This window comes from Hetaerina americana, unplaced genomic scaffold (assembly GCF_022747635.1).
Source record: "Hetaerina americana unplaced genomic scaffold, ioHetAmer1.1.p SCAF_5, whole genome shotgun sequence".
Taxonomy (NCBI): domain Eukaryota; kingdom Metazoa; phylum Arthropoda; class Insecta; order Odonata; family Calopterygidae; genus Hetaerina; species Hetaerina americana.
In genome coordinates this window covers 33,517,832-33,662,010 of record NW_027287095.1, presented here as the reverse complement: position 1 = coordinate 33,662,010, position 144,179 = coordinate 33,517,832, and the positions used below count along the sequence as shown (strand labels likewise).

The window sequence follows — 144,179 nt, the reverse complement described above, 5'->3', positions numbered from 1 at the left end:
GGAATCGTACTTCAGGGAACTTGCGTAAACTACTCGAAGCATTTTAAAACGATAATCCAATTCCGTACCGTTATTTTTATTGCAGTTTCCGAGGACCAAAGTAGAGGTATAAAAGTAATCGGATGAAATATTCTTCTATTGAAATGGCCTCAAAGAAATATTGGCATTTTTTTGCCCCCCAAAATGAACAACAGCAACGTTCGCTGTTCGGAAAAGTTGGTGTCAAGAAGACATACGCTTTGTTTTTTCAACCAGAAGCAGTGATAAATTATTTTGAGGATCGATTTAAGTACACAAAGAGAATTATTTTTACTTTATTGCTCCGTGTGTACCTAATGCTACATGAAAGCCAGCAAGGCCCATAAATGTTTGTTTTAAGAGGAGAATGACTTCTCCTTTTGTTTTTAGATCATCACTTCGTAGGAGATACTCCGCAGAGGCATTCCCTCGAACAAACACTGAACATTTAATATCAATGACCTACATTTTTTGCCTTACTCTACTCACATAGTCAAGCACGATTTATGATAGAACGGAGCACTATCATTTTTACACAAATTTAGGGCACCATTTATTTTCAAAGAGTCGTTTAAAACCCACCACGGCTGAGACAACAAAGTTGGGACAAACAGAATAAATGGCATCAAAAGCATGAAGCGCTTGATCATTTCGCCCGATAATCTCATATTAACCACAAAATGATCAAAAGGTACAATGGAGCCGAACTTGTTTGTATGGAAATATGGAGAATGCGAAATGGCATTGCTTTGATTTAAAAAAAAGAACCAATTTATTTCGCGCAAAAATATAATCACGGATTCTTACCCATTTCTACTGCATATTTGGTCATGACTCAAAGATTTCCAGAAGCTTTGACTTAAACTATTTCAGGTCAACGAACATCTTAGTCATGTTTGCCGAAGTGAAATGTGTCATTGCGTCCACGCTCAAGAGCTGTACCCTGCCTCCTATAAAACAAAATGAAATACCACTGGCATTAACCTACTGGTGATAGAGAAGCTCTTCGCTTCGCATTGAAAAGAGCCAACGGTAACGATTACATTCCTCTTCCCTCGTAGCTGCCTTGAGCCGTCCCATCCGAGTAACATGGAGGAATAATTTTCGCATCAAACGAAATCCTTTCTCTGAGCCTACATTACCATTTTTTCCTCCCTGCACATTTCTTTTATTCCCACCCTGGCTTCTTCGCCTGAAAATCTGGAGATCCCCTGGAAGGGCCCTCAATTTGCACAAAGGAAATAGAAATTGGAAATTCGATGACCTTTATATCGCTAAGGCCAACGCTCTGAACGTTTGATTCATATGAAAATATGATCAAATTGTATGTTGATTGATGAAGTGCGAAAATATAGTATACGTAATTGCGTAGTAGACGTAAATGGCAAATTTATTGAACAATAGGATGATTTTTTTAACGTTACAGAGTTTTCCGAGAGATGGTAGGCAAGATGAAGAGATAAAAAGGTGGAGAAAATTACAGAGGGAGTCTGCTGGTAGTATGTGGAGTATATATAAATATATATACATATATATTTATTTATTTATTTATTTATATCCTTCATGGAAAAAATGACACCTTTTATTTATCTACTCTACACTTAATGTCTCTAATTTTATTGACAAGATCTCTCCTACCCTCGTACGATGGGGCTAATAACAAATTTTCAACATCATTTCTAAGGAGACACCCTTTCGATTTATTCCAGATATTTAATGTGTAATTTAACCTTCGCTCCGCGAGTGATTCCCCACCTGGATCCTCTAAGAATTTTGATACGCTACTCAGTTTGTCATACCAATGTTTTACAAATCTAGCTTCTCTACGCTGCACGCGATCCAATCCGGTAATCACTCAACCTTCATAAGGGTCACATATACTAGGAGCGTGCACTAATTAAGGCCTGACGAGGGAAAGATAACATTTATCTTTAATCTTTTCATCACATTCACGCAAGAGTTTAAAAATAATCCTAATTTTTTTGTTAGCTTCTACTTATATTTCCCGCATATTTTTTACCCTGGAGAGGCCGTGAGTGAGAGTAACTCCTAAGTATTTAATCGAGTCTACAATTTCCATTTCGGTTTTCCTGATTCAGTATGTGTTCGTGAGGGAATTGCTCTTTTTTCTTGAGGGAGAAGAAAATCGTTTGAAAGGATAGGGATATGTACCAAGAAACCCATGGGTAAATGCGGCCAAATCAGGCAAAAAGACTCTCAACACAAGGAATCTTAGGAGTTTCAGAAACAAAAGAGCATATTTGAAATAGTATAACGCCGTGTCAGAGCCGAAAGCCAGAAGAGTGCGGTATACAAATAAATACAAGATAAATCCAAGAGGAAGATGCCACAACACTAACTTATAACGGAGTCGTCCGCTTCTCATCAGCATTTCTGGCATTGCCTAAGGTTATACGAGAGGGATATGTATGTATCAATATATAGATGAGAATTCCTTAACTATAAATCATCTCTTCAGTAACATTTTTGTGCATAGTTGGGTGCCTATTTCTTCTATTATATTTAATCTGTTTAATTAACGGAATCAAATTAAATTATTTTTAAATTGAATATGGCTTTAACCGAAATGTTAAAAAATATTAAATTCATGATTCAAATAATCTATGTAGTAACATTACCGCATAATTAACTCTGCTATATTTAGGCTGCTATCTGCATTATGTGCAACTCCATATAGGTTATATTACTCTTGCATGAGCATTATACTATTACCTTTTTTATGCTGGTGGTCATATTAATTAGATTTTACAAGTTATATAATTATTATAAAACGTTTAATTCTATTTATAGCAATATATACTGTTATTCTGAGTCATATTTACCTTTTCTCAAAAGTTATTGACTTCAACTGGTAGTGATATTGTTGGCAGCGCACTCGTGTTGTATTTTTGTTTTCAAATTTTCGATCCCCTAGAGCTTACATTATTACATTTGAAACCTAATTCATTTAACTTTTCCCAGCGTCTCTTCACAACTCTACGGTCAACAACCCGACATGAATAAGTGCTAAATGTTAGTATTATTTTTAAAAAAGTTCAAGGGTTACTAGCATTTGATGTTGATGGTAATTGATTATTTATATGCAAATATACTCTTTGAAAAAGAGTTACAATTCTTGATATTCCATTGTAACATCCCACTTCTTACAACAGTTAGGCACAAATTTCAATTATGCAACAAGTAATTATTTACGAGTACATGGTTACCCCAGAACAGGTTGATTGATGAAGTGCGAAAAAACAGTATATATGTGATAGCGTAGTGCGAGTAAATCGTGCATTTTATCGGCGAATCTGTTGGATAGCCTTAAGGTTCTACATTTTTGCAAAAGAAAAATAATAATGTATACTACCCTGTAGAATCCATAAATTATTATTGTTAAATGTTATGTTATAATGAACTTGTTTTGTCCAAGTCTCTTACGCCTAAATACTGAAGGCACAAGGGTACTTGAAAAATGGATTCCAATCTGATCTAATTATCCGACGGACTTGTGGTGAGCAACTTCTCTTTCTTGGAATCTTCATCGTATCAACTTTACGTTTTTGTCAAGGTATTGGCACCATAGAGTGGACTTTCAGCCTTAGCCCGAGGTACATCTAACGTGGACCCTCCCATCTTCTCTCTCTTCCATGTTCGCCTGGCGTGCACGTTCGTCACGCCTACCACAGTCGCCTATCCATACTGCTGCCCCTGGATGCCCTCGACCTCGATGAGTGCAACCGGACCGGCGGACCGCTGGCGGGGCGCCACGGGTGCGACGCCAAGACCACCGCGGTGAGTATTCTCGAGTTATATTGTTTTGCCCCGACCCTCCTCTCTTCTACACGATTACCTCCAAGCCATCGCTAAGGTGTGTGGCAGGGGGTTATTACACACCAGCTATGCAGCATCAAAAATTCAGTTCATCTTAATTCTCAGTAACTATACACGCACACACACACCAAAATATTTTTACATATATATCCTTTCTGAAACTCGGTTTTATCGCAATACATCAACGCACGCAGTGCACGTTTTGACACCACAAAAATAAAGCAAAGGTATATTTGCATCCTGCATCTTACATCCTGCTCGCTGATATTTTCGTGCATGATATCATGGATAATTGCATCTCCTGGGACGAAGATTTTGTTGGATGTCATTCGGAGGGGCTGAAATGTCTTGGGGTCGGAAAGGTCGTGGGGACAAAAAGAACCGGAGTTGAAATGTCGCGGGACCAGAAAGAGTGAGATGGGTTAGGGCTGAAGTGAATGACGGGGCGCCAGGAACTTAATACTCACAACTTTGACCCGAAATGTTTTCTTTCGACCACCTTCAGTGAATGTTTGTATAATGCTGGGGTTTCATTTTCCATAAGAGTGAGCGACTCTTAGAGAGTTGAATCCTCAACTACGGAGGACCCTGTGGCTGTAATGCCATCAATGGTCGATTTTAAATATCATAAGTCTTACCTGTTATAACATACGAACTATAGTGTCTCCAGGTGGAGTCCTTATTACAGAAACAACACCTTGAATTACTACTGTGATGTGTTTTATATTCCCTGCCTAGTTTTCTAATTCGTTGAGGAGAGAATAAATGGGAACACGGAGGGTGTAAACGTATAAGAAGTTGGTAGAAAAGTAGGGTGAGGTTGTTTTGCAGAAAAGGAGTGGTGTGGGCAATGGAGACCGGTTGAAATTCATTGCAATTTATTGATGGGGGACTTTTAAAGAACCGAAGCTAAAAGTAACATGACCCAAGTTTCAATGCATTAACCGATGAAAATGTTAACAGAATCTGGGAACTTGTGCGTTCAGATTGTCGGTTGACAGTCAGAATGATCGGGGAAGAGTTGAAATTGACTCACACCACCGTACATCAGATTTTCATCAATGGATAGGGGATGAGAAAAATCTGGGCAAAAATGGTTGCAAAAAACCTTTCGCGAGACCAAAAGGACATCAGAAGGAAAAGGTGCCTTTAAGTTTTAGATTAGATTGAAAATGAACCCCGTTTTCTGGAACGTGTTATTACTGTTGATGAGTCTTAAGTGTTTGAGTGCGACCCAGAAACCAAGTGCCAAAGTATGGAGTGGCATACTTCAACCTCTCCAAGGCCAAAAAAAGCAATGATGAGGAAGTCGAAGATCAAACGCATGCTGATCTGTTGTTTCGATATTCACGGAATCGTCCACAAAGAGTTTCTACCTCAAGGCCAAACGGTCAATCAACACTCTTACCGGGAGGTGCTGGGAGAAATTCGAGTAGTAGTAGTAGTTTTGAGGGGAGGCGACCGACAGCTAAGGTCATTTGCGCCATATGGGATGGACAGGAAAGGATGAAGGGTGGAGAGAAAACCGGCGTCGGCATTAGCCTACTCTTTACGAAAGGCGCCAAGGGGTCCGCGGCTTAACGTCCCATCCGACGGACGGCGTACTCACTCAAAGTGCCCTCCACAAAGCACCTCAAGTAGGGATCGAGATACCCCTGAAAAATATTCAACACCGCCGGGATTTGAACCCGCGCCCTCAGGGTGGGGAGCCAGTACGTTAGCCCCCGCACCATCTTGATCCCCGAAAAATTCGAAAAAGGGTCATTCGTGTGAGACTAAAAATCAAGAACAACTGGCTGTTGCATCTCGATAATTCTCCTTGTCACACAGCGATTGCAATAAACTAGTTTTTGGCCAGTAAAAACACTCATGTGGCTCCTCAGCCTTCTTATTCGCCTGACTTTAGTCCTTGTGACTTTTTTCTTATCCCGAAGTTGAAAAGTCACCTCAAGGGAACTCATTTTGGAACAGTCGAAAATATTCACACGGCTGAAACCGACCAGCTAAAGGCTATTCCAGTCTCGGTGTTCCAGCACTACTATGAGGAGTGGAAGAACCGTACCCAGCGCTGCGTGGCTTCGGAAGGAAGTTATTTTAAGGATGAAAATATAAAATTATAATTCTATTTGAATGAAAAAAATTGAAAAATCAGTCTCATTACTTAATTTGTAGACCTTGTAGACCTGAAGTGGGTACCTATTTTTATTGTTGAGTTGAATTCACGAGTGTGTCACGCTGATCAAGGGCTGCCAGAAAGGTTTCCCACAAGACCGTCCACCATCGACACTTGAAGAAAACACTCTTTCATTAATCCCTTTCTTAATTTGCCTTTGCACTATAGCACCCTTGTTATTCTGTCCCACTGCAAAAATTAAAGACAAGGTAGAAATAACCGGCTTAAAGAATGGCGTCTTTTTCGTCCCACCCTATTCTTTGAACTACCAAATTTATGAACCCGAAGGCTGATTTGATAGGTGAGTGTAGAACTCACCCTTAATTGATATCCAACAATAATGTTCTATCAAACATTTGAGAAGGTTAGTGTAATTAGCGGCAGTCCACATCTGCACCAGAAAAAAATCTATTTCGAGAATCGGTAATAGAGCCTTGACGGTACGACATCCGAAGAAAACGCGGGCAATAAAACGTCCAATACCTGGGTAAGAGATTAATTTCTCGATCTTTGCCCAACATTGCACAACTTTATTTAAATAAGTGACAAAGCACTCGAAAATTAGCGTCTTTCGTCTCGCTTTGAAATCAGAGTTGACACTTAGTGTGACTTACAAAGTCCATTACAAAAGTAGTAGGACTGAGTCGATTAAAAAATATTTATTGCCAGAATTGATACATTCACTCCAAAGCCTTCAAACTAGCACCTTTTTGCGTCCACGCACCATTGCCAGCGGGTTTTCCACGCTTCGAACACCTCCAAAGTTGTACCTGAAATGCTGCTAAGCTCCCTTGTCACGGCCTGTTGTAACTCTTCAACCGAGCTGTGGTGACGTCTTGTCAGCACGAATTTGAGGCGGGTGAAGAGTAAGAAGTCTGGTGGGGTATTGTCTAAAAAATTTGAATCCTCGCTCACATGGTCGAGAAGCTCTTGGAAGTGTGTTTCCTTTTGCTCGTCCGAGAGCACTCGCGGCACCAACTTCGCACACACCATTCTCACCCGTGGTTACCGTCACAGGTTGATGCACATCACTTTTAGAGATACCAAGTTCATTAGAAACCATGCAAGCCAACAAAGCTTTGTCTTGTAAGATTTCCGTCATTTTTTGAGGTCAAGGGCGTCCTGAACGTCCGGTTTCTTCAACATCTTACCAAACCCTCCCGAAACAACTTCTGCCACTCAAAAACATCCGATTTACCCATGGCGTTATTACTGTAAGCTGCCTTGAGCGTGCCATGAGTCTCTTTCCCAGGTTTGTCCAGTTTCACGCAAAATTTGATGGAGTAGCGCTATTCCAATAAGCGGATCACGACGGAGTGTAACGAGGTCACGCTATAGAGGTTTCGCAAACAAACGATTCGCACTTCGAAAAGGCTGGAACCCAACTTTTACCGGTCTCAAGTCTTTACTGAGATACCTCTCCCTCGAACCCAGCCAGAGAAACCGTCGCCGACCCGTCAGTCTACCCGGGAAAAAATAAGTCCTACTACCTTTAAGACAGACCTTGTAGACTTATTTAAACGAAACTATCTGATTATATAAACGAATAACAATAAAAGAATACATAAACAAAGTTATAAAAAATAATAATAAAATAATATAGATTTATTTAAACGAATTCATCCTATCCAAGGAGAGTATTATAGAAATCAGAGGGTCTCCATGAAGTCATGATGGATCTTATGAAAACTCTAAATATGATATCGAAGGGATAAGTAATCATTCAGTGCAGTACATACAAAATTCTCTATGTTTAAGCATGAAGTAACTTTTTTCACAAAAGGTTTTCACTTGAGACCCACATTTTTGTATCGAAATAGGTACAATATTTCTCTCATAGTTTTTCTGGATTCTGTCCACTCAAACGCACGCAAATTTTTATACAAAAATGCTAGTCATACTAACACAAATTCAATGGCTATTCACAGGAAATATATTAAAACGGCATTAATCCTAGCTCAGAGTTGTTCAGACAGCGAACATTTACTCTTGACTTATTTCTGTCAGTCCAAAATTAGGGCTTTTACAAATTTGAAGCGTAAAAGTGACTTTTAGAGCATAAGAATGGTCGCTTAAAAATATGAGGACGTCAGCATTGATACAAATAATTTTGAAAATCCCAAAAAATTGAAAAACATTCCTTAGGGCTGTTTTCGCCCACAGATGCACAACCAGTTAGGCGAGAATTCAAACAAACTTTACTTCACCAACCTGATCACAAAGATTTGGTGAGATAAAGTAGTTTGAAACTGAATATTATTACGCTAAGTTGACAGGTAATAACCAACATAGTTAACAATAAATGTGCATGAAATAATAAATCCCTGAGGCATATCACCCCAGACCCCCCGGAGATCGCTCTCACAGCTTTGGAGGCGCGAATTCACTTGAACCCGCGTGCTTACCGCTAAGGATGGAAAAACACAGGAAAGCGTTTCATTTTCGGATGCGGAGATCCAATATTCCCTCTGACCGAGATCGCGGCACGTTGTTTCACCCGATGTAATAGCACTTAAATGAAACGATAAAGCCGCTCCAGGCTCTTGGCTCTCAGCCACCTATGGCAATGGTTTCGCGAGAAACAGTGGAATTAGTGAATTTTCGCGGGTAAAGGGGGTTTCCCCCCACGAAGTTTCTCCACAAACACCATGCGTATTTACAGCACCCATCACTCGTGCACGGCCTGCGTTGAAACATTGTGCCGCTTTATCCCTCAGAGACCAAGTACTACCAAAAAGTTATTGAATAGGCGGCAGCAAAACAATTTAGCGAAAACAAATGGTGAGTCGCACCTTTAAATGGATGCCCTTGAAACATACGGTGTAAAACCAAGTAAAATGGAAGCGGTGAAGTGCTGTGAGATAGTATGTAGCGCGATAAATTAAAAACTTGAGGAGAGTATTTATTGAGTAATTTTCATTATCTTTTGGAAATGGAGCATATGGGGACAAATGAGAAAGAATGCTTCAAATTACATGTCTTCTTCCTAACATAAGTTCAAGATATTAAACCTAACCATTTTAAAATCTACTTATTTTCATCAAAAAATTATATAACATTGTATTTTCAGACGCAATATGAGTTATTACATTTTATCGCGGAAATAAACCTGGTGGAGGGCACAGTGATTTTTTTTAATATTCGGATTCAATTTGCGACTTGTAAAAAAAGTCCTCGAACATGTAAATGGCTTTTTCGAGTAGACAAGTTAAAGCGTGGGCCGGAAAAAAGTATTGTGGACTCGGCCAAAGTTCATTTCAGTCATAACCAAATGACTAATGGTACAATATTGTTTGCAATATCAATTTTTAATTAAAAAATCATCCGTTTTTATTTTATTTAACCTGATTAATCTATGGCTAAATATTGGAATGCATCTCAATTTCTCGCACTAAAATCACACATTTTCCCTAACGACCGCTCCTCTAACCTCCGCTGCCTTATCCTCCTGTAGTGGATTTCAGACTAATATGCGTGCTAAGAATTATATTAATGGCTATTTGATGGCTGGATGTGTGAATCTTATAATATGCATACAATCCTGACATTCTTGTCATAGCTTTAATAATAAATTAAATTGTTCTAATTGCCTTAAGCTCCGTAAGAATTTTCATTTGATCTTGAAAATCCAAATATCCCATCACGCATCAAACAACAATTTTTAATTTTTTTAAGATTTTAGTACGTATTTTTTCATAAAAAACGTTAACATCAGTGTAAAATCTGAAATTTTACGACTGTTTTGAATGCATTTTTAGATCATCAAAGAAAACGTTGTACAGAAGAAGAGACCAAGACACGCCCCATCAATACTCTCCGGGGATGAGAGTAAACTACCCGCCCATAATTACGACCACTGGGCCGGGAAAATTAATAATCGAGTGCTCATAAAAAAACTTAATGTGTCGCGAAAATGGTGGGAGCTCGAAAGCAATAACTTAATTAGTCGGATCGCCTCGTCGATTCACTTTGACGTGGCGTTAACGAGTTACACGCCCATCATCGTGAATGCAGCAGAGCGCCGCGGTGGTGGTGCGGGAGTTAACGTCCGTTCGAAATGGCATTCATCAAGAAAAGTTGGGATGGATGGGGGGATGCGGCGGAGGAGGGAACTTTTTTTACGAGGGTGGTGGAATGGGGGGAACCATTATTAACTCGATGACTCTAATTTCCCGCTTGCCACTTGGAACCTCCGACCCACACGTCCTCCCTCAGCTGCACCACCACGACCGGCCAACCTCCCTTCTTGTCCCCTACCCACACCTCTCTCTCTCTCTCTCTCTCTCTCGAGTAAATTCTCGTGACCACTCTCCTGCTTATTATTATTCACGCGGCCAACTTAATGAAGCACGAGAGAGGGATGCCTACCGGCGGGCAGATAAGCCACTTGAAAACTCTTTCCTCTCTCTCCCTCCTCTCCAAACCCCAAACACAATCCCCCTCCTCATTAAATTTTGCGCCCGGGAATGGGAGAGAAATAGCTTCAGCCAGCCGCTTGGATTAATTTTTATAATTTCCGTCCTACACGTAGCTCACGCGGGAGCCGCATCCCTCGTCCCCTCGTTTTTATATTTCAACTTTTTGTTTTTCTTCAAAAAAAAATAAAAAAACACTCGTGAATCCCCCTCTTTTCTTTGGGATGTGAACGTATATTTCCACTTGAGAGCCGTGCTCCACATTCGTGAGTAGTTTCCATTATAATTATTATTATTTTTTTGTTTCGAGAGACTATTTTTTTCACGAGTTTCAAACGCTCATATCTGCGTCCGTATTTCACGGAAGGTTTGTGGCTCTAATTAATTCATGCTCGTCCTACTATCCCGAGAGCCCCTATATACAGTTTCTCTAAAGCGATCCGAATGGTCGCAGTAGCATCAAACGACTCCGATGACGCTCCGAGTTGAGTTGACAACTTTTGGTCGTCAATTAAGCGCGCATGACGGATTTAAGCGCGGCGGAAACTTAAACAATTCACTCTACACAAACTTCAAGTTCAATATAATTGCACTTGATCTCATAGTTGCGAATTTATTTCCATGTCATGCTAGACTCCAATGATAACGTAGCTTCGGTGAAAATTTTGAAGTCACTTGAAAAGGAGAAGCTTTCTGTTCCTCTATTTTTTTTCTAATTAGGGAATAATTACGTCAAAAATAACTCAAGGGAGTAATTACGTCAAAAATAACTCAAGGGAATAATTACGTTATTCAAACTTCCTCACGAACGGGAGTCCTTTTTTTGTGAAGTGCTTCACCAAATTTTCCATGAAACGGCTGCTACGTACAACTTTCCCAGAATTAATATTCGTATCATTTTTCAATAATTCGCTTAATTTTGCATGTCCTTTTACGTACATCTTACATTCCAAACATTTTCCGTGAGAGTATTTATTTAAACCCATAAGAGCATGAATCTAAAGTTCGATTCAATTAAAAATGAAATACCTCCTTATTTTTAAGATTTCCAATAGCACTCGCTACAAATACTTTTTTCCACTCCAATGAATCTATTTTCCGAAGAGAACACAAAGCATCTTAAGTTTCACGGCCTAAATGAATGTAATGATTAAAAGACATTGCTGGTCAACTTTACAAATGCCTTTGAGCAGCGTGGGTTCGTACAGGCCCTGCTTCTACTCAAAAGATTTGGGATATCACTTTGTACTGGTCCTGTCTAGGCTATTACCTTACTTTTGCTTCCAATTTACGAGGTATGTTCTATAAATCACGGGCCTTTTTTGAGATAATTTTATTTTTTCGCATATATCAATGTCATCCACTTGAAAGTAGTCCCATTTAGATATTATACACTTATGCCAGTGCTTTTTCCAATCCTCTGATCAACTCTGGAACTCGATCTTTAGCAAAGATTTTAGCTTTCTCAGCGACGCGTTTTTAATCTCATCTACGCTTTTAAAACGACGGCCTTTTATGGTTTTCTCTATTTTTGAGAACAGAAAATAGTCACACCGGCCATCTAGAAGCTGAAACATCATTGATGTGCTTTTTTGGCGAAAATTTCTCGAAAAAACGGTGAAGTTAAACGGTGAAGCATTATTTTGGTTCAAAAGCTATGGACGGCCACAAATACCGACGTTTTTATCGTCTTTCTTCACTCAAACGGCGTTGAATTTGTAAGTAATTCTTTCTTGAACGTTTGACCTAGAGGTATTAACTCACAGTGCACTATGCGAAATTGCAAAATTCCCATTGCATTTTGAATACACCTCGTTTTATCAAATGTGGTACAGTAGCCAAGTTAGTAGGGAGTTCGGCTACCTACCAGATAGATAGATAGATAGATAGATAATGGTCTTTATTTGGGCGAAATTGACCAGATAGAGGACTTGATCTGGATTCCCGTTGTCTTAGATCCCCTAGCTTCATCCAAGGCTTATAATTTTTCGGGTACCAAGTTTTACTCGCGTACCGGAAGAAATGGGCTATTCTGAGGAGTGAATTTCACTCGCAGCAGGCTTTATAGTGAAGTTTTATCTTCACATTTAAAATACATACTTCAGGATGATGAGTGTGTTTTTAAATTCTTGTTGTAATTCTTCACAATCGTCTTTAAATAACTAGGAACCTCTCTCAATCCCTGTTATTTACCTACCATTAAGGTAATATGAATGTCTTTACGTAAGTTCAGCAAACGCCTACTGCATTGGGAACACCGAAATGGAATGTGCAGACTCGATTAAATACTTGGGAGTTACTCTTACTCACGACCTCTCCCGGGTAAACATATCCGGGAAATATGTGGCTAACAAAAAATCATGATTTTTTATTAGAATGATAACCGAATTGGATCGCGTGCAGCGTAGAGGAGCTAGATTTGTAAAACGTTGGCATGACGAACTGAGTAGCGTATCAAATTTTTAGAGAATCTAGCTGGGAATCACTCACGGAACGAAGGTTAAATTATTGATTAAAACTTTTGCATGAATTGGAAGGACGTCTCTTTAGCAGTGATTTTGAAAATGTATTGTTACCCCCATCGTCCAAGCGTATGAGAGATCATCTCAATAAAGTCAGAGAGATAAAGTGTAGAACAGATAAATTTAAGATGCCATTTTTTTCCACGAACGATAAGGGATCAGAATAACATTGTTCGCCCACAGTAGGGTCCTCTTCGAGTCAAAATTAGTCTGGTGTATTCACCCCCTGCCACATACACCCTAGCGGTGGCTTGCAGGGCACTCATCTTTACAATGCATCCATCTAAAGAATATTTAGCAGAACTTTGTAGGAAGAAATCCTAAGAAATAGTACAGGAAAAGGACTGTCCCTTTCTATCCTGACGGGCGAGTGCAATATGTCCGAATTGACCCCACTCGGTAATAGGTTATCTCTTCCCTCGCCTGATCAACCGACATTCGGATGGATTACTGCGGTAGTGATTAGCAAAATGGTGGGGAAACGCATAATACTGTTTTATTCTCCATGAATACGGCCTGGCGAGGATATTTCTTTGGTCTCACTTACTATTTTCCCTGTTCACACCGGGCAGATATACTAGAGAAGCGTGTCAATTCCTTTTCCAGTTTTCCAGGAAGGTCTGGGACTCAGGGAATCACCGAAGGTGTAAGAACCTGGTAACCTAAATATAGTCCAGACGCACTAGGATTTTAACCACCAATATTACAGATACATTTAAAAAATATATAGCAGGTGAGCTACGGGCTGGAATATTTCATGGATAATATTTCTAAAATGTCTTAAAATCGACAAAGTAAAACTCCTAACGCTTTTAAATCAAGGATGGAAATATTTTAGGCAGAGCGCTTTGTAACCTAGTGGAAATTTTAAGTGGACCAAAAAAATATATTTTTATTTCTAAAACGTAATAATTTTCTTATATTGCATGAAATCACTAAATTTATTCTCAGTTTGAAAAATCACATTTATCACTATTACTCAGAGTACCAGAAATATTAAACCGTACATTATGAGAGTAAAAAAACAATAAAAATATAATCATTAAAAAAATCTTCAGAATTACCATTTGGCGCTCGACCGACATATTATTTTCCACAAGAGTGACAGCATGCGACAACTGGGCTGAATAAGAATTGAAATTTTTTTTTCCTTAACTGATGAAAGCAAAACCTACGACAATGCCCGCGTTCTCTTTGGTAAGACATAAATTATTTCATTAGCCCGAGGCGGAGCGAGAGTCACGCGACAAATACCGCAGAGATTTCGGAGAGGGACGGGGAAGGAGTCTCGAAACAGGGATAAACATTTACGACCGTGAATCAGGGCCAGCCCTGCCCAAAACCGACGGGGGACTCCCCTCGCAAGCAGCGGGAAACCAGCCCGACGCCGACTGGCCTTCGGTAGTCGGGATTGACGGCAGTAATGCGGGTAGCGCTCCAGACGCTGCATTAAGCGTCGCGGATTACGACCCGGGGAGCGTCGGGCGAGAGGTTTTTAGAGCCGCTTTGGGTCCGGATTATTCTTGCGAAATTCCCGCCGCATCAGCAGGATCCGCGTGGAGGGGGGGCCCGGAGAAACGGTCCTCACCCCTTCCACTCCATGCGGCTCGCCGTCCGCCCCGCCGGTGAACCCGTCCCATGACAAGCGTTTCATTTCAACGCTGACCCCTCTAATACACTCCCATCCCATCTGGACCGTAACCGCGAGCAGCCCCTCACCCCGTCTTCACTCACCAGCTTCGATAATTAGGAGCCGGTCATATCACCTCCGTCCTACTCTCTCTCTCTCTCTCCACGCGTAGCCTCTCTATCGCTCCTTTTTCTTCATTCCCTCCTCCCTAAAGAACTCCTCATTTCCACATATGAATGAGATAAATGCTTGTCATTTCTTATGATACACTAACGTGAATATAAAATCTGATGGCTAAAAATTATTAAAATAGACGTTCGCCGAAAAGGTAGAAATTATATTCCGAGTAAGAACGACAAATCGACCAATTTACCTATAACGATGCGTTGAATATAGTGTAAACCCTCAGCAAAGTCTAAAAAGCGACATTGAAGGACTATAAATTGACTACTATGGAAGTTACATATCTTTCATAAACTGCATCCTATAGATTGTAGAATAGGCACACGCATGATAAGGACAAAGATTCTTGAATGTAAAAATAAATATAACAAAACAATAATAAAGCTCGGGAGCTCAACTGGCTGAAGTACTCAGCCGGATAACGAGTGATCAGGGACCGAATCCCGGTCAATCTTTCTCTTATTCGTGTGACCCCACTACCAACTATTTTGCTAGGATCGTTGCCTAGTGAAAGTACGTACATTTCTTTTCTTTCTTTCTCTCATATAAACTGCTGAATTGATTAATGGGCCTGGACCCAATAATTCCTGTTTGGTGAATCTAGTTTTATTTTAAATATAACTCTTCTTGTCATTGTAATTATTGTTCACCTACACGGTGAATTTATTTTATTTTAATTTTTTTTATTTCATTGAAGTAAGATTTTATGCTTTATTAAAAATTTAGTTACCTCTAATTGAAGCGTGTTCAATGATAACGTAGCCGTTAGGTAAATTAGCTCATTTACCTACTAGCCCAACCGTGTTCAGTATGTTTATTACCAGTCGCATGGTGAATAGGCGAGAACGGTGCAGCTCTTCGGTGATCATTAATGAAAACATTATGTTTATGTCGTGACCTGAAATTTGAGAAGGATGTTATTTTACAGCACTCAATTTACCGTGGCAATTTATCGCATATTTTTTATAGTGGTACGTGATTCTTCTATGGCATTGAAATTTGTCACCACATTTATTATTCACATCCTTACGAAAAGTTAATTAGTTTGTTTCGCATTCAGGCTGTTTCAATGAGCAATTTTTTTCAATAAATTTTATCATTGAGGTTTTGACAATAAACGAAATACACGGATGACAAACAAAGGATCCGATCGCTATACATGAATAGAAGTTTTTCGCTCATCATAAATTTTCAAATAAGCGCATGGCATTCAATGGCTTTTGAACACTTAGGACAAGTGAATTCTCACTAATTTTTTTCTAATCTCTAGGTAATGTTTTACTGATTGTTATTAGGTTACCGCTGAGTAGATTGATCGGCAACCTTTGGAGTAAGCCGTACAGTAATTCTAAGATACTTTGACTAAAGTAGAATTAACCTACTTTTGACGAAATCTATAGTTTCAGGCTTAACTTTGTGGAAACTTTCCATATTGGAGAGAAATGATAATTAACAATTGTGATACGCTATATTTGAAATCGCATTGTTAACAATCATTTCTCTCGAACTTACTTTTAATCTATTGTGGATGCTTATCAGATTCCCAGCGTCACTGCATAATTGTTCACAAACAACATGATTAATTAAAACCTTTATTGCTCTTAAAATGTAAGGATAATTTCTACGGAGAAGAATCATAATAATGAATTATATTAAGATCAGTAAATACTTTGTTTTAGGCTATAGGTGATTTTCCTTAAACTGTAAAACATACCTTGATTACAAACGAGTAAATTAGTGCCTGAAGTTTTCAAGTGGGTTTGAAAATACGAAATAGAAATGCAGGAGTTAAACATATAGATTGAAAAATCTTCAGGAATAATCTAAATACCATTGTAACCATAAAAACACTCTTGTGCACTATTTAATGATATCATAGTATGTTTTGAATTGATGTCTTCGTCTATCTATTTGAATTTTGAATTGATGTCATCTAAAGAAACTGAGGGAAAGGCGAGATAGCGAAAACGTATGATAATCACATATGTTCCCCGAGTCAAGTTTCGCCATATCAACCCTTAAAAAAACGGATTACCCACGGCAAACGAAACTTGGGAATTAAGGAAGATATGCGGGTTAAAAAAAATAAACAAACAGATAAAACTCAGGGTCTCTCATTGTGACCGAATTTTCATTTTCGTGAAATAGACGGCACGAAGAATCTTGATCATGGAACCCGGAGAAGGTGCTTATTGCATGAATACGAAAATGAGGAAGAGGGGAAGGGAGGTACAGAAAGAAGAGAGGGAGATGGAGTGAAACGAAGTTCGCGTCCAGTCGTGGCGCTGCAGAGATGCTGTTGGTCACGATTTCTTCGTTGTAGAATTAACTGCTGTGTTCGAAAACGGAAGCAAGAATACTCGATTCGTCATCACAGGGAGAGTGGCCATGTCGAAGGCTGTCCGAAAACACTAGAACATGGGTTGATCCACTCATTCATCCTAGGCTAATTCACTAATCGCAACTTTAAGGCGTTACCTTCCGGAAAAACTCTTCAATGAGTTGTCTTTTGCGTTACCGAGTGTAATATAGGCTGTTTATATAAATGTAGGCTGTTTTCTTCAAAATAATTCGTAGTGTACCGCGTTTGGCCTTGTTTTATTAATGTTTCACTTTAATTTTAACTTATGAATGGAATCACGAACTGGCAATCTTTTTCCGGAGGTTTTCCCTATCAGTGAAAGCAAGCAGGAATTTAAACACGTGAAACAAATTTTTAGAAACTACTAAAATTTTAAAAATCATCTACCCAAGTTTGAACAGCCATAGTCATTTTCAATATGCCTAAAATGAGAAAAACCTCGACCAAGGAAAAAATCCGTGAAACAAGTGTAGTTTATAGTCATCTTGGCCCCTGAATTATATTCTTCGCATTATTTATTATATTTTGTGAATGTGACGAAATTCCACCCAGTGACTCCTGGAAGTTTTAAAATGAAGAAGAAATCCTCGGTACTGCGGTCCTAGTTACATTTCCATCGCCTTTTCATGTGAAGTATTTCGCTACTCATAGCAGTGCATGTAATTCAGCTATACGAGAGATATGATATTAAAAACAACAAAACATCAACAGGGGGAACACGTCACACACGTCCTCCACAGGATCTCACTCATAACTCCACGAATTCTGTAAGAAACTTAGGCGGCGGGTATCGTTTTAGTTAATTCATCCTTTCTTAGACTACCTCTATCCCACACAAATTATATATTTTACTACTTCCTTAATACTTTATTCGGAAGAAAAAATCTCCTAACATTATTATAAACAAAACATGCATTTAGATTGACCTGAGATCCAGGCCTCCAACATGAAGGCTTGTGTTGGTACGGTGAGGATAGTGTCCGACCGACTCTTAAGGCGAGTTAAGCGTACGCACTTACAGTGCAATAAAGGGAGCAGTTCCTCGCCTTCTGCAGCCATTGATTCAAAAAGAAATTCTACCAACAACAATTTCGCCCCACTTAGCTTCTAGAAGAGAATATCCACAGATTACTGGAGGGAAAACAGGCAAAAGTAATACAAAAGCAAAAGGCATTGAATTAGTCATGCACTGCTAAGTGACTGTCTCCTGAGAGATAATGGCAGGAAACGGTGGGAGAGAAGGCAAGAAGAGGAAGACGGCCAAAGGCTATCTCAAATAAGAAGGAAAATATTGAGATGTCAGGTGAAAAACATGGATTAATGGAGAAGAGGCACATAGAGGAGTCTACAGGAGCACTGAAGCAGTTGCTCACTAAAGAAAACTCCGAAGCCGTCACCAAGGCGACGAGCATTGAACGCTACACTCAAGAACCAAAAACTCAAACCATTAGGATATCACGCCAGCATAAAAAACACCAAGGGACAAAGAATAATTCATTCCTTGGGTCACATCGTCATTATGAATCAAATCATCAGTCTCGGATAATCGTACGCTGTAACGAATGCTGCGTCGAATTTAATAAAATATTTTCCTGGCACCGCCAAGTAATTTCTACATTCCGTGTTGGGGAATATCATCCCTTTTTCAATTCGGTGGATAGAGGGGGGGTGGAGGGGAGCATGGGACAGAGAGGGAAGGGGGCTTTGGGAATGACGGGTGAAGGGGAGGGGGGAGCTCGGATGGGACGGAGAGAGAGGAGATGGTAAGAAATGTGGGGTGGGGAAACGTCGAGGCCCTTTGTGTGTTGCGTTTAACCATCTCAAAAGCGGCTTTAGCCTCATGAATACTCCGGCGGTTTAAAGGCGTCACCGGAGAGAAGGAGGTTTACACTACGGGGCGAGGGGAAGGAGTGGGGTGGGTGGGAGTTCGAGAGGCGAGGGAAAGGGAAGAAGCAGTGACGGAGGGAGACGTAAACGACATGCAATTCCAGGGTCAGGCGTGCGTAATGACTCTCCTGGCACATCCTCATTACTGCCCTCGACCCCTCCTCGCGCTAACTCCCTCCCCCTCCTCCTTGCCCTCCTTCGTTGACCCCCTCGAGAGAGAGAGGTGGGAAGAGAGAAAGGGAGCGAGAGGGGTGGGCACCGTAATGGCTGAGGCAACAAAGCAGGAGGGGAGTGGGGGGTCACGGGGAGGAAAGTTTTGTCGGGAGAGAGGGTGAGGTGTCGCAAGGGGACATTTGCGGATGCCCTTCGTCCACGTTTCCGCCCACGCCCCTGTGTCTCGCGTTTCGTCCTTAAGCCGAAACGCTAGTCGCTTCTCCATTCGCCATCTTACCATTCGTTTTCCTTTCCGCGAATTCCATTTTATCATCGCGACTTAGGGCCCAAGACGCACCCAGCTTGTTTAATATGCCATGTGCGAGCATTTATTTATTGGCGCGATTCTTGGAAGTCATTCTTAGCGGTCGGTCGCCGTCGAAAAACTCGGTTCACTTAAATGCAGAAAAAAACCAACGCCGAACCCCACTCTTGCTTCGACAACGATCCATCCCCTTGCTTTGTTTTATTTTTTAATTTCGTCACAAAAACCATGAAAGGAATAAAAAGCCACGCGTGTGGGCTCCGTGACAAATTCAAGTGCATATAAGTCCGGTTTTTTTACTTAACTTCGAAGACTGTTTGATACGCCTAAAAAAGGAACTGGTTGTCCTGCTGTGAATTTCAGCATATTCTTTTTCGCCGACTGCGAAATTTTCTCAAGGCTATGTGCACTTAGATAATTTAGTTCCATGCAAGCAATCGCTAAGGCGTGTGGCAGGGGGTGAATACACACCAGACCCCTACCGCGGTCCGACAATATTATTCTGATGCCTTATCGGTTACTACGGAGTCAATGTCGCTAACGCGAAACAGGAAAAAAAGAGGTCCGATAACTCTTCCCTGGGGAATACCTGAAGTAACTTCTGCATTTGAGCTAATTCCATCCATGACTTCTCTTTACATCCGACTATTCATATAGTCCTTATCCCAGAATCTGAATAAAACTTCACGCCTTTAATGTATTCTCGAATGTTTTTCCGTGATTCCATTTCGTTGTAAAAAACGGTGCGACCCGATTAAATCACATAATGTACACCACATAATGTGCGGTGTACATTATGTGATTTAATTTAATTCAAGGATAAAATTTTTATCCAAGTATATGTAGGATAATTGATAAAATGGCCACCTAAGTAAAACTATGGCAATTTTATAATAATTTAATACATGTGATAATCACTGGGCATTTGTAATTGTTTTTAATGGCTATACAATTGTTTGAAAAAGTCCGATGCAAAGGTAAACATAAGTTTCGTTTTCTGATGGGTACTAAATAAATATGCCCCGTCCTCTACTGTCTTCTTATTTCAATTCTTATATATGAATTGGATTTCAACTTTTAAGGGATGATTTTTTCGGGAATTTTTTTCTCCAAGTATTACTCGAAACCGCATAAATTTTCATGGCACCATAATTCCAAATGCCAATGTACTAAATTTTCTTCATATACAGGTAATCCTCACAGTTTGGTATGATTGATATGTTTACTCTTTGGCCTATTTGCAACCACAATCCAGCTATTGTAACTTTTTTTACAGGCTACAAATGGCGCCTTTCCCCTTCAGCATCGAAACCTTGGTGATTTGACGAAAAAAAATGGATGTCGCCGTTCCTTGATTTAGTTGTAGAGACTGTTATTTTAATTTTTTTAAGTAAAAACAATTATGTTTTCATTTAATGTTTGTTCAAGTTGTTTTTTATATGCATACACTGATGCGTACAACTATGCAAGCGTATATATTTATATATATATACGCTTCCATAGTTTTATTCCTTATTTTTTTTACGGCAATGTGTCGGGTTTACGTTTTCTTTTACACGTGGTATCTGAAATCATATATTGACTCATTTGCTCCGGAAAGTTAGAAGTAAGGTGGGTGTTTGCTATTGTTAAACTAGTATTCCTTTAAATTCACCCAGTTCTCCCCTTTCGTAATTAATCCTCTTCGACAAGGATGACGAAACCATAAGAGACATGCGTGGCAGCGTCTGGCAAAAACAACTCGGAAAAATCATATCTGCGCTCGCTAACACGAAAACGTACGCACTCACTTTGTGCAAAGACCATTTATAACAGAAAGCGCAAGAGAGATATGGATAACTCGAGAGGAAAAAACATTTCACATCCTCGCCATATCCCACCGAAGAATGTTTACATTGTTACCTCGGCGTCAGCGGCGTTCACCCATCAACTTAATACACGAGCTCTCTTCCCTACTCCACTCCACTCACAACCTCACAAAACCTCTTCGTTCCGACGATGGTCAAAGACTCTCCCGTTTAGGGTCTCTCAAAGGGATGCTAAAGTATAATGGCTGAGTCCTCGGGATCAAAACGAGAGAGAGAGAATGTATACATATGCACGTGTGTGTGTGAGAGAGAGAGGGAATGGGATGAGAGAGCCGTTTAAAATGCTCGCGCGGGATGCAAATAGAACGCAAACCCGATTCAAACACTCGCGCGGCGCCTCTTTCGACAGAAATATGAAGAGAGCTCCGGCGTCATTTTCCGGTGACGCTGATGGGACGGGAGCACGTCTGGCGGAAAGGAAAAGGGAGGGGGGGGGAGGAGGAGCCCTTTAATTTTGCATCCCGCATCTCAGTCGCGCGGGACGGGTTCCGGGCGTTGCCCCTCGCCTCTCTTTTATACCACCGTACGTCGCGCCATATGCACAGACACTCTCCTCAAATTGCGACGCTATGTCAAAAGAGAACTCTCCGGCGCGCGTGCGTCCCGCCTGCGTGCTGACCCAAGTGCCGTTGACATTGGGCCCTCGAGAGCGGTGCGGTGAATGTAATAACGTAGGTACCAGAGGTCCTAGTACGTTTCCACATTGATTCCAACCACGTGTAATGTCGCGGTACACGACAACGAATGTGAATGCGCGGTGAAATTGAATGGGGAATGGGAGAGGATTTCAAGCATGGATGTGAGGTACAGGAGTTGTTTGTGTTGCTTTGAGTACCACCCTCAGCGATGTGGATACACACAGAATCATTGCGCTGGATTTTATTTATTTGTTTTTACCTTAGTAATCTGATCCGAAAATATTCATGCAGGTACAAAGTAATGATTGAGGTATGAACCAATGATTTATTTATTTCAGCACCCTGCAAGGCACCACTAGAGTGTGTGGCAGGGGATGAATACCCACCAGACTAATTTTGACCCGAATATGACCCTACCGCGCTCGGACCATTTTATTCTGATCTCTTATCGTTCAAGTAATAAAATGACATTTCATCTTATCACAACAGTCTTTAGACGAATCCCGCAGCCCCTCTGTCCCTAAATACGAGTATATATCTGCCAGCTGGATTGATTGCCGAATTATTTCGCGGGGAGCGTAGAGGAGCCAGATATTGAAATCTTGTTATAATAAACTAAGTAGGGTATCAAAATTATTAGATGAGCTTGATTAGGATTCACTGAAGGAGTGTAAGTTAAATTACAGATTAATTCTATTGCGTAAACTGAAAGAATGTGACTTTAGCGATGATGTTAATATTGTATTATTTGCCCCATCGTACTGCATCGTATGATGGGCAAGTTAATGTGAATAAAATTGGAGAGATTAAGTCTAGAACAGATAGATTTAATATGTCATTTTTTCCCATGAAGAGTATGGGATCAGAATAATATTTTGCAACCGCGCTAAGAAGGCGGGGGGAAGTATTTTTTGCTAAAAGTAATTCGGGTCCTCTGCCACACACCCTAGCAACGACTTGCAAGGTAGTACGTAATGTAAAGTAAAATACCTCTCAGCGTCCCTATTGCATCAAAATTGTTAGCTAGAGGTGCTCCAAGTAGTTATTGCAGGGAAGAGATATTCAAAACTCACTCAAATTATAAAAGCCATGGTAATAATTCATTCGGTTTCTTTAAGGAACAAAGACACTAGTTGAGCGTCATTGAATAGCAGAACACAACAATCTGAAATGAATCTTTCTTTCCATCGTTTTAATGGAAGATAACCTCTACAATCTCTATCCTCTAAATGCGTATGAAGCATTCGGAAACTTGAGAGTATTCATTGAAATACGTTTCCTGTAGTAATTCCTATTGAATGAAATAAACGTACTCAAACATTTCGTGAAGTACTTAGTAATGAAATAGCAAAATTTCAACTAAAATAAATCTCGTTCTATCATAAATCACACATTGGATTTCAATTACAGTTTTAACTTCTTTGCATTATCTTTCACGTACCGCCCAAAAGTCTGTTAGGCGCTGTAGACATTGAATACTCTAATAAAAACAAGGTTTAGAACTAAAAATTTGAGAAACTTTTTTAAATTTTAGGGATAGAAATTGAAGGGAAATGCGGTACTTTACTTTATTGATTTTATTGTCATTGTCGTTTATGCTGTTTCACAATTTCAAGCTATAATAAAAGAATTTTCTTGTAACATCCAATTGAGTGAATAGATTCGCCTTCTCATACCAGTGCGGGTAAATGGAAGTCAGAGGGTAATAACGATTGGCATGTCTCCATGTCTGGACGGGGACAGAATACCTTCCTTGATTGATTGAGCGATTGATTTTTTTCTTAATACTGGGCATTTTAGCCCACATAGCGTTTTTGATGCAACTATTACAATATATATATATATATATATATATATATATATATATATATATATATATATGTGTGTGTGTGTGTGTGTGTGTGTGTGTGTGTAGTTACATATCCCACAGCCAACTCTACATTCCAAACCGTCCGTGGAAGTCTATTGCAGGGAAAAAATCTCCATCATATAAAGTAGGTTAATCGAATATTTACAACAAAGGTCAGATGTGGAAATTAACCTTTGCGCCCGGGGAAGTTGTGGCTAATGTTCTTCCTATAATGTCAAATACATGCTTGAAAATTTTCTCAGCACCGTGGATAATATTACGATTTGGCTGGCAAACAAATGAAAAAGATAAAATACCTTATTTGTGTAAACGTTTGCTTGCAGCAATATTATTTGGCGTCCTACATATTAAATGCCTCTAATTACGTTAATTATCCACCTAGTTGGATTGCAATGGACTTTTCATTTTTAATGATTTTTCGATGAACGTCTTCAGTAACAAATAAAAATCAATGCATAAATGTAAAAACCTCGGTATGTAATGACACAGAGAGCCTTTCTAGCCATAGTTAAGTAATTAGAACGATGAAGTCACCTTTAAAAACAACGATTCGCGACCTAGGCCCCCAAAAATTAATAATTATTATTATTATTAACATACCACCCTCGACGGTAGGCTTTGGATGGACACAGGCCAGGCAACTGTACCGCGACACCTTTACTTGCCTCTCCAAACAAAACACAACCTAATATCCAACACTACAACGAACTCTATTCGATTCAGCATATTCCCTTCTTCCTTTCATTCCGTCCAACATGCCTGTTTTACTCCTTTCCCTTCTTCGTGTGCTTAACGTTTTCCCTTCTATTACAGTTTTCAACGTCTTATTGCCAACCAAAATACTCTGCATCGATCTTTCCTGCATCCTTTGGATTTCACCCAACAATCCCCTCTCCTCGCTCACAATTCCTAGCACTTCATCGTTTATTTTCACTTCACCTTCTCCATCCATCTCCACACCCACATTCCAGGAGCCTACAAGCTGCACTTGTAATATAGCTTTAATGGCCATGTTTCCGCGCCATATAAAACCACTCTCCATATCAAAGTTTTGACGACCCTTTTCCTAACATTCTTTCTCAATGTCCCTGTCATTCATTCCTTTCTCCTTTTTTAAAAGCTCTCCGCCAAACGCAATAAGTACTTCTTTTTATATATCCCTGCCGCTTTGACCATTTTGCTCAAAAACACTTCCGAGATAGGTAAACTGTTCCATCTGATCTGGTTTATGAACCCGTGTTTTAATATTTGACTTGGCTTTTCTCTTTCTCAAAACCGCATAGCCCTTGTTTCGTTTACATTGATTGGCATCGCGCAATTCTATCGCACTGACTTCCCAAAGCACTCAGCAATGCTTGCTATCTGAAAACCACTTATTTTATGAAATTCCTACCGAATTTCATTTCTATCCCACTTCCTCCCAAACATAATATGTATGTATATTGCCTATTATAATATGGGCTTCAACAATCAAAAGATCACTAGTACAAATTTTGGCTTTTCGATGAATCTATCGTCCTAATAGTAAATTCAGAGCGCAAACTTTCTGAAGAAAAAATGAATCTCTCACTTTGACCTGGAATCAATGTAACGCACACAAGAAGGGAGAAGTTGACTTTTTGAAATTCAACCGACATATTGCTGCAAATATGTATGCATATATGTACAACGCCTATTTTACTATCATTATTTTTTATAACGAGGAACTGGACTACCCATGGGCTCTCGTCTTTAAAATAAGTGAAATTCAAAGAATGCATTTAGAAAACCAAAAGTTATGAAAAAATGTTCAAGGCACAAAAACATTTTACTACTGCATCGCATTTATGGAATAAAACAAGAATATTCCTTATGTATATACAGCGGCCGAACCATTCGTGTATAATATTCTAATTCATGGATTTTGATCAAAACCCTGGAAGTCATAGCACATACGAATGGATTTTTTGAAACCCTTGAAGCCAATATATATTTCTTTAATAATAAGTACTGCATTTATTGCTTCCCTTTTCTCTCAAAATATTTCTGGCAGTCCTTATGCTCTTGACATACTGATAAGCCAATTTATGACCTGCCGTCGGTCTGTACAGGGGCCAAATTAATTGAATTTATGTAACTCCCATGCCTGAAGCTGGACTCGAGCCATTAATCCATTGGTTAGCAGGCCGGCTCGACATTCACCCATAAAAAATATACTGAGGTAACAAACACAGAAAACTTCATACACATTTTTCAAATTGAACCGTTGATAATTTAGCTCAAGTGGTAACATTTGTTATATTTATTATGGAAATTAAAGTAAGCGATAGAAGAGAAAATGATAGAAAGACTGGAGTAGAGCATGGAAGAGGTTGTATTATTGTATAGCAAGAACGCTGGTGGCAGTAAGGACGACGTTATAAATAAGGTAATAACTTTGGAAATTCTCGCTATATGTGAAATATGGTAGTTGCTAGGAATCGTCCAAGAAACACCTTCAATGCGTAGAATACCATGAAATTGAATGGGTAGAATCCATGAATACCGTGAAATAAAACTGATGATGAAATTATTTGGCGATTATGACATTCCTGATGCATTAGATTCGCTCCCGGTTAGCAACAGCTTATACCCGAAATGCTGCTTAAACTAGTCACCAAGTGCGGGCTTCACGCTTTTTCCTCCGGGGAAACTAATCAGGGAGATGGCGGGTCAATTCACCTGAATTGTGGGCGTCGCCGACAGAGCGAAGGGCGAGGGACTCTCCATTGGTCGGTCCCAACAGGTTTCTTTTCCCTTTATCCCTTTGACACGCCACTTGGCCGAGGACAAAAATGAAAGCCAAACGGCTTTTGGAAGGAGATGGGGGGAGCGCGAAAATTTCATTCCGCGAGGAGAACCGCGAAAGTAGCCGGCCGGAAAGGACCGAATAGTGCGGGAAGGGAGGTGGGAGGAACGGATCACGTCGGACGGGTCGGGGCAGGGTTTTGGGATGTGGGCGGGGGGTTCTTTCGATCTTTGTCGGTCAAAGGAGTGGAGGATCAGGATGGAGGAGGGCTGCGGAAACGTTCAAAAGATATCCAGAAGTTTTTGATGAATAATTCAGGCGATTCCGCGAGACCCACCCACGCCCGCTTACCATTCGATCGATTCCTATCCGTCCCGACCGACTCCTATTTCCCGGTGGGTGAACGAGGGAAGGAGGGGGAAAGTGGGAAATTATCGCCGGTGATCGTCGGACGAGCAGGTGGAGAATTCCATGAGAATTCGTTTCTGTTTCAATTTTTTCGAAACGAAACGTTGCTCAAAGCCCCTCTTCCCCATGAAAAATTTAACCTTTCAAAGATCATTAAACGCTAGCGTTTTCGTTTCGAAATGACAGTTTTCTCTTCTTCTCTTACCGATTTTTTTCCAAACACCAACCCATAATTTATCATTTAAATCGTCTTATAGGTCTGTCGAGAGATTACAGAGCCCGCCTTGTTACATTAATTTCTCGTGTTTTCTCTTCTCTAAGACATGGTAATACACGAAATCCCAAATGCTGGGAAACATGAAATGCCAAGTGGGAATTTTTTCGTCGTTCCAGGGAGACCTGATCAACAGACATGCCGAAATAAGTGGAAAAATAATAATAGTAAATCTCCAAACAGCATATAAAAAATTACTGGGAGATAGATAAAATGGGGAGGCTGAAAAAGAATCATAGGCAGAGTGACAACTCTTCGTCTATAACTGTACGTGCATAATAAATGCCCCAATCCCATTAGAAGAGTAGGCTATTTAAAAAAAAGGGGGACAATATATTTTCGCTATTTTACTGCGGAGTTTCGAACAGTGCTCCCTAATTAATATACTCCCTAATTAATTACTCTTTTAATTAAATGTTAAATACTTGACTTTCTAAGTCATTTTTTAAAAATAATATCATTCAAGCACCGCAATCAAGCGTGCTTATTCCTGGGATAAATTTTTATTGTTCATCACGACCGGGTGTGATCGAGGGAGACATTATGTTACCGCAATTATAGTTTTATTCCAATCAGTTTCAATAAGTATTCCCTATTACGAGGGTCATCCGGAAAGTAGTACCCGTTCGTGCCGCATGAAGTGCTGACGACGCGAGTAGCCGCTGGACGAGGTCAGATAGCTTCAGTGGCTTGTCTGCCTTCTCTGAGCCAAGTTGCGTGACGCTAGCATTGCCTGTGTTGTTTCTGTGATTGTTTACAATGTTTAAAAAAATTGAGAACGCCGCCAGTTGTGAAGTGAGGGCAGTGATTAAATTCCTCAATGCAAGAAACGTTCGCCCATGTGATATTCATCGCCAATTAAAGGAGGTGTATGGAGACAATGTAATGGACGAGTCGTCTGTTCGGCGGTGGTGTCGCAACTTCAACATGGGGAGGGGGAACACACACGACGATGAGCGTTCGGAGAGACCGTCTGTCATTACAGACCAACTGGTGAGCTCAGTTGACGAATTCGTGAGGAACGATCGGCGCGTCACAATTGATGACATCTGTGAGCATTTTCCCAATGTTTCTCGAACAATTGTTCATGAAATTGTTAAACACCATCTGCATTATGCAAAAATTTGTGCAAGATGGGTCCCTCGCGTATCTCAATGAGCTGGCGGCGAAGGACTATGCAGCAGGAATACAGAAACTTGTCACACGTTATGACAAATGCCTTAATTTGCTTGGAGATTATGTTGAGAAGTAGTTTAAAGTATCCTCTTTCAAATAAAATTTTTTATGTTTGTTAATATTTACTTTTGTGTCTTTAATTCACGAACGGGTACTACTTTCCGGATGACCCTCGTATTTATTTCCGCGTGTAAGGGCAGTTCAAATTGCCGTGTGTGGTGACCTGAAGAATGTTTTCAATCAATTGAGCAAGAAGAAAACGAATACCTACATCTCGTGTTCTCCAATGTAATTTCAATATGGGGCTAAACCCATTCCCTGCCCTTTTACCAGCATCAAACTCGCACAATTTTTATTTATATATGCCTTTTGAGTCTTGCAAATGAATATATCGTAGTTGGTTGTGGTAAAATAATGGCTGATATAATACTCGAATTTGCTCACATACCTCCTTACGTAGCACCCACACGCCCTTGTGAATCCCTCACAGTTACCGACTTCGACGCCCACTCATTCGCTCACTCACCTGTTTTGCTCTCTTCTCTGCCTTTGCAGTGCGTGCCGCTGGAGGGCCATGGTTTCCGCCGCGGTGGGTACGAATGCCGCTGCCTCCCCGGCTACTTCAACCCGCAGGCCACCTGGCGGGGATTCACGTCACTGCCACCCGGGAACGAAGGAACGAGAAGGTAAGTTCGGAACCTCATAGCCGGCGATCCGAGACCCTACACGCGCACTGCAAGATAAATGAAAGATAGACATCATCGTCAAGCAAAACGAGAAACGTCGTTTGAATTGCCTACGTATCCAAGAATCCCCATCACTGCAGTCATGATTATTTGCATCAACATATCACTCTGTAAACAGTCACGAAGGCGTTTGGCAGGGTGTCTTAAGTCACCAGCTATGAGAGCAATTGGTACAATACGACAATCCGTGGCATTTTATTTTCGAGAGGATTAAATTGTGGTTCGGGATGCTTCGTACCACTATACTCACGAATTGTGCGAGGGAAATAGTATTCCAAATATCTAACGACTCTGCGCCAGTCGATATCTCTTAATTATTCATCGTGATTCCTCCGACCTTCAATGAAATGCGGGCCTTAAGTTCTCTTTATCTAATTAAAATAGAGTGATTGATATTCATCCGATATCACGGATTACATGCAAAGCTTAAGCCTTGCATGTAATCCGTGTGCTACCAGTGGCTCACGACCACGGAAATCCAATAATAAAATGACTGAAAATAATTCACGAGTATGGGGTCTAGTTTTTACGTACATGTATATACAAAGTGAGTTATGAAATAAATTAATTAGTTAACGCCTATCTCTACGATCACCTGCAACGCGTGGTAACTGCGGTCACCTCTCCCTCCCGTACTTAGTTACGAAACATTCCTATTTATGAAAGATGGCGTTATATTTTACTCAATTTAATCATCAGAGGTATTTCCATGGAAAAAATCTCCTACGCCAAAATAACAACGCAAGATCTCGTCTCTGAGCTTCATATTTAACTAAAGAGAGAGAGAGAGAGATTTGGTCTTCGAAATACGTATAGCAGTATAAGGTGGACACCAGACTAATCAAGACTTAAATCACACCGGGCCGTAAGTGACTAATATTTTATTTGACCACCACAAAACTTCCATTTGCATTTCTATCGGGCTATTTAATTGAGAGAAATTAGAAATTTAGCCTTATCCTGATATTAATCCTTGGAGGCTAATCGTACAAAGTGAATCATATTAAATGTTCTACTTTTGAACGAATATGGACGAAACTGTATGGGATTAAGGAGTGAAATTTCATCAATACGATAAATACTTGCAGAAGAGAGAGAACTTGTAGTCCTGAATCATGGTTAATTTCTAAAGAAGAGTCCAGTCAAGATGCGGGAGTATTGATTGGTTCAGAAACTTGGGCTTCAAGGCAGGGCGATGAACGTAGATAGGAGGTTTTGGAGATAGGGATTTGGAGTGCGATGAATAAGGAAAAGTTGGAGAGCCGGATGAAAGGAGGGAAGCGAAGACGCTAGATGGGACGAGAGAGGAGAGGAAGTGCGCAGAGGGAATTCGGAGTTAGGGAGCGTGAATTGAGAAGATAACTGGCACTGAGGAGTGAAATCATATTGAAGGATGTGTCAGAGGCATATATTTTGGGTAGGCAGGGAAGGAGAAGAATGGAACTGGAATTTTAAGGGTCATATACAAGATGGTAGTAGGTAAATAAAAAAGGAATGCGGGAATTTCAAAGGAGAAAATTTAACAAAATGGTGGATTTTATTATTAGTATACCGGTATAGAATTTTCTTATCTCGAAAAACAACGCTAATAGTAAGATGAGTTGCTTCTAGTTTTAATATTTCGAAAATCAGTATTTTACAGTAGTCTTTACAAAAAATACTTAAGAATTTAAATTTCATTGAAAAAGTTACGAAAATTTAAGTTTTCGGTGGGAATACCTATTCGAAACGAGTTCGTTTTCCCACACGCATTCAACTGACACGAGCGTAAAACATTTTGTTGGTAATATTCGCACGTCTTTTTATCTCACTTTTTTATCTTTCACAGAAAATTCATGAAAACACAATTATGACTTTCTGTCAGCTGTAAAATTCTTCCATAGTAAAATGCTCGGAAATCGGAGATACTTCTTGCTCCTGCCGCGATGATACGTTATAAAGCATCAACAAGTGTTTAAGTGATTAAAAAAATTGCTTTCATAAACGCTACGCAGTAGAGAGGGAGGGAAGGATGAGAGCATGCCAACTCCTGACTTTCAACCCCGCAAGCAATACGGCATTAAGTATAAATGGATCTCTTCCAATTATGCAGATGGCCAAGCATTTAAAACTAGTGTTAAAGTGGATGTACAGTATAGGTCCATATAATAAGTATCGAGACTGGTTCCAAAAATCAAAATTTATTGCAATTATCATTACAATTACTTAATAATCTTCAAAATGCATTTCTCCTGCATCGATAGACTAAGTTCGGCGCGTTTGCCACTCGGCAAAAGCCCAATGGAAGTCGGTTTCCGGGATACTGTTGAGAGCCTTTGTTGTGGCCGCTTGAACCGCTTCGAGGGAAACGAATGGATATCCTTTGAGCTCCTTTTGAGCTATCCTTTGAGGTAATAACGTAGTAGAGAAAGTCTTCATCTTCCTGGACGCAGTCCGAAATTTCTTGCGGAATTTCCACCCGCGACAGTTTTTGTTCCTCGCTCAAGACTTTCGGCACCAGCTTCGCGCACACTTTCCTCATCGCAAGATCCTCTGTTACAATAGTGTGGACGGTTCTGACTGAAAGGCCGGTCTCCTCACTGATAAGGGTGCTGGTTAAACGCCTGTCAGAGCCCAAAACGATTTTCACTTTGGCCACCTGAGCATCGGTTCGAGCGGTCGTCGGGCATCCGACGCGGTGCTTGTCTTCGACGAGCTCCCGGCCTTCCTCGAGCATTTTGTGCCACTCAAAAACTCTTGTGCGGTTTAAAACATCATCCCCATAAGCCTGATTAAATATTTCAAGGGTCTCCGACGCGGATTTCTCGAGTTTAACGCAAAACTTCACAGTGTAGCGTTGCTCGATGGTACGCTCCATGCTGGCGCGACGACACCACAAACAATCACACGTCACAAAAATCCACCTCCTGTCTCAACGCATGCTTGGAGGCGACTGAACTAAAGTGTGCCTGAGTGGCGGGGGACCCCTCTACCGAGCCGAATGGTCGGACCCCCATCCACCGCTCCGTTGAGGCTACAGCGAACCAGTCACGATACTTATTGTACGGACCCTGTAGGTTGTGGCACACACATACGCTCAGGAAATGATTTTTTTGCGGAAGTAATACTAAAAGGTAATTGCACCTAGTCTAAGCCAAAGTTTAGCTATTCGTCCAGACACGTGTGTCCTTTGAGCGGGGGTTTACCTCCAAGGTGACCTCCCGAATAGAAAACATCCTCTCTCTCTCCGAGGACCAGACATGGGCCATGGACGATGTCACTGCAAGAAATTTCTCCATTTGGTTCCGCCCAAAAATAATCGATGCATCCTTCGGACAAGTAAACGGAGAAAAATGCTCATCCGGCTTAAAAACAACGCTGAAGGTTTTTTTCCACCGAGTGGCACTCTTGTAGCATAGCCCTGGACTCAGTGAAGTAAAAGGTTTGGAAAAGAGAGCGCTCGGGGAATCCGTTGCATAATTAAAGTCCTCCGCGAAAGTGTGAGCGGCCAAAAATTGGTTGGTGAGAATAGAGAGGGGGAGATGGGCGGGAGGGTAGAATGGGCGGTAGTAGGTATGTGTTAGCGCCCAGGTGAAGGGCCCATTCTGTTATTTTTTTTTGTTCTCCGGCGAACTCGTTAAATAGAGCCACACGGCTTATGTTTCCCTTTACTTTCCTTTTATTTTTACTTGAGCCAACCACCTTCGATATAATGATTTTTATCTCTTTCTCTCGCTTTCTCTCTATCCGCTTACCTCTTACAAACAAACCTCATTGGAGCGCTCCGCCGTACTTTAACAATATAATATATTTTTCGTTATCATTTTGAATAAAACTTTTTAATTCCCAGAGTTTTTATTCTGTTTTCTCGGCTCAGGAGTTGTGGGGTTTGTTTTGTTTTTATTTGATTTTTATATTTATAATTTTATTCAATCCTCCCAACCCCTCCACATGCCTTCTCGCCCCAATCCCTTCCATCCTCCCGCTATCCCTCGCACCCCTCATCTTTCCACCCCACCCCACCCCACCTTCACCTCTTGCCCTCATCCCCAGGTGGGAATGGGTAAAGAGCTAAGTTTTTAATGGCATTCCTCGAGAATGTTTGATTAATTCTTTCCTCTTCTCGCGGCGCGGGCGTTGTTTCGGGAGGGAAGGAGATGAAGGAAAGACGGAAAAATGTCGTGAAGACGAGAGAATTCTTCCGCACACTCCCAAGGCATCGCTCTGACTCGGGACTCTCTCTCTCTCTAGTCGACTTTAGGGTCGCTTTCCCAACAAGAAGATTTCGAGATTATTATCATCTATTTTATTCGTCGGATCGCCTCCTTCTCCTCATCTTCCCGCCCACTCCAGGGACTGGAGGGAAATCTGGAGTGGGAGAAAGGGGGGAGGTAGAGAGAGAGAGAGAGGAAGGGGGAGAAATGTTCCGAAATATTTCTCGTTTGTGTTTGTCCAGCAAATTGAATTCCGGGGTCGAAGAGCTACGCGCAGGGAGAAGAGAGAGAGAGAGAGATGGAGAGAGTGAGAAGTGGAAATTAAAGGGGTCGTTCAGTCTTTAGCCCCTCCCCCCCTGTCCAAATTGAACTTGCGGGGAGTCTAGTTTGTCTCCCTCTCTCTCTCGTCACAGAATCCTTTCCCCTTGAAAAATCTTTGATTAGCGGACGATGTTACATTAGAGAACCCATCGTATCTCTCTCTCTCTCTCTCTCTCTCTCTCTCTAAGGTTTCTAGCTATCCCTCTCCAACCCTCACCTCCCCCACTCAGAGTCGAGAAACGGAGGCAACTTTGATTAATTTGCTTTAGCCGTACGGGGATAGCGGCAGGACGTCCATTAGCTCACAAACCGCGTCGGGGGAGTTAAAATATTTGATTATTTACGTTCTCGGAAATGAGGTAATGACGACGTGAGAGCGGGACCCTAGAGCATGGTGTACGTACGGCTGAGGAAGATCCTTAGGCTTGCACGGAATTGCCTCGAGAGGGAAGCAGGCTTTCTGCATCTTTTCGGCAAATTAGAACCCCGCACGCGTCATTTTCTTCCTTGGCCCTTAGCGGTACTCGCACGACGCATCGATCAACATCGAAGTGATTCTTCCGCGAAATATACTGTTAATGGATTGCCAGCGGGGATACCTGTGAGGAAAATTCAAACTTAAGAAAAATTACCTTAGCTCTCTTAAATTCTAACGACAGATCACGACGGAATAGACCTTGGATCGCCTTGCATTGGTGATTTAATTAGTATTTATAACCCCAGAACGGTGATAACAAAGCTCAATGTTAAAAAAATAAGCATGAATAGTATTTCCTTCATCAATACATCTACTTAATGCCCCGCAAAACACCGTAAGGGCGTGATATGGGAGGGGTTAGAATATCAGTCTTTTATGTACAAATATTCAATCGTACATAAATCTTAATATGCCTTTATTTGTACAAAGATAAAAAACTTTACGCTTGCCCTCCCCTTGTAGCAATTTTAAACAAATCTAGCAGATTTTCTCTATTTCTATTCCGATTCCTTGGTTAACGTTTCCTCTCACGGAACCCGAATGGTTGCCGCGTACTCCAGATGTGGTCTAGCTAAACTGAGGTAATGCCTTTCTCTTACCTTTCCATTATATTCTCCTACAATCCGTCAAATCGAATCTAGCTTCTTTGAAGTGCCCAGAAACTGCGGGTAATGCCGCGACAGTAAATTTTAACGGAGTCATCCGCTAAATGAGCATAACAATACAACAATTTCAGTGTACAAAAATTATTCGCATTGACGAGGCAAGCCTTCTTTGAAGATGATCCGAATACGATTATCTTCTGATATGTATATGAAAGGTATGATCTAAGTACAACATTAAATTAGACCTGTTCGCGCTTAATTCGAGTCCACCTATTCTATAATGTATGCATTGTTTACCTTTTCTTTTATTCCAAAACCTAAGTTCTTTCTAAATCACTGTTTCGTCTCCAAATGATAAAAAAAAATACAAAAAACGTGGGAACTTAGGTCGTAATGTTCATCAAGAATATTAGGAACCCTATGCCACCAATATCCACACTATTAATTTTCACCGATTTACGTGAATTCATAAATTGTTCCAATACGGTAATTCTTCAGACATTATAGTAAAAACACATCATCACACAAAAAACGCTATAGGTAGAGCGTAGTGCGATTATTTGTCAGTGTTTTCTTTCCTACCATTCATTGTACTGCTTTTATTGTGGCAATGTTATCGTAAGAAACGGAAGTTCAATACCATTTGGAATTATGAGTAATTGCGCGTAACCCGTCTTCCACGCAAGAAGTTCAACTTCCGAAGCGACATATAGTATCAAACCTAAAAAAGAGAAAGTACAGAAGTAGCAATGATTATTGCAATGTTGCAACCCATTGAAACTATTGAAGATCCGTGGAAACAAGGCATGCGATCATGTGATGTGACTTCTCATGTGATCCTATATCCGACCCAAATAATGAAATTCAGCCACCGTCGCAAAAGGTAACGTTTAAGTAGCGAATATCCGATTCCTTTAAATTATTATGCAAAGTCCCACCTAAACCGTGATTGGTAGTAGCCTCAATTTTGCTTTATAACAAAATGCATAAATGGCCAACATTATCAGCTGTATGTTGGCAATACGGTATTAAATATAACATCAGACCAACAACTATTCACATACAAAATCATCCCAGAGATAAAAATCTAACCATCATCTATACGGCTGAAATTTTCTTCCATAGGTGAGGTTATACCTGGTTTTCAGCCCTACAGCGTGAAGAATTCACAAGGCAAGGGGAAAGGATAGTTTTTTATTCAGGTAATAACACAACTGACGTATGACATGAGATATTCGGCTTCGCCCGAACTTGAACCTAAGGCCCTCGAAAGGCGAAGATTTTGGCCAAAACAATTATCTACGATTGAGGAATTTTACTATTATTGTACTCACACTTTCAAACTTTTCTTTGAGAGAATCACACTATTAAGTCACGGATAAACCTATGACTAAGTTTACGGAGAAGTTGATGCTTTCTGAATGAATAAAGCTTTAAACGGCGAAAATCCATCGCCAATCGCGCATACGGACGGCAACAACTCTACTAAAATGTAATTATACTTGTAGATAGCTAAAGAAGAGAGAACTTTAAATACTAGCTCTAGTTATTAATATTGCTGATCTATCGGTTAAGGTGGGCCTTGAATGAACGCAGGTTATACCGCGGTGTAACGACAATCCCCTTGCCTCTCCCACAAAAAAACCTGACATCCAACATTAGATGGAATCCCTCTTAAATCCAGCATATTTCCTTTATCCCTACGTAACGTCCAAAGTGCCGATTCTATTACTTTCCCTTCTTCGTTTGCCGAACGTTTTCCCCTCTTTCATATTTTTCAACATCCCATTGCCAATAACAATTCTCTCCATCCATCTTTCCTGCTTGCTTTGGATTTCACCCAACGATTCTCTCTCCTCCCCCCACTATGCCTAGCACTTCCTCGACTAAGGGTCAGTAAAACATTTTTTGTAAAATCCCGCATGAAATCCAAGTTGTAAAACTCTCAAACATCTATCATCTCATACGTAGGAACATTCCATCAACCTATTCTTAAGGGCCACCAATGACATCATTAGCATTTTCAGCAAAAAAAGAGAGTGGATGCAACCATTGCTTGAATGTTGCGTAAACGACAATTGGTGAGTGTCAATAATGTTCCAGTTAGAATTTTCAAATATCGGGTTCTTTAATGGCGAAAGAGAAATAAAATCAAAGAAAATGAGTTTCCGGATAGGTTTCCAAAATAATCTTGCTGTACAACTGATATAGGTTAACGATATATAAAAAAATAGGGCTATGAACAACTTTAAAGTAAAGCAGAGCAGAAATATTTCATTAATATTTTTAAATGACATATCGTATTACTACATGCTCATGGAAAAATATCCTCAAATACCAATAATAATACGAAATAATGATACGTAACACTTTTAAAAATTGTAATTGCGTCTGTTGCCCGATTAACTGTTAGTTTGGGTATATTAATTGAGTACTGTGGGTTAAGAGTTCGAACTTTTCAAATCGTCGTCCGTTGAGGAAAACAAACGCGTATTGGGATTAAAAAGCGACGTTATATTATTAAAACCTTAATAATTATTTCTTGACCAAAGCGGTAAAATAATTTGTCCTTTAAGTTCCAATTACGGCAGTTTTTTCGTTCAAAATGAACAAGTCTTGAATGGAATTCGTGAAAAGGAAGAATGGTGCGACAGATGATGGGATGAGTTCCTCTCCGGTATCGGCTATTCTGGAAAATTTCCATCACTTCCGGTCTCCCCGGAAAATATCCTGATAATTGGAGACTCTCCCCGGGTCCCCACAATGGCCAGCCCTCCCCCCTATTTTCCCTCGCACTGAGGTCAGTTCCATCGGACAACCTCCCCACCCAACGTACGGACTTGCATATCACATAAATCGTTAATCAAGGGGGGGGTTGGTGGAGGGGTGGGCGCGAGGAAACCAAGGTCGATGTGTCCTTCTCACACCCACAAACAACCGGTCTTCGCTCTGCAACAAGTGATGATGAATGCATCGATGCCTCCAAAATTTACGGCAAGTCCGAGGGCTCGCAAGTTTTGGCCGAAGAAATATTTGCGACGAAGGGACACTTTTTATTGCCCCACGCCTCTCGCGTAAAGGCATCCGTCTTCTCTCGCGTGTGGCTCCAAAGTTTGTTGTTGCCCCTCCCACGCACGTTAACCCTACACGCCCTTCTTCATTTCGACCGTTAACGGAGAAAGGCGACGGGGGGAGGGAGGGGGGCATTAAACAACATGAATTATCAAGCATCTCAAAAATCAACATTATTTCTTGGTGTGCCCGGAAAAGTGAAATGTTTAAATGTTACATAGACGTATACATTATTAATCAGAGGTATTTTCACGGATATCAAATTCAAATTAGAAAATGAATGACAAATAGATGTAGATAGTCATAAATGCGTCGAAAAAGTTACAAGTCATAGTAATTTTTCATCAAAAAGCAACGATTAGAAGTGAAGATAAAATCACGATAAGAGACAATTTTATCGACATAATCACTTCTTAATAATCACCAATCATAAACATCGAAATAATTACATTTCCAAGTTTTCCCAGCTAGAATTTTTAAGTTAGAAAACGTAGCTATAAACGTGTCTGTGACACGTCATTTTCTGCAATTACAGAACAATGCATCGCACGACATATTTTACATTTCTAAAAAAATGATCACTGAAGTAAACGAGAGAATTGAAGTTATAACAAATTTTCATGTAAATAAAACAGTCGCAATCAGGAATCAAATATTTTTTCACAATTTTAGATTTTTAAAATTTTTATTTTTTTAGATTAACGGAACGAATCAAATTTTAGATTGATACAGAGATCAATCACCTTCTTTAGCCTTCTAGTCTATTGTGCATGCCCGGCATCAATCATTAATTAAGTGACTTTGGGAAGCTAGGAATTTATGAAGTATTTTCAACAGGAAGATATACGGCACACAAATTCTGAGTTCAATCAAGGCTAATATCTATGTCATACAGGGTTCGTCCGGAAAATAAGTGTACTGAGCTCAGGAAAAAAAATTTATTACAGTTTTACATATCTTAAGCTAATATTCCTCAAAATAGGACCCTTGTGAGTCGATACACTTGTTCCAGCGGCGTTCCCATTCCTGGAACGCTCCCGCGAAGGCATCATCGGGAACCTCTCGAAGACACGTCGTCACGGCCTCTTTGACGGCGTCCAAAGTCCCGTATCGCGTTCCTTTCAAACTCCTCTTCATCTTCGGGAACAGAAAGAAGTCCGGTGGTGCCAAGTCCGGGCTGTAGGGCGGGTGCGGCAGCGTTGCCACGCCGTGCTTGGCCAAGAAGTCCGACACGACAAGCGCGGTGTGAGACGGCACATTGTCGTGATGCAGCCGCCAGATGTTTTTGATCGCTGGCCGGATGCGGGCGACTCGTTTTCGAAGCCTGTAGAGCACTTGGACGTAAAATGCAGCATTTACAGTTTGTCGTTCAGGTACAAATTCGTAGTGGACGACTCCCCTTTTGTCAAAAAAGACAATGAGCATCGCCTTGATCCGAGATTTGCTCATGCGAGCTTTCTTTTGACGGGGTGATGATGGGGTGTGCCACTCCGCACTTTGTCTCTTCGACTCCGGGTCGTACTCAAAGATCCACGTCTCGTCACCCGAAACAACGTTCTCTAAAAAATGTGGATCATTTTTGCAGTGATCCGCAAGTTGTGTCGCGATTTCCAAACGATTGAGTCTTTGATCATCACTGAGCACTTTCGGCACCAACTTTGCACAAATTTTTCGCATCTGTAATTGCTCCCTAATAATCTCGTGCACTATTGTTTTTGGCACATTACACTGCTCTGCTATCATCCGAACACTAAGACGACGATCAGAGTTCAGTACATCGCGAACTTTTCGCACATTTTCGTCGGTGAGTGTCGTTGATGGGCGTCCAGGCCGTGGTTCGTCGTCGACCTCTTCTCTGCCCTCCACGAACATCTTGTGCCACCGAAAGATCATGTTTCTGGACATGGCTGACTCCCCGTAAGCCTGGTTAATTATACCGACAGTTTCGGTAGACGATTTCCCAAGCTTTACCGCAAATTTGATGGAATAACGCTGCTCCAAAAACTTCGGCATCGCGTTCCGTGACGTGGGTCGAGCGTGGAGGTTCGCGTTAACAGAGCTCCTCACTACACCAGAGCTCAGAGCCGACTGCCTTTTTCAGCGTCACTTGCCAACATACCCCCCTCCAATCGCAGCCCGTCAGAGCGGTGCTGGGCGCGCCTGGAGCGGCGGGAAAAAATCAGTACACTTATTTTCCGGACGAACCTGTATAACGAGGCAGGATTCAATGAACCCTATCGGGTTCGACCAATTATTCTGCGCCGCAAATATAACTACACAAATCCCAACGAAAAAGAAATTCAAATACTTTATCCCAAAAGTAAAAATGCCTGAAAAGCAACGGATCATACGAGGGAAAATAGTGAATCATTATTTTATGCTGTGATAGGGGACATTTAATTTTGAGACAAATGATTGTATTCACTAGTTCCAATGTTTCTGTGCAAAGAAATCGGCATTGACTCAGTTCAGGAGATAAAAGATCGGAAATTACTTGTTCATGGGTTCCATTATATTTAAACGATAAAGCACGAAAAAGTATCCGATATGCCACCTTAAAGTGGCCATCCAAGAAGTTGAAAGGCATTTATTCAAGTAGTCGGAAGAAATACACCAGACATGCATACTACACATACCAGAGCTTATAACGGACGCCTACTCCAAAATCGCACTGGGACTCTTTGAGTTTTATTCCTGTGGTGGTAGGTTTCAACATTTTGATTAATATTAATGTCCTTAATACGTTTCAGGAGCTTTGCGAACTCTTTTATGCATGTACGAGGGATAAATCTCGTGGTTAGATCGATGTAGTAAAGCGGATAATGGATCAAACAGGCGCATGTTTACACCGAAGATTCGATAGTAATGTGTTCCTGTGGAAAGAACGAGGATTGGTATGAATTTTTGGTCGGGAGAGGGGCGATGGTTGGGGTTAGGTGAGGATTGGAAAAGGGAAGCTAATAGTCGGGAAGTCTCGAAGGCAGCGTCAATGTACCCGAGAAATCCAAGGAGATCCTCCTCTCCCCATGACCTTTGAACGAAGCGAGTCGCTTATCGACATTATCGATATGTCGCTTTCCCTTCGTTCGATAATTTGATTTAAACGATGATTATTCCGAGGGGTTTGATTGGTATCGGATTCCACTTGAGAAGTCGACTTTTCCGTGCATGTTATTCAGCTTAAACTATGTTTACTCTGAAAATGGATCTTGATGATCGCCGACCCTTTTGCTCTCTTCACTCGAAACTAAATCATTGTTTTATAGGGATTCTACATTTTTAGGAAAAGTATCAGTTCCCACTTAGCAGTGTCCTCATTGGAATACACTAAAGAGGTTTTGGACAGTCCCTATATATTATTTTACATAACTTACGCGTGAGCAATCTCTTGTTTAGCCTGCATAATTTACGTCTTCAATTTTTCGTAACTTTTCAAAAAAATATATTCTTCTGCTTCCTCGTCACCATATATCCCAAATTCTTCCAATAATTACAGCCACTAACATTCCACTGCCTCTCAATATTGTTTCGTCTATTTTTTTCCGATTTCTACGGAATTTTCTCCAGCAACTTTCCTTTTCCTCTCAAATATTTAGAACTTCGTCGTTGGCATTTCTCTCTATCCAACTTACTTTCTCAATTTTAGGCCATAGAAATACCTGAAAACCATCTCGTTTGCGCTCAACTTCTTCCATCAAAGACAAGGTTTCGAATCCATAACAGCGTTACTCTCCGTATTAAAGTATTTTCTAATCTCATCTCTAATTATTGTACTAGTTGCCGATTTCCTTTTACTAACAACTGCTTTTTTTCTCCTTCACTATACTTCTCCTCATTTCTAAATTACTACCCAAATTTTCCTCCAAATAATGCTGCTCGGATTATTAAACTGCTACATCTGCTACACTTCATTTATCTCGTACTTTAATGTTTGAATAGCCCATCTACGTGAACACGAAAGTTTTTACGCCAAACCATTACTCGTATTGAGTACTTTCGCGTTTTTATGGTCCTAATGTTACAATCAGAACGATGACGAACGCGATTTGTTTCCTAAAGAATTGTGACTTCACTGGATGAGGTTTTGGTGAACGTCATGTGAATGTAAAGTAATTATCCAACTTCTTATTTGTTTTTACGCCCCATCTTAAATTATCTACACCTACATAAATACCCCGCGACCCATTAAAAAGGTGGTGGGGGAGATTGAAAGCATCAGGTGAAATGGTTATGGATAAGGGAATAATGGACAAAATATTCCCTAATGTCCCTGAAAAGACATTCAAATCCATACAAACACTAGTGGAAAACTTAGTTCCAAACAAGTGTTAATTTCATCCGCTATAAAAGTTCAATATGTATCACAGGCGAAATGTAAAAAATCTTTATCGGAGAAAGAAGTAGGCTTGCCATGAAAAACCTCAGTCAAAAAGAATATAGTAGAGCAGGTGTAACAGTTCACCCATTTGGGTGGTCCTTTAGGGGGAAAACGGACGCAGGAGAAAGACATTGCGACAGGAGGAAGGAGATGCGTTGGTGGAGGAACCGTTTGCAAGGTGAAGGAAATTTATGGAAAATGCGATAATTCAGAAAGCACAGTAAATGTTATAAACACTTTAATACGGAGCGTAGCCCTGAATGACAATGAAAATTGGCATTTAAGGGAAGAGAATGAGTGTGGATTAGAGGTTTTTGAGACATTTTTACGGAGAATGGTGAATAAAATTAATTGGATTGTAAAAAATACAATGCGAACGTTTTAAGTATGAGAGAGGAGAAGATACGTATAGTCGTCTATAGAGGGGGTTTTCAAGAGAAATTACAAGAAAAAAGTAGGCGAAGGAGATACTGAAAGGAGGAGCGAATGAGATGCCGGAGGACATGTTAGGCAGGAGAATGTGAGGCGAGTGGGGAGAGAAAAGAAGAGAAGTCTTTCTAGATGATTATGAAGGTTGATACGAATGATGAGGATATGAGGGAGAAAATAATGTAGGACAAATAAGAAAAAATCAACGCGGTATGTAATGAATTATTGCTGTTATGTACCATCCAAAATCTGTCTCTGATAAGTGGTTTACATATGACGCACTGATATGAGAGAGTGTCAAATCTGAAATTAATAAGGTTTTAACAAGGTCCACCAGAATCGTATAATAATATTGTCGTGAAGACAGCAATGCGGTTTACAATGTGAGAAAGAGAACCAGAATGAGAGTCCCTCCGTCCCGTATAATGCAAACAAAACTAAAGCTTTTAGCATACTATAGACTTTCCGAGCCTCCTCCCGACACCGTGGCAATTAAACATTAAACCACCAGGAGGGCATAAGCGTAATGAAATTCCCACACTAAAAGACTAACGTAGCCACGTGTCCCTCCCTCCCACATTGAGTGGTTCCAACAAAACCAACTTCAACCTCAAGTTGGAGATACAACCTCCAACAAGAGTTGAAGTTGACGTCAAAACCAACATTTCTAATATAAAGACCTCACCCTCCATTGGCACTTCCTGCATGAACATTTAATAACTTCCCACGTTTCGGTACCAAATTAAACACAATCAAGGACTGAGTGGGTGCCCTAAGTACGGACCCCACCCCAATTGGAGGCACTTGGGATAACACGTGGAAGTAGATATTTGCTCCACCGATTTCTCCCCCCCCTTTCCTCCCTTCTGCTCCCTTTCCCCCTCTCCCGGGAGGATAAGGGTAGGGAGAGAGGGGGTTTTACATCCCTCGAGGATTCTTGGGGACAATTTAAAGTTTCCAAAAAAAAAGAAGTGAAGGAGAACGCTCCGAGAGAGTTTTCTCCTCGGGGAAAATGAATTCGGCGCACGCATGGGAAGAGGAGGAGGGAGGAAAAAACTTTCTCCATTTCTGCAACTCTCATTTCTTTGCGAAAAATTCTGATTCTTTTGCGGATAAGTTCGATAACTCGCTCCAATTATGGCGCGCTTGGTCGAGCAATCGCTTTATTTTCGCGAGCGCGTCGAAGAAGCTTCCCGGGAGCTTGCGTTAAAAAAAAACTAAGGAAAACGGATGTAGGACATGATTGTAAATTTCAACCTGGGCGCTATATCAAAGCTGCTTTGGAAGTCACGCAAAAAATGAACTCTCAATTTAATTCCAATATTGAATCGCATTCATTGATCAATAATAGGGGTGAGTTTCCCCATAGCTGGCTGGAAAAATTCTACATTTATAAAAATAAGACAGGGTGCTACTTTAACGCTTAAAGTGAATAATTACCAAATCACATACGACGTATTAAGGGGGGAAAAGTCCATCAGAAAACAAGAATATTTGATTCATAAGTATTTAAATCGCATATCTGATCAAATATACTGATAAAAATTATGACCGACGAGCTTACAAAAACCGTTACTCTAACATCGTCCCTACTGAAAATGAGGTCGTGCTCTCAAATACATGAGATGATTTTTCTCTGTTTTATGGTCTAAGGCGGTAGAATATTAGAAACAGCTCCCACAAAACATATGCTGAAGAAATTACCATGTCGGTGACAACTATTAAATTTATTGGTATTCCATGACTTATGCAATGGTAATTCATAAGACGGTATGCATGTAATTTGGATTATGATTTACTGATAGACCAAAACACCTAATTACAAGCGCAAAAGTAATCATTTCGTCTTGAAAATAAATATTTCATTGTTTTGAGAGAAGAGAAATAATATATCCTTTGTTGAAATTGGTCGTCAGATTTAACACCGACATCGCTGCGCCTCTCAATCACGTTCCAAATTGGAGTTTCACCAGTGGAAACATTTGCACACGCCTGGTTTGCATCTACTTGATGGGACCACATGCTCAAAAAAATTGAAAATCCTTCATTTCTGACAAACTAAAACAGCCAAATAACACAGCAACTATGACAGGTACAGACAAGATTAAGGAGAGTTATGCCATTAACAAATACGTATTTAACTCACCGATGAACAACTTGTTTAGTCAGTTGCCTAGGTCTGTACTTTTAAATCATATTGTATTTCGTTCAAGAAAAAATTATAGAGTTAACTTTTTATGACGAAATATTTCAAGGTAATTATCTACTCAGAAACTTTAATTCGTTGTGACAATGATAATAAAATAATGATTTCAATAGTACCAGGGATTCCAACAATCGTAACGAAATTCGGGGACAGGAGAATGGGCAAGTATGCTTTCTATTCAGAAGGCACTTGAAATGCATAGAGATGTAATTTAAATTTTGAAATGCTAATTAAAAGACCACAATAAGTATTATCATTAAATTGTTATTTAGGGCGAAAAAACCAGGTGAGAAACTCTTGTGGACGCAATTGGGGACAGTTTACCTTGCTCCGGGCAAGTATGTTATGCGACGAACAGCCGTTCATGTAGTTCATTCATGCCATACACTTATAATTGTAACAAAAAACCTTCTCATTACATAGCGATGATGATAAGGCTTCCAGTTTTTAAATTATAAAGGTATATCCATCACTATGGAAAAGTCTTTAAGCATTAAAATCAGAAATAATATAAACTTAGCCTTTAAGAATATAAGCGTGAGTAAGAGGGTTTAAGATGTCACGCTAAATTTGAGCAACTTGGCACACGTATTTGGTCAAATTTGTCCAATAAAAATCTGATACTTTAATCCAACAATAAACGGCACGTATGATTTGCCTACCCAGTAGAAACACCACCAGGATAGAGTTTCAAGGGACCACCCAAAAAATTATAAACCGCGCCTAGGCCAAAGCACAGTTCCCTAGATCAACTCTGAATCGTGCTGAAAATTTTCGAAAATCTAATTAATTCTTTAAACGGCTTGATAGCTCAATGGGTAGAGCGCTGGTCTGTGGATCAGATGGTTCGAGTTCGATTCCAGGTGACTCTTTTGGAAACCTTCAGTTTCCATCGAGGCCGATTATTTTTCCGCAGCCAAACCAGTAAACCACAGGTGGCACCCTACTATCCTCCCTCCCTACTATCTGATGTGTGAATTTAACTGCTGAGTAATTATTGCTAAAACAAATAACAATAATAAAATAAATAAAAATAATTCTGTCAGGTGAGCTCAACATTGACTTAACAAATCGTCCTTCGGATTTGTTTCCATGGTATATGTGTTGTATACGGTTTCCGTTTTCTGATGTGGTACTGTGAGTTGCGGGGGTTGGTAGAAAGCTGGAGTGCTGCCCAAAAATAGGATTTAATTCGCGAGAGCTCACATGAGCACCCCAAGCATTACAGAAACTGAGAAAGATTTTAGGGTACCAGATCTTCCTTGGATACCACTCGCGGCAAAAGGAAAGAAAGTGGTCTCTTTAACTTTATGCGTGCATTTCACGCGTTAGGCATGAATTTCACACGCCATACGTGAATTTCAAACTCCATATACTCTTAGTATTGGGTGCGCTCTGTACTCCCTAACTTATAAAACCAACCTCGGGGTTGTAAACTGAACTATATATATATATATATATATATATATATATATATATATATATATATATATATATATACAAATATATAAAACACAGATGTAGATTTTTAGAATATTGAGACACAAAGAAAGGACACTCACAATTTGTTATTTAAACAACAATAAAATAACAAATTGTGAGTGTCCTTTCTTTGTGTCTCTATATTCTAAAAATCTACATCTGTGTTTTTATATATTTGTGTGTCGCCGATGAGCGTTCCATTTCGAAGATATTATATATATATATATATATATATATATATATATATATATATATATATATATATATATATATATATATATATATATATATATATATATATATATATATATATATATATATATATATATATATATATATATATATATATATATATATATATATATATATATATATATATATATATATATATATATATATATATTCAAACACGAAATCCCGCCAAACGGCGAATAAATACTCATATATACAGAAACAGATATAAGGAAAAGGGATAGGAACACATATAAAGGACGAACACAATAGACGTGGGGAAGGCGGAATCGAACGGATCACAAGAGTAAAAATATTTCCTCAACTGGGACTCGAACACCGGATCTTTCCACTTGCCGGGCGGATGCTCTTAACCACTTGAGCTATCGAGGATAGTCAATTTACCCTGACGCCATCTCTTGGCTGAAAGAATCGGGGCGCTTGGTGACATATTAGACCCACGGATCTCAGGGTAAATTGACTATCCTCGATAGCTCAAGTGGTTAAGAGCATCCGCCCGGCAAGTGGAAAGATCCGGTGTTCGAGTCCCGGTTGAGGAAATATTTTTACTCTTGTGATCCGTTCGATTCCGCCTTCCCCACGTCTATTGTGTTCGTCCTTTATATGTGTTCCTATCCCTTTTCCTTATATCTGTTTCTGTATATATATATATATATATATATATATATATATATATATATATATATATATATATATATATAGTACAATACACAGTAACACACAGTATAGAAACACAAAAAAAGAGAACACTCACACGTATTTTCTTGATATTTCGACGGAAACAATCCGTCTTCCTCTGAAGATATAGAAGTAATGACTGCTGGAATTGTTGAGGTGAGGGGTGCGAGAGAAAGGGAAGGGGGCCAGGGGAAGGGGAGAACGGGAGGCGAAGGAGGGGTGAAAGGAATGGTTGGGGAGAGGAAAGGGAGAGGGAAGGGGCGGAATTGACACAATATCGGAAAATAGAACAACATGCTCACCGCAACTATTGCAGCATACGAGACTCATGTTTCAACCTAGAAAGTATTGATAAAGACCACGTAAGTCAAAACAAAGGCCACGTACACCAAAACTCATTCGGAAAAACACAGTGTCCACCCCCCGATATGCTTTGCTTCCACAAAGTAACAATTTTAGGCCACTCCCATGAGTGAACGACATTGAGGCCCGGATGCTGATAGGCCATACAGATGTAAATGAATGCCATTTCAAGAGTTTTTAATTCTATAGGGTTCTCGGATGTGGGAAGGGACGCTAGGACGGAAACATTGTAACACTGGTTGAAAGGGGTATTATGATGGGAAGCATGTTTAGGGATGGGGAGACCCGCGGACGGGGAGGAGGGATTGCACGAGGCGCGGTGGTTATTAATCCTAATGTTAAGTGGTGTGGAACATTGGCCAATGTAAAAGGACGGGCAGAGTTTACAGGTAAGAAGATAAACAACATTCTTGGAAGTGCAAGAGGAATAGGGGAAGGGCGGGAGAGAGTTAAATGGTGGGATGGAGTGGGGTGGAGTGGTGAAAATAGGGCAGGTTTTGCATCTTGCTCGATGACATGGAGTGGGTATGGCTCTGGGGGTGTGAGGGGATTTTGAGAGTGGCCTGGTGGATTTGAGGATATCTGCTAGGTTGGCGGGACGTTTGAAGGTGACAGAGGGGCAATTGGGGAGAAGGTTGGAGGAAGTGTTGTGATTTTTGAGGATGGGGAATAGGTCTTTGAGGATGGTGGAAACATGAGTCTCGTATGCTGCAATAGTTGCGGTGAGAATGTTGTTCTATTTTCCGATTTTGTGTCAATTCCACCCCTTCCCTCTCCCTTTCCTCTCCCCAACCATTCCTTTCACCCCTCCTTCGCCTCCCGTTCTCCCCTTCCCCTGGCCCCCTTCCCTTTCTCTCGCACCCCTCACCTCAACAATTCCAGCAGTCATTACTTCTATATCTTCAGAGGAAGACGGATTGTTTCCGTCGAAATATCAAGAAAATACGTGTGAGTGTTCTCTTTTTTTGTGTTTCTATATTGTGTGTTACTGTGTATTGTACTATTCGGCACTTCCGTGTTACGTCTACGAAAGCATATATATATATATATATATATATATATATATATATATATATATATATATATATACATATATATATATATGTATATATATATACATATATATATGTACATATATATATATACATATATATATATATTTATATATATATTTATATATATATATATATATATATATATATATATGTTTACTTTCGGTTATTCACCGTATTGGTGCGAGCTCCGAGGGCATTCTCCCAACGGAGAGATGATCCCACCTCCCGAAAAGTTCACCGTAATTCAGTGGACACGGGGACGCGGCCTAGGGTGGGGAATTACTCTCCGAGGGGGGAGGAGGATGCAGCCCACCGTAGCCTCTCCGCCAACGACCCTGCCACCTCCCGCCGTGTCTGCAATTACTATGTCCTCATTCCTTGCAACACCCACGAGTCAATTCACCCCGGTTAATCTTTCGCTCCCTCTCCTCACCAGGTGCTACCCCTGCCCGGAGAACTGCCGGGACACGTGCGTCGAACTGGGGGAGGACGTGGGCGTCGACGGCATCCGGAAGATCCCGACGTGCACGACGCCCCGGGACCTCAGGCTGCGGCGGGCGCTCGTCGGCATGCAGCTGGCGTGCATGGCCGGCACCATCGCCCTCGCCGCTCTCGTCTTCCGGAGGCGGAAGTGCAAGGTACGCGCGCGGTCAAGGGCCATCCATGGCCTTCCCAGAGGTTACCGCTGCAACCACTTTCACTTCCCTGTGGGAGGGGCTGCGAGAAGGGGAAAATTCTTTCCCTCTTTCCTTGAGACCAATCCGCGTGCCTGCGTAGTCAGAGACGAACCAGATTCTGACACCACACCAGTCTTGGACCGTTCATCAATTAAATCAGCTCAATCTTTCAGGAACTGTATTTTATTCTATAGTGGAAGATGTTTCTGCAGCTATCTTAAGGTTCATCTCAAAGGCTTCAATGCGACAGCAGGAATATTTACTTAGACTTGTTATGAAACAATCCGATAGAATGAATTTGTGATCGTTACGATACATGCTTTGAGGTTTCTCCACATTTTTGTCTATTACGGGCAGCAGTCACACCAGCGTTTATCTGGCTGAAACGTTCGCAAAACTGTCGGTAATAACGGAAACTAGGTGAAGTCCAAGTGCGTGCAACCTCCGCAATCCACATGCCGTGGATGCATTCGTAACACTGAATTTGGCTGTCGTAAAAATTTCAGCATGTCTGCCCCATGCATTTTCTATCTTTTTGCTTGCCATTAATACCGGTGTAACTTCCCCATGCGTCTATACTGGTATTTACGTTCCCATAATCACGATAGCGCAGTATAATCGATTGCGGGATTAGGCCCAAGAAAGAGAATAAGTTAAATAAGCATAATACTGAACCTAATTGATCCCTGCTCAATTTAACAAGATAACGCCAAGAAAATCTGAGGACAAACTTTATCTGTTAAAATGCTCAAAGATAAGCCATTTGAATCGTATTCTAGTCCTACCTCTAATACAATAGGAATTATACGCGGTATCAATAAATGACATCACCTTTCTCAACAGGTAATGAAAATACGCCCACAAAAATAAGCAAGCGTTAATGTGACAGTGGTATCAATGAACATAAATATGCTAATTAAAGCACTAATTTAAAAGTAAACACAATTGGTCCATACAAGTTCAGCTGGAAAACATTACGCCCAGACTTCACGAGGTTTCTATGTAATCTGTTTTGAAATAATTATGCAGGAGCATGATTTTATGCTTTGATACCTGGGATGGATTATATGGCCTCCTCCACCTACGCCACGTCTATCTAGTTTCTTAATAAATTGTTTCGCTTATTTTCTGTTCTCTAAATGGTTGTTTTTCAAAGAAGTACGTTCTAATTTGTAGTTCTACGCTTCCATGGTTCGGCACACATATTAAAGTCCCTTGTAGCTTGGTTTTGAAAGAACATACGAGGTCTGTAAATTAAGTAATGAGACACATTAAGTAAAAAATTACAATTTTATGTTGCCATCCTCAAAATTACTTCCTTCTGAAGCCACATAGCGCTGGGGACGGTTCTTCCACTCCTGATAGTAGTGCTGGAACACCGATAATGGAATAGCCTTCAGCTGGTCGGTTACAGCTGTTTGAATATTTTCGACTGTCCCAAAATGAGTTCCCTTGAGGTGATTTTTCAACTTTGGGAAGAGAAAAAAGTCACAAGGACTCAAGTCAGGCGAATAAGGAGGCCGAGGAGCCACAGGAATATTTTTACTGGCCAACAACTCGTTTATTGCAATTGCTGTGTGACAAGGAGCATTATCGTGATGCAACACCCAGTGGTTCTTGTTTAGTCTTACACGAATGACCATTTTTCGAATTTTTTCCAGCACCTGTGTCGATTGCATAAAAGTGTCGATTGACCGTTTTGCCTTGGGGTAGAAACTCTTTGTGGACGATTCCGTGGATATCGAAAAAGCAAATCAATATGCATTTGATCGTCGACTTCCTCATCATATCTTTTTGGGACTTTGGAGAGGTTGAAGTGTGTCACTCCATGCTCTGGCGCTTGGTTTCTGGGTCGTACTCAAACACCCAATACTCGGTACCAGTAATGACACGTTCCAGAAAATGGGGGTCGTTTTCAATCTAATCCAAAAAATCAAGGAACCTTTCCCTCCTGATGTCCTTTTGGTCTTGAGAAAAGGTTTTTTGGAACCATTTTTGCGCAAATTTTTCTCATCCCCAATTCATTGGTCAAAATCTGATGAACGGTGGTGTGAGTCAAATTCAACTCTTCCCCGATCATTCTGTCAACCGACGATCTGAACGCACAAGATCAAGGATTCTGTCGATATTTTCATCTGTTCTTGAATATAAAGGCCTTTCGCTTCGTGGTTCATCTTCAATCGACTCTCCTCCTGAAAATTCCTTAAACCACCATAAAACCTGGGCTCTTGACCAGACACTATCTCCGTAGGCCAGCTGAAGTTAAGCAAGAGTTTCTGTTGCACTGCACCCAAGTTTGAAGCAAAACCTGATAGCACACCGTTGCTCGAAATTGATGCCCCTCATTTTTCGAACAAAATAGAAATACGTGTTTCATAAAAAATCACTACGGACAACCAAATAACTCGAGCGAGTTAAAACCCGTCCTGAAGACGGATCACATGTTTCCCTGCCGCCCCTCCAAGCCCAGCGCCTCCAGTGTTGCCAGATGGAACGCTACATTGCCAGTCTCATTAACTTAATTTACAGACCTCGTACCAAAGGGGACTATTTTAAAGACCGCTTGGTCCCATTACATGTGTTTTAAGAACCAAAAATGGGTTTTGTCATCCAAAAGTGCCCTAGAATATTAATGAAATGGTAATAGTATAACCGTTTAACATACCCTGATAGTTTCATTTTTGTAAAAGAACAGGGATAGTAAATCATTCTCATAGAGTTTACAGTGACGGGAACATTGGAGAAAGGGAAGATTTTTCTTCTGATTTTTCCTACAGGGGTATATTTACTTGGTTTCAACTTAAATTTTATTAAAAATGGACCTAAATCTTGCCTTTTTTGATAATTAATATTTTCAATTTAATAATTTGTTCGTCTATAATTACGGTTAAAAATAGTTGGAGTCGCTGGTTTATTCACCCCAGCGAACGAAGAGATACGAGTGTCAACGATGATGTCCGGTGCTTAAACATACATCAGTTTAATAATATAAAATAATGGCTCATATATTTAGCAGATCCTATTTAACAGCTTCTGGATTTAGCAGTAACTATTGAAGAGCGTGTTCCTGTACACCAGAAAACTTTGAGTATAAATAATAAGAGTCATGATTTCGATGCTGCTCGCGAACCCCATGAAAAGTTGGACAGATTCATTAAAGCTGAATTTATTTTTGACGGAGAAGTAATTTTGTCCACGCATTTCCTGGGTAAAAATAATAATTGACGAAGACAATGCATAATGGAGAAGAAATCATTTTGGCATAGACTTAAGCAAATATTTTCAGAGAATTGGATATGGAACTTAGTTTTATGCGATGCCTTTGTGAAGAAAATGGATGAAGGTTGATTAAAGATATTTTACAAGTGGACATTGAGGAAGATAGCAGAGGGAGGAAAAATTAAAAAGCACAATTTGGGTCAGGCGAGTGGAATCATTTCATTTTAAAAGAAAATTATATAAAACTTACGTAATTTTCCATTTTAAAAGATTCTGTTTACGTACTGCTCATTCATGTAATGTTCCTATATATCTAAATATATTAAGCCTGGCGTCAGAATGTCTTTTAACCCAAACAAAAGATTTTATGGTGGAAAATTTCCTGATTCTTTTTAATTAATTTTCTTTGAAAAGTAATATAACGAACAAAGTATTTGGCAAGTTAAGGGAAGAAGGAATATTAATGGGGGAAGTTGGAAGAAAGAAAAATTGTATGGAAGAAACTGTTTACCACTTAGTAGAATTCTTTCACGATTTTGAGGGGAAAATTACCCGAGGTTTGCTTTTTCCTCGCATAAAACTTAATCCACAACCACGGTAATCTTACAGCATAACATCCTCCGGATAATAATCTTTGGTATTGGGAATAATGCGAAATGCCTAAAGAGCAATACATATGGAAAAGGGTAAGAGGGAAATAGAGAAGAAGGTGATATGCATTTCGGACTGCGTGAATGGCTTAGGTGGTATGAACAGACGAAAAAGAAAATAATATCGGCTTATACGGGAGTCTAACTTGGGAGGAATTCCTTCGATGGACGTCAAATGTAGCTCCATCGGCGGATTATCAATGACGATGACTCTCAGAGTCGATATCAAACTTTTCCACACGGAGCCGGATTCCGTAACCCGAAAATTGTGATTTTTTTTTAATTCCCTCTTTAAGAGAAGTCACCGATGAAATCTTTTCGGAAAAAAATATTCTCAATCTCAAAGTCCATTCTTGGAGGAAGACTTCATCCTAGGTACACAACGCTGAGGTAGATGGAAAAGACATCTTTCGGAGCCGTAAAGAGCCGTCCTACGCCACAAACTTTCTGATCCAAACGTTTCGAGCCAATTCTCCGATGACTTGGAGGACGAAAATTATATTGTAACCGGATCCTCCGGGCGCCATCCGGTCGACGACTTGTAAAACTTGCTCAATTTCAGTAGGGGACGAACCGGCATATGAATGAGCAAATTCGTCATTTCGCGTCGTCTTTCCTCGTCTGAGTCCTGGGCGATCATCCATAAAAATGTTGGCCATGCTCTATACTTTCCTGTCATCACCATATAAGTTAATAAGAAACGTTTTCGTAATTCAGTATTGGTATTTTCGGATTTTTCGTCATCATCATAAAAAAAACAAAGAATAAATTACGGGGTCCATTCTCATACACAAATAGACATGTTTTTAATAAAACTTTTGATTCAGGTGTGATGTGGTGAAAGTGTTACTAAATAACAGAGACAAAGACTACTTCAAGTTCCACCAAATAAAGTTTTATTCACGACTAGTTTCCAGGCGCTACATCCTTTTCAAGTTTAAATAGATGTTGTGCACCGAAACCAGTCGGGAGGAACTTTTTATCAAGAGGAAAATTGTAGCAGTCATTGTCTCTGTTATTAAGGTTTTAATATTTTTTATTTCGGCAAGATAATGTCGATATCATGTTTCATTTAAAACTAACACCACCCATTTATATTCCACAGCATACTCTGAAGTAGATAATTTTATGATCAGAGTACAGTTGATACTCGGCATTAATTTTGGAAGCATAAATATTTTTCGGTTTTATTAAAGTCAAATAGTTCTCCGAATGAGAGGAAATTGGTTCCATGTGAGTATAGTTCAAATAATTTCTGAATCAAGCAAGGTAGATGATTGCCCAAAAAAATTTATTTATTTTAAGCCGTCGGAGAGTTGCTAGTTTAACGAATCAGAGGACACGTGAATAAACCATTACTTTCACAACGGAAAATTTCTTCTAGTATCAAACCCAGTTATAATATTTGATAGGCCAATGGCCACAAAAGCAATCGGATGATTCAAATGACTTCGAGAGGAGTTAATATGAATGGCAAAGCATCGATAATTGATACTTTTTGGGCATCACCATCCCTTTCTGTACATTGAATTTGCAATATGCTGACATTTTAAAATTTGCAACATGATTGTAGTAATCAATAAGATAGCTTTTGTATCCAATCCTGAATTTAGCATCCCAAACCATCCATTATAGAAGATAAACCATTTTTTACTGATTTTTATAGTATGAGAAATAAAGCTAGGCAGTTTTATTCGTAAATGCTTTTATAATTTTAATAAGATTTTTATCAGTTTAAAAGCCTTATGTCAAACTGAAAAGTTGCCCAAGCTATCCTATTTATCCGAGGAAATCAGTTTCATTTAAAAATTAATTATGACCAATTAAATGCACCACGGTGATAAATAGAACGTGAGGAAAATTGCTATATGGTATGCCTTAGCACACGCAAAAATTCACCCATTTAAAGTTGAACTGTAGAAAAAAATAGCTTATAACCTTCTATGAAATCCAATTCGGCTAAAAAAAATAAAAACTTAGCTCTCTAGGCTCTTCGGTGGCCCCTTCCTGCCCACTATACTAGGCGTTAGAAAACCGCTCGAGCCTGCAGAAAAATTATTTAAAATGAGGTTTCTGTTAACGGCCACTCATTGCATATGCATACAACTGCATGTATCAAAGGGGATATTTTCCTCCTTATGTTAAGAAATTTGTCTTGCACAAGGAAGGTGGCTACTATTTGTAGAGTGAGGAAGCATTTTGTGAGGAGAGGAGCAAATGCGGCATTTTCGCACCAACGGAAGAGAGGAGGGGTGGGAATCCAGGAATTTTCCATCCTGTGGTACTCTGGGAGACGAAATCAATCCTCCAGCAGCACTGTGTGGGTGAACTCGAGGCGAATTCCCTCCTCCGTCCTTCCGCCAACCGTTCGCCGTTTCCTCGGCGTGTGAAACAATGAAGGGGGTGGGATGGGATTTCCCCACCAGCGAATCAGTATGAAAAACCAGTAATCTTGACCAGGCACAGGTAGGCTGATCATTAGGCTAACGGTAGCGACGAGAGAGACCGACGTGTACAAAAAACACGGTTACATTGACGAGAGAGCGAAGTCATCAACCATCTTCCTTGCATTTATTATTTTTTTCTACAAAACTATCGGCTTATTTGTGTATATTTATTTAATATTACGAATCGTATATCAAGTGCCATTTTTTTTAATTTAATCATTCTTTAATTAAAAGGTAAAACGGAGAAACTCCTACAGTCATAACAATAATTACATGAAATGAGGAAAAGGAGGAGCATTGAGCAGTAGGTTATGGGAAATTAAATCAGCCGCCGGAGATTGACGGAACCCTATTAATAATAATAACTAATTCTAACTGCTATTTACTCCATTTTCTCTTTATTTATTTATGTATTTACGCTGAAAATGATGATTGGTTAATATATATAAAAATATGTCAACGTCTTTCTTTCTTCATTTGAAATTCCATTAAAATGAATAATATGCGTCTAATGCTACTTTTTTTTCTCCTAATATCACAAATTAAATTTAAGCATCAGTTAGAGAAAATATACATTTTTACTATGCATATCATACTGATTAAAAACCATCTCCCAGTTTGTATGCGGTTGATATATGAATTTACTGCGAGATTTCAATTAATTTGCTATGTTTATTTCTTACACAGACTATCGCTTCCGGAATGTGGACCATATTGGAAACAATTCTTTTCGGAACATTCCTACTCTACGCAACGGTAAGTAATCTCCGGTATTCACTTACTTTTAAGCCTAACGAATCTATGTTGAAACTTATTTCGTTCGTAATATCCCCATAAATGCTGAGTTAGGTTTACTTGGAAATGGCAAAAGATCAAATGTTCGTTCTGACACTTGTACCAGTATCAATGTACCAGCACCAGTACCACTTGTACCTGTTGCAATGTTGATGACAATGACTAAAGGAAAATAATGCATTTGCAACAGATTTCACCAGGCAAAGCTTCAGTAAATTATTAATTCATTAGTATGAAGCCCAAACATTTTTGTTTTCATTTCCATCAAGCATTTCTATAAACTAGATTCTTTAAAGTTCGTATTTATATTAAGCTACTCTAACTTTAGGTCGTATATATCTAAGCATTTTCGTAATTCGATAAATTAAAGGAAAAGGTTGAAATAAAGTTAATTTTCCTGTCAAAATGTTCAGACTTACATTTAAATTAGATCAAGAAACGATTTTCTCTCCAATGAAAGCATTATATACCTACAAAAAGAAATGCTCTTATACTCATCATAATACTATATAATGCAAGTATATTTCAATACCCCCAACCGCCGCCTGAATTTGAAAAGTTTCACTCATGGAAGGTGATCGTGGTTGGTAATGTTCAAATACTATCATTAACCTTTGTTGAAGAAAGAGCCTCAACAGTTTCAATTGGCCTGCAAACGGATCACGTTTATGAGGAGGGGTGTCGGACTTGAAGCCGGAACAAAGTTCGCCGGAATCTCGTCACTGCTAATCGGAGCGATCATCGCTCATGGTTCCCCCTCAAAGTTCCTCGCCAACTTGGGGCCAGGGAAAAAACGTTTATTAATAATATAGTTAAGTGCCCCCGCAAAATCCGGAGAGTGCCCTCAGGGAGGGGGGGGTCGCGGTGTGGGTTCGCTTGAGGACAAAAAGAAGCAGACGAAACGGGGAGGAAACGGGTGGAGTTCCAAGGGGTACATAGTCGAAAGTGATCTTTCAAGTACACCCAGGCGTGTTCACACAGATATCGGTCATACTCACAAAATTTGCAATCAATAGCATTTATTCCAATTTTGCCGTTGCCTAATTTTTTCCTCCGAATTTCACTTGAAAGTGTCCATCTTTCGGTCATTGACAAGATATTTAATTGGGAAATGTTTCTTGACGGCAGCAGTATATGTATATGTACATGTCCTTTTTACATGTGATATGTATGAATACTTTTATGTGCACATACTCGTATACATAATTACAGGCGTGAAAAATTGTAATCACCATTGTGATGTAATAGCGAGGACCTTCTGGTTTTATTTTGCAAGTACAGTTCCAGCCAATAGAGATGTGGCTCGATTTAACAAAAACGTTCCACTTCAACTGCAAGGACGTTTTACCTCAGCAGAAAAACGTTTCCGCGCAAATGAATCCCATGAAATCATCCAAAATATAACGCGTCAGCGACTTACCATCTCAACAGAGAATAAAGTTAATGGCCTGAATGAGGAAAGCCTGAATGATTCCAGATTATTCTAGCACCACTGGTTGAAGATAATTGAAGCAGTGCATTCAATAATACGGAATTTTAAATTTTTAGCATCAAAACTAGGTCTCTTATTTAATATCCAATAATAAATATAAAAATAACAAAAGGTAAATATGACCTGTGAATACTTCGATAGAAAAGATCGGTAGTTTATTTGTATATTGATTTGTCATACAAGTAGAATCAAATTCTGCTATAGCGAGATTCGATAAACCAAACACTATTACTTTTAATTGCCGTTGCTCGGTTATCCGAAAATGCAGCAATATCTACATCTACATAAATACCCCGCAAGCCGCCGTAAGGGCGAGTGGCGAGGGTTGTCAGGTCACCACCCGTAAAAAGGAACAATATCACATACAAAATCAACATATACATGCCAAACTATACCCACAGTGGCGTTAACACTCATACAAAAATCCCTTCAACTAACACGTATGCAAACACACACTATCATCCAACAAACAATTGCACCTCAGGATGCATTATGGAATCTATCCAACAACGCGCCAGCCAGAACATGAAAATTAATAAGGCGAAACTCCACCACCACATGAACATGCAACATAAAATCTCTCCTCCCTAAGGACACAGGTAGGGAACGTGACCCAACGCCGCAGCGGGAGTGCCCCCTACACGGAGAGGGACGAGGAATGGAAGGGAAACCAAAATCAGTCAAAGCAGAGCAAGCAATACTGTTAAGAGCACAACGCCACTTAATGTCACTCAAATGCGGTCATACGAGAAGGGTTTTGACAACAACACATACAAGGTTAGCGAGAGTGCATGCAATTGAGTAGGCCTAATTATTCCCTAGACGCTGAGGGTGGCAAGTGGAAATTTTGCTATCCATAACCCTGCAGTTGCTATCCCGTGGGAAGGAGTCCTCGAGTCTGCTAGTTCTGGCATCTATTTCCCGAATTTTATATTCATGATCCAAGCAACCAATGTATGTTGGAGTGCGAATAATTTGCTAGACCTCGGTGCTGAAAAGTGCGGATCTGAATTTATTTAGTAAGTTACACGCATTGAATCCTCTTTCTTCTAATGATTCCCGGCCCAACTCCGTAAGCATTTCAGTGACGCTTTCCGTTTTATCGTAAGAGTTTTTAACAAAACGGGCTGCCCGGCGTTGAACCTTCTCAATATCCCAAATGAGGTATTTTTCTCTCGGATCCCATACGCTACTTGCATATTCTAAACGAGGCCTTACAAGAGCGTGGTAACAACGTTCCTTAACCTTGGGGTCACTTCTGGCGACAATTTGTCTAATAAATCCCAATTTTTATATGCTTGCCCGCAGACTTTACGTATGTCGGTCCCCTAAGTAAAGTGTTTAGTGAATGCAACACCTAGGTATTTTACCGTATCAACTACTTCTAAGTCAACTCCAACTAATTTGTAAACAAATCCCGTTGACCTTTTAAAGAAATTTACTGCCGAACATTTATTAATATTTAATGACAATCCCCAATTTGAACACAATTTAGCAATGCAATATGTTACATGTACACCTTGGTTTTCTCTATTTCTTTCTCACATGCGCTCACTCAAACATGCATAGTTATGTAGAGGTGATTACTAATAAATATTATGAAAATATTTTAATTCCGTTTAAAAATCGATAAACCTTTCGACTATGGAAGTCTTTAAAATGGCTGGACAGAATGCCCAGGAATGTTGCACGACATGGTAGAAAGGAGTCAGCGATGGGCAAAAATCGTTCATTGGTAATACAATAATAGTTAGTGTGGCAGTACAGCCTTAGCTCGTTCATCGGTCATAGAGATATTTTCGTTGCAGTCATCAGGCTGTGTACAAAATAAATATAGTTTTAACCACGATATTTCTGCCACAAAATGAATACTTTTTGAACAAATTTTCTTCTTTTGTCCATAATAGTCAACATTTCTTAATACACGGTTTGTTATAAATGAGTTTCGTCTTAGTTTGGCTATCATTACCCATAGTCCAAAAGTTGCGAAGCAATAATTAAAATTGGGCCATATTAGTACGGTATTGAATTAACTGGACTTAAATAATCAATCGCAATCCCTCATTTCAATCTTAATATTTCAGTTTGTTCCCATGTATAAATATTCTTATCCTTCGCTTCGCATACACCTTTGGAGGTATGTGCGCTTGCAATGCCATCTTTGGTCACTCATGCAGTTTTGAAATGGCCTAACCACCAGATTTTACACAACACCCTAACATTTGAGGTTTCATTTTGCAATATATCTTCTGAAGAGACCGTGGAAGCAGACAAAGGAAAAACCCATCAGAGATAGTGCGGGTATTAAAGAGCAGATAATTTAATCAATGCCAGAAGTAAGACTATGGAGGAAGCCTCAAAGATTTTCCATTCCAATCAGTCTCATTGCACAGGTTGGAATTTTCCCCGCGTCACAATGCAGTGGTCCTCAGATGAAAGTAGATGGATGAGGAGAGAACTATATCTCAAATGGTATAATTAGTGTAATGAATCAAAGAAACGAGTAAAATATGCTGAAAATTTACAAACTTAAATGTCATTGAAATTCCTTTTAAGAAAAATTTATCTTAAAAAACAAAAACCTTATTGATTGTAAGTTGAAAAATGTTCAACTTTATCTGGTCACATTATAAGAATACATTTCGTAAGTACTTAATACAAGAAGTAAAAACAAAATTACTTTAAATTGTAATCTCCCAGTGGAACATAAAATGAATAATGGTTTGTTTTATGCGAAAAGCCTTCGCAAATAGACGATATGCTACAGAGAGCCGCTTTTCATTCCTAATATTTTGATTTGTTTATTTTCAATTATTTCAAGGATTTTATTCGCTTCCCCGAACGTTACTCCCGAGAATAAAGTGTGAAAAACATATTAATTTCGGCAGAGTAAAATCCCCAAATCTATTATTTAATCTCATTACCACAAACTTTTTTCTCCCATCGTCTCTCCAGGTTCTAGTCCGCTACCTCGATCCGTCGCCGGTGCAGTGTCTTCTGGAGCCTTGGTGCAGGGAATTGGGTTTCGTCCTCTGCTACGGGGCCATCATTCTCAAGCTGTACAGGTAAGGACGACCTCCGCTAATTGACCCGGACCGAATCCTTACTTCCTCCTCACTAGAACCGTAACGCTCGTCCCTCCACTCAATCTCTTTGTCTCTTAAAGGAATAACTTCGTTAGGACGACGGAAATGGGGGTTACGTGACCCACGGGAAGGAGTGGGAAAGACCCGACGTACGTTTACATATTACCCTACAAATTGCCACAAGGGTATGGGGTAGGGGATGGGGTAGGGAGTAGGGGATGGGTTATGGGGTAGCGACCACTAAGTAACTGGTCGCTAGAGTAATTAGTGATTTTATCATGAAAGGGTGGCAGTAGAAATTTTAACTCCGAGCGGTTCGAATTATAGTGGGTGTGTGCGCGTTGTTTTCCGCTCCTGTGAACACGAATTTCGCGACTGAATGAAGGATTTCTTATTCAGGCCTGTTGGGCAGCCCATTTCCCTTAAGGTCTCATCGTAGTCTCTGGTCTACCTTTCAACGCGGCGATATGTTTTCCTCCTCTGTAAGTGCTGAAATTTTAAGTTTTGGGATTAATTACCGAGACCAAACTTTACGAAATTCTGCACTGAAGGACCGTTGAACAATCAAAGACACTAGTATTATACAAATATAATAAATGTATTGCTACCAGTTTTTTTTAAATGAATTCAGTTAAGCACTCTTGTACGAGTGCCCTTGTATTTACCTGAATAGGCTATAATAGGGCAAAAGTTGTCTAGTAAACCAATTCTAGCCGCGTAATGCAAAAAAACATACACTCTTTATACTTCCCGTTATCGTTTCTACTTGTTTAGTAGATTTAATCTTCATCGTAATAGTTGTGCTTCCAGCATTACGAACATGTCTCCCATAGTAGAAATAGGAGTAGTTGCAATTCTTTTCGAGGAACTTGCTTCCCCCACTTCCATCGCCGCAGAAGAATTAGGGTCCACAGGATGCTAAAAATAATATCGCCCGTGATGCTCCCAAAAAACAATTGTGAGCGAATTATTGGTACCCATATCAATCAAGGAGATGTTCTGCAGCCAGAAGGTATAAGTATGATTTTTTTTGTTTCTGAGAAGAACGATACGTACCTATACGGCTCAATTTGTGTCTATACGTTTGCGCAAAAAATCTTAGATTGAAATATTGTCAACGTAGCACCTTGATTATCTTAAAGAAGGCTTATTAAGGCTGCGATATGTGGAAGAATTTTGGGTGATCGACATAAAAAGAACAAAAAACAGCCATACTGGAGAAGAATGTAAGAAGGTAGACAGTGCGAGGAGTAGCCAAACTGCTGAAAAAATGTTGCAAATGTATGATACATATAATATTTAAAAAATCATATATGTGTATTATATAAAATAAGTGGAAAGGGTAATTTGTTGGTGTAATTTTTCAGTGTCATATAAAGGTTATATATACATGTGCGTTTATATATATATATATATATATATATATATATATATATATATATATATATATATATACATATATATACATACATATATATACGTACATATATATGTACATATATATATATGCATATATGTAAACAATGATATAGGTTTTTAAAACATAGAAGCATAAAGAGAGGACACTTAAATATGTAGTTTTGACCGTCGTCATCGTTGGAATCTGATGATGACGGTCCTATCTCTCTATGACGGCCGTTCTGTCAAAACGTCAAAACTACATGTGTGTGTCCTCTCTTCATGATTCTTTGTTTCAAAAATCTATATCAGTGTTTCTATATACTTGTGCGTCGCCGAAGAGCGTTTTATTTCGAAGAAAAATAAAAAAAAGAAATAAATATATGTATATATATATATATATATATTGTCGCAAGGGGCGTTCCTTAATGGTGCGACACAAAGGGTATCGGGGAAAGTCAGAATTACTACACCGAGTGTTACCCAAACAATCGTTTATTATACAAAATACAGTTAAAATGCACCATTTACAAAGATATACGCAACTTATGGATGGCTAGACCCTCAGTACACCAACGCGCGTCCGTCGGGAAGGGAGTATGGCAGGGCGGACGCGGTCACAACAAGCATAACCTAGGCAGAGCCCTCGTCCGTCGGGAAGGAAGGGAGTATGGCAGGGCGGACGCGGTCACGACAAGCATAACCTAGGCGGAGCCCTCGTCCACCGGGAAGGAAGGGAGTATGGCAGGGCGGACGCGGTCACGACAAGCATAACCTAGGCAGAGCCCTCGTCCGTCGTTGAGTCAGAAATAGGGCACGCTGTCGCGACAAGCCCAACATAGCCGAAGCATCGTGCTCTACCGGTCACCGCCAGATAACCAACTGACTCTTACCTGGGAAAGGGTGTAGGCAGGTTGGACGCGGTCACGACGAACGTAACCTGGGCGGAGCCCTCGTCCAAGATGAGTCAAGAATAGGACACGCTGTCGCGACAAGCGCAACACTGCCGAAGCTTCGTGCCCTACCGGTCACCGCCAGATAACCACTGACTGCTTTTCGCCCCGCGATCAGGGCTTTTATACCCAACTTTGGAGCATTGTTGTTGGTCACGTGGGAGTTTTGGGGAAAAACCCTGAGGAGGAATACTATTGTTGTTGATCGCTTGGAAACATTGTCGTTGGTTGCTTGGGAGTTTTGGGGAAAACCAGGGAGGAATACTATTGTTGTACACCTGCAACAGTGCGTCGTTGATTGCTTGGGGTGGGTAGTCGGAGGAGCCAGGAAGGGAGAACCATGTCGCATACTTGCGACAATATATATATATATATACATTCAAACACGAAATCCCGCCAAACGGCGAATAAATACTCATATATACAGAAACATATATAAGGAAAAGGGATAGGAACACGTATAAAGGACGAACACAATAGAGGTGGGGAAGGCGGAATCGAACGGATCACAAGAGTAAAAATATCTCCTCAACCGGGACTCGAACACCGGATCTTTCCACTTGCCGGGCGGATGCTCTTAACCACTTGAGCTATCGAGGATAAGTAATTTACCCTGAGATGTGGCTCATCTCTTTCTTCTGGCTATGCGTGCCACGAAACGCACTGTTCTTTTCTTGTATGATGTTGTATGAATTCTAACCACTCTCCTTTCCTCTTGTGTATTGTCCATTTCTCCTTTGGTGGGTGAAACAGCCCCCTGACGCCATCTCTTGGCTAAAGAATCGGGGCGCTTGGCGACATATAAGACCCACGGATCTCAGGGTAAATTACTTATCCTCGATAGCTCAAGTGGTTAAGAGCATCCGCCCGGCAAGTGGAAAGATCCGGTGTTCGAGTCCCGGTTGAGGAGATATTTTTACTCTTGTGATCCGTTCGATTCCGCCTTCCCCACCTCTATTGTGTTCGTCCTTTATACGTGTTCCTATCCCTTTTCCTTATATATGTTTCTGTATATATGAGTATATATATATATATATATATATATATATATATATATATATATATATATATATATATTCACACATACATACATTATAAAAAATAATTGCTTTTTAAACATTTTTTATAATATCTATAAATATATCAACAGTTTTTATTCCTCGAGCATAGGCATCGTTTTGTTTAGTATCCAATACCATTGAATTTCAAAGGATACCAATTCCAACAGGCATCACATCAAATAGTAAACACCCTATCATTATTTATGATTACTATGATTGCCCCAGTCAAATAACTATCGGTCATCGCCAATAATCTACCATAAGTGATCGCATTATCTAACATCGGACACTTCCACTTGGAAGATCCGTGCTTTCGATCGCAAATCACAGCAGCATGGTGGTGGAACAGTCGAATATCGATCGGTAGCCTTCCTTCAGATACTCCGGCGATACCGCTCCCTCCAATAGTGAGGAGGGAGTGGAGGTGGAAGGCGGTGGAATAAAAGTGACTGGAAAAAAACACGAGGCGCCGGAGGCCGGAACAGGGTCATTTTCAATCTGAGACGGTGCGATCCCTCCCTTCCCCCACCCTCCCGCTCGACTGAAAAATTCAACCCAGCGTCAGGTCGCGCTAGCACGTCCGTGAGCGTAAACACAGGAAGACGTTCGCGCGCACACACACGCTTGAGCGTCCATCCACGCGTGTTCGTGCTCGGCGGGTGTACACTTACCACCTCTCGTGAACGTGGTCCCGGAGATCGATTAAACGTGCAAACTTGTCAAGGTTACGCTTGCGAATCATTTCCCGCGTGCATGCGCTCACGGGTGATAACCAAACAAGAGCCCACCCGCGCCTTCGTCCTTCCCCCCACGCAAAGGAAACGCAATCGATAGTCGACGCCCTCGCAGCATCGATGCCTGGCTGAAGTCACGAATAGAAGTAGACTCGTGGAGTCAGTTAGACGTTTATCGAATCGAACCCCGACCGAATCGACCACTATTTGAAGAAAAATCTTAGCGTTCAAAACTTTCGTCAGAATTATTGCAAGGGTTGTAATGTCGGCTCTCACAGTCTCTGACAATTCATGCAAGTATTAATAATTAAATGGATGCATCATTTCTCCTTTTAACCCCTAAGACGATTAATTGGAAAATATACGGATTATGTTCTTCGCTGATTGTACCAGAGCGTATTGTTTGAAAAACATTGCTCACTTCGAGGGCGACCAGGACGACGGTTGCTACATCCTATAAGGAACTTGTTCGTTATCAACGTACTGCTAGTAGTCGATATTTAACGCCGTATAAAAACATTATGTTATTCGAAAAATTAGGAAGTCAAGCGGATTTCTATTACGATGTGAGTCTTTTTTATAGTGGCCGCTTCATTCTGTCGATGCTCGATCTTTATTAAAACCTTCCATGTCATTATAATTCGTATTATGATAATGTTAGAATCTTTGTTTAGTTAATTTCTTTGTTACAAGGAAATTTAAATCCATGAAATAATTATTGCTTAAAATGTTCATCAGTAAAAAGATGAAAAAATATTAATCATGGATGAAACACAACAGTTAATTGTACAGTGATACTTATTATTTTTGGTAATAAACAATTAATAATATTTTTGAAACCACTCAGTCAGTTTTTTGAGTAGCTCTTTTACAGCTTCCAAGATTTGTTTCAATTCTCAATTCGTTTGCTGAGATATGCTAACCCTAGTCAATCCGAATAATGGTTTTATTGGTAAGGGTAGAGCCCGCCTTTTGCTAAGTCCTCCGGTGCATGGAATTCAGAGTAGGGGGGGAGGGTGTCCAGTCAGCTCCTTTTCATGCTCCAACAGGTAGTATCCCAGAAAAATTTAGTGACCAGAACATTACAATTCAATTTGAATATATCTTGAGGTATCACCCGGGTTTGAACCTAGGTCCTCTGACAAGTAACCGAAAGCTAAGTCACCGAAGACCCGAAGCAATACAAAGTTCCTCAAACGTATTTAACCAAAAATCAAAGAGTCATTTCGTCAGTCAGTAATCAGCATCCATAGTCTGAGAAATTAGATTAAGTATTAAACAAATAAAATCAGAACTCTAAGCTGATTGTAAACATTCGCCCCGCCACCAATTTCATTTTTGAGTACGTGGACGAGAGGTGAATTTACTGTCTCGACGGTGATTTGTCGATGCCGATTTCCCTGGCAATATCGATATTCTTCCTCGATAGATTAAGCATCATTTACCTTCATCTAAATATCCATACTATACTCTTTGTCCATACAAAATTTTCCCCTACTCTCCCAGTCTAAAACCCTACAGAAAAACAAGGCCATTTATTGAATTTCCGATTCCAGGCTGGGGACAAACAAGAGACAAAAAGAAATTAAAAATGGAAGATTCGCCGAAAAAATATATATTCCACGGGGTAGCATCAAGAGGTCTTTTTTTTCCTTTTTGAAAGCTTCGGGCGAACCGCAGTTGTTATCGTCGCCATCACTGCCTAACGCGCCCCCGCGTGTAAGGGAAATAAAAAGAAGAATCGCGCACGCGCCCTCCGCGGAGCGATGGGCGAGCAGACGGGGTCGTGTCCAATCGCCGAGGCTCATGTCCCGGGGTCGGAGGTCGTAAATCATGCATTATGCGGAATTACGGTAATTAGGGAAATCAATTGGATTAAGGAAGCATAGATGAGGCATAATTGATCGCCACCCGTCAATAATGTCGGCAAAATCGCGGACAAAATGCTTTATAAGTTGCGTGAGATTTGTGTGCAACCTGCCTCGCTCGCCGAGTGCCTTCCAAAAAAAATGAAGTTTAATTGATGTTTGCCTCAATAAAGCTGACAATAATACTTGATCATCTCACTTGCAGGAAAATGTCGCGCAGCCTATAGGCGAGACATCGTCACATTCGTGTCAGTGAACATCTATGAGAAATTATCTACAAAATTCAGCCATAGAGGAAAGGGAACAATTTAAGCCCAAGTGAAAAATGTTATCATTGATTATTTATAAATCATGGAAATTTATTTTCATTTTGACTTTACGAAGAAATAGGATATAAAAATGACATTTACCTAATGTACACATTATTTATTTGATGCTTACTTTTCAAACTCAGAATATTAAAATATAAATATTACGAGATTTTATCATAGAATTCAACATTTTGCTGATTGAAAAATTTTGAAGATACAAATTAAGATTTGAAATATTTCAAAACTTCAGTAAAAATCAAATAATTCGATTATGTTACATTCTCAAGCTATATAAGGCATTAGACATTGTAACGATTCGTATAAAGCTTCATATTTCTATTAACGAGCTCAAGTGCGCCAAATAAAAACGTACGAATGAGCATAATTGCATACCCCTTTATCGTGGCAAATACAGTTAAGTGTCTCAAACCATTGATTTTATTTTTTAATACCCATTTCATTGATGTTGTTACACACTGTAAAACTTTGAACAAATAAACGTCGCTCATAAAACATTGTTTTGATGACGATCGTCCAACCGAGCATATTATAAAAATTGAATATTTATTATATAATATTAATAATACAATAAATAACACTATTAACTATAGTAAATAAAAATCTTCAAATTGTTACAAAAATCAGAAACAATAGTTATCAATTCAGTGAATGTGGGAACTGTGTTTTCTCTATGGAACTTCATTCAAATCTTATCATCCTTATATTTTCCTATAGCAGTCGTGTTCTACCAACCTTAGACTTCGTAATTCTTTGCACAAAATCGTGATTCCTCTCATATCTTTTTATTGGAAAAATGAAAAATCAAATCACATAGAACAAACAGTGAATTAAGATGAGAAAGATGCACTTGGGATATTAAAAAAACCGTAAACACAGTAATCAACCCGAAGGTCGGTTTAGTAGGTGATGGTAGAGATCACCCAGTGCTAAGCCCTATACGGCGTGTGAAAATTCACACATCAGGGTAAGGGGGGCCAGTTCCTTTCCCTGTGCCGGTTATGGTTTCCCAGGAAGACCTGGTACCCGAAAAATCACTTTAGCTTGACTTGGGATATTATATATATTTTTTTGGATGTGCCTTCTCATAGTTTAAATGTATATCTCTAATACATATAATTATATTAAATTATCTATATTTTTGCTTTTTCATCTTCTGTGAAAACATTCCAATACAATCAGACGGACACCAAACGCAAAAATTCATGATATCGGATAGGTAAGCATCAAATACCTACAATGTCGGTAAATAAGAAAGCTTTTGATAATATATAACACGGTTACCACATTTTGAAACTTTTTTCCGTCAAAATTCTACTTTCCTAAATATAGATTATTTATTCCTCCTCCCCTCTCAAATCGCCATTTTAGCAAGAAAAATTGTACTCCCCAAATATTTCCAATCTCAGTTAGTGCCCCACAGGGGTATGTAATGTCACCACCCCTATGCAATATATTCATGAATGATATTCTCTAAACCGAGTCACTAAATAATTTCTTTTTGCTGATGATAAAACTCGACGATAACATCTTTTCATATCTGGATCAAGTTCATCAGACGACATGTAAGGAAACACCTAGATCTCTTTGCCGAAAGGGGACGCAAGTGGATAATTATAGCTAATCCCACAACAAAATATTAATAAGTAAGATGTTGCAGACAAAACAAAAGTAACGAATCCTCTCATCCTCAAGAATCATCATATTCCCACAGTCCAGTGCATCACATTTTTAGGCGTCCACTTAAACAACAGGTTAAGATTTACTCTTCAATTCAGTATTCGAACAAGTAAATTCAAATCATTAAGCATGGATCCATAGCTCCTTATTATGTAAGAAAATCAACCTATCACCGAACTTGAAAAAAATTCCCATACTCTTCCATCATCCGTTCTACCGTTAATAGCGCCAGTCCAACTTGGTCTTCCTTCCTCAAACCGTCTCAACTCACCCAATTACAGGCCCAACAAAAAACCTCATTCTTCTTTACGTTATAAGTTCGACATGATTTCACAGAAATAAATAACACGAAGAACTCATCGTTTCGTCCATTTTCGTTCGTCTCCTTCTCGAAGCTCCGAGTATTTACTCTAAACTAACACCAAATCCAAATTACCTCATCAATACCTTATGGAAATTTGACTAATATGACAAATTTAATCCACAGACAACCTCTTTTTTTCCATTGTTAAAACGAAAGTTACAATTCATCCATCCTGTACAAATTTCGATATAGTATTTGACCCCTTTTGTTCTTTTCCTTCGACCAAATCCACCATCAATAACAAACTCCATCCGTATTTTCTCCTACCAAAAAACAAGATTAATATGAGTAATTCAAACGAAAAACCTGTAGGGCAGCCAGTGCACTCAAGTGTAAACTAATACTTCACACGCCCAAGACAAAAGCCTACAACATAACGCGCAAATACCCTAATGTACCCCACCTATAACCAACAACCTATATGATAATATACGCTACTTTAGTACCCTAAACAAAATTAAAACTCTAGGCGCCCACCTGCTCAGGAATCCGAGCCGAACGGTGTCCTGAAACTAAGAAGATGAAATGAAATCTGAGAAAAACTACGTGGTGAGATGTATTCTAGTGAGTACTTAATACGCTTTATTGATCACAACGCTTTGATTGCATGAACCATATTGCCAGATCATCGCGCTTAGCTATTCGCGTGTCATTAATAATGCCTAACATAGTTCAGCCTGCTGCTCTTGTCGGCCTGGGTGATTTTGGAGCTTGTACTCGAGGAGCTATTTAATGTTCGTGCACGATGTTCAAACGAGCGATCGATCCCTGCGACCGGTCTAGAGTAAACATCTTTAAGCCTCAAGATGCGACTCAATCGGTTCCAAAGTAGTTGAGAGAAGGCGCTTATGGGGCATTTGCCTGCCTCTTCTCAGTCTGAGTCACATAAAGAGGGCCCTAAGCATGGATTAGGGAGGTATCTAAATCCGTGGAAGATCACTGGGGAGAGCATTAGGTACTAACTTGAGGAGGACCAAGGTGCATATCCGATGATCCTGGACACCCACTGACTGCTTTGCCCTAACTTGGTAATTTTTCGGTTCCAGATTGGGCTCGGTTCGTCCAGAGAAACGGTTGGTGGCCAATGGAAATGAACTTGGGCCTAAAACTGAAATCTATAACCCACACGCCCTATGCACGAGGCTAAGAGTATCAGCAGTAGCAGCCTTGGATAGTTAAATTTTCGACCACCATTTAAAAATTTTTTAGATCATAGACCTTCGCAGCGACTTTATGGAACTAAAGGGTGGTCTTCGATTGCTATTAAGCATTTAGCATCACATGGTGATATACATTTTAAACGCTGAGTTGAAATTTTTAGACAGGAACATTAATAAACGAGCAAAGACTAGAAAACACTTCACAAGGAGTTTGAACTTCTTAAATTATAAAAATGAGACAATTGTCAAAACGTATTAAACAGCGAATTGTAATTTTGCGGAGGATTTATGGCACTTAAATTAAAATTCCGAGTAAAGGAGAGTTGGTTGAAGCTTGATAAAGACAGTAAGCAAAAAAGTTACGCCTTGCACTGTTTTAATCAATACCGACAATGAAGTAATTATGATTAGGAAGAATCAGAGAAATTTTTTAAAAATTACCAATGAGAAAACTGTAATCAGACATAATTACAAGAAATTGCGAAGACAGAAGAACGACAGAGGAAGTCTCGGCTCAGACACTTATTACAAACCAATCTAGAGCTTTTAAATCAGCGATAATGACCCGGAAAATCTTAACAAGTTGAAAAAGTCTTGCGCCACCTCCAACTGAAATAATAACAAAGAATATCCCTAATCCAAGAAAGTTCCGGATCCGATTAATATACGAATCTTTTAACAAGGTACACTGTAAGCTGAGAGCTAATTGTAATTAACATCAGAGGGAATATTGGAGCGTTAAAAAAATCGATACACCTTCTGTGATGGTGGGCATTCACAAAGCCAAATTTCTCAAGGAGGCCTCTTGAGCCGTCACTCTCTCCGACGAGTCCTAACTCTTCCGAGATCCGTCTCATCCCTCCCGCCCCCCATACCACCCCCATCCCAGTCCCTTTCCTCCGACCGTCTTCCTCCGTTCCCTCGATCGCACCCCTTCCGCCCGCCGGGACCCTCGCCCCCCTTCCCCAAAATCCCCTCTCCGCCTCCACTCTCCGACAGATCTCGACCCTCATCCTCGGAACTCCCCGAGAGCACTTAATAATACTCCCGCAATGTTAAGCATTCGGGGTGGGGGAAGGATGAGGTGGGAGGCGGGAGATGGGACGGTGGCAGTAGTCCCCCTGCCTTGCCGAATTAGATTCCAATTTGTGACCGAGGCGGAAACCGCTACTCGCACAACCTCCTCCTCCTCTAACTCTCACTCTCCCTCGCTATACCTCCGCCCACACCCTCATCCCAAAACCCCTCCTCCTCGCGAACTTGTCCATCCTCCCTCCCTTAGTCGACTAACTGCGTGGGAGGGGTGAACTCAACTCCTTTCCCGGCGTCGCATTTCTCCTCAAACCTCAAAAAAAAATAAAAAAAAACATTTTCCCCTCCCTCAACTTCTTCCTCTCTTCCATCCCACGCCCCCCGCAAACTCACGACCCGCCCCTTCACTCACTCGCTCCTTTCCCCCCCTCCAGCCTATCTCCCCGGCACGTCGCAGATATAGCATTTGCATTCATTGGCATGCAGACAAGCACGTAAAAGTGGCCAAAGGAAGCAGGAGAGGAGCCATCTACGGACTGAGCATCCGACCCACCCCCGAACCCTCCTCCCACCCTCCCCACATCCCTCTCCCTCCCCAGCCACCGCAGCGCGTCTTAACAGGTCCCCGGAAAGACCATGCGGGATGGTGAGGGGATGGTTGCGGTGGCGGCGGGATGCGAACTTTTTAACTACCAGTCCACTGTCGACTTTTAAGACTCGAATCCTTTCTTGGTCAAAAAAATTAAAAATGTTCCATTGGAATACGTCATATAATTTTCTTCACTTAAAATATTTTCAATTACCTCTTGATCCTAATCACGATATTTTGTTGCCTTTCTCTTTTTTTTACCTTTTTCGAGAAATATACATGTATATATCTGTATATACATGTGTATATATATATATATATATATATATATATGCTTTCATAGACGTAACACGGAAGTGCCGAATAGTACAATACACAGTAACACATAATATAGAAACACAAAAAAAGAGAACACTCACACGTACTTCTATATCTTCAGAGGAAGACGGATTGTTTCCGTCGAAATATCAAGAAAATACGTGTGAGTGTTCTCTTTTTTTGTGTTTCTATATTATGTGTTACTGTGTATTGTACTATATATATATATATATATATATATATATATATATATACGCCACACTCTACCCACCGAACTACCGCGACCTATATATATATATATATATAGGTCGCGGTAGTTCTGTGGGTAGAGCGTGGGACAGCTGACCGGAGGGTCCCGGGTTCGATTCTCTGGCAAGGCACCCTGGGCACCTGCAGCTCCACCCAAGCTGAAGTGATTCTCGGGTGCCAGGTCTTCCTGGGAAACCATAATCGGCACAGGGAAAGGAACTGGCCCCCCACGCACGCCGATTTTCACACGCCGTATTGGGCTTAGCACTAGGTGATCTCTACCATTACCTACTAAACCGACCTTTGGGTTGATTACTGTGTTTATGTTTACATATATATATATATATATATATATATATATATATATATATACACACACACATATATGTACATATCTATACTATTTTATTTATACACATATATATATATATATATATACACATACACATATATGTACATATCTATACTATTTTATTTATACACATATATATAATTATATATATAGACACATCCATCAAGGTTGAATAAAAATATCTTTTATAATCCATGATGACAACAAAATATGTAATGCACTTAATAAGTATTTTGCATAAGAAAAAGGCCCGCTTTGGAGAATTCGGAAAAGAATTGCGAACCGACTCGCATGAGGCAGTTTGAGCCGACTGAATCCAACCTCAAGGGTGGAAGGAAAGGATGAGGGGGTGGGTTGTTTAGGAGGAAAAGGCTCGGGGTTCATGGCATTGGGGAAAGAGAGAAGGCTGAGGGGGCGTTGTCTGAAGTAAGAAATCTGTGGCAGTTGGGCCATGAGGGAAGGGAAAAACGCAAGTGAAAGGGAAGAGTGTAGGCGCAGAAGAAGGGGAAAGAGCGTGGAGGGGTAACAAAGGAGAGAATGAATCGATGGCGGAAAGATGGAGGAAGGAAAGGCGGAGAGGGAATGGAAGGGATGATTCAGAGATAGCAAAGGGCAGGGAAAAGTGTATTAAAATTAAATTACGACGATGGCATTGATATTCACCGGAAAAGGACGGGTGGTTCCCCAAATATCTATACTAGGATCACATTATTGGGTCGTTATACTTAGTTCAAACTTACAAAATAAAATAGCATTCAAGTTATCGACCTTACTGAACCACAATGTAGATTTTTCAAGACGATGCATCTATGCCTTTCGTCGGGAAAGTCAATACATATTCTACATTTCAATCTGGCTGCTGGTGGCATTACATTGAGGTTTATAATTTGAAAATTATTTTGCATTACGCTATCCACTTTGAAGAATAAAATAGTATACTTCGATCATAGCTTATTAAAGTATTACTCTTACCCAAGATTTCTTGATACCATCTTATAAACCTGATTAAGAATAGTTAAAATCCCAAACGCCCAAAAAATTCAGGCTAGGTACAGGGTGTCAATTGCAATAAGTATCTATTGTAACAGAAAAAGTTGAAAGTTACCGATATACCACGTGATCATATGCATATAATGCATTTATTGAATCTATTCAAATGATCTTTTCTTAAGGAACCCACCAAATCAAACATAAAATTAAAAGCGCGTCTTTATCGAAACTGGAGGCATGCCGTTGGATTAAAGGTCCAATCGCATGGACCTTTTTTCCAATTGCATGCCTCCGGTTTCGTAAATTAACAATATTTCCACTTTGGCAAGATTGATTCCTATATTTCAAGCCGCAGTATTCTCAAATCACTGCGGTCAATGGATGAATTAGGAGCTTGGAATATATCATGCGGTGACTGTGTTTGGGTTGATAATATCAACTATAAGACTCAATGGAAAATTGAGATGACTAGGTTTGTGAAAGTGAATCTCACGTTCCGATTCGCACCCACCGGACGAGGTCACTGATAATGATGAAAATGGCAAAATCAGTCTACCAAAGCCTCTTTCATAACAGTGCTAAGTCTAGCATTCCAGGCTAATGAAAATGAGATGGAAAGCGAGACGCAATCACATTTTCCTCCATTCTCATGCGCGATTCAATACCAAGCTCCTTCTGGTCACCGCAAAATATAATTTCAAAAACAAAACATTTTTCTCAGGAAAAAATTTGTGATAATGATGAGGAGCTTTGTGAAGCGGGCCGGAGGTTCCGACAAATAAATAGTTTGAGAAGAATATTTTTTCATGAGTGATTTTCTCAAAACATCGTATGGGGTTTCCACTCACACAGTTTAAAACGCAACAAATATTAAAATAAATAGCTTTTTTTCTTTCTTTGGAGCATTTTTCTCACCTACTCTAACACACAAAAAATAATTAATCTCACTTAGGCCTTGTGATTCGTATTTCTTGCTCATCCATTAAAACGCATTCAACCAATACATCCCACGGCAATGCTACGAGCAACAGTTAAACTGATCTGGTTTAAGACTAATCATTAACTGTTATTTCGATTAACCACTTCAGCGGAATTCATTCATCATCGCGGTAAAAGTGCACGTATGGCACCAATGGATAAATCTTAATTCGTTATCATGGTGTTTCAATTTTGCTGAGAGATACAGAAGAATCAAAAGAGTTAATTAAATTATGTAAAAACGCACAATTAATAAAAAAAGGATGGATGCAGGAAGTTGTGCTTTGAAATGAAAGTATTGGTTCGTTAACCTCCAAACAAATTCGAAAGGCTAAACGAACAATTTTAGATCATGTCGGAGAGGAATTTCCAGGATAGGGATGGCTGAAATTTAAAAAAAAATTGAAACGAGGTATTTAATTTTCATTCATATTTTCAACGTTAGGTAAATTTCAAAGCTGTTGCCTCAATGAATATACTTGTAAAGCATCACTCGAAACTGCACGAAAACATTCAAAATACCCTGCGTGTATCCAGGTGAACTACTTTTGTGATGATTATTGGAGGAGGCTGCAGAATTTTCTCACCGGTACGTGGACTTTAAACCGGAGTGGGTGCGGGAGTGCTGTCAGAGCATGTCAATATTACACACCTAGGTGCAGAGTCACAGAGGAGAAAATGGGAAGACGGGACGGATTGAGTTCGAGGAAGTTATGACCTGCGATGGAGGAGTAAAATATAGCATGACGTTTGAAATACGGCTCCTGGATATGATCATAGGTCTGGAAGATCTGGGAGCCTTCGAGTGCAAAGGCGGTCAGTTGACTGCCATGCACTTTCTCGAATTTGAGAAACTTGTCCTCATCAAATGAATGGTGCGAAAACATTTGGTTCAAAAAGTAAAGGAATCGTTGCTCTGATCAAGCCTCAGCTTCAATACATGTTTAGCAATTGGGATCCTACGCAGAAGGACCTGAATTCGGAATTAAATAGGATGCAGATTAAATATGCTCTTTTCTTGAATAATCGTTATTAAAATACCAAATGCTTAGTGTTATAAATGGTTCGCCTAAGTTAGGAGCCATTGAAAGCACAAATACTATAATTACGGCTTAATTTATCAAATAAATATATATTATTTCAGTTCTACAACGCCGACAGAGAGGAAATTATTGTACCCCTGCATTTTTTACATTAACAGGAGAGATCATTGTTGAGGGAAAATGACTGCCGATCAGAGCGACACAAGGAATACATTTTCCCTCGCAGAACTCGTGACCTCAAGAGTAAGAAATATCGCGCGGCACAATTTGAGCTGCCACCAAATAACATGATACGGAACGCTCATGAAACCAATTACGCTGATGGCTGGTGACATATAATCCCCTGAAATACGTCATCCTGAGGTCTAATAGGGTGAGATGTAATAGCAAATTCACACGAATCTATCAGCTAACACACCCCTCTATAAAATTATGAACCAAGAATCGCATAAAATTAGATATTTATTTATTTTATTTTAAAACATTATTCACAGCCATTTTACTGTGAAAAATGTAGCAAACATGAAAGAGGACAAAATACAATAACAGCATAACAATAACAACGAAAACCGAGCATGGACGGGGGAAAATTTTAATTTATTGAAAGGTGGGATAAAGCTTGGGTGGTGAAATTGTTGCATGATAAATTAAAAGGATCGACAGTGTGAGGGAGTGAATTTAGAAGGGAGGAGAGGCGAGATAACAGTGAGCGCTTGGTGAGAGATATTCTAGGAATAGGCAGATGGAGTAGGGAGTGGGTGCGGGTGGATCGGGTTGGTATCCTGAAGTTGAAGAAAGAGAGCAGTTCAGGGTAATCAATAGACGAGTTTAGGGTGTTGTAGAGGCGTTTTAAATCAGCTTTAAGTCTGCAGCTTTGGGGACTAGAAATGGATAAGGAAGACAGAACAGCATTTGAGGACATATTGCGGTAATGTGGGACTCGGTGTTTGACTATTTTGGCAAAGAAGTGAGAGATGCAATCGAGGGATTTAAGATTAGTTGGGGATGAGGTGGACTAAGTTTGGGAGCAATATGATACGATGGGAAGGGCAATTGTTGAGAAGTACGAATGGAGTGTCATTGGATCTTTAATTGCTGTGAAGCGGTAAAGAAGGCCTAGTAGGGACATTGCTTTATTTTTTACAGTCTATATGTGGACGGAGTAATTTAGTTTATGGTCAGTTAAAACGCCAAGGTCTTTCATGGTTGTTACTCTATTTCAAAGAGTTAATTGAGCAGTTAGATATCATTATCATTTCAAACCAAACAGTGAAAAGTCAATGAAAGAAGGCACTGAATGTTATTAAATGAACAGAATACGCCACACTCTTGCACATGCATGCATAACGCAATTGCTAGTCCACACCGTTTTAAGTGCATGCTCCTACTTACCAAGCACGTAAAAACAATCGATTGGATCGCCGTGAAATCGTGCATGATCAATTTTTATAAACCTTCATTTCCCCGAACGACTAATTCATTCATCAATCCTCCATTACTAATCAAATTAACATTTAATCCCTATCATCCCTTAACAGCTATGGACAATTAAACTTTAAATCTCATCATCCATGTTAAGAGTGCTGACTTGACAATATCCAATGCAAATAATTTATTAACTGCTTTTATTTAATATAATCAACCGATAGATTTCCAGAAAACAAATAGAAAGTATGAAAGACCTCTTGAGGGAAACAACAGCAACTCTACTACTCACTGTATCGCTCGCTTGGTTATCGTGATCTCCATTTCAAAACACGCATTCATTTTTTATCGCCATTTAGACACATGCGATACTACACATAACTACGTTCTCTCTTTGCCAAAATAGACTCCCAGTTATCCGGTTACTGAGATAACAGATCACTGTTCTGATAAGCACGAATGGCCGGTTAAGCCGCAAACACTTTCAAAACTTCATTCAAAGGAAGTAAATTGAATTGAATTCATGTGCGAATTTTATTATTCTAGGGACCTTTTTCATCGTAAGAGAAAGGGACTATAGTGAAAACAACATATTTTAGGATATAATACTTTTACACACTGGCTCATATTGAATTTACGGTTTCGGTAGGAAGGGCGCCGCAGTCGAATCAAAACCAGAGTTTATTTTAAATTCAGAGCTTCGGACCTCAATCAACGCATCACTATTACTTTTTTATTTGAGAAGCTGGGATAACAAACAGTTTACATATCATTGTTAATAATTCTCTGAATAAAACGAGACTATATTTAAGATCCGGGTTTTTGAGGTTAAACTGAATGGGAAAAGTCTTGTAGTTTAGTTACTAAGGGCAAGTCCTAAAGAGTGTTTGCCTGTGCATTATGACTTTTTTATCCTTTATCCTCAGTTTTTGTTCAAATATATCTGACGGTTATAATTTCGCGTAAGTGTAGGCAGCATAGGAAATGCAGCTGACTCTTACTCTTATGTAGGTATCAGACGGCGGGGGCTTCCACGAAATGATTTCAATTTCCATGATCTCCTAGCTTCAATATAACAAACTACTTTCACAAGAAGATCGAAATTATTGTTACATCCCAACAATCTCCCGTTAAAAGTATACGTGTTTTGCAACGTCGATGCCATTATTTCATAGTCACAGAGAAAACTCCTGTAAGCGTTCCTTTTTCCCTCTGTAAAAAATGGCTGGCCCGTGGGAGAGGCTTTTGGGTACCGTTTACCACGACGTTGGGCCTTCGCTCCACTGTCGCATCCACGAAAGCATACTTCCACATTCATTACACCTACACCGCAGGTCTTATTCAGTTGACGATGAATGCCGATGAGTGTGCCACGCAAGTGGAGAAAACGGATGATTATAAGTTTCCATTGCACACTGCACGGCACTCCTTTTAGTACAGAAAACGCTTCTCACTTTTGCGGTATCAACTGATCACTGTGGGCTGCATGGTGAAATCATATACGCCTTATATTAAAAAAGAGTGCATTGGTGCTTTAAGTCTAATCGAATCTTTATACAAGTATTTACCCACAAAACTCAGTAAAATATTGGGTGATCGGAGTACTTGAAGATATCTCGTATACTGAGATGAGCACTAACTTCGCCTAAAAACAACCTTCGTGTTAATTAATCGCATACCTACATTTCCATTTTCCGATTAATGGGTGAACTACACAGTAATACGATATATTAAATCAACCGTGTCCAGCGAGGCGTGGTTGAACGGAATTTCATTAGTGGAGAACAGTTTGTATTGTCAAGTGGATGGTAATAACTAGAACCGGTGAAGGTAAATGATTTTTAAACTTTGAAATTGATACATTTTAACATATATATAGATATACAGGGTTCGTCCGGAAAATAAGTGTACTGAGCTCAGGAAAAAAAATTTATTACAGTTTTACATATCTTAAGCTAATATTCCTCAAAATAGGACCCTTGTGAGTCGATACACTTGTTTCAGCGGCGTTCCCATTCCTGGAACGCTCCCGCGAAGGCATCATCGGGAACCTCTCGAAGACACGTCGTCACGGCCTCTTTGACGGCGTCCAAAGTCCCGTATCGCGTTCCTTACAAACTCCTCTTTATCTTCGGGAACAAAAAGAAGTCCGGTGGTGCCAAGTCCGGGCTGTAGGGCGGGTGCGGCAGCGTTGCCACGCCGTGCTTGGCCAAGAAGCCGACACGACAAGCGCGGTGTGAGACGGCGCATTGTCGTGATGCAGCCGCCAGATGTTTTTGATCGCTGGCCGGACGCGGGCGACTCGTTTTCGAAGCCTGTCGAGCACTTGGACGTAAAATGCAGCATTTACAGTTTGTCGTTCAGGTACAAATTCGTAGTGGACGGCTCCCCTTTTGTCAAAAAAGACAATGAGCATCGCCTTGATCCGAGATTTGCTCATGCGAGCTTTCTTTTGACGGGGTGATGATGGGGTGTGCCACTCCGCACTTTGTCTCTTCGACTCCGGGTCGTACTCAAAGATCCACGTCTCGTCACCCGAAACAACGTTCTCTAAAAAATGTGGATCATTTTTGCAGTGATCCGCAAGTTGTGTCGCGATTTCCAAACGATTGAGTCTTTGATCATCACTGAGCACTTTCGGCACCAACTTTGCACAAATTTTTCGCATCTGTAATTGCTCCCTAATAATCTCGTGCACTATTGTTTTTGGCACATTACACTGCTCTGCTATCATCCGAACACTAAGACGACGATCAGAGTTCAGTACATCGCGAACTTTTCGCACATTTTCGTCGGTGAGTGTCGTTGATGGGCGTCCAGGCCGTGGTTCGTCGTCGACCTCTTCTCTGCCCTCCACGAACATCTTGTGCCACCGAAAGATCATTTTTCTGGACATGGCTGACTCCCCGTAAGCCTGGTTAATCATACCGACAGTTTCGGTAGACGATTTCCCAAGCTTTACCGCAAATTTGATGGAATAACGCTGCTCCAAAAACTTCGGCATCGCGTTCCGTGACGTGGGTCGAGCGTGGAGGTTCGCGTTAACAGAGCTCCTCACTACACCACAGCTCAGAGCCGACTGCCTTTTTCAGCGTCGCTTGCCAACATACCCCCCTCCAATCGTAGCCCGTCAGAGCGGTGCTGGGCGCGCCTGGAGCGGCGGGAAAAAATCAGTACACTTATTTTCCGGACGAACCCTGTATATATATATATATGCAACCAGTTATATCTATACCATATATAATTATATATCAGGTTGATAATACAATATAATTTGCGCAATAAAAAGTGTGAGCGTATCTCTATCAGTTAAGGGTGGGTTTTGATGTTCCCTGGGGTCACTACTGAACTCCTAATTTCTAACTGGCATGGAAAGAAAGTAAAACCCAAAGCCGTACACTTAAGGGCACTTATAGGTGGAATATAGAAGGGGGTGGGAAAGTTATTGTTTGGCGGGAAGCCAGAATCATTCTTCTCTGAAGAGGCCTGCTTAGCAGGCGAAACACCTGGTGTCAGGTTTTTCGGCACTTTCCCCTCCAGCACTGTACTTTTGTGTCGTCCGAGTTTGAGTGACGGGTCACTGGCGCCGGGTTTCCAACCCCGTAAACCCTGTGTGTGTGTGTGTGTTTTGTGACTTGCGAAGGTCAATTTGTTTGCAAATACCTGAGCGATGGAGTAAGTGTTATATAATTTTTATTTTATTTTTTCATTTTTTTGAGTGACGGGTCACTGGCGTCGGGCTTCCCGCCCCGTAAACCCTGCGTGTGTGTGTGGTTGCGACTTGTGAAGGTCAATTTGTTGTGCAAATACCTGATCAAGGGAGTAATTGTTTGAACTATTTATTTTATTTTACATTTGTTTGAGTGACGGGTCACTGGCGTCGGGCTTCCCGCCCCGTAAACCCTGCGTGTGTGTGTGGTTGCGACTTGTGAAGGTCAATTTGGTGTGCAAATACCTGATCAAGGGAGTAATTGGTAGAACTATTTATTTTAATTTTCATTTGTTTGAGTGACGGGTCACGGGCCTCTGGCTTCCCGCCAAACAATAACTTTCCCACCCCCTTCTATATTCCACCTATAAGTGCCCTTAAGTGTACGGCTTTGGGTTTTACTTTCTTTCCATGCACTCGGCCGTAGTACGTTCTTTATCTATTTATTAATGATGGCCTCCAAGTCAACCGAACGTAATCGATATCACCGGCTTAAGACCAACATCCTTAAAATCGGTGCGGACATTAACTTTCTCAAAAACTGCCAAAGTAACGGAATTCTCCCCCGATTCATCTCCTCGACCACCTTCGGAAAAAACCAATTTTCCCGCTATGATTCCATGATAAAAAACCGTATTTTGAAGTCTGAAATCCAATTCCTTTACGCAAAAAGATCAAAACTTGAAATTGAAGCCTACAGTATTCATCTTAAGTTAACGGCAGGTCTGGATTCAATTGAATTTACCGAGTGGTTAGAATATGATAGGAAAGTCCATTCAGTCAGCATCCATAAGCTACGGCAAAAACAATTCTCACTTTCCAAGAAATTCTCCTCCCTCAAGGACGAAAGCACCCATCCTCATGTTGCCAAGGCGGATCAATTCCCTTTTGTAGTTAATCTTTCCGAGACCAGCTTCTCCCGTGAGGAGTTACTTTTACTAAACCGAGGCCTGAATTTCAGTGTTAAACCCCCAAAACCACCCTTGAATGATCTCATTGCACACATAGAATCTGCCATTAAATACCTTGATATGGGAACCAAGAATCAAATCCGGACTTGCTGTGGGAACCAAATTAGGAAAAACCTTACGCAAGTCCCCAACAAGAGTGTACAACCTCCGAGAAACCTCTTTCCTCTTATCCGCTCACTTCGTAACAAAAACTGCTTCTACTTAAAATCTGACAAAGGGAATTCCTGTGTTATTCTAGACAAAGACACCTATCTTCAAAAAATGCAATCTCTTATTGACAATGGTCCCTACACCAAAATCTTAAAAAACCCCCTCAACAAAATGATCCTAAGCTATAAGTCTGCATTAACTAATTGCAAGCACCTAATCGATAAAAAACTTAAATTCAGACTTAATGTTTCGAACCCACACCTCCCACACCTATACGGACTCCCAAAAATACATAAAACAGATTGCCCTATGCGCCCCATTGTGTCCGCCATCAATTCTCCCACCTACGAAATATCCAAGTGGCTTACGGGTGAATTCTCCAAGATTGGGTTTCAAAGTTCATCCAATATCAGAAATTCCATCGATTTCATTGAAAAAATCAAAAACATCACTCTTACGGACCATGAGATTCTTGTGTCCTTTGATGTAGAGTCACTCTTTCCAAGTGTTCCAATCCCGGATACCATAACATTTGTGGCGGAGTGGCTCCAGTCTAAGAACATTTCCCCGGTAGAAATTAGAGAATACATCCTCCTGACCAACCTTGTTATGAGTAACAACTATTTCTCCTTCAACAATTCCTTTTACCAACAAGACTTCGGCACCACGATGGGAAATTCCCTTTCTCCATTTCTAGCAAACCTGTTCATGTCCGGCTTTGAAGAGCAATGTCAAGGAAAATTTACCTACTTCCCAAAAGTTTGGTTTAGATATGTAGATGATATATTCGCAGTCTTTGATACCAACTCATGCTCTTTAGAAGCATTCCAAAACCAACTTAACAGCCAATACCCCTCAATCAAGTTCACAGTCGAATCTGAAACAGATCGGTCCCTCCCCTTTCTTGATCTTAAGATATCCAGAACCCCCTCCAACCACCTCTCATTCAACATCTACAGGAAACCAACCCACACCAACAATTACATACACGAATCTTCTTTCGATCACAAAACACACAAATTCGCTGCCTACCACTCCCTAGTACATAGGCTCCTCAATGTACCTTTGTCCAAAGCGGATTTCATAACAGAATTAAAACACATAAAACACACGGCTGTGGTGAACGGCTACTCAGAAAAGCTCATTGATAACATCTTAAAAAAACACAGGAACAAAAGACATCTCCAAAATAACACCACACTGTATACACCAGGTGACAAGAAATTTGTCAAACTACCTCACCACCCACAACTAACAAAAGGTCTTCCTTCTATCTTCAAAAAAATCAATTACACACCCACATTTGTTAGTCAAACTAAACTGAAACACCTATTTGTTAATCCAAAAGATCCTATTGAGACCCTAGACAAATCTGGAATTTACAAAATCTCCTGCCCACATTGTGACCTTTCTTACATCGGGCAAACTCGCAGAAATATTCGCACACGCTTTAAAGAACACGCTGCATGTTACAGACTGGGAAATTTCAACAAATCATCCGTCGCCCAACACATACACGAAAACTCACACAACATCAAAATTGAAGACCTACAGCTATTGAAACATGTGCCTAATCACCTACTCGACCATTACGAAAGTCTGTACATTAACAAAACAAAAGAAAAACTCATGAACAGTGACAAAGGCCCAATATCGTCATCCTTGTTTTCAATCTCCCTTCCGGAATCATGACCGTCCCTTCCCCAACGGTCAAACGACCACCCCCCCCCCCTTCGACCTTCAAATTTCCCAAGAATCGTACCTGCTCCTGTTGGCCCCTCGCCCACCCACCCGTGCTTCCCCCCCCATAACCTTCCCCCGTCCGTTACCATGCCCCCCCTCCCCTACTTAACTGTTACTTACATATTTTGGCTCCGACTAATCATTCTTCTCTGAAGAGGCCTGCTTAGCAGGCGAAACACCTGGTGTCAGGTTTTTCGGCACTTTCCCCTCCAGCACTGTACTTTTGTGTCGTCCGAGTTTGAGTGACGGGTCACTGGCGCCGGGTTTCCAACCCCGTAAACCCTGTGTGTGTGTGTGTTTGTGACTTGCGAAGGTCAATTTGTTTGCAAATACCTGAGCGATGGAGTAAGTGTTATATAATTTTTATTTTATTTTTTCATTTTTTTGAGTGACGGGTCACTGGCGTCGGGCTTCCCGCCCCGTAAACCCTGCGTGTGTGTGTGGTTGCGACTTGTGAAGGTCAATTTGTTGTGCAAATACCTGATCAAGGGAGTAATTGTTTGAACTATTTATTTTATTTTACATTTGTTTGAGTGACGGGTCACTGGCGTCGGGCTTCCCGCCCCGTAAACCCTGCGTGTGTGTGTGGTTGCGACTTGTGAAGGTCAATTTGGTGTGCAAATACCTGATCAAGGGAGTAATTGGTAGAACTATTTATTTTAATTTTCATTTGTTTGAGTGACGGGTCACGGGCCTCTGGCTTCCCGCCAAACAATAACTTTCCCACCCCCTTCTATATTCCACCTATAAGTGCCCTTAAGTGTACGGCTTTGGGTTTTACTTTCTTTCCATGCACTCGGCCGTAGTACGTTCTTTATCTATTTATTCTAACTGGCATGACACAGGACATCCATGGACTCCATAATAAATGTATAGATAACTAATCTTTAGCTCAACATAGTTTTCTCTTCTTTAATTTCACCCAAAAGACCTGTTATTTTCCTCCCTCCACCTCACTGTCCCATTCTCTCCTTCAATACCATCTTTAGCATCCCATTATTTCTCAGTATCTCCTGCATCTGCCTGCCCTGCTTTCGAACTTCTCCCAACAACCTTCTCTTATTGTGCCCAAAAGTTCATCGTGGATTCATCCCATCTTCAAGGTGGAATTGTTAGTATAACATGTTAATAATAACTACTTTTTTAATCAAAGGAAGGATTGGTTACAGATTGAGAAATTATGCCCAAAGCGTCCAAAAATAAGATATGCTAAGGTATCGGCTAAGGGGTTATATAATCTTTAGTCCTTTGACGAAGGCAAGTATCTAAAATATTTCGAAATAATTCCTCTCCTTGTCATTCCCACGCTCTCGGCTCTCACGTCCTCGCGGCACGTCCGGTCGGTTTGTCGCCACGAAGACTCCAACGGGATCTCCTAAACCATAAGCCCACCTCATCGGATACAAAGACCTTTTCCCACGGGACACTAAGCGCCAAATATTCGACTGCTCAAAAAAAAAACCCCGACGAGGAAAGAAAAACACAGCATTGTCCATACCGAGCGTGTCAAAATTAAACGCCTCCCCTCCACCTCCGGATCGCCCTACGTCAAGAGAAGAGGACCCGTGTCGCGAGCCCTCCCGTCGTGTTAATTTTTTCTCCTTCCCCCACTCCTCCTCTATAGAGAGAGAGAGAGAGGTGGAGGGGAGAGGGATATGGGAAAGGGGAAGAGAAGAGCTGGGTGTAACGGAGAGGGGAGAGAGAGAGAGGGAGAGTGGTAGACAAACTGCGCCTCTCAGATGAACCGGAATTAACGCCTCATTTGCGGCCGTTGAAGGGGGCTGCGGAAATCCATTAAGCCTAATATCATCTCTCACAAAAGAGGCGAGGAACACCCGTCCCTCTCTCCCTCTATGTTTTTTTTGGTTTGTTTCGTTCGACGCGAAAGGTTTCGCGTTTAATCCTTTTTTTTTCCTTTTGTCCGTTGATTTTTTTTTAAGCGACGAATTAGTGTCAGTTTTTGTGAGGCGTTTGGAGCAGTAAATTGCGGCGATCCGACTGCAGAGAGTGCGAGTGAGAGAGGTTATATTTGTTCGCGTCAATTGGATGGAATTTACGGCAAAATTTTTAATTACCTACTGCGGAAGTTTCACGCACGTCCCTGCCCAAAGGAAGAATGATCACTAGGGCCGAAGGTTTTCGAACGTTTTTTTTTTAAAGATTTGTAAGAAAATTCACAGGGACTATTATTATCGATAAATATGCCAACTGACTCACCGTGATAGAACTGCGCGATGGATATGAATGACTGTACGGTGTGCAAGACAAATTCTGGGAGCATGCGCTGACCTCGACCACAAAACCTCTTGTGAATTATATTTCAGCAAATGAGAAAATGTCCATAACCTGTGTTTACCTACCGACGTACACACATGTCTGTTTATTTTCGGAAGGTGGGCGTGGTCTTCTTAAGTAGTTAGCTTCATTACAGACTAATCAACCCGAGGGTTGGTTTTATCAGCTCAGATTAGAGCGCACTCCGAACTAAGCCTTAAGGCGTGTGATTTCACACATATAGAGCGCCAAGTACTTTCCCGCTAAGTTCTAGCGACTATGCAATAGCGTCATAACACTTGGATTTTTAAATTGGCTGTTACGATGGCATCACCCGAGATCCTTTGGGCAGTAGTCAAACGATCTGCGTATACTAGGAACTCAGTTTGTACAGTCTAAATAAGAGGACGGATTTGTCCTTTTGCCCCTTTCGATTTTAAAGCAATAGGTTCAATTTGTAGGCTATTCATCATTTGTCAATGACCGGAAAGGAGACGAGCGTGAAATCAAGCTAAGGCTTTTCGTTCAATCGAATGTAAAAACTATACAGAATATACGCTCATTTAGTGGTCTCTTGCTGATATAAAATTTTGAAAGCTTTTCAACCAGTCCATAACACACCTTCCATACAATTCATTCCGTGAAAAAAAGGGATACCATTATTTAATATTCTTTGGAGTATTTAAATCCTGGACGTTACATCGAGACACTGAAAACATCGTTCGTCTAAAAAAAAATTGAAGACTTCCTCGGCTTTGAGGCGTCTCTCATTAAGTCGTTCTAACTAAGAGAAGTGGTCTCAATAAATTAAAGAATCAATGAGACCAGGAAAATCTAGTGTCACTATTACCAAAATTGCATCGTTGATGAATAAGATTGCTCAATATGCAACTTAAAAGTAGAGCTTGATTGACACAAAGACCATCACTGCTACTAAGGGTACGGACTAAGGGGATAGTCCATCTCGATTATAAGGTTACAAAGGTGGAAGACTCGGTAGAATGCTGTCACTACTTTCCACTGATCTTCAGATCAAACCTGACATTGTTATCTATTTTCCTTTGAGTTGTTTTCTCTTTCTGAATTAAATATGTTTGATGCATAGTGTGTCGTAGTTTTTGTGAAGAAGGGACGGATAACCAAAGGACTGTAAGATGTAGGAAAACTTCTAAACCATGCCAGTGATCACTGCCAATGACAACACGCCTTAAGAAGTTTACTCTTTGCACACATTTACTCAAATATCAAATCAAATTTGTAAAGAGAATCCGGATCCCAGGTTTTTCCAGCTATCAACGAGCACGGAAATAGTTCCGTCTTCGCAGCGTTGCGAAATGTAGGTCTATTGCTCTTTAAATGGGTGTTCCCCGTGCAACGCGGCTGGAGACGGACATAATTCTGAACGAGATGAAAGCCTTTGATCCCAGCTTAAAGCCTTATCCCTGAAGGGAAAGAATTTAAACGTGCAATCCGCAAAGGCAAACCAACCCGGGAGGAGTTAATTACGCAGGGGAAAAATCGGATGAGTGAGGATTTGTCTGACAGTGAGTGAGTGCCCTCACTTCAATGCTAATTTTACTGTCGACAAAGCCCCGGAAAGGACGTTGGAAAGAAAAAATGCCGCACGTATCTACGATTGAAATCGCAGATAAATTCTGTGACAAAAACATCATTAGATAGTTTCTGCAAAGAAATGCGCGTGACATTCATGACTGTCGACTTCCGTAAATAAAATCGGAGAATTTCGTGAGACAGGGATTCACGGAAGGAGAGCTGCGTGCGCGTGTAAGCATTGCATGCACATCTAGATGCTTGAATCAATGTCTAAGGGTACATGTCACACTTTCGTAAAAACTGATTGCAATAATTAAGTTGATTTCTAAAGACAGGCGATTTTTTCTTATCCTTTGTACCCACACAATTTCAAAACCCCTCCCTTTGTTTTTACTATTGACTATCTCAAAAGTGCACATAAAATATTTACTGGAGGCAATTCTTAATTACTGTGCTTTAATTTAAAAAAATAATCCATAATCGGTTGATACCCTGGTCACGACAAATAACAAAATTATTAGTTTCGTAGAGATCTTAGAAAGGAATATAAAAATCGTTGCACCTGGTGGCATTCAATTCATGATTTGAAGAAAATACGCTACGTTATGACCTGGATTGACTCTGAGTGGGAAATAAATTTATTTAATTTCTGTAAATATTTGCTCCATACGGCTTTTGCCTTCTATTTATATTATGTGAGTTGTCTGAGCATTGGTCAGCAATCAAGCTATTACAAACACTAAGTCCTCTCCAAAGAATACATTAGTTGGCGTAAATATTAATTCTGAACATAAATGATTAAATTACACTCTACTTTGGAGTTGTTTAGGATTGCCTTCAATAAAGAGAAAAAACGTGATGACTCGATTTTTTCTGAAGGACTCACGAAAAATACACATATTTCAAGAGCTTCGATTTCTTGAGCGAGTAAAGAAAAGCTTGCAATAGGTACCTAATGTTAATCGAAGAAGTTCGCACAAGGTTCATTCCGCAACAGGAAATCACCCATTTACAAAACATAGCATATTTTTCTCTGAGAACTGCTTATTAGTTTTAGTTGAAACAAACTTGTCGTCATACAGTTATCTCAAAAATATCGATATAGTCTTACTTGCTTCATCACTTCATTCTACATAGGTTAATAGACATGCATACAACGTGGGATCAAAAAAAGACAGGACTGATTCTTTAACTTGTTTACTTCGACGGATACAGCTTAATCGAACTTGTCGCCCTCAAATTACATGCCTTGGCTGACGACACACCTTTTCCAACGTTTCTTCCAACTCTCGAACCCTGCCTGGTAAGCCGCCATAGAGATCCTCTTGAAATCCACCGTACAATTAGTTTTAATGTCCGCAATAGAATCGAATCGGCGCCCTTTCAAGGTTGGTTTTAACTTTGGAAAAAAAAGTCTGTTGGAGCCACGCCTGGAGAGTAGGGTGGCTGCGGGATCACGGAAGTTCCGGTTCTGTCGAAAAAACTGTGTCACGATCAGCGCCATGTGAGCCGGCGCATTAGAGCTCCATTGCTGCCATTGCACGCGTTGACGTACAAGTTAAGACAAGTATCGTTTCTGCTGCGTAACGACTCGCCGTAAACAAACGAAACACCTTTCGTTTTAGTCGTCAGATGTGTCGCTAGTTGGCGCACTGTCTCGTTTCAATCCGTTTAACGGTTTGCGCAGAATAAAATCAGTCCGGTCTTTTTATGATCACACCTTGTATTATGCCTCCGCAAGCAGAGACATGTACTCGAGTTGGATGAGACATGGCCCAGCGGTTTTATATATTCAACGCTCGATATCTAAGATCCATTAGTCGTTACACATTCAAGAGGAGCATTTTAATGATCATTTTTGCCTTAACGCACTCATAATCCGCTTAAAAAGAGCACTTAATGCGAGCAGCAAATTTCCATATCGGGCAACTGTATTCTATATCAAGCTTTATTTGCTAATGATACAGGAATGTAGCCGCTATTCGTACTTACACTTTTTTCTGTGAAAGTTTCTAAGTGAAGCAACGAGTACATTGATTATGAAATATGTCATTGTACAGAAAAGAGATGAGGGAACACATGAATGCATAATTCCATTCGTCCGTAAGATGCAATGTAAGGGTTACAACAAACAGCAATGGAGGGATATCAGGGTTAAAACGGGATCACAACGGACAGGGATTAAAATTGATGCAGTCCAGGAGATTCAGAGGGGAATTGACCCACATCCAAATCCTTACACGACTTCTACGTTTAAAAGCCAAGTAAATTACAATGCAATACTTTCAAGAGAGCAAGTATCAATGGCGAGTTTGATTTTCGGAATAAATTCATTCCCCAAAGCAACGGGTGGATTTGGCTCTCCTCCTCCATCAACGTCAAGATAATTATTGATTTTAACACTTATAACGGGAAAAGAGGGGACATTTGGAACTGAGACAAACGGACGAGAAACTTGACTGGAGTGGGAGACGGTGAGTGGGAACCAAGAGCAGTGACGTGAGGAATAATGGTACCCAGAGAAGTAGTGGGCAGTGAGGAAGCCGATTGTATAAAGATGGATTTTCACATAAAACCAGACAGAGGATGAAGGTGGACTACAACTGGGAGGTGAATGAAAATTTAATGTGGAAGGGGAGCGGGGGGAATAAAACCGGGAAGAATCTTACGCATTGCTTATTATTTGTTTATCTCGGTATTTTTTATGAAAAAATATATTATCCTTGATCACTAAAAGAACAAAACGTGCAAATGCTCTCAAATGAACCCGTTACTTCAAATTTGTTCAATCCTTAACAACTTTCAAAGAAATTCGGGAGATGGCATGATAGTAACTTTTAACGGAGTCATCCGCTAAATTTTCATTGCAATGTAACTGTTTTCAAACCGTAAAAATGGCGAATGATTTTTACACTTTGACAATAGTTGAACTTATCAACCTGTTAAAAATTGTAAGAAACTGCGGAAGATGCCGCGACATGTTATTAAAATTGATTTGAAATATTTGTTTCATTTCACTGCATGTATTCTGAGATCACTTAAACAAAAAAACATGTTCTTTATGTTAGCATACTTGTTTCAGCTAAAAGCATAAATGAAACGACCATTAGATAATCGCAGTGATAAGGAATGATTAACTTTGTATACATTTAGACTGTTTTTCATTTTATTCAACCAATTTAAAGACGAGCACATTATCATGAGGTGTAATTCCTAAAAGGCAGACCCGTAGGTTGTAGGGTAAAAGAAAAGGGTCGGAGGAAGATATGGGAGGAGGGGGGATGGTGGTTGTCCGGAAAATAAATGAAGGATTACGTGAGCAGGGTAGGGAGGTGGTGTTAGTGTTTTGAGTACTTATTAAGTGGGGAGTTCCGAATACGAGGATGGGGAATGATGTAGGAATAGGAAGTCATTCACAATGCGTAGGCCTGGTCCTTGAGCTGATACCACCCCTCCCCCCCAGTACCTCTGGCGCATCTAACATTTTTCCCTTCTTCTAACGATGAAAAATTTCGGGTAAAAAATTGTCACTAGAGGAATTTTCTATCAAGATTTTAGTGAACTGTAGGGTGCACCGGTTGTTCGCAAATGATCTTCTATGTTCCGGTTTCCCTGATGCACACCACATAGCAATCACTACATGGGTAATTTGTGTACACCACACAGTTTTAATGTGTCCACTCTAATCTAAGGATTCACGCAATTATATGCCTAAGTTGTGTTTTGTGTACAAAGCTATTTCGTAGTTGTCTTTGGGAAAGTGATCAATTATTTCGAAAGTTCAGTTGTCAAAAAAACTTAATGTAACCAAGTTCAGTGTTTACGTTTTACTGTAGGTTGTGGCACAAATATTTTCAAGAATCAGTGACCTGGTTTTTTTATCTACACCTATTATTAAGTCCATCCAAGCTGCGTGATATCCAATATTGGTTTTCATTGATTTAATCATTGTCAATCCCTCGTGGCGCTCTTCTGAATTCCCCAGCTGAAGGCACCTCAGAACTCCACCACCAACCCCCATTACCCAACTTACGTAATCCAGCAATTATCTGCTGAACAACCGGCATCCCTCCTCCTCCGTCCTCAGCCACCCCCCCCCCCCGACCGATAAGGAGGGAATTATTGTGGCGGCACACCATATTGGTAGATTCGACCACAGGGATAAAATGAGAAGGTTTTAGACACCGTTGCAGATAGATTCGAAGTACCCCTTCTCCCCTCGCACAATACGCAATCATAGCCTAATCTAATCCAATAGCTCGAACATATTATCCTTAAGACTAAACTTTAATGACTGAGTCAAACACAATGAATGCATGATATGTATATAAATATATATATATATATATATATATATATATATATATATATATATATATATATATATATATTATATATACATTTGCATATAGATATACATATATATATGTGTGTGTGTGTACATGTTCAATTAATAATAATATCAATAGGAGTCGTTGAAAAGTTTAAGAAGCTTTCAAATGACTGAAAGGAACAACATGGTAACGGGAAATAATTTTCGAATACAAAACTTATGACCAGCAAATAGAATGAATTTTTCCACACCTCGCACTAACTCCGAAACTTTTTATGCATGTACCCGCCACTTTAGACTCATTTATTACAGCTAAAAATCAAGTCACAAGTCCTCTTTTAGTGCTGAAACATATTTATTCCTATGAGAAAGTCGAGCAATCACAAATCCCAAGGACTTGTAAATTGTCTTGAAGCTTTGACATATGGGATTTATCTCCTGGATATATCGCTCTGGAATTCGAATTTTCATCTTCGGCAAAACCCAATCCTATCGAACCAAACGACGGAGAAAACAATTGTATTTTCCGTATAATTTCATTTGAGAGTAACCACTAAAACCAAACGGAAGTTGGTTTTGAAGGGTAACAGCTCACTTCAATTATTTTTTGGTACTTAGCCTAAGGGCATATTAAATTCGATTAATATAGAGTATAGCGTCCTTTCTTCGCATAGCCAGCGGCTGCTGAGGAAGTTCTTCTACCCAAAAAACACACAGCTTAGATATATATGTACCGCCTAGGAGCGTCAAAATCCTCTGAGTTTGAACCCGTGACCCTTCGGTCCCACGCAAATTCACATGGTTGTAATTTTCGGTTATATCGAATAGTATCGACTATGTGGGTAATATCGAGAAAACTGGCCCTATCGCAATATCAACCCTATTGGTATGCTGGCTACATTTATATCGTCTTCTAGGAAATATTTCCCATATTATCATATCAAAACTATCGATCATCGACTATATAAGAAATATCGCAATGCTAATCGAATCTTGATACGTAAATTAAATTATCCATATCAACCTCGTAGATATGAAAAATTATATCGAAATTGAGTCAATATATCGTCATATCGAACAGCTCTAACTTCACCCACTCTGTTGCGTGCAAAATACTGTGCAAGGATAGGTCATTGAAACTTGAATGGTGTTCAAGATTTAGCCGATGGGAAAATCCCGAGGGACTGGGGCTTAGCCAGATAGAATCCAGTTCGCAGCTACGTGGGTCCTCTCCGACTCCTCGTCCACCGCCTCCTCGCCGGCCGCCCACGACGTCGCGACGCCCACTCAAGGTTCTCTCTCATTCCGACAGCGGCGTCGGATGGAGACCCCGAATGAACTCCCGGACGTTGCAATTCCGCGCCCACATTGCACTCGATCGCGAAGCGAGGCGGACGGTCAAGACAATCGATTGCATGGTGACTCTTCGAATCTCGCGCGAGAGGGCAAGCCTTCCCCTCTCATCCCCACTCATATCACCTGAATTATCATTTTCTGTCTCTTTTCTATCTCTACACCTGCGTATTACACGCCGCCAGCCACGCAGCGGTGTATGGCATAGGGGTGACAAGCACCAATGGGAGTAGATAGGAGAATGGAAAAGGTATTCGCGGAGCTGAATTAAGGGTGTGGGGGATTAATTTTTTGTATCACTTGAGAGTAATGGTTTCGTAAATACATCGGCCCTGACATTTATTTCTCAGTAATTTTACAGTCATAGCCTGATGGCTAAAAATGTCTGGTTCTTAGAGTGGCTATAAATAATTGATTGTACCTCGGAAGATAGCCCATCTATTTTCAATAGTTTTCATGAAATACTGACAAATATAATATCACTCTTGACTCCCAACTCATGTTTCAGAAAATTACCGTAACAGTTATTTTCGTGCAGAGCCGTGATCCAACAACGTCCAGTGAGGGCATAATGAATCATCACTAATCACATTAATTTTTACTAGCAACTAGCAATTGGTAACAGGTAATAATTAGCACTATGCCCAAATAACTCTCTGCTTCACTTTCTGAACTCATTCTGAAAGCTAAATGGCCATACATAATGCGTATTTGGTACATTTATCTCCGCTTATTCCTTTCAATGCCTCATAAAAGAGGCAAGAAAGCTTTCCTTCGGCGAGGAGGAGAATTCTTCGTTAAAACATGAATTTCAGGCGGATATTCCAACAATGTATTCAACTTTCTTCACCGTTCACTGACGCATTCCGTGTCGATAATTAAGATTTTCAGTATTTGTATGCAAAATTCTTTAAGGGTTATTTTTGTTAGTAATAACCACAAAAGGTGGCGTGGTTGATATTTTACTGTAAAATTTTCAAACATTTTCAGACGGGAAAGGGTATTAGTGAACACAATCAGTTTAGAATTGAAAACATTTCTGGGATAAAATGAAACACGTACATCCAGAAAAGTAAACCAAGAACTATTGTCCTGTTACTTTAATAACTGAAAATGTCCCAAATTCCTGATTGTAAACTTCCTGAGAGTCTAATTTAAAAACAATTTTGTTTTGCAGTTTTAAATCTCAATGAATAGAAACAATTTGACAACATTATCAAATAAATCCTTATAGTTTAAAATAAATTTACAAACGATGATGGCGCTACAAGAACTGACGTTAAAACGATCAAGGAAGATTATCCTGCTTAATTCATGAAAAATTTTCGTGACGTTGAAGCTTTACTATGCACTTCATTGATTTAGCTGAGGGGATCAGCGAAAGCTGAGTGAAGTTGTGCGATTTTAACGATGGTGTTGAGGTAACAGTTTATCTACGAGTTTCTCACCACAACCAGTGTAGGAGGCATTGAATTTAATGAAATTTAGCTCATTCGAACACCCAGCCTCAGATAAGGAAATAGCATAGACGCGATGAAGCATCGCGTGAACCACAGTGAATTTGTGGGTATGGTGATGGATAGAATAATTCTGATGGCGTCAATAGTAGGCGCTCGTTCGAATCACAGAAAAGATATGCTTCCGCTCCGAAATGGTAATTTTAGAGTCTAAAAAAATTTAACTCATTGTAACTCAATTTCGACTATGAGTCGACTATGATCGAGGAAATCCAGTACGGTTAAAAATTAGTTAAGCTTCCATTCATTTTCAGCAAATTGATGACAATCACACAACGAGAAATGTGTCTAAAAATGAGTGGTTAAAATTCAAAAGTTTATTCTCCAGATGATGCTTTCTGGGGGTCGAGATGGTGCGGCGGCTATCGTACTGGCTTCCCACCCAGAGGCCACGGGTTCAAATCCCGGCGGTGTTGAATATTTATCAGTGGTATCTCGATCCCTACTTGAGGTGCTTTGTGGAGGGCACTTTGAGTGAGTACACCGTCCGTCGGATGGGACGTTAAGCTGCGGACCCCTTGGCGCCTTTATTTAAGAGTAGGCTAATGCCGACGCCGGGTTTCTCTCCACCCTTCATCCTTTCCTGTCCATCCCTAATGGTCAAATGACCTCAGCTGTCGGTCGCCTCCCCTAAAAACTACTACTACTCCAGATGTTCCGCGAAAGATTCAGCCAGAAAAAATGGAAGTGAAAATCGACAAAGTTGTGACAAGGTTGGAAACAAGGAGTTTGTATAACAGTACGAGGACCATAAAAGAATTAAAAAAAAGAGCTGTTGAATGAAAATGGTCCGTCAAACTATTCACCACATTTATAATGTCTCCGTTTACCTTTCCTTCTCCTAACCTCATTCCACCCCCGCCTCGCCCCAAATGAATCCTGAGATTTTACCTTCATTTTACCCAATGCGTTATCCACGTGGAATACCCTAAGCCCTCCCCTACTCCTCCTCTTCCCTCCCCCCTTCTTCCTCCTATGACCGTTCTCACAACTCTTATGGCTTTATAAGTTAGATACCCCTAAATGCTTACATTGTGCTACTAATAATGACGTGAAAACATCGAGACCATAATTCTAATAAATAAATGGAGAAAATTACCAAGTGTTTTTCTAAGGATATGACTAAATTAAACCTCGTCAAAACGCCAACAAATTGATTTCAATTACATATGGCAATGCTAAAGTTTAAGAATGGAATATTAAAGATACCGTGATGCATGATACCATAGCTTAATCACCTTAGTTTTCACTTAAGAGAAAAATCTATACAAAAAACTAACATACGAGCATACATCAATCTCAAAGTTCATAATACCAATTTTTTTCAAACAGTGGCTCGTATAAGGGATTCTAAAATTAAAGTTTTTCGGAGAGGTAGCCAAAAAATAAACTGACCCATAAGTTTTAAGAAAAAAAATTGTTGAAAAAATACCGGGTTTTGTCGAAGTGCCAGAGCTATACTGCTTACCATGTGTAAAATTTGACATCAGTACAAAAAGGCATTCAATAATTTCGACTGCCATTAGCATAGAGCTGAAGATGCGATAATGCTGCCTGAAAAATACTGCTAGATGCAATTTACATCAATTTTGGCTCACAGTTTATGGTGAAATAGAAATATAGAAACATAGAATAGTAAAAATATTTTACACACAATATGAGAAAGGATCAATTTTCGGAGGGTCGCCTTGATATAAGAGGAGTGTGTAATACCATTTGGCAGTGCGGGCACCCATACTTAAAGGAGGGTTGAAACAAAAGAACTCATCCTTTTGAACATCTATCCCGAACCAAATACATCAGGGTAAAATAAGGTCAGTGGAGCCGGGTCCAGAAAGAGAAGCATATATACGAAACATAAACATAACTTAAAGCATACCCATAATTATCGTGTTTTTCCATCACAGATTCACTTGCGGACTTTTCACCCCCTTAAATTGTTCATGAAAATACGACGCTTCCGATGCTGAATTTTCCTGAGCAGCTCATCTTAAATCAACACATTTAAACATTAGGTACCTAAACTCGCTCCCTCTCGATTGCATTCGTTCATTCTTTACTCACGACGTCTCCTGGGTGAAACACATACGGGTAATATACGTGGACAAGGTAACAAAATTAGGATATACTGGGTAACTGTAAAGAAAATGTCGAAGAGAAATGTTATCTGTCGTTGGTTATGCCTCATTTAGAATATGCTTCTAGTATATGGGATCCTCACGAAGTTGGATTAACTGCCGAATCGAATCGGGTGCAGCGTTGAGGAGCTAGATTTGTTAAACGTTGTTATGATAAACTTAGTAGCGTATCCAAAATATTAGAGCAGCTAGGCTGGGAATCACTAACGGATTACATTACAGATTAAAGCTCTTCCATAAATTAGAAGGTCGTATCTTTGGCGCTGATGTTGAAAATGTATTATTACCCCCATCGTACTACGGTAGAAGAGATCATGGTAGTAAAATTAGAGAGTGTAGAACAGATAGATTTGAGATGTTTTTTTCAACGAACGATAAGGGATAAGAATAACATTGACCGACCGCGGTAGGGTCATATTTGGGTCAAAGTTAGTCCGGTGTGTATTCACCCCTTGCCACACACCCTAGCGGTGACTTGCAGGGTACTAAAATAACTAAATTCGCAAGACTTTGGACAAGAGTACGTTGCGTTTATTTCGTGTTTTCCATTCCCCCTCTCCACTCTGTCCACCGCCATGTACTCCCTTTCCGTCTCCTCCAAGTCGCCGCAACGGGCCGACCTTCCCCACGAATCGCCCTCGCTCGCCAGACAATTCAGCAGTCGGGAGTTCGCCGCCGAGTCGCCTACGGTGTTTCTCCTCTTTGCGGGGCCGTCGCCCCCTCGAAGTCCACGGGATGACCTCTCTCGCGTGCCGAGCGCACTCCGTCCGAATGAAGGGGAAGGGATTTTTCCAGAGGGAAAAAAGAAGGAACGTCTCGCACGCCTACGCAGGAAACCTCGGCTAACTCCATTCGTAGTCGGGATTACTCAGCGTTTCGGTCATTCCGACGGGTCGAGGTCAGCCACCCCAATTACGGTCACGCCATCCGATCGTCGAGTCTCTTGATTTGGTTATTGATCCCTTATGGAAAAAAACACGTTATCACTACGAAAGATAAAATCTTTTTAGACTTCATTCGTGAAATGTAAAAGAAGTGCATATAAATAAATATTTCGCAGGCATATAAGATGTAATGCAATAGGAAAAGAATCAACGATGTCGAATCAACGATGAAATAATACTTCGCTCTTTTTCGTTGGTAACCTTGCGTAAGTGCGTCCAAACAAGCTAAACTAATGGTCATCTCCGAGACAATAGTAAACAAGAGGGCGAAACGGTCATATAGTATATGAAAAAGGAAATGAAGACGCAAAGGATATACCGGTGAACAAAAGTTTTACGAATGAAACACCAAAATGACGCACCGACATTCAATTTATAAGTCGTACAATTCAATTTCAAGAGTTCTAAGTTCGCATCAAGGGTATGCCAAAGTGCTCTCCCAAAAAATAATTGTAATATCCACGCAGTATAATTAGGATGATTTTTATTAAAATTGAAATTTACAATTTCACCCTCCAGATTAAAATACACTACATTGGCCTTGGGCTGCCGGATTGAATTTCACATCAGTGAAAAAATTCAGCCTGCATTTGAAAATTTTCGAAATCTCATGGCATAGTGAACATATACATGCACGTTTGTGTAACGAGCAAAACTGTGTTTCTTGCTGTGGAAACAGAAAAATAAACACAATATTTTTTCTACAAATTAAAAAAAATTCTGAGGCAACTTTATAGCTGCCCAAAAAAGAAGCTACACAAGAAACAATTATAATAACGTATTATTTAATCACTTTTTCTGTATTTTATACACTAATCACATTAAAAAATGCGCCAGATAACGTTTACAATCCCAACACGTTGTCCAGGCAGGTTACAGGTCCCAAAACACGTCACATTTGCCACACTTGTTGCTCGTCACCACCCTTACCTTGGCAGAATACATTCGATTTCGCGAGCGTTTACCTCTTGCCGGTCAATTCGTATCGTCTTTCATCTCTAAACGAATCACATTTGCCACGATACTGTTTGGACGTCTGAGGATGACAAGACGACTTGGGAGAGACGTGATTGAGCCATGATTCCACAACGCCCCTTATGAAAGCAAGTCGCAATGGACGATGTGAATGCTTTGCACCACAAGACATTTTAACACCTAGTAGTTTTTTTCAGGAAGGTTCGTCCTTTTTCTACCACAGGACGGTCAAAATATTTCACAATTCGAGGTCTGACAATATTCCCATCATCATCTCATAAGTTTATCTCTAATGGCGGATGGTGTACAATGGTGAGCATACACACTTCCCTTTTGTCTCGCTACACCATTGTTGACAAGTTATTTCATACCCTAGTATGTATTTCATCGCGTTTTAAGTAATAGATGTACGGTCAAATTTTCTTGACATACCTTTACTGTTCACTCACAGTTCCACAACAGTGATTTTTCTTTGTTTCATCAAAAAGATTGGGAGAAGAGAAAAGGTCGCCCACGAGCAATTTATGGTCCAATCCTATTCTCCTCGGCAATTGTCTTACGGTGAATAGCAAAGCAGCTGCTTTAATTCTTTACATTAAACATTGCCCATTTTTACCTAAGAACCCCTTCATGTCGCAGGTCTAACCAGAGAAGCCATAAAGTTTGCCAATTTATAAGTCAGAAAATCTACTTTTATCGGGGATTTATTGCATGAATATTCTATTGCATTGTAAATTACGATTATGTAATTCATTTGCCAGTGTCTATTGTCAGTGGCTTACTTAAAGTTGCAAAGTAATTTCACCCATCCGCTTGAGTGATTACACGTGTACTTGTCAAAAGTGCCATCCAGTATTTCAAAAAGTGTTTAAGGGGAAATAAACTCACAATTTTTTCCTTTTTGTCAGGTAATTCGGCGTTGTCAATAAAATGAAGGAATCGTAAAATATGAAGAAAGCGGCCAAGTCTCCTTACAGTGCTTAAAAAACCCAACACTTCCGTCCCAAGCGGAGATAATCCAACATAACTGGTTTAATTTAATTGCAGAATTACATTGCGGGGTTCCTTTTTATTGACCCTCGGTGTTTCTTATAGTTTGAGTATAAAGAAAGCACACTTATTTAAAGTTGCAAAGTAATCTCATCCATCCTAATTTTAGGATTAATTCATTCTGGTCTTCTTTTCTTTTTACACCTTTACTCTTATTTGTCTTGTTAACATATTTTAGTATCTTACGATATTAGTATTCTCTTCTTGCATTGCTCTCTCTCGCTTCAATTTCGTTCCTCTACTGGTACTACATCCGTGGATCCCCGGCTGTGTATATTGATTTATTTTTCCTTCCTCTTTTGGCGTATTTCTCTCTCTTCCGAAAAAGGTAGCGTTGAATTGCTTGAGTGAGGACCGATTTTCTCTCAGTATTCATCTAATGTAGCGCACTATTTGTTGAATAATCGCCATTTCCGGTCAAACTACATCTGGTCGAGGTTAAGAGTCTTCATCTACGATTTTTCATCCACTAGCAATTGAAAAAAAGTGTACAAAATAAAGCTGAAGGACGGAAAATAAAGTTGAGTAACAATTAATATATTTAACTTCCTCAGAATTGAATATCTTCCTGACAATCCGGAAGAAAAGGATAATGAAACACAATATAGCCTCAAATTCCGCGACGGTCACTAAGATGGGAAATCTACAGACGCGAATCATACTCCTCACTCTTCACATCAACTCTTGGACTCTTCGTAAGTATCGGAATCGTTATCGACAACAAATTTATCATCGATTTTTGTTACTTATTGTTCCGAACTTTTGGGTAAATAACTATTCTCCGGGGAAAAGCTGTATGCTCTCTCTCTGCATACTTTAGATGCAGCATCCTCGCGATCTACTGACAACTGGGAGAGGAAGGGCAAAATAGAGAATCGGCATGAACAAAATATGACTCTGAGAGTCTATGGGTCAGAGTTCTTCGTCTTTATCATAAAATCAATTTAGTATAATTGAATTCTGCTTATTGCGGTTCTCACCCCCGTCTCTTGGCCTTCCATAGGACTGGAAAAGCGCCTTTAGAATGAGCCTCGTCTTGGAACATACTCTTACAAATCTATTTCATTTCTCCCGAGGTCTTAATCTCTGACCTGTTTACCTGGGCGTAAAATGAGTTTCTGGAATGCTCCAGTTCGTGAGACACGTTCCTTTGTAAACCATATAACCTACTCAGCCCCGACACAAGGGCGATCACCACGGGCGTTGATGAGAGAAACCTAGCGTAAAGTTTTGGTTTGCAAAACATAGAGCGAATAATTTTAAAAGTACTCTGAGCGCTCACGTCGTATATAAGATATATCTGGTCCAATAGTATAAAATACGTCTTAAGATAAATACAAATTAACGCTTGGCGCATTTAAAATTGAGTGTGACAGATATGCGATGAGAAATAAACACACGAAAGGAATGTGATGAGATACTCAAGAAATAGGAAGTTAAAGATAAATAATAAAATTGGGGGGCATAAAAAAGTAAGGTGGGATAGTTCATATAGTTTGGAAATATTCTTAAGGAGTGTGGGCTGAGTGTTTGGGGTATTGAAAGAAGAATTGCGTTAGATAAAGGTTTTACAATGAGGAGTTGATGGCAGGCATCTTAAGTAAAGACTTACAGAAAAGACTAACGAAAAATTTAATATGAAGCAAAGTTTTTTGTGACTCAGGAACTTGGTCGAGGCGAGAGGTTAAGCGCGGATTGGAGGCTTTTGAAATGATGCTGTGGAAAAGAATTAAAAAATAAAATCTACAGCAAGGAAAACAAACGATGAAGTTAAAGACATGGTAGAGAGACGGCTGTCGAAATAAAGTCAAGGAAGCCAGTAGAAGTGGATGAAGGATATATTGAAATGGCAATGGGATGCTGAAGATGGTGACAATCGGTAGAATTCTAGGAAAGCGAGGCGGAGGGAGAAAAAGGAGAGACACTTCAGATACAATTAAGAGAATTAGAAAGTATGTAGAGCTAAAGAAATAATGTGTTCGAAGCATTCCGAACGTTGTTTCATGTTTCTAGATTTATCTAGAAAAACTTTTATGGCAAAAAAATTTGCGAATTTGCGCCGAATGTTAACTAAAAATAATGGGTCAAATCTGAACAAGGGAGATGCGGAGCAGCAATCCATGTTTTTATTCGATTACGTGTGAATCCAAATATTTTTAACACCTGACGGTCATTTAAATGAGCTTATAATTCAAATTTTTGTCTCATCATTCGAGGCCTTCATGAAATTGAGTTTCGTTATTGGCAAGAAAAATTTTATTTGTGGAAAATCTGATAGCCAGTGAAGTGTTTCGTTAAAGCTCTTACACTGGTATTTCAGTCACATAGGTATAAAAGATGACCTCGTGAAATCCATTTCATTCAATTTCAGATTATTCATAAATAAAAATCCGAGTTGTCATTAAATTTTATTTATAAGCGTTAATTTTGATAATTTTCGGAAATAATAGTAAATATATCTTTTTTCGATTGTTAAACCGTGATTTTGTGCCATAAAACTATTACAAGCATTGAAATTCCCACTTAGATGCTTAAAATAGTAACATTTAAGAATATTGTTGACAAATTCAACTTTTAAAAAAATCATCGCTGCTGTACGCGACCCAATACATTTTGTATACCTTTTGTATCCGCGTCGTAATGATAATTTATTCGTCTCTATAATGAATTCCATCTCAACAGGATCCTCGTGGAGTTCCGCACGCGGAAGGCCCACCGGTGGGTGCTGAGGGACAAGGACCTCCTGCGGTACCTGATGGGGATGGCGGCGGCAGCGGCCGGTTACCTGGCGGCCTACACGGCCACCAGCCTGGACTTCTCGCTGCGCCAGAACCTCAGCCTGTTGGCCGTGGGGACGGCGGGACGAGGGACTGCGTGGGACACGAGCCCCGAGGCGTTAGAGGGTTCGCAGGGCGATGAGGGGGAGGACTACATCAAGGGCCTGCCTTTCCTCTCGTGCAAGACCCTCTGGTGGGACTACGTCACGCAGATCGGTGAGCGATCCAACGGTGCGATGAAAAGAGTTATTAGAATCGAAGAGTTCACCATTGACGCACGAGGACCAATCTAAGGTCAATTTACCATAAAAGACACTATTTCTTTATTTTTATTCATTATTGTTTAATTATTTGAAAAGAGTCACGCTGTCGAGGATGTGTTGCTTGAACGAAAAGGAAATAAATTTAACAGATAAGAGTGATAAAAATATAATGCAAAATACACAATAAGTGACCCAAAAACTTTATAGAAATACATTATTGTTACTATCGTCATTTTCAAATTTGCATAATTTTTTCCTACTGAATAGTATTGAATTGTTTTTCTTTCTCTTTTTAATATGCTAGCTTTTTGAATGGTGTGTTCATATTGTTGCTTTTTCAATATTTTAGCAATCGTGATGGAGTTAATGGCTGCAATTTATTAACGAGTACAACTGCTGAATGAAATGATTAATGAAGAGGTTTATAGAACAATTAAGTAATGACGGCCGTACGTGCTACACAAGGGAGAGATAGCCGGGCCACTCAAATCACAACGATAGCAAACCAGGTGTCGGCTTATCATGAACTATTTTACGCCAGTTTTTAATAATCTACCCTCATACAGCTCCGAGAACCTCTAAATAGATAGTATCCTACGTTGACAAGTAAAAATGAGAAAGCGAATAAAGGAGAAAGGATGACCCATTGTATGAATCGCAACAAATCTCGGGATTTGTGTCCAGCTCACCAATTAAAACAGTAAAAATGTTGGCAATATATTTGCGCCTCATTCATCCAAAGATAAATTTCAGAAAAGTAATTGGAATTACTGAGTTTTATATTTTAATCCTCGTCCAAAATTCCCTCAATTACATCAACTTAATGGTTAACACAGAAGAATCGAATTAAAATTGGTCATAATAATTAAGATCTTCCACAAAAATGTTTCGAAAAAAATTATTAATATTGTGAGAAAAGATAAATTTCATTAAAAAATTCTCAAGTATGACATAATTTCCACCTTATTTGTCTTTTAAATTGAATAATAATTTAGCTTGACAAGTAAAATTCACATGGAAAATATAGACAGTTATCAATGCTTTAAAAGGGAGAAAACGCATTTTTGACGCGGGAAAATGGTGACCTAACATGAGAAGGAATACTTAATACTGACGTAAAAAGTTCTACGGTCATTAGTGAGAATTGATCTATGAGAATTTGGAAATTGAAATGCTTGTGTTAAATCTAATAGCCAAATCGTACTCAACTTTGCAATCAAAGAAATGAAGAACATATACAGATATATACAGCCAGTTATTTGTATCTAAGTAGCAAAATATCATTTCTTTAGGGAGAATAGTGTATTCTAATTATCTTCAAAAATACTCACTATACCGCATTAAAGTAGTCAATATTTTCCACTGACCTCACTGTTTATACTGACGATTACGAAGCTTAACTTTCTTGAATTGGATTTATTTTTTGCATATAATTATATTAATCATTTGAACAAATAGATCTGAATGATAACCTGGATATTCTAATTCATTGATAGAATTATCGAAGTCAAAATTATTCATTCAAACATCAAGAGTCAGGAAATTTTGACGATGTGATTTTTATAAAATTTTATACGTTTGAATTAAATCCATAAATTAACTTTCCTCCTTGAATAGATTAAGTATCCATTATAATCGTAAATTTCGGAAACAACCTTAAAAAAAAACATTAAATATTTTTGACCATTTGCATTGATTAAATCAACTTACTCCTGCTCTCATTGGAAAACATTTAACCTCTCGACCACGGAAATTAACAATTTCCATTGTTGAAAATCTCATTCCCTCCGTTCGATAAAAAAAATCAATGAGTATATTAATTCAGTACTCATATTTGAAATTAATTTCCAAAATGAGTAACCGTATTATATTTTTTGTGTATGGTTTGTCCTGAGAAGTGAGTTCATGTATCAAGCATCTGAAATAATTTCAAGCTACGCTGCGTCCACTGGAAATAAATTCCATTCTTGTTATTTTCCAAGAAAAGAGGAGGATTGAAAAAATATTATTGCAAAAAATTCTTTTAAATCTTCATAGAATTCACACCCTGACCGCATTCAAAGGACGCACACCAAAGTTTAGTTTTCTAGATCACTTAAATCCTAAAACTACGTAGCATGCAAATCTGCTCATTTCTTTACCACTAATGAGGAAACATGACCATCCCATTAACCCACTCCATTCTTAAAAATCCCATCCCATCATCCAATAACGCCCATGAGAAAAAATATCATCCAACTCTCGTGCTTACGCTATTACATTTACATTTTCTTCAAAGTTGAAGTACGATTCATTCATATCACATTCAAATATTTCCACTATGGATAATGGATAACCTTGCCTACGGCCCTTTCAATAAATGAAAAGCAGTACACTTCATGATACTAATCCTTTATTATTAAGGCTCCCGCGACTTATCTGAATTATTCATTTTGCTCTGCGGCACTTATCTTGTGGTTCGTTTTGCGAAGATAGCTCTTTTTTGGGCTGTCCTAGTTTTCAGGTTGAAATAAAAAGAGAAGTCATTTCGATTTGGAGAGTAATTCCAAATATTAGTCGACATTGAAGATTGAGGAACGGTATCTGTCCGAAGAAATATGGTGGTAAAGGGTTTTTAATCATATATGAAACGTTAAAGAAAGGTAGAAACCCCTGAAAGATAAATAATAACTTCAGCAATGAGAATCGTGCTGCAATTTTGTATTTCACAGCTCTCAGGATAAATACAAGCTCATCTAAAGATTTCTAGCAAATGCCAACATATCAATTGCTCTGCCCAATGGGCCACCACATCTCATATAAATTTAAGAATAATGTCACAATATTCCGAATCGTATTTGGGTCCTACTCCCTCAGTCAGGTCCTTCTCCCCTGCGATATCTAACGCGTTGTAAGAAAGCATTGCCACGAGTACGAGTGTTATATCCCCCTGCCACATACCTTTTTGGTGGCTCGCAGGGTATTGATGTAGATGTATATGTCGATGGAGTTTTGCAACAGGCAAGTTTGAAGGAAGTAGGTTACGTGGTCATGTTGAGTGAATGAAAGAAAGATGGTCCATCTAACTGTTATAGTATGAGGGTAGAGTGAATGTTTTGAGGACAAGTGGTCATCAAGAAAATCATGAATAGTAGAAGAGGCTTTTGATATACGTCTCAAGAAGAGGATATAATACATTTATATGAAAAGACAGGATATAGACGGCGTCATCATGCAAGGAGAGGTTTGTGTTTAGTAAATTAGCAAAAGGCGTAAGTTCTCAGAGATGTCTCAAAAATAAATCTTTTTTTAATATTGCATAAGACGAAGCGTATGAAGAGTACACGCACGTGTGATGGGTCATTGGATTTTTTTTCAGAATTTCCCGAACGCACAGCTTCAAAGCTCTCAAATAGGACGAAAAACTGAAAATTACGAAAAATCGCAAATAACTTCTAGCATTCATCCGTTGAAAAGAAAAACAAAAGAAAAAAGTGACAGCGCTCCCAAAATTGCGTAACTCAATTTCAGACAACCCGCTACCCAACCTCACCTCACGCCCTTGCGAGCACACTTTTATAATTCCATCATCGTTCCCCACCCCCCTGCAAAAAAATAATAAACTCAGATCGGCTCGAAAGATATCCAAGCCGAAAAATCGCCCCCGATTCACTCGCCGTCATATTCCACAACATCGCGTGGTCTTAATTATTCCATCCCCTTGCACCTCCTTTTTTTATTGGCCATCACAACATTTTTCCCCATGACGTCGGTCCCTTGATCCGTCCCACCTGACCGTTTGACACAGAAACAGTAGATCCAAACAAACTTTGACCTAGATGAAGCGACACAGCATCTGCCGATAAGGCGTCCCGCGAGCTTTAAAAAAAAACCATTGTTTCGGGATGGGTTGCATGCCTAGTCCGTTACCTAATTCATCATCACAACGGCGGGGAAGGGACGGATGTGCCGTCCCTCTTTTTTTTTCTTTCAGTTTGAGGGAAAATAAATAGACACCTGGGCGTCACGGACTGGTGGACAGGGGCTCCCGCGTCGCCCACGCCCCTTCGCCCCCGATTCCCGGACCCCAAAAACTCCTCACTCTCTCCCCTCCCTCCCTCAGTTAGCCACGAGGCGCGCGGTGCTCTGCGCCGAAAGGGGATTAACCGAAACATTAAAAGAGCACAAAGGGTTCAATGGGACGAACGGCGGGCACGTCGAATCATGAGCGACATCAACTATGAGTTGATGTCGCTCATGATATCTGCGGACAAAAAAATTAAATATACGCGAACTAAGGTGGTTCGGCAAGCTAGGATGGATGGATGAGGCATCCACTAAAGCCAAAGCCCGTAGGAAATGAAGTTTGATCGAGAGGTCGATTCCTTTCCGTTTGCCGCGTATATGTCCCTTTTAATCTGAAATTATGATCAGTAAAGTACAGCTCCTGTCCATCGCTGAAAAAACACCGAGGTAATGTCCTCGCATGCTAACCAGGAGGTCGAAGGTTAGTTTCTCGCCTTTAGTAGGTTATTATCCGCGTATTCTTGGATGTTTGATAATGCTATTGTCCTTATTTCATGCTTACACATCGATGTAAAATGCCAAAGTTTGGCTGTTTCGGATTAGTGCTGAATATTACGTCAATCCACTCGCCCTTACTACCAGAAGGAAGAGGCGTAGCGGCTTAAGTAAAATAATTGGGAGTCTAACTAACGCCAGCCCCATCATAGGGAGAATGAAAAAATAACACCAATGCTAAAAATCACAATGTTCATTAATTGCTGGTGACATATTGCACTCTACCACACGAACTCCGAGCGCCTTCATGGGTGAGTGGTACATGTGTAAGTTCTGATAACCTGAAAATCACACAATGTACATGTAATCTGATGTTTCTAGATGTTTTATCCGGATTCAAACGTCTCGCGTTGTGAGTTACCCAGATTGGTTTCAGCAGACGAATAGACGTTCGTCTGCTGAAACCAATCTGTAACTGTAACCAAAAGTAACTCACTCGTCTACCACGCCGTCTTTTCTGAGGAAAAAATTTCTCCCGAAGCGAGAAAATTAGCTACAAAAAAAACGCGTACTCTAGAAGAATGGACATACCTCTATGAAAATTCTCGCTAAAGTAAATTATCGGGATAAGAAATATCCATGAATACATATCAATCTTCAATCGTCAATCTTCCCCCTCGCATCCCAATCACTTTATAGAAGTGTTTAACAATTTAAGTCCGTTAAATCTTCGTTTGCAAACAATTTCTTCCGCGGGATTGTTTTCGCTCAGCATAAATTAAATGCATTCATTATGGCAAGGTTTTATGAGTAAATTCTTAGGTTAATTCTCAGTTGAAACGAGTCAACTTCAAATAAAGTCCTTCTTGAAACAATTTTTTAAAAACTGCGCATTGATACATCATTATGAACCATGAACAAAATCCGTCATGTTTATAAAATTTACGGAACGCTTATTTGAGTCCTTTTTGGAACTTTAGGCGGGAGAGGGAGCTCTACCGATTCCTCTCATTCTATAGAAAAACAAAAACTTATACTTTGGTGGTTGAGAGTGACCCCTCCCTTACAATCACTCCAATGGGTGGGTTGTTGTTGATTTATTATGTTTATCTCAAATGCGATGCCAAACGTGTTCGGAAAAAATTCTTTTCATCAAGAATGAGTGGTAATTTATTCAGTAGTCGTTAGTCAACACCTGATTGATTATAAAGGGAGACTGCGGTTATTTAATATTTTGACTCCACAGCATTAGGACTAGTAGTTGAAAATCTCAATACACAGCACACGACTGACGAAGAAGATCCACCTTTTCACTTACAGTTAACCCTTGAACAGAGAGACGATGCAAGCATATGTCTCTTCGCTATTCCGTTATGACAAAATATTTTTATTGCAATAATAAATAACCAACCACAACATCAGAAAAAAGTAGTTAACGTAGCGGCATATTCGCATGACTAGAAATGAATTCTTCAGCGGAAGTAAATACAACTCTTGAATGACCATTTATTTAGTTGTGACCTCAAATGACAGACGCCCCACCCCGAATGTGCAGAATGCCGAAGAATAATTGTCAGCTGACACTGTAATTTTCTCCTTAACCTCAAAAAAATACATTTGATAAGTTTACGCCACATCGGTGCCAATTCTTTCATAAAAAGGTACTCGGGTGTGAATCCTCGATATTTCCCAAGATTCCTCGGGCGCGACGCGACGTCCTTGTATTTTTTTAAGTGTCGAGCGACTAAAAAGGTATTCCCCATTCACTATTTCGCTTGCTTGTAAAGAAAAGCAGTGGGCTACTGTTTCTCTTCCTTTCGTTACAAAGCACTAAATTTGCAGGGCGATATGGAAGGGATTTCCGTCATTCAAAATCAAAACAAAATTTTTACAAGTACACATTACACTTTCATTTTACATCTAGAGTGTATTTAAAATCCAATTACATTTATTTGATCGCCTTGGCTTCTTGAATAACTGAATTCTGTTCTAGGATGCTGAAGTCGGCAGAAATTTCTGAACCAACTATTGAAGTGTCCGCGTCAGTCAGTAGTTGCATGACAGATGCTGAGCTGTGCGTTTATTTTTTAGCCCCTGGAATATATTAAGGCATTCTAGCTCCTCCCGCAACTTGTTAATTTTGGGCCAACAACCCCGATAAACAGTATTTAGCAGGTGGTTCTACGTTGAGCAGTGTTCCCCACAACAGTACCTCTCTAATGCGTAATGTAGTTTTGCGTACCCGATCCATTCATTCGAACGCATGATGCGCAGCCAGGGATCAACGGAGGGCCAACTTTCGCGTCAGTTACATTTATTTTCAAGGGGATTAAATGTCCGCGCACCCAAAAATTCCAGTTTTGAGCGAAAAGATTTGTCCTTTTCCTCTTGTGTATTGTCTATTTCTCCTTTGGTGGGTGAAACAGCCCCCTGACGCCATCTCTTGGCTAAAGAATCGGGGCGTTTGGCGACATTAGACCCACGGATCTCAGGGTAAATTACGTTTCCTCGATAGCTGCCTTGATAGCAGGACGTGCCTGTGTTCACCGAGTGTCTAAAATCGCCGGCGTCCGAGGCTTCGGTCGCCGGGGTTTGGAGAGCGGCACTGCCGGACTCTCTCGGAAATCGAGGTTCCGATCGTGTTTTGTTTCGAGCGGCGGTTGACCGCCTAGTTCATCAAGAAGCGCGCAGTTTGACTCTCGACTTCTTCCGCCGGGAAGGCTGTACTTTTGTTTTGTTTAGTGGATCAAGACTGACCTTGACTCCTGGTGTAGAGCTTAGGCTCCTTTTGTTTGCTACCGCCGTGTGCGTGTGGCGGGGAGGGAGCGTTCGTGAGTGTTTTATTTCCCTTTAAAGTGCTCGTTTTTTTTGTTGCGCTTTCCTTCTTCATGCTAGTGTGCTGAATTTGATTTCTTCAAATGGCTGTGCGCCGTTTAAACACGCTCGCCTTGCAAGTTGACGAGAAGGCGAAGCCTCCTACCCCGTTGGAGGTCCACCTCTTCACGTTAGAGTCGCTGGGCCTCACACCCGAAGAGATAGTGGCGATCCAATTTGGATACAATCGTCATTTGATATTCCTGAAGTTGGCAACCGAAGCTACAATGACTAGGATTTTAGACAATACTCCGCGGAAACTACCGTTTCCGTCTTTAAGTGACCAGAGGACGACAATAACAATTGACGAGACTTCCGGCAGCCCGTGTAATGTCAGGGTTCTTTGTCTCCCCGTGGAGACCCCATTGGAAGACATAACAGGCGAGCTCCAACGCTTTGGTAAAATACATCGCTCGTGGGAGAACAGGTGGGAGGGAGAAAATATGGCGCGGGTGCTTACTGGCACCAGGGTTGTGCGGATGACGGTCGAGAGAAATATCCCCTCGTACCTCCCCATCGGCGGCAACCGGGCCATCATCATCTATGAGGGTCAGCGCCGCACTTGCGCCCGCTGTAATCAAGAAGGCCACGAGCGCAAGACCTGCCCTCGGAACCAGGTATGTAAGAGCTATGTGGAGGCAATGACGATGCCCTCCAACCCTAACGCCGCCGTGGAGATGGACGAGCCCGAAGTGGCTGTGGAGGAGAGAGCGCGGTCGCTTCTACTCATCGAGGGTGCGGTCCCGGCTGCTCCCGTTGGTCCCCCGCATCTCCCTTCAATTGGAGGGAAATGTCAGCGGGAGCGAAAATCGTCAACGGAGGAAAGGGAACCGAAAAAGAAGAGGACAGACAAACCCAAGCTCCTGGTCTCGAATACCGTTCTACAAATGGTTCACATACCTACCACCTCGCCTAATATCACACGACCTCCAGCCCCCGTCTCCGTGAGCTCGTCAAATGAGGAGGGATGGTCTTTCGCCCCCCCTCCCCCCGCTCATGCCATCGACGCCCTCGCTACTCAATCCTTGCATCACGGGTTTCAAACACCCCAAGAACCTCTGGTGACAGGTGAGGAGGATGCATCTGATTGCGATGTTTTCCAGTCCCCAAGAGCTCATCCCTCGACCCCTTTATCATTGACTGTAAAGGAAGCGTCACCGACCCCGGAAGTCGACCCGCATACAAGTTTCCCAAAGTCAAAAATCCCACATACCCCATCTTCTTTCCCCATTAAGGACAGTCAATGTGTCGACGATCTTCCCAGCGCTTCTCAAGATACGGACCACAAGCAACTATCTCCCCTGATTTTTCCCGACCACAACCCTTCCGCAGATGAGCCCCAGTCCGCCACTCCGACCCTCCCCGAGGGTGCGTCCTACCCCTTGGCGGCCCCCAGCGGTGCTCCTTCGAAGAAGGCCCCCTGTGGAACGCTGCCGAGTTACCTGGTCTTCGTGGAGACCACGGCTGGCTCTTCCTCTTCGGACGAGGCCGGGGGGGAGGGATGTGGCGAAATGCCGCGTCCTCGCTCGTCGACCCGTTGGACGAGGCGTCCCAGGAAACGGCGAAGCACTCGTCGCCCGGGGTCGAGTCGCGACCGGAGCGACGCTAGCCACGATCAGAACTCTGGGAAGTGATGTCCGGTAGCCACCCGGTGCCGGACACACTTCGTCCATCGTTGAAGAGTTTTTTTTTTGCTGAATGACTGATTGAATCGATAATTTCAACCCTGCCATTGATAATTTCTTACAATGCATAATTTTCCATTGCTAGCTAAATTCTCCCTCCTAATATCTGTGGACCTTGTCTTCCTTTCTTTTTTTTCTTTCTAAATGTTAATGGTCAAATTCACGAGTATGCGTCTGTATGCATATGCTTATGTATGTGCGTGTGGATATGCATGTGTGCGTATGTATGTACAAGTGGATATGTATGTGGTATATGTATCATATATGTATCCATGTATACACTTATACTAAAGAAAAACATGATGTACCCATAATCTGTGACCTGATATTATGCATAATGCTAACAAACTCTGTAATATTCTGAACCGAATGAAATAATTTATATCATAGCTCAAGTGGTTAAGAGTATCCGCCCGGCAAGTGGAAAGATCCGAGGTTCGAGTCCCGCTCAAGGAAATATTTTTACTCTTGTGATCCGTTCGATTCCGCCTTCCCCACCTCTATTGTGTTCGTCCTTTATGTGTGTTCCTATCCCTTTTCCTTATATCTGTTTCTGTATATATGAGTATATATATATATATATATATGAAATTGATGATGAAATTGATGATGAAATTGATGATGAAATTGATGATGAATTGATGTTGAAATTTGTCCGGAATTGAGCGCCGTACCCTATATATATATATATATATATATATATATATATATATATATATATATATATATATATATATATATATATATATATATATATATATATATATATATAGGGTACGCGCCGTACCCTATATATATATATATATATATATATATAGGGTACGGCGCTCAATTCCGGACAAATTTCAAAATTGAATTTCTCGCCATATCGCAGTTCTACTGTAAGTCGCGATTGGCGTTCTTAATAGCTTTAGGCATCTGGTAAATAATCATAACCTCAAAATGGCCGAGATGTTACGTAGAAGTGCGGAGTACAATCGAAGAGCCGCTATTATCGAAAGTGTTCGCGCTGGGCGTTATATTTCGAAATAGTTCGATTCTGTTAGTACACTAGATCAAATGTTTACAATATTGTAGCTAAGTATTATGCTGTGGAGAAGTCTGGGTAAGTTTTCGCTAAACTGCCTAAAAATCTTATTCGAATAAACGCGTGCTTGTCCGGATTTAAGCGCCGCACCCTATATATAATGAAATAAATCGAGAGAGTACCGATCGCGACTCCCCTAAAAATTAAGCTTTGGGCTTTCTTTTATTTTAATCGCCACTTTTTTTCCCAAGTGGTCTATGTGACCATCTCTCTCTCTTTCTTACTTTATTTATTTTCCTCTTTCTCTCTCTTCTCATTGCATCTACGGCGAAAGGCGAAATGCTGATCTTGCTGTTCGGCCTGCACGTGGGCTACGCCTGCCGGAACGCCCATTCGCAGTTCAGCGAGCGGCGCTTCCTGTGTCTGGCGCTGGCGGTCGAGGCCGTCGTCTCCGCCGTCTATTACCTCCTGCTGTTCCTCCTCCCGCTCATCCTCCACCACCACCTACCGCCCACCCTCTCGGGTTACCGCTACCCCTCGGCCCCGCCCACCTCCGCACCCCCCTCCCCGACCCCCCACCCACCCTCCCCCCCGCACTCCGTCTTCCTGCAGCAGACGGTTACGCCATCTGCCTCCACCGGCGGCGCCGGCGACGGCTGGGCCTCCCGCCCCCTCCTCCTACACCTCGGCTCCCCGCCGCCCCCATACTCCCACTCCGCCCCACCACCCTTGGAGCCGGACCTTATGTTCGTCCTGGCGTTCGCCCGAAGTCAGCTATCCTCCACCGTGGTCCTCCTCCTGATCTTCACTCCCAAGGTGAGTCACCCTCTGTTTCTCCGCTCGGCGAAAACAGCGAGCCTTCGGGAGGGTGTTGGTACCCAATCCCGGTCCCAAGGCGGAAGACGCGAAAAAACAAGAAGCCGAAGTAACGGTATGTTGCAGGTTCCAATTTGTGGAAATTCATGCATAAAAGAAACTAGGCTTTCTATTTTTTCCTCAGTTTATTACTGATTATGCAACAACGATTTTCGAATTTAAAGACGTCCCCTACAGCAGGTATTGAGGAGCATCTTGCATTGCAATTAGATACTTCAGCAGGCTCCAATTTTTCGAAAACCATACGTAGCTGAAAACCGATATTATATTTGTCCACTATTATTTTATTGTGGGGCGCGGTAGTTCAGTGGGTAGAGCGTTGGACTAATGACCGGAGGGCCCAGGTTTGATTCCCTGGTATGTCACTGGGCACCCTCAGCTTCACCCAAGCTATGTGATTTTTCGGGTATCAAACCTTCCTCGGAAACCATAGGCGACACAAAAACCTGAGACTATACCCTGATGTTTGTTTTTCACACGCCTCTGGGTAAGGAAATGAGATAAGAGTAGATTGAAGGATTTTGAAGTGTGTGGGTGCGAAGAAGGAGGGAGAAAATAAAACGAACTGAAAGTAAAACAAACGATGAATTCTAGGCATGGTAGAGGATGATATGTGATGAATTCGAAGAAGTCAAGACAAGTGGATGAAGGAGATTGAGAGAAAATGGGATTCTTAGAGACAGTTATAGAGAGAAGAACGCTAGGAATGCGTGGTAGAAGGAGGAAAATAATACCCATAGTGGATGGAATTAAGGGAATTAGAAAGTGTGCAGAGTTAAAGGATTGTTTTTTCAATATGCACGCATTATGGAGTTCCAGGATATTTCTCATAATTTAAGTCAGGACTTACGAGCAATTAGCAGGGTATAGTGCCAGGATCCATCAATAACCTGCCTTAACCAGGTAGAATGCCGCTATTAATATGATGCCAAATATTAGTAACCCGGGATGGGAAAAAAAGATTTTCGTGGGAAGAATTCAAAATATCTTCCTTCCCTTTGAATTCTTGCGACAACCTCTTTTTCCAAAGATTTCAACTCAAAATGGAAAGTGTGATTGGAATCGTTTAATGATTATTTTCACCCACATCACTTCACTCGCATGTCCCCTTCCCTCACAGTTGGAAGGAAGTTGGATTTAAAGTTGGATTCTTTTTTGGGATTTTATGTAACGTGCACTCATGAAACACTCGGTTCGTTGTTGAGATGGTTAAAGCTTCCCATCATTAAAAACAATCTAGACAGTTTTATATACAGTGGAAAATGACAAAAGTCACCATTAGTTTTCAACTTATTAAATGGTTGATAAACTTCAGCGAATAGTTAGTCGACAGACAAGCGCAAAAATAAATTGTCTAAGCAACCTGAACAATGAAAAATTTTCAACACGTATTATTTTACACCTCGCTAGCGATGAACCTCATCAACTAAAAATAAAGAAAACATAAATTCAGCTCCACACTTTGTACCTTGTACCTTCCAGGATCTGAAAGATACAGATACCTGTATATGTATCTCCACGGGGAAAGTTACGTTCTAAAGAAATAAATGCTGATCGACTTTCACAGAATGTAATTAAATTATACGTAAAATAGGTCTAAATTAGATCAGAATAAGGCCCAAAGAGGTCTACATCTAACAGAGTAATTTTTCCGTATGACGGTCAGCTTCAAAAGGTATACTTTTCGTTAATTCCTAGCGCGCACGTCCGAACACTAGATCAGTGAGGAATAATCCTCTTTACTTGTGTTCACTTCTCGCAATGTTCATAAAAAATTCTCAAGAATTATGCCCCGGTTCATGATCAGTTAGGAATTCGCAACGTTTTAAATTAGTAATTAATTAAGCTCATGAAGCATACGTCCGTGAAATTGTGCAGTCACAAAGTGCCCGATTTTAGAAATAATGTCGCAAGATGATTGCAAAAACTCTATTGGAAATCTTACTACATTTTCTATGGAATTTCGTTGAAAACTATTGAATTTAAGATTACATTACATGGAAATGGCGGCATTTATCTATTAATTTTCTTGAAAATATTTTCTATAAGGGTGGCCAGCTTTGAAACGGCGTGGGGCCAACGTAGCAGTTATTTTACTTTTGGACTTCGAGAGTTACAACTTAAAGATATTTCGTGACTCAGACTCCGTTTCTTAATTATTTATCCTTTTCAGATAGATTCAAGTCGTCCTGTCACTATTGTGCAACTTGTCAACCGTCGTGAATGGCTGACACTTGTTGCTTTCGTCCTTTCTTGCCATAGAGGCTAATTATCTAACTAACTTTTGTGTCAAATCGGAAGAGAGAGTAGAAAAAAAGGCTTAAACTATTAAAATTTATCAGTTGAACTCAGAAATAAGCGTTTTCCCAGGATCGGAAGTCGAAAATGGTCCTGGTCATAACTGGAATCGAAGTATTTGAATTTAGCCCAAACCGGTTCCGTCAACTCGAGGAGATCTTATCCAAGCATGAAAAATATTATTCACTTAGTATATATATTCATAAAAATTTATTTCATTAACAATTTTAAGTTTGAAGATAATGAAGGAATTAATGTGTAGAAAAAACATATATATTTATTTATTTATTATCATAAAAAAATAGTATTTTTACGTAACCGAAGAAACATTCAGCATCAAGAGCCTTTTGTAATTAAACAAGATATCTGGGAGAAATCGCAAGGAGAAGTAAAGCTGTTGCAGATAAAAGGCAGGGAGTAGAAGGAAAAACTTTAAATGTTTCATTCCTGGCGCACACGCTTCATTAACTCATCAATGAAATTATATTGTGTATTAGGGAAAGATCAACAAAGTTTATGTGCCACAATTTTATGCATTTTCCCAATATTTTTTCTCGATGACGATATAGAAGTCAGCTCAATTAAATGATGATTCAATGGACTCATAGCTAATAGTCGAAGTATTTAAAATAGAATATTCAACTACAGCAGCACTTTGAGAGTGTCATTTGGCAATTTTCCATCAAAATTAAATGAACCAAAATATTTAAATGTTGACGAATGTGGAGATATCAGCATGTAAATTTATGGCATTGGTTTCAGATATTATAAAACAACAAAAAAAAACAAAAAAAATGATGAAATCATCTCGTAATAAATTGATAAATATTCTTTCAAATATTATTATGTCATAATTTTCTTATGCCCTATTGCGATTTCCGTTCTACAATGAATTCCTCGTTATTCACAGGTGGAATTCAGTATTAATTCCAGACCCTATATTTGATTTTATAAAATTATTTAATTGTTAACTGATGCATGAATGATAACTATTTTTACCGATTCAAGCAATAAATACGATCAATAATTGAGTAGATAAGACTAATGTAAAAGAACGTGGTCGGCTTTCATCAGGCCTCTCTCATCTATTGCCAAATGAAGAACGGTGTTAACGAAAGTCGACGTTCCTGTTGCTTAACCATGAACATGAAGGGTTTAACGAGGGTCGATTATGATTGTTCTCAATCGAAGCGATATTTCGGTAGTTTTGCACAAGTACCGTTCTTTTATTGCACGACGGACAAACCGCTTCATTAAAATCTTCACAAAAGGCACCAAATTTTACGCGCGCCGTGTTCCCCGAAACAGCACTGATCCTTCGTCACGCCCTGAAGACCCATATCTTTATCCTTCCCGATTTTTTCCCCATTTCTTTCCTTGGTTTAACACCCTCTACTCAAGGAGTGAAACGATTGATAAAAACGGTTCGCGCTTTTCTTTCGCTCCCGTGACCATACGCGCTTTCCCTTTGGCACCATTTTTTCGTCACCCCTCTCGAAGCTGCCAACTCGAGGCTAACTCGCCGCGGATAATTCCCACGTGGGAATGAAAAAGAACAAGGCATCCACCGAAAATGCTACAAACCAGCCCAGCGAGACAGTTGAAGAGCTGCCCGGAAGAAGGAAGGACGTAAACTAAAAAGTCACAACTATTCAGGACAAAGAAAAACAATTGAATGATTATTAACTCACTATCATTAAAATTTTATATGACATCCTTATGCCGGAATCATAAATTTTTCGGAGATCGGAATAACTCTGCATTGACTCAATACTTTCAAAAACATTAGGCACTCTTCAGTTTTATTTGCGTATTTTTCTAAGTATTATATCATAAAGAGTCAGGATAAACATATAGACATGTGTGGTAACAGGCATTTCGACTAACGAGAGAAATGCGGTGAGGATATTGCTGGAGTCTGAGAATAAAGCACATATAAAGAAGGAATAGATTGTTTAAATTATGGCTGAAAAGGTAAATAAAGGGCAATATGTTCTTTTAACAGACCGAAAACATGTGCTGCGATTCAAGAGAAGGAAAGGAAGGAATTTCTTAATGAATTAATAAAAAGTTGATATGAGAGAAAAAGAGATTTGGCTGAATGTTAATTAATCAATTTACGATGCAAAATAAAGGGAGAACATGTTTAATTTGCACATTGCACAAGGAAAAAATTAAAACTGAGGTAAACAATAGGGCAGTAGTTGGTATTTATTTAGAAGTCATTGTGCGGTTTATTTTTTTTAGAGACAGTTCAAAAGCATGACACTATAAGATAGACCACCTTTTTATGACAAATAAAAATAAAATGGGAATGTATGAGAATCGGACTCACCGATTAGTCTTCCTCAATTGACATCCAAGCCTCAGAAAATTGATATATAATTGAACACTTCTTTACTTGCAATTTAGCTCCCAAGATTGAAGATAGAAAGAGCGGCGTGGTTCTCCCATGTTACCCATTTCGTTTTTATTAGCGGTCTCCAGAGTTGCTGAGCGAAGTAGCACCCGATTTCCTGTTGAGTTCGCGCACGATCGAACACCAAGGCTCACCCCGGCTAGGCCTTCTCTTCCTTTGAGCAAAAACGTTTGTTCGAGGTGGGTTACATAAGAAAAAGAAAGCCTCTCCAGATCACATTCCACAGACATCATAGCAGGCGTTTGGAAACCACTAAGAGTTAATACACGAATTTGCAAATACAGATACCCATCAGCAGACGCGATTTTATTTAAATAGATGAGCTAATTCAATTGTGATTTTTACGGCTAAGTCGGATGAAGAAGTGAAGAAGCAAAGAAATTAAAACCCGAACCTAAGTTAACAGGCTATACCCGCAGCAAAACGACAACAAAAATTTTCCTCGACGCCGTACACGAACTTGGCCTCTCCAGCTCGTCTCTAACGAACTGACTCATGAGTTAAGAATCCCCGGACGAGAACTAAAATAATACTTCCGTGATTCCGACCGTGTAAAGTCTGCGTCGGGGGGAGGAAGCCGCCCATTTCTCTGCGGGATGTGCTTGAAGGAGCATGGGTGCACTCCCCTCTCGAGTGCATGGGTGTGGAGTTGTATCCTGTCCACGCATGACGCCCATGGGTAATCGCGCACGAACCTTGCCCGCAAACAAATAAGAAAGGTGCCATCACCTTTTCAGAAAATGAAAGAGACCCATATTCTTAAATAAACAAATATAAATGCAGAAGCCAAATTACGGATAATCGACTTGCGGAGCCCATGTTCCAACTATTAAAGTATCAGGGAAGACGTAAGAGCCACTAAAATCCGCGTCAATTTCTCGGCCCAAGAATCGAGGGGCACTTGCTTGCATAAATCCCCGAGGATATATGAGTATATACATATACATATACATATATGTATATATATATATATATATATATATATTATATATATATATATGTATGTATGTATATATATACATATTTACCTAATTATTTATTTGCACAAAGATATATGCATACATGCACACACAATATATTTATAAACTCTTTGAATATAAACTTGATTAAAACCAGAAAAACAATGAAAGGGCACTCACGAATATATTTGACGTTTCGACCTGCAGGCTGCCCTCTTCTGATTCTGCAGACGGCCTGCCCATCACCCTGTTCATCAAAACGCCAAATATATTCTTGAGGGCCCTTTCACTGTGTTTATGTTTTCAGTCAAGTTTCTAATCAAAGAGTTTAAACATATATTTGTGTCGTCGTCGCTGTAGAGCGTTTGTTTATCAATATATATATATATATATATATATATATATATATATATATATATATATATATATATATATATATATATATATATATATATATATATATATACAGTATATATATATATACAGTATATATATATATATATATCTCATAAAAATCATGTCTTTCTTTCACGTTGCGTTCCACCGTCACACCTGTGACCATGTTTATATCTACCTTCGTGAGCAGGTTTGCGATTATTCATTCATAAATATGCTCACCGAAATAAGTAGCTGGTGTCCACTTCACTTCCATACCAACTTTTTTTAAACGAGGGCGTTGTCGCATACATCTCGTTTCAGTCGAGGGATCTTAAGATTCTAGACGAATACAAAGCTTAATGGCAAATTATTTTATATTTGAATATCATTTACGCATAGGTGTAGGTGACCGGAAAACAAAAAAGAAAGTTCAGGATATTTTTTCCCGCTGTTTAGAATCGTCAACCTTCCGCACCCACTTTTTTTTCATTTTTTTAATTCACACCATCACAGCAAAACCCCCCTAATCTTCCTTACGTTGGCCATTTTTTTAGGGAGTTACAAGACGTTTCTCACGAGGAGGAGACGCCGCCGTGAGAACTGCTTTGTTCGCTTTCAATTGGCAAGGTCATTCACTGTGTTTTTCCGCCGAGGAAGAACCCGTCGCTTAGCACGCCTCCGCTCTCCTCACTCGCCTTTCCCGTTTCTCCCTGCCAACTCCTCCCCTTTTACCCACACCCTTTAAACCTTGTTCGCCTACACCCTCCCACACGCACAGAGAGGGAAAGAAAAGTACACGACTCTCAACTCCACCTCTTATCCGTCACTTTAACCCCTCTTCCCAACATTTCATCGGCACACCTTTACCTTTCTTTCGTGCCAGTAGCCACCAGACTACAGCTACTCAGGATTTGCGCCACGGAGAGGTGTACAGGCAGGATCATTTAGGGAGAGGAGGCATGTAGGAGATGGCCCTGGTATTAGAATGAATCAACCCTTAACGAATTACGAGGACTCCACAGTTAAATGTCTCGTCTGACGGATAATTTTTTTTTCTTAATTTTAAGGAATTTTTCCGGTGAAGGTCGGAATTGCACTTTAAAGTGCACCAACGTCACAATTTCAAGTCGGCCCTATGGTGTGGGTAAGTCAGCCCACTATAAACCGCAGCAATGCACCGATGAATGTATTGGATTCAATGGTATTTCACTATAACTGACCTCAGTTATTTAATAATCGCTATAAAACTCACATCAGTTTTATATATAATATTCCCTCATTTCGCCAAGAATTTTCAAAATATAATAATCACGAGAACCATCTTAATTTGTGGGGTATTACATATTCATTGGCAATAATGTTAATTCGAACGCATCATATAATGACGCGGTAAAAAAAATATCTTTATTCGATAGGATCTTAGGAGGCCACAGGTTGATTACCTATCCGGCGGGAGAAATGTCCAATTCGAACTTCTCTCCAAATGGCAGAGGCAAATGGAGAAAGAAGGAGGGAAGATGAGGGAAAGCGGAAAGAAATTAAAAAGGACGATAGAGTGGTGGATTCGTCGAGAATACTCAAGTGCCCTCGACCGTAACGAGATGGATGTGGGAGGGTTGAATAGCGAAGGAAGGGCCCACGGGGACACCGAAGTGCCCCTCTGCTTGCGACGCCTCAAGCCACTCGACCGCCCACCCATTCCTCCGCGAGAGCCTTTCGAATCTCAGCGCGGGAAGTGCCGATGAAACTGCATTCGGTTCGGTGGAATCGAACCACTAGATTCCGATTTTATGTGTTCCAAGCGTTAGGTTAGTGTCACCTCCATCTAACCTTAGTGAACATACAAAGTTAAGACACACGGATGCATCCATGCCCGAGGCCGAGATTCGAACGGAATTTGGAATGCCAGAAAGTACGGTGCGTTGACGACCTGAGTACCGTGACAGGGAACAACTGTCAAAGAAGAAGTAAAGCTCACTTAGAGAGGAGTGTAAATGCAAGTCTCATAGTCGTGCATATTATTTACTTACGAAACTATTTATATGATATGGATTGACATTAAGGTAATCATGTGATTAAATCTGTAAGATATGTTTAAAAGGAAGGTTGCGTGCAAAGTAAACTTCATGACGTAACGGAAAAGGACATTATTATGTAAGAGGAGACCTCAGCTGGAAGTTTAAATGTTAGGACAAAAGTATGTATACAAGTATTTATTGCAAGTGTTCCGTGAATCTTCAAGAAAGATAATAAAGAAGGGAATGAGTTGCAGAGAAATATTTTAGTACTTTCTAAAAAATGTGAAATGTTTCCAGAAGAGAATATTCAAATTTATATTTGAATTTTCTTAATTTAAGATCAAATAGAAAATAAGAGCATGCCATCACTTACAATTCTAATTTTATACAACTCAAAGGTGCATGATTCAGTAGTCACCACCACCACCTCCCTACAGACAAATTGCAAGACGTTTGCTTGAGCCTACCAAATTAATATCTATCTAGTTGGAGGCCTACGGTTAGAGTTTAACTCATATGATCCACTCAATTTTCCAAGTATCTCCCCAGTTGTTTTCATAACGCCTACATTCAAGGTGTCTTACATTTTTTCTTGCAATTCCTACAACCAACCAATATGATTAAAACTGTCTTTCGGGGTTTAACCAGATCGATATGATTATTCATTATGCAACAAACGCCCATTATATTTCACATTTCAAGGTTTTTCTAGACTAAACTAGTGTTTTACATTTCCAGCTATTCCTCGCAGAGATCTTATGATTTGAAAGAAGGATCAATACAATCACAATGTCGGAAGGCAAACCTTATCTGATATCTTTAGAATTGTACCATTGGTCAAACATAAAATAGGACAAACTTATTTTTATCTGTCGACTAACGAAAAATAAATCACAAAATGTCCCTAAGTTTAACTGAATGGAAATAAACATTTTGTTACTCAATCGATGACGTTATCAGACTGGAACAGTTTTCCAATATTTACATTCAGACAGTATGCATACCTTTCTGTTGAAGCATGGGTCGCTTCAAGCTACACATACTTAATCTAAAGGAGTTCGTCTACATAGTTTTGGCAATCTCTCAATGACTAACTCATGTAAGGCCCCAGAAAAATACTCGCATCAGAGGTCACTCAGGTTGAACCAATACATATATTGATGATCTTTTTTAAGCCTTTCGAATTATCCATAGCCATTGCTTTAGAGATTACTTACGATTTATGACAACGAAAAAATCATTTTGAAGTGATATTGAAAGCAAACATTTGTTTTAATATCTTTACAAAGATTCTGCTTATTCAAAAACGTCTAGTATAATAACGTCCCTGATTTGTCAACTTCTAAGGCCTTGTTCACTACGTATGTTAACCTACCACCAATACATAACCCATGCTGGAGAGCCATGTAAACTTTTGGAAAAGTTTTATAATCAAGGATACATAAGGTTAAGGAAGCCTACCCATTACCTAATTCTACTCCTTCCAAATCCGGTTTTCATCTGTCGTTTCGTGTCATCTCAAAAGGTTCGGCTCAAGCGCAGCATTACTTTGCCAACACAATTATATCGCCGCCTGCCTGCAAGAAAATGAAAGCGGGAGTTGGATATGATCGGCTACGGAAGGTAAAACCAAACGCGTTATCAAAGAGAAGAAAATAACATTCTGACCGTGACGGGGATGGGGAGAGACCGATTACTCCCCGCCGTTAAGGTTGCGCCTCGCCTCATTCAGGGGCCGTGAGATCCGCATTGTCCTGTTTCAATCTCTTAAAAGCCTGCATCCAATTACGCCTATTAGCGCACTTTCCCGCGGTATAATATGCCATTTCTATTTATGTAATTTTAAGGCTTTTCACGTCGAAATAAGGCAATAGATGGAACGAACACAAGTTAGGTTGAGAAGGCGAAAAGGTTACTATTTCGAACAGAAAAAATATTCCCCTTAATCGGGAATAGAACTACGGCATGGATAATTACACGTACATGTATAAATAATCGAGATGCATTTTATACCCAGAAAGGCCGCAGGAATATGTTGGTAGAAGAGGTGGTAAGAAAAGAAAAGGAAATGGTTTGATTTTTCCAATTCTTCCCCAAAAATCTGTAATTCTACTATCCTTTTGCCTTTGGCAAACCTGATGGAGAATCTGTCTCACCTTTTACTGTTTCCCTAGTTTAAATATTTATTATCCTCCTCAAATATATTGTTTTTCCAGCGTTTCCCCATAACTAAATAACTATATATACACAGGTATAATGTCCAATGCCCACGCATATATATATATATATATATATATATATATATATATATATATATATATATATACATATATATATACATATATATATACATATATATATACATATATATATATATGTGCGTGTGTGTGTCTGTATATATATATATATATATATATATATATATATATATATATATATATATATATATATATGTATATACTTGTGTAAATGAATATTTTGCTAAAGTTTTTATCATAGTTATTTTTTAAATTATCCATCGTTCTCTGAAGAAGAAGGCTGATACCACCGAAATATGTCTTTAGCGAGTTTTTAATTTTTATTAATCTAACCCGAGAGCATCGGCCTGGCAATTCGAAAGATCCGTGGTTCAGGTTCCGGGCAAGGAAATATTTTCGTACTTATGATTTTCTCGATTCCACCTTTCCCACCCCTCCCGTGTTGGTCTTTTATATTTGTCCCTATCCACTTTTTTTATATTCTCCAAATCCAAAATAAATTTTATATGTACATTTACACAAACATACTCAAAAAGGTTCGGGGAGTGGGGCTATAGTAACGGAAACCTATTCCGCTAAGAGAGTAGAATTATTTCCGCCCGCTCCGCCGCCCTTCGAATCGCCTTTTCGACTTCCTCCTTCCCCGCTCTGTGTGCTCCTACAACGGGTCATCGCGCCCCCGCAACGCTTCATTCTGTGAGATTAATGCCCCGAGGGAGTTGTGAGGTGAGAAGGATGTGTCCTTACGGGTCAACCACCAACCAATCACGGGGATGAGGGGAAGGGACGGGAGCCCATCCAGTATCTTCCATCCACGCCGCGCCTCATCGTGCGTGGTGTTCCCTCCCCGAGGACTTCCTTCCCCCGCAGCCATAGTATAGTCTTCCTCATTTTCCTCTCCCCGTTTATTTGACCCTGGAAACACTGTTCGATGTGTGGAGTTGGATGGGGGTGAGTGGACGAGAAGGGAGAATGGGCGCATAATGTTTTTAATTTCTCCGAGGAAGGAAATACTCTTGAATACGTCCGTCTCGCTCCAGTGACCGCAAATCTCCAATTCAATCGTTTTTTCCGGGTGATTCCAGTCGCGCTAAACGACATGGCAATTAAAATAGTTTTTACTGGAGCACATAATACTAACTACTGGTCTTTTTTCGAATACATTCCGTCAGCCACAGTTCAAATGCTTGTAAGCCATTATCAAGGCAATTACGAGTGGTAAAATGATAAAATCGAACACGATATTGCGGTTGGGAATCTCTTGAAGAACCTGCCTGTTTCACTTAAATCAAGTGAAGAAAGGTACTTTTATGACTGCCACATCAGAGCCGGAGTCGCAAATTCTGAGCTCTCCGCCGCTAGGGGGGATAGTGTAGTTGGCACTCAGAAATCAAGGGGTTATTAGATACTTTTAGCTCCCTCCCAATTTCGAATGGACATTTCCCTCGTTTGCATACAAGCAGTCGTATTCTATTAGCATAAATGTGCTTGCATACCTCCTGGCCAGCAAATAAATAGGTATCTAGGTATTCTCAAGAATATAAAAATGTAATTGTAAATAGGATCTTCACAATCTTAAACTTCTGACATTATACAATTATCGATCGATTTCATGTACAATTTAAGTAGCTTCCTAACATTTCGAACGCAGAGGAGTATTCAAGAATTTACCTTTGGTGGGTGCGACATTTACACAAAATGTTTTAAAACTTCCCATTTTCCTTTTGTTAGACCATTATTAAAGCATTATTCACTGCCCGCTAAAGAAATGGTAAATCGAGTTACATATTTATATGATAATTCGAAGTTCTAATTATCGTTGAAATATATGCCTTTAAGAATACGCCACTAACTAAAATTATCTTCATAGTACCTTGCGACTTTTGATAAAAGTCAATTTATGTCCATACCTCTTAAATAAATCGCCAATTCAGTCCAAAATACTATATGTTTAGCAATGCAACATGTTTAGTTGGAAAAGTAGCCTTCAGTTTTTTTTAATTAAAAAAACTTTTACTTTCACCTACAAACGTGGCCCACTAACACGTTATTGAACTCACAATCATCAATATTAGATGACTAACATCTTTAAAATATTGTGAATCTATTATGTAATAATATATGCAACTACGAGTCATAATTTTTTCCGAGGGACAATTTTTAGGGAGAAATATTTTCTTCTTAATGTGGATTCATCCCCTGCATACATTCCAGCCATCTTTTCTCTTTATATGAAGAATGACCTAACCAATTTTCCATGCCTTGCCTCTTAACTCACACATTTCCTGGGTAACTACCCGTTCCCTACCAATCGTCCGCTTTTTCTGTGCCTGGCTCAAGGCCTATGAGTGCCTGAGGACTGGCAAATTTGTAACATTGTAATGATGTGTAGTTGCATACGTAATATTCTGTACGCTGTCCTGACGCCTTTTCCGTTCTCGTCCTCGCCCCGCGCAGCTGTGGTACCACCACAAGCAGGTCCGGGACTCGTCCAGCAGCGGGCGTAAGAGCTATCACGGCATGGGTCGAGGGGGTTCGACGGCCGACGGCTCTTCGGACATCGGCTCCGTGCCCACATCCCACCCCTCGGGCTACGGGGGCAAGAACGACGGATTCTTCGCCGGTGGCGCCAACAACAGCAGCGACGTCGAAGTGGGCGAGGTCAACCTCTCGGACATGAGCCCGGACGAGATCAGGGTGAGGACACCACTTTACTCCCCTCCGACCACCTCTACCCCACACCTTCCACCCCTCTCTTAAACTCCAAAGGGACGGGAGCCGCCGAGCAAAGTACCGGGGGAATCAATCCCAGGGGAAGGTCCGATGGGGTGCGTATGTGGGTCGAGCGACAATTTTTACTCTTTATTTTCACAAGCAATTTCGTGATTCAGTGAACATCTTGAAAATTACATAAAGAATCCCCGTAGCGGGTGAGGGTAAACTGTCTACTGCTCCATCGATCAATCGTCTTAACTTTGTCTTTTCCGTGTAACAATGATAAAAATAGTGTTACCTCAAACATTATCGCTACCTGGACAACACGCTAAAATTATTGTTGGGAAATTCCAGTTTTCAAAATTGCTACCTTAAAAATGACGCTTCGAAGACAAAATAGATTTTTTGTTGATAAAGTGTGAATTTTAAAGTAAATATAATGCCAAAGCAGACCCCATTTGGTGTGCCAAGCTCTGCGATTTCCACAGCTTTATGAGTCATTTTAATGGATACAATATTGTTCAGTAGTTTTGTGAGCATTCTCGAAAATGTTACTTAAAAAATTAAAAAGTTGAATTCAACTGGTGCTAATAAATTTTGTGGAATTGTAAAAATGTTCCATTGTCCGTTACGGATCTCACTGCAGAAAAATATTTCGACGTAAGTTGCATAAAAAAACAATATTATCACAAAGTTGTAAAGAAAAATGGATAGATTAAAAGACGATTTTCACTTTTGAATGACTTAATTTCATCGGCTTGTGAAATTGCAATTAGACTGAAAAATTTCATGTTGGCTGAATAACCTACATGAATCAAGATGTAATTTTTATTTGATGACTGTACCAATGAAAATCCACCCAACGCTCCATCGCTGGATATTATTCAGAATGAACACATTGACACAATTAGAAGCCAAATTACACATTACCAGGTTATGATAGGTATTTTAGATTAGCCATTGACAAAAACTTTAAAAAATTAATAGGATGACAAAGGACTCATTGTGCATTGGATAATTCTTTTGCCTGATGATGTATCGCGTGGCATATTTTCCGCCGAAAAGTTTCGCACCCATTCCACGACACATTTTTTATTCGACTCGGTGAACGACCGGATAATAAATTACTCAAGGGATATATCTACATATATTCGCACCAGTTTTAAATAAACTTTGTTGTCATCTAAAGGTTAATTAAATAAAAGATTAGTACAAATATCGTTGCCCATTACGGCAGGCATCATTAATTAAAGTTGCAAGGGGTAAAACTAGTTCTGTTCTTCTTTTATTAAATTAACCTGGGGATATCAACAAAGCTGATTTAATTTTGTGACAATACCCCGCATCTACCAAGAAACACCTGCGAGTGTGAATATCCCGTTTGCAGCTTTATTGCTGGCAAGAGTTTCGGATTTCTCAGCGTGATTTATAGCATGAATTTGAGACTTTCATTCTTAAGATATTACATCAAAATTTAGCGGCGTAACGCAATTCTCAATGCACTTCATTATGGTGTTTGTGCAGAACAGATAGATTTAAGATGTCATTTTTTCCACGAACGACAAGGTATCAGAATAACATTTTCCGACCGCGGTAAGGTCATATTCGGGTCAAAGGTAGTCTGGTGTGTATTCACCCCCTTCCACACACCCCAGCGGTGGCTTTCAGGGTACTAAAATAACTAATGACAAATAAAATAAAATTCGACTCGATCGACGCAAAAATAAATACGTCTTTGCATTCACTAATCAAGCTCCATCCTGTAAACACTTCACAAGTTAAAATTAGTCAATGCAACTTACAGTATCACGAAACGAAGAACTAGATGTCAGGTCCATTTCACTAAAAATATATGCAAACTACTCATTACAATATCTGGGGACAACACTTATTTAACACTCGTGATACAAACGACTAGGAAAGAAACTATGCATTGCTGAGTGATAGCTGACGTACACATGCTCTAATGTTAAGTGTTCCATAAAACTGAACAGCGAAACCCTAATGGCCAACTTGGGTGAGTTAAAATTTCAATGAGATTGTATTTGAATTATATATATTTTTTCTTTCTTTGTTTTGCTCTCTTCACGTTTCCAGGATCTTCATGAGCGTTAATAGTCGAGAGTTTTTTTTCTGTGAATTCTTCCATCCACTCTCTGATGCGTTCGAGTCGACTGGAAAGGAATTTTATCTATTTACGGTTCCTTTGCAGGGAACCAATTGATTTATTGACCCATTACCGAGATGGCATTGCAGCAAACTCCATACTTCCGGCGCATTTCTTTCCTTACACCCTCCCTCTCCTTTCTATGAGGAAAAACTCGCTCTCGTTACTCTTCCCAAAACTTCTACCATCTTCCCCAAACAGTCATCCCCTCCTAAACCTGTTATGGAGACCCCAACCACACTCCCAAAGTCCTTCCATTAAGAAAGAGCCCACTTCTGCCAAAACTTCGATTGCCATGGAGGGGAAATGGACTAACTAAATTCACCTAGTATGTTCAATGAGGCACAGAATTCCATGAGGGAGTTCTATTTCAATTTTACCCAGGTGCTCTTATTTAAAATGTATGTCATTCAGGTGATAGGGCTAAAAAAATGTGATAATAAATGCAATTTAGCCTATCATTATAAAGCGAGCTATGAGAAAATAAATATTAGCCCGCTTTATTAACCGATATTGATGAAAAAACATAAGGTGTTTCTAAATCAGTAAAGAGACATATTAACTTTTGTTCAAAAATTTCAAGCGGTTTCTTCACCAGAAAATCGTCTATAGCTACGAAATTCATCACTGGGTTTCAGTAAAATACGATGGATCTTGTCAATCATGGGCATCAATGTTCAATAATTGTATATTATTTAATAAAGATCGAAAGAGTAGGAAAAACAAAGCACTAAAGGCGGGGCCCTAATGAAGTTATCGATGATGTGAGAAATACGCGGACTGATGAAACCATACAAGTGAAACTGTTAACAGATACGTAAACGGTAACGTTAAAAACAGAATATCGTGCTGCTTAAAGAGAGCACTATGGATTTGACCCAAGAGTCCATATCGTTAGGAGGACTTTAAGAAGAAAGAGGAGTAAATTAAAATTCATAAAATCACATGAAAGAGAGGGAAAATAATAATAATACAGCATGAGTACAAAACGTATTGCGAAAGGGTTCTCGACATATGGTGACCGGGAGGCTAAGCCCCTTATTTCATTGAATCTTCTGGCGGCAGAGAAAGAAAGATGGATCAACGCGTACGGAAGTCGAATTCAAAATAGTGGACGAGGAATGGAATAAAATTCGTGCGTGCGGGGTTTTTTCTTCCGTTTTTTTTCGTTTTCGTACTTCCCACGGATTTTTCTCATGCTTATCATCGTCCCTGACGGGACCGACCCTCGGAAAGCAGAAGCTTATGACTGATCGACCTAGCCGGAGGCGGGATGCGCGGCGGTATCCACGGCGAAGCGATAGACGGGAGATGGGGGAAAAGTGGAAGAGCGCGGGAAAAAAATAGAGGATTTCTTCGAAGGGAAGGAAGGGAAGGGGTTAAGGGTCAGGTGGAAGTGGGTGTGGAGACGTCGGCGGCGGAGCCCTAATGGAAGTTCGTTAATAATACAAACGCGATCTGTTACCAAAGTGCTCCCCTACTTGAGTTCGTCTCTTTTCCCTTCCTCACACACAAGCAACTCCCTCCCCACACCCTCCCCTCACTCTCAGGAGCGAGAAGTGACGAGGGTGACGTCGAATGAAGAATTAAAAAAAAAAAGAGATCGCGAGCCGCAGGGGTACCGCCGACTGCAGAGACGGCTCTTCAAAGCAGCGCCGATTGCCACGACGGCGTCGCGATCGGCAGGAAAGGATTTTTGAAAAATATAAATTTAAAAGAAATTCTGGAGGACCGTCCGTCAAAAAGGGCATTAACGGAACCAAACCGTAAAAATTGATGAACGTACTTTCCAATTCATTCGAACCTAAAAATGTATAAATGTGAGAGTCGATGGTACATTTGAGAATATGTCTGCGGGCACGCAAGGAAATTAGGAATAAACAATTGTTTTTGTACCTTTCATAATTGCCGTAAACTGAAAACACGACATCCTCAAATAACGTGACTAAAGTTAATACAAGTAAAGTTAAGACAAAAGTAAACTCTTTGATAAAATAACGATTTTGAATGCTATTCAAATCTCGAGTTATAATACCAAAGGCATAATTGAGTTGGCAAGAGTATTAGTTAGCTTAATTAAAAAATTGGCAATTGGCAAAAAAATAGCAATGGTAAGTCTCTGAGCACCTGCAGCTCCACCCAAACCATGTGATTTTTCGGGTACCATATTTTCCTGGGAAACCATAACCGGCCCAGGGAAAAGAAGTAGCCCTCCTACCCTGATGAGTGAATTTCACACGCCGTCGGGCTTAGTACGGGGTGAACTCTACCATCACCTACCAAACCGACCTTAGGGTGGATTACTGTGTTTATGGTTTTTTTATTCCACCATATCACGCCTGAAACGTCTCTTTTTAATCGATGAGCTTATTTGAGGATCAATGTGAAGTTCTATGAACGATAAACCATTTTAAAAAACGAAAAAATGAGAACTATCAAAGATTATGTAGAAGTAAATGAGTAAAATGAGAAGAATCTGAGTACATATACAATAGCTTAAGGGCATATGTTAGAGTCTATTTAACCATAATTATTTCGGCAGAAACTTGAAGGAAAGTTGCCAAAGACCAAAAGGACATCGGGAAAAGTTTGTTGTACAGTGAGTAGGCAAAAGAAGAATTTAATAAGTGAAGGGAATCCAAGGCGGAGAATCTAAAGACTTTCATTGCATATAGCGTCGGCATAAACTCTCGTTGACCCTACATATTCTTTTTCATTTTATCACGATTTCTATCCATCTTCACGCCGTCCAGGAAGCCTATTATCTTCCTTTCTCTTATCCGCTTGGCTTAAAACCTCCCTTCTACCACAAACAACCATATCCCATTACCTTTTAATACATTCATAATCCCATTCCACTACTTCATCACACTTTTTCTATCTCCTTCGCACTTCACTCAGAAAATTTACTATCTTTATCCATCATACGAGTACGTTAAATTTTGATTAAAAACATTCCAGGCCATGGCCTAAAAACTGTGTCTAACCATTATGATGGAAAAAATGTAAAAAAAAACTTGAGACTTTTGAGCTCCACAGATAATTCGTTGCTCAGTTTCGATACTCTGTAAAATGCTATTGATTTTTCAGGGTAGTTTTCATCCAATAAAAAATATATTTCAGGAAAGCAGAAAATACAAACACGTGGCGGAAAATAAAAATTAGGACCAGAAAAGCCTTCTGTAATAAAATATGGCAGTTCTACCATAAATCCCTTTATGGTTCACCACAGCTTCCCTTCCTGGAAACACATAACTACTAATTTTATCACCTTTTAGACCGCGCCTGACATTAAGCAACACTCTTTTCTGGCATTTTGCTATGACTTCTGCAGTCACTTTTTCTTATTAAATTAAGAATTTAAAAAAATGTCGAATCCTTGATTCTCATTCGTAAATTATCCTCTCTTTAATTAAGCCCTGATCTAATCCTAACCAAAAATTAACTATCTACTTAATCATTTATATTACCTTTAATCTCAGTTGTCAGTGAAGTACTTGGATGAGTAATCTGAAATCTTTTGCCTTGTGAAAACATTTCTACTGTATCATGTTACTTTCTCCATATTTAAATAAAAATTAGTAATTTCAATAATTGATTTACCCATTTTTTTCAGATGGTGATATAATGGATTCAAAAAATAACTACGGTATTGCACTGGAGGTTTTCTCTCATAAACAGTCACGGATTGTAATATTTAGTGATTCAAAAATTTTAAAGAATCAAAAAAAATACAAAGTTCCAAATGTAATATTCTAAATGTATTTCAATTACTTCAGTTATTTTACGTTCAGCACATAATCATATTTAATTATGTTTAAGAAACAGTATTTGTATTCGAAACTAACATGGCTTACCTGTATTTTCAGTATTATTTAAAAAAAAGATTTACACATTAGAATAACCGTTGACAAATCATGGCACTTAAAATTAAGTTATAGTGCTTACAATAAGGTTATTCCAATGGACGAAATAACATTTATCGTATGCCATAATCTTGAGAAATCTTTGACATGGTGCCTAATGGGAATTTTCGATAGCTAATTATAAAAATCTTATTGAAATCATCTCGAAGGTGTTCATTACAACATTCGCAGCGACGGCGTGGGGAAAAACTCCTAATGGGACTCGAAGAAATTAAGTCATGACGAACGAGACGGTGCGTGAAGTCAATTTTTCATTTCCAAATACCTCTTCGTACGTGGCGCGGAACGAGTCCATCATCGCGTTCCGCCATTGTTTCCGCCCGAATATCACATGAAGGAACACTTAAAAAGACCCCTGAGGCACACACGGGATTCATTAACGATCAGACCGTAACCACTTCGAACTATCTCCTTCTCTTTCCTTAAAGGCGGAGCTGAAACGTCTGTACACTCAGCTGGAAGTCCTCAAGAATAAGACGATAAGAGCTGACAATCCTCACATATCCAAGAGGAGAGGTGGCAGGAAAGTTGCTCACAGGCGGTTCTCCCTCCAGGTGAGTCATTTTCTATTTAAAAAATAATTTTTTTAAATATAATAAAAAAAGAAAAGAGCTTCGCTGGCGGACTACTTGGTCCGTGTTTGAAATACTCCGCTTACTGCGCTCGGAAAATAGCAGAATATGTCCGGCCGGGAACAGATGACTTGTATCGCTTTAAAAGTCTCGATTCCACCACGCATCCTTGAGGAACACTCGAAGACAAGGAAGACCCATATGCTCCCCACATTGCACAGATATTAACGAGAAGCGAGTCACATTTCACAGCAAAGAACAACGCATACAATTTTACTGTGGACCATCCATCCAATAGAAACCTAGCAACGCCAATACAAAAGAACAACATTACAAACACCCAAGGTATGGTATTACGCATCACATCATAATGTATATCCATACATATGCTGCCGTAAAACAAGGCTTGCGCATATCTTTTTCCTATTTTTTTATAATAAGGACTGAGCTGCTTAATTTTTGACATTTTAGAATGTTCTACTATGTAAAAAAATGAAACTTGCATGGCTTCGGAATATGCTAATGCTTTTATTAGAATGTTTCATTTTCAAAATTCAATTTTTTTTATCATAGGACATTGGTTTTAATGCATATCTGTAGCTGAAAAAATTAGCTGCAACTTGTTTGAATGGACTTAGCTACGACTTTTATTACGTAACATAGGACTTGTTGAAGTAATTAACATAAAACATTATACAGTAGATCTTATGACATATATAATTATGTATTATTAATATTATCTGTGATCCTACATGATTGGTTGTTTATAGTCTTACGTCCTTTTTCAGCATTCATAGCTATTTTGACGTTGGACTGGTGACGATGAGCTATGAGAAACTCGTCAATAACATCCATGCACTTGGCGGGATTCAAACCCCTGACCCACCCACTATGAACTAGAGATAGAACACTACCATCTCGGCCATCGGGGCCGGCCCTTTTTCCTGTGTATATTTGGTAAATTCAATGTTAATTTAAGATAAACAGCGACATTTTTTTCAATTTGCTTGTAACGAGTCATATGTGAAAGCAGAGAATTTACTATCAATATGGAGTTGATGTGTCGTACCTTGAAATTGCTGGTAAATGCTGGACATTTTTGTAGTGCAGTATTCTTCATTTTCGACAAAGATTTCATAGCTAAAAATATACATATCTATTTAATCAATGTATATGTAAATATATGTCTTTTATAGCATAAATTTTCTCCTAGTGCATGCCTTCAATTTTCATTCTTTGAGTTGGTCTTTTTACCTTGGATCCTATTAGCGCAAAGGTGTGTGACGCTTCTGTGTTTTACAAGGGTGAAATGTTAAGGAATGATATTGAGAAAATTATGCGTCGGGAAGTTGACGGGAAGTTCAATTTTGACCGTTTTATCATTCTTTCATTTAAATTTTAAAATTCAAAATTACCAGATCAACCACTCCCTAGTGACCACTTTCTCTTCCACCTTTATGCAAAGTGACCTTCCTGATTGATTTACCTTTGCATTCAATAATCTGTGTCTAACCTAATCTGTTTCGCCCTTGTTTTGTTTTCGCGAAAGTTGAAATGCTAGCTTTCCGTTGGTGACGGAGTAAGAATTCCATGCCACGCAACTCTTATGAACTGACTCTTGACTCAGTTCTAGTGCGTTAGTTATTAAAGGAATTTTTTTTTATTTTTTTCTAAAAATTCAACTTTCGATTAGAGGGCAAAAGTTAAATTTAAAACATATATCGTATTTTTCCACGCTGCTGAGCAGAAGAAAGGAAGTCGAGAGAAGGTATGTTGAATGAGCTCCCATTCCTAATGTTACAACTAAAACTCTCTCATTCTCCAATTTTTTTAAATATTTTTACATTATTAACTTTTTTGAATAGAATACGTTAGAATAATATCAAAATTAGAATAATATGTCTATTTATTCCATTTTTTTCAATTCTCAAGTTCTGGATATACTATATTCCTTAAAATTTTTATGGCTGTTGCATATATTTTCTTCATGTTGCATGATTTCAGACTATGATTATAAATAATAATTTAGATAATTTTTATCATAGCCTATTTATGTGAATTGTACTACTTTCAGCAAATCAGTTTCTTATTTTCACGTTTTGGAATGACCTTCGAAGGCGGAAAGGCAATGTTTCACGTCTGGTCAGTCAAATATTGAGCATAATTTTGCTTCCCCAATTATTTACAGTTGGTTTCTGCGTGAAATGTACTGTGCACATTCTATGGATACTTGATCCGAAAAAACTGCTGATATTATGAAATTTGCATTCATCAGATGACCGTTAGAAAAAGTTTAAAATATTTTAAATCGCACTTCCACTTGCATGTCATTTCAATGGTGCAAACGTGTTAAAAATTCATATTTTCCAAAATCATCTCAAAGCAATTGTTGGACCCATGCATAATTTTTTAGGTATAAATATTTACATTTAATTGCAATATATCTTTATTTCATTGGGTCTTTTGTATAGCAAAAATATATTGACATCTCAAATTGTTAGGGTTTTTTTCGATTCGCTCTTCAAAAGGCCATCATTAATTATTTATAAATATGGATTTCATTATGAAAGCATTGTCAACAACGAAATTTAATAATGGATCTTATGCACGTCTATTTATTTTTAACTGAATTTTTTAGCTCTTTAATGAGAAACCTAACTTGGAATTAATAGCCGAGAAATGGCACTACCTAAATCCGCGAAAATGTACTTTTGTAAATTAAAGATTGCTCTGAACTATGTGTATTGTCTACGTAAAATAAGATGAGAATACGGTTAATTACAGCTAGGATATATATTTGGCCTGATATCGAATTACTGGCATTGGTGGTGTGTAAGGGGCAAGTCACAAAGTGACCATTGGATACATTCTCTTCCAACTCAATCCTTTATAATTGTGCCTTTCCCCAGGATTTGGACCCCTATTTTTCGTCAGCAATACATTTTCAACTCTCTTACTTCTAATACTTAGTTTTTTTTTCCTTGACAATAGAAATACAAATAAAAGTGAAGACAATAACTGTTTCTTATATAAGTTGGTTGCGAGCCATAAAAAAACTAATTATTACAAATATTTTATTTTAAAGAAAATATTCGTATGGCAATTCATTTTATATAATAAGTAAGGCGAAACTGTAATGATTATTTTTGGAGGAAAAAATAGTATCTCTGGCCCACCTGAATCTCTAAAAAAGGCTGAATAATTTAAAGAGATATTTTTCATCAGCGAAGCATAGATTTTGCACTATGCAAACCCGCATCAACAATTATTTTTTACCCATCAAGGCAGGGGGTGCGCAATCGACAGCAATTTTTAGCAATACGCTCTTTAACCTGATTCCAACAATTTCCTTCCTTTGTCACAATTTATTATTTCTCTACTTTACCCATCATATGCCACACTATGTGCAACTTCTCTCCCTCTCGACCCTCTATTAATCCCCTTTGCCGCTCCTCTGAGCAACCCCTGACCAACAGCTGCCTTGCCCATCACCACTAGCTTAGAGCAGAATAAAAGTCAAACTCTAGAGACTACTTTAAAGAAAACACAAGAAATGATGAAATGGAAAAGGAGTTTCGGGGCTCTGGGAAGGGAAAAAGGCACGGTGTCCCACCACCCACACCCCAACAGGCGTTCACATCTCTCCGCACCCTCCTGCAGGCCCTGCACCACCGCCAGCGCTGCTCCTCTACATCCCGGCAGCAGGGTGGTAACCAGGGTAGCAGCGGGGGTGCGGGAGGCGGAAGCGGCGGCTGCGACCGAGGCGGAGGAGGAGGCGGCGGTGGGGGTGGAGGGGGCGGAGGCGGGGGCGGTAGGGACGGCCCGGGGATGGAGCACGAGACGGAGGTATCTCGGACGCCGGAGGACTCGGTGTGCAGCGGCGAGGGGCCATCCATGGTGTGCGGGGACGGGCCGTCGTGCGCCTATAGCGACGCGGGATACGGCACCCCACCCCACACGGGAGTCTCGCACCGGGGGTCTTACAAGCTGTGAGCGCGCTGAGTGGAAAGGCGAGGGCCGATGGAGCCGCTGCCGGTTGGGATCCCCTTGGAGCAGCGTCCGGAACGGTGGAGCGCACGTGGAGGAGGGGCGCGCGCATGCGTAGGTATTTCATCTTTCCGAAAGGACGCACGAGAGGACGACAAGGTGAACGGTGTTGTGCTAATGGGTGTCCCTTTGGAACCTCCCCCCCCCCCCGATGCGTGAGAGGGATAGGCTTCGAGAGGGATCCAAATTCAAGGGAAAACCTCACTCCCGGAAGATCCCACTCGAATCGAACGTTGTTGGGAGAATTGATTGAAATTTAAAATAAATGAAAGATAGTACGATCGAGCTTTTTTTCTAGATTGAGGTTGGCGTTGTGTGAGTGGTGTCTGGGCATGTTTTTGTGCGTGTGTGTTTCCCAGGGGAAAATGTTTATGTCCACGCTGTGCAGATGGGGACGGGGCTGCTTGAGTGAAAGTTTTTCCAGGGTAACAAACAAAAGAAAAACCAACGTTTGCGGACGAGCCTGGTTTCCCTCGAAGAAAGGGGAGAAGGAGAAAAGGCTTGGAAATGTGCTATAGGGAAGAGATAACTCGCAAACCCGATGTTCGATCCCGCGAAATAGAGTAAGGTAAATCGGTCTGTGGGTGACGGAGGGGGGATAGTGTTGAGAAGATCGCATCTCTTTCCTCACAGGGAAGAGTTCCTGCTGCTAATTATTCTAATTGAGATACTCGGATGGAATCGCACCCGGTCAATCTTTTTTTTTTCGCGGGAGTCGAAAAATAAAAGCCTTCACCCGATCGGCGAATGATGGAGACATCCGCACTGAAAACATAATAGCGAGAAAGAGAGGTAGGGGCGGGGGGTGGCAGGGAAGCCAAAAGAATAAAAAATAGCTTCACGGTTCAAGGTGTGAAGAAAATTGTTTCATTGTCCGCTTCTTCGTCGGTATTTTTTATAAATGGAAAACTATCCGCCTATGTGGGGAAAGGGTACGCCGCTATCAAGAATATTAGCCATCAAGTAAGTGGTTTGTCATATTTTCTAATGTCACGACATTTCGAGAGAAATGCCGTGACATTAGAAATATGTATGGTAGTATCATGAAAGATAGCAGGAGACAAGAGATAAGACACTGTCCCTATGTGCAGAGTAGTTGCAGTCGCAAAGCTACTTTCCGGAAGATTCGTAAAATCTGAGGAAAGATTAGCACGATAAGTGTGTTTAATCCTTCCCTAAACCACCACCCACGGTTTGCACAATTAACAGCGATACCGCTAACGCTCCTCTCCCTAGCAAACAGAACTCAGTGCGATTGAGGTATCGAACGCTACTGAAGTGTACATTGCTTTATGTTAATTGTTTGTGTAACCATGGAAACAATGTAAACAAAGTACCACTCTAATGTAGATACGTTGTGTTTAAAATTAGGAAAGAATATATTAAGGGTCCTCAATAAAGCCCCTTTCAACAATTGTGCTCCAAGGCACAAAGATCGGAATCTCATGGACGGAAGTAATTTATTAATTTGAGAATATATATAAATAATATACCTATATATATAAATTGAATGCCTCCCGTGAGGGAAGTGTCTGCTATAGGTGGATTTATGATAAAAAGCTTACCTTAAAAAAAGAAACAATTTTGTATCCCATACACCATTTCTCATATCTAAAAAAATAACTATTTGCCTACATTTTCGGTTTTCCTATGAAAGTTCAGGAAACTTCTAAAAAAAAATATGTCTTGTATTGCTACGTATCTTAAAAAGACTAAGTTGGTGAGATGTTGCTTTTACTCATTGTAAAATGAAAACGTGTGCTGAATGTCGCTATTTCTAAATGATTACTCATTCTTGTGAAATGGGTGTCTTGGACTAAATCGTTGTTTATTATAAGTCCACCACATTGCCGCGAGGTATCAACAGTTATCGACCTCAAGAGTTCACATTGGGGATGCCAAAACAGGTCGCTTTTGGGGAGTTATATCACATTTCCACACTTAACACTCGTATAATTAGATGAAAAAAATGACTATGTTTACGACTTAGTTAAAGGTACTATTTTTCTACTCGATGTTAATCAGTAGGATAAATTTTTAAAACTTTTCCAGGAATACAGTTGGTTGCGTTCACGTAAATTCACATATTCTTTAGGTAGAACCAACCGATCATTGACCATAGAGACAGGCTTGGTGGAATTCCATTTGAGCATGCATAAGGAAAAAAGGAACCAAACGATTTAACCCTAAAGGCCTTTTTTCCTCCCACTAAAAACCATTGAAAACACATGTCAAGTCGACCTCGATAACTTGAACTATTTAAATGTCCCCTGTGAATTTGGGCCCAAATCTTTTAAGAAATTCAAAGGTTAAAAAATCTTTCTACATACATGACAAACTCATGAGCTTCAAGTGGCTTTTTTTTCGATAAATATCCCCTTTGGAGAGGCAACTTTCCATGGCTTTGAATAATGAAATCTTTTGTTGAAGAGCCGTCTGAGAGTACAATATGCTTAACCATTTTTATTTATACCAATGTCGATGATCTCTGTTTTAAAATCAACATTATATGTAGCCAGCTGATTTAATAATAATATTTATTTTACGTGGAGAGAAATATTTGGCCAATTAAACTTGATAAAATGCTTTTTCATCCAATATACAAAGCTAATAATCGTGGAGGATTTTCATTGAAAAATAATTCAATTGGAAAAAACCCAAGAAAAATCTGTGTATACGATTAACGACGTATAAAATTTGTGTATATGATTAAAATACTGGTTATAAATAGTCATTTTTTTTATTTTTTTTCTAAATTGGTTGAGAATTTAACTTTCAATAATCTTCATGAAACAAGACCACAGGTATCAATCTGAATTTGGATTTACTTCTTAAATCAAACTATGATTTAGAGCGTCATTAACAAAAAATAATTTTGACAGAAAGATTTGTTTTTGACCATGGGAAGAAGGTTCGAGCAAAGACCGTTAGGAGGCCTTAATATGCGGGAGGAAGCACATGAATGCGGCTGATACGGCCGTATTTTGTAGGATATTTGGTACAATTTTGCGAGTAATCCAACTCCTTATAGATAAGCAAATTAATCTAAAATCGGCAGATAGCAACACCTAAAAATTTGAATAATACTTAAATTTTGTATACCTTTGGAGTGGCATAATTTAAATAATTTATTTTACAAATTTTCTCAGGAAATATGAGGAGTCGGCTTCTATGCTGTTTAAAAACAACCCTCATGCCTCCTAGGGCGAGAATTAGAAATAATCGACTACATACTCAAGTAAATTATTCGGCCCGCGTACTGGGCATTAGCGCAAGAGTGACCAAAATTGGAATTATGTAGTTTTAAGTTTCCATCTCACCTTTTCTCACTTGCGTTGATTTATTTCATTGAGGAAATTATTCACAAACTGAAATCCTAATCACACATGGCATTGTAAACGTTAATTTTAATCAGTAATAAATTAAAATAATTGAATGGTCGATTTTAGTTCTATGGTTTATTATATTTAATAAACAATTTTTTAAATTTTTGATCCACAAATCTTCGTGGTCGTTGAGTTTGAATAGTTATTCTATCGTTCTTATATTTTGGTGCTTCAATTCATCAACTGCGGATCCAAAAGGAAGTATTTTGAATTATTAAGAGTTTGAGTCGCGTATTCGATCGTCTTTAACGGCCTATCCAATTCTACCTTCGCAATTTGCCACGCGGTCTGATTTTGTTGGTCACCATAAGCAAAAGACCATACCTTGATAAATGCTAAGGCGAAGACATTTACACGAACCAAGACATTCGAACGGGAAAACTCCTTCCCCATCCAAAACTCGGACCCTCTTCTTACTGAACCTCACACGTTGCGTCACTCAGGAAAAGCACACACTCTTGGACGGGCGCGTGATTTCACTTCGAGTCGAGCCGCCAGCGACGCACGGGGGGAGGAGAGGAGGGTGACCCTCAGCCCGGAGGGGAAGATGATGCACCCCCAGGTATGGGACCCGCAATGAATTTTAATGCCTTCCGGCGGGGGAGGAGAGAAAGAGGGAGGGATGAGAGCTCTCTTTGGGGGAGGAGGTGGGGGCGGAGATTGCGCTCGGTACAAGGGCAGTGAACTCGTTTTGAATGGGAGAAGTGGCGGCGCTCCGACCCCCCGGTCGCAGAACAGGGAAGCAAGGCACCACGACCATCTCGACACAGAAGTTCCCGGAAAACTTCGTTCGGAGGCGAGGTCGTGTCCAGACAAACGTGCGAGAAGCACGAGAGGAAATGCCCAGGAACGAGAGGGAATTAAGATATATATATATATATATATATATATATTTATTTATTTATTTATTTATTTATTTATTTATTTATATAATATTGGGACGGCACAATAGAACACAAATAAAATAGTAACATTTAAAAGGAGACTCACACGGTAAATTGTTTGAGCTTTCGGCCTTCTCCGAGGCCCTTTTAAATGTTAGTATTTTATTTGTGTTCTATTGTGCCGTCCCAATATTATACTGCTCGTGTGAGTGTTTCCGTATAATCGATATATATATATATATATATATATATATATATATATATATATATATATATATATTTATTTATTTATTTATTTATTTATTTATTTATATAATATTGGGACGGCACAATAGAACACAAATAAAATAGTAACATTTAAAAGGAGACTCACACGCAATTGCTGTTAAGAGACCTTAGATGTAGCAGGAAGGTGCATAGCGGTTATATAGTGTATATATATATATATATATATATATATATATATATATATATATATATAGTGTATAGTAGGTTATATAGTGTATATATATATATATATATATATATATATATATATATATATATATATATATATACACTATATAACCGCTATGCACCTTCCTGCTACATCTAAGGTCTCTTAACAGCAATTGCGTTGGTAGCAAGTCGCGGTCGCTGGGTCCCTGAATGCTGCGTCTGTACCTCGGTGCGTAAATGAATTGGGTCTGAAGACTAAAGAAGTTTCAATATTTCCAAAATGCTCTCGATTGCAGTCATACCTCCTAGAGTATTTGCTTCGGGGTACCCAGCGCTGAATACGATCTTCACGTGGTCATCTTTCTACTAACTGTCATTTTGTTCATTCAATCAATTTCATTTTTTTCTTTCATCAACTTTTCGTAAAAATCATAATTGGGCCCCTTTTTTTTAAATAGGTTGACTTGTGTTATCAGGTAAACACGCGTAGTGTGAATTCGTTATCCCAAACCATCTTGTTCAAAATGTTATTGCGAAAGAGTTTCGGAGTTGATTATCTTAAATCATCTTAAGATAACTGCCAAAGCGTTTTCCACTCAAGTGGCCATTTTTTTTCAAAATATTAACCTTATTCGAGTATTTGGGTGAACCTGTGGTCTTGGTGACTGATTAAGTCCTTAGACATGGACCGTATGATTGTTTCAATTCCAAATCCAATAAAAGTTTCCGACCTTCCGCGTCGTATCTACGGAAGACGCCATTTGAATATTACATTTTTCGTTTGGTTTTGCGAAACATCATCAAAACATTTTAGAAAGTTATTTGCATTCACACTTTCCATAAAACGCACTAAAACTTGTGAAGGACTCCAGATTCGAGAGTCGCCGATTTTAAATTTACTTTTACCGATTAAAAATTCCATCGCAATCAACTCATATAATAAATTCCCTGAATGTACTATCTTTTATAAAATTATTATGACTTATATGTACCTACTATCTTTCACAATGTAGCATGCGCTAGTTCCTGTTTCAAATTATTCAAAAATCGAATGTGAATTCAAATAATTGGTCAATGTTACTGATTTCAATTCCTTCCACTTCAAGTATGATAAAAACACTAATATATGCATCACTCGAAATTCCGCCTGATATATGTGTAATGTATGGATATTATGGGTGACCAATGAAGGGAGTGGATTTGGAATCCAAATTTATTAGGTGCTTGAAACCTCGATGAGGATTACCTGACCGTAGTGAAAAGAAGAGTCTTTGCTGGAAAATATGCGGCAAACTTAGACCGCCCCATCTGAACCAAAAGCGTAGAAAGAATACGTAAAGAGAGGGAG

General features: G+C 39.9%; 1 protein-coding gene across 1 annotated transcript; it reads left to right on the top strand.

Annotated features, from left to right (window-relative positions):
- Nucleotides 1–26,222: 26,222 nt before the first annotated feature.
- Nucleotides 26,223–139,712, top strand: smog (G-protein coupled receptor 158 smog). Its single transcript, XM_071591832.1, has 13 exons — nt 26,223–26,288; nt 29,062–29,192; nt 49,201–49,402; nt 56,445–56,513; nt 61,000–61,109; nt 103,047–103,357; nt 113,825–113,966; nt 114,213–114,306; nt 127,154–127,393; nt 133,933–134,058; nt 135,824–135,844; nt 137,737–137,857; nt 137,903–139,712. The coding sequence occupies exons 1-13, from the start codon at nt 26,223–26,225 to the stop codon at nt 138,067–138,069; spliced, it is 1,800 nt and encodes a 599-aa protein (XP_071447933.1). The 3' UTR covers nt 138,070–139,712.
- The last annotated feature ends 4,467 nt before the right edge of the window (nt 139,713–144,179 follow it).

What these genes read in the sequence shown, in the direction of transcription:
- smog (XM_071591832.1), top strand. Translation starts at nt 26,223, where the DNA reads ATGGAAGAGGTTGTATTATTGTATAGCAAGAACGCTGGTGGCAGTAAG. An exon ending in AGGACGACGTTATAAATAAG is followed by an intron (nt 26,289 to 29,061) that starts GTAATAACTTTG and finishes CTGCCTTTGCAG; the next exon opens with TGCGTGCCGCTGGAGGGCCA. An exon ending in AGGCGGAGGAGGAGGCGGCG is followed by an intron (nt 137,858 to 137,902) that starts GTGGGGGTGGAG and finishes GGGACGGCCCGG; the next exon opens with GGATGGAGCACGAGACGGAG.